The sequence below is a fragment of the Cibotium barometz genome, chromosome 48, assembly GCF_041138505.1.
Source record: "Cibotium barometz isolate CiBa-2024 chromosome 48, ASM4113850v1, whole genome shotgun sequence".
Taxonomy (NCBI): Eukaryota; Viridiplantae; Streptophyta; class Polypodiopsida; order Cyatheales; family Cibotiaceae; genus Cibotium; species Cibotium barometz.
In genome coordinates, this window is record NC_141093.1 from 43,651,894 (window position 1) to 43,770,537 (window position 118,644).

The 118,644-nt window shown below is 42.8% G+C and overlaps 1 protein-coding gene and 1 pseudogene across 1 annotated transcript; both read left to right on the top strand.

Moving 5' to 3' along the window:
• Positions 1 to 7,423: 7,423 nt before the first annotated feature.
• Positions 7,424 to 87,696, top strand: LOC147611192 (ubiquitin interaction motif-containing protein). Its single transcript, XM_086785855.1, has 7 exons — positions 7,424 to 8,124; positions 8,189 to 8,267; positions 8,481 to 8,632; positions 30,340 to 30,466; positions 58,952 to 59,137; positions 86,417 to 86,488; positions 86,768 to 87,696. The coding sequence occupies exons 1-7, from the start codon at positions 7,745 to 7,747 to the stop codon at positions 87,593 to 87,595; spliced, it is 1,824 nt and encodes a 607-aa protein (XP_086641981.1). The 5' UTR covers positions 7,424 to 7,744; the 3' UTR covers positions 87,596 to 87,696.
• LOC147611193 (uncharacterized) lies at positions 31,910 to 37,760 on the top strand (annotated as a pseudogene).
• Positions 87,697 to 118,644: the final 30,948 nt, after the last annotated feature.

Here is a 118,644-nt window from a genome sequence, read left to right on the forward strand (position 1 = left end):
ATTGAGCCTGTAATCTTGCTTGCCTCTCACCTTTGCCATGTGCCATGGCAACATACAAAGGTTTACTTCCATATATTTTTCCATTCATTTCAGTTACCGCTCATTTCAGTTACCGCTCATGAAGCTTCATCAGGTAAGGAAAACGCCACAAATCCAGATCCCTTGCTTTGACCATTAGGATCTCTCACATGAGGTGATGGTACCAAATACCGCAAATTGCTCCTTTAGCTTATTAACAATGAATTGACACAGCTTAATCTATAATGCCTCTTGTTTTGTTGCCTTGGAGAGTTGCACAAGATTTCTGTTTCTCTTTTACTCTCTCTCTTTCTCCTATTGAGTGAAGGCTTCACAATATTCTTCTCTCTCACCTCTCACAGATTTCAGGGTCTCTCTCTTGGCTGTTGAGATTGTTGATAATGCAGCCCCCTAATCTCCTAATGAGGCATAAAAAACCTTTAGAGATGAACCAGCGAGAGTCTAATTAAGCTTTAACCTTCTAATAAGGGCCAATTTTGCTCTGATACCATGCTAGGCAAGCAATTAAGTACTAATCATGAGAACAAGAGATAGACACACAAAGACCCATTTCCATTAGAGTTGATCCAAATACATCATTAGATAGGTCTCATGGAGCTCCATCCCACAAAATATGTGCACCCTTGTGCCATCCATGTGTCCATAAATGCTCACATGCCTTGTGCACCCTTGCACTTTCCATGTGCCTACTTTTTTACCATTAACTACCTTTTACATTCATCCATTCACATTCTCTAATAACCTTAGCTTGCATCCATTCTAAATTCATGACATCCTAAGATCCTTCTACCTTACTCCCACATTCATGTACCCCATACATGATATAACGGGCACTATATTTCAACAGGTAGTACTGCAAATGGGGCTCTCCTTGATGTAGCATTCATGTCCCTTCCTTTTCACTGTGCTATGCTTGAAACATATGCACTAGTGTTCCCACTTGCATGATGTACTATTTAGAACTGATCTCTAGAGCTTTATCTAGGTAATCCGTCAGCTCCCTAGAGTAGTCTCTGTCATTTGTCAAATCCTTAATAATCGCCTAGTTAACTGGCGTTGGTTCAGGTGTTGGCGTTCATTATGGTGGCAATATTGGTCGTGGTATAAGTATGTTAGGTATCCTATACATCCCCCTAGACTAGTTTTGCACATTAGATACATGAGTTCCATGAACATTCCCATGGATAGGGGTTTTTGATAATGCCAAGGGTGGTCTTGTTTTTGTAAAAAGTTATGGGAATTCTGATTATTATTGCTTCTCGGATAGCGGTACATACTGGTGTCGTAGTTTCCCAACTGCATACAATGCACACAATACATCAAAGGTTGAGGCCTTAGATGTGGACATTCTATACTTGTATGGTTATGTCAAATTAACACCAAACCAATTCTCTCTGTGGATAGAGATGCTGGTTCATCGAACATTCCCTGGTCTGATCTAGCCTTAATTTATCTAGTAATATGCTGCTAAACTCATCGAGACAAGAGTTAGATTCATAATCTATTTTCCCACCTTTTCTAAAACATGTTATCCTCAAAATTGATGCTAGTTTATAACATTAATTGAGCGATGTCAATTTGGTAATCAGTAGGGTAATCATGCATCTTAAGATCTTTGACCCCTCTTCGGAAGCAATAATAATTGCTCATTAGTTAATCTTTCTCTAGGTTTACACCTAGAGTTGAGATTCTTTAATTGAGAGACATAATCCCTCATCAACTCGTGTTCTTCTTGTTTTATGTTGTATAGTTGAGCTATTGGGTGTTGGAATTAGGGTTAGGGTTGCAACAATGCACACACACAAGATAGAGAAGCTTGAGAGCACACAAACTCACTAGATTAGAATGAACAATTGTGTGCTATATACAAAAAGATAAGTACACACCCCAAAATGAGTAGATAAGAGGATGTACATACGTACAGGGAAAAACCCTCCTAGTGAGGGAAAAAGTGCCCTAGCGGTCCTAAGTGTGTTCACACACATCACTACCATATAATGCTACAAATCCCCCCTGGAGTGATGATGTGAACATATACAGGGTATGGTCGATCAATCCTAAAAAGGCAGTAAGTCCAAAGATTTATGAAAAGCTTCAAACTTTTCACGAGGAAGAGCCTTTGTGAATAAATATGCCATGTTGTCATGTGTAGGCACAAAGACCAAGCTGATCTCTACTGTAGAAACACTAGGTTACTCACAACTGCTAATGTGCTCTAGCTGTCAGTGAAAATCGTAGTACTAGACAATTGTCCAACACCCAAATCAGCCATAAGACGTCTAAGCCACACACACTCAACTGTAGCTATAAAAGCTGCCATGAACTTAGCTTCACAGTAGTTGGAAGTGGCTATTGTAGGTTGCTTCTTGTTGAGCCATGATATACATGAATCACCAAGGTGAAAGCAAAACCCACTAGTGGACACTCGTGTGTCATAACATCCAGCCCAATCTGAATCACTAAAAACAAGCAGTTGTGACTCACCCCCCTTTGGATAAAATAATCCAAAATACTAAGTGCCCTATAAATAGCGAAAAACCCGCTTAACAAACTGCCAATGCTTCGTACTTGGTCTATGCATAAATCTGCTCAACTCTGACATCCCATATTGTATATTTGGTCTCATGTTGCATATATAAAGAAGGGATCCAATAGCCTGCTGATACAAACTAGCCTCAAAAGAGTCTCGTGCATCTTGAAGACTAAGTCGAGTACCTGTCTCCATAGGTGTAGCCACAGGTTTACAGTCTTCAAGATTAAACCTCTTCAATAGCTTTTATATATATTTAGACTGCAGCACAACAATGCCATCATTGCACTGCATAAACTGAATCCCAAATAGTAATGTAAGGGTCCCAAATCTGACATCTCAAACAATGACTGCAAATCAGCCTTAAAGGCTGAAATCTAATCTATATCAGGTCTGGTGAGAGCAGCATGTCATCAACATATAGAACAATGACTAAAAATGTATCCTTACTCCTCTTCACAAAGAGGGTACTCTCTGTTGGACTATTGCAAAATTCATTTGCAACTAAGTATGCATGAATCTTCTCGTACCATGCTTTAGGAGCTGCTTAAGGCCATAAAGAGCCTTTTCAACCTGCATACTTCGAACTCTTCTCCTTCACAACAAAACCAGGAGACTGCAATACATACACCTCCTCATGTAAATCACCATTCAAGAATGCAATCTTAATGTTTAACTGATGTACATTTCACCCATGATGTGTTGCCAAAGTAATGAGACACCTAATGGTAGTCATACAAGATGTGGGTGCAAAGGTCTCATCATAATCAATGCCCTTTTGCTGGGCATACCCCTTTGGTAGAAGATGATGAGGCACTAGCAGTGCTTCTGAAGAGTGTGGACAAAGGTGAATATGAAAATATTGTAGCAACACTAAAGAATGTACCTGAATTGAAGCTACACGAGATAGAAGGAGCTCTACTAGAGCAAGAGAGCAGAGGCAAAGAGAAGAAATGGCTCGACTCAACAGCAGGAGAAGAAAAAGCATTCTTCACCCGAGGAGGATTCTCTCGAGGACGAGGACGAGGAAGAGGCAGAGTAGGAGGAAGGACCTTCACTTGCCACAACTGTGGAAAGCCAGGACACATGGCAAGAGACAACTACAGCAAACCCAGTGGAGAAGGAACGACATCAGCAAACTTCATGGAGGCTCCAAAGGAAGTGGAGTCGGATCATCTTTTCTGAGAGAGAGAGAGAGAGAGAGAGAGAGAGAGAGAGAGAGAGAGAGAGAGAGAGAGAGACCGACCCCACAACCCAGTGTAACCTGCCCCAACAAAGTAAAACCACCTCTGAGCCACCGATGATGTAGGCCACATGGTAGATGTATGTGTGAGCACTTTAGTCAAGGTTGCGGGCACTTGTAGTAGCCTTGGACACATAGAGAGAGAGTGTGTCAAGGACTATGAGTTTAGGAACTTGAGGCACTGGTCGCGGACTATCAAGTAAGAGGGAAACTTGGTATAGGGTCCAGGTGTGCTAGGAGTATTCACTTGAGGGGAGATGTTGAAATATACAAGTGAATAGGGTGTGTGTGGGAACAAGCCCTTGGTCAGAGGCTGTAAAAGAGGATGTGTAAATGTGAGAGAACCTGTGAAAAGGTGAGAAGAATCTACTGGGAGAGCATAAAGGGTAGCATGAGAAGATTTAGGAAGTGTGGAGATATTCTGGGAGAGGTGGAGAGAATCAAGCAAAAGAGGTGGAGTGAATCAAGGAGAAATCAGTGGGATTAGATGCTTGGATGTAAACTCTATAAATTGAGGCATTGGCCTAATGAGAATTTGTTGGTTTTTGATTATCCATGCCTACATTAAGCTATTAGTTAATTGCTCACTAATTACATCTTAATTATCATCTTAATTATCGTCTAATCACTTTGTTCATGATGTTGATTCTAGCATTTGATCCACCATAGCTCATCACATTGCTGTAATTCCAACAGGACTATGGTTTAATTTTGTAAAAGCCCAATTTTGGAAAAGCTATGCTATTTATGGCTCCAATGGGCTAAATTTATGATAATATGATTTAAATACCACGTCTGGAGTGGAGCCACACGTCGTCGGGGGGGGGGGGGAGAGAGAGAGAGAGAGATTGCACCCAATCTTGTGTTCTTTGATTTTTATGCTCTTGAATTATGCTACGATGTTTATGGTTTATTTTTTTCTATTATTCAATTTGTGGAATATTCTAAATCTTCATGTACCATGGTCCTGTAACACAATCACATGGAGTGTGATTGATAATCAATTATTTTTTTCTATTATTCAATTTGTGGAATATTCTAAATCTTCATGTACCATGGTCCTGTAACACAATCACATGGAGTGTGATTGATAATCACAGCCATGATCATGGGATGTGATCACATCTCCTGGTCATGGTGTGCTTTGGATAAGACAAGATAATGCAATCACCTGATTGGCTGTTTATGTCAGAAAATCCACGTGTAATCCTTGAGTTAACTCTAACACACCGTGATTTTTTTTAATTTAAACGGTGCCAAAAATGTTATGGCTTGCACAACCCCTTGTAAGAATGCTTCAAACAATAAGCTATGCTTACCTTAACTTGTCGTGGTGGGGACTTATCAGTTCCTGAGCTTGTATCTGTTGACTAGTTGGTGCTAGCTTCTTGTCCTCCAAATCCCTCTCCTTGTCATCGCAAGGAGCATCCACAAAGGGCTCTCACTCCTCTCACTCTTGCTCACTCTCACACAATGAACAAGAGGCACATGCACCAAAAATCATACATACTACCCTCAACTATCTCTCTCTCTCTCACACAAGACTAGTGCACAAGAAAGTAAGTAGACAAGTAAGACTCAATCAATAAGCTATGCTTACCTTAACTTGTCGTGGTGGGGACTTATCAGTTCCTGAGCTTGTATCTGTTGACTAGTTGGTGCTAGCTTCTTGTCCTCCAAATCCCTCTCCTTGTCATCACAACGAGCATCCACAAAGGGCTCTCACTCCTCTCACTCTTGCTCACTCTCACACAATGAACAAGAGGCACATGCACCAAAAATCATACATACTACCCTCAACTATCTCTCTCTCTCTCTCACAAGACTAGTGCACAAGAAAGTAAGTAGACAAGTAAGACTCAATCAACAGAAAGGGTGATTGTGTCCTTGATTATAAGAAAAAGTAACTTATATACATCTGGCCCTTATTCACTCTTGGGCACCCAAAACTTATTATAAGCTTGATCATTGGCTAGCTTTTCTCAATAATAAAGCATTTTATAGTGCCATTCATGACACTTATTTAAGCTTGGAATTGGCCAACTTTTCTCAAAATACAACATTTTATAATGCCATTCATGATACTTTATAAGCCATATCTCATGTGTAGAGATGCTAGGTTAACCCAAAATGGGGTTAATAATGAAACGAGGCAAAAAGAGATGCTAAATTAACCCAAAATGGGCTTAATAATGAAATGGGGTTAATAATGAAACGAGGCAAAAAGAGATGCTAAATTAACCCAAAATGGGCTTAACAATGAAATGGGGTTAATAATGAAACGAGGCAAAAAAAGATGCTAAATTAACAATGAAATGGGGTTAATAATGAAACGAGGCAAAAAGAGATGCTAAATTAACCCAAAATGGGCTTAACAATGGAATGAGGCAAAAATGGGTTTATCATTGTAATTGCATTTTCTATTGCATTAAAATGTGCCCAACACGTGGTATTGTTTCCCTATAAGAGAAATGTAGGATCTCAAACTTAGCATACACACCACGAACTATGAATATGCACTCTTCATTAGGGGACATTCTCATGCTTGAGGCTTGGAACTAGGTTAGCATTCATGTGACAAGGACTAACTACACTAGTTGCTCACAAGATGATTCGCGCCTAGTCCATGTTGTACTCGATACTCCCACATCATGCAAGGACTAACTACACTAGTTGTATTTGTCATGGCTATGGCGAATACAATTGCACGAGCATTCTTGACCAATGTTTATTGCTCAGCAATCTACTAATCTTGTGGTTCAATACGCCACCTAGTTCACTCACAGAGTAATAATTACCTTTGTCCCACTGTTGAAAAGTACAAGATAAATGCCAAGCATCCTCACAAAAACTACACTTGTAAGTATTGAGCCAAGAAAGCCAATGCCTAAATCGAGACATAAAAAAGAATCTTGGCTAATCGTGCATCCTCCTTCAACTATGTGCACCTTCCCACAACAAAGTTAACTTGGCCAAGTGGAAATGGAACTAGGCAAAAAACAACCCAGTCAAGATCTTCTTTACATACTTGGCCAGCTAATGTGCACGACCCATATAAGGTTTGAAGATGCATTTTTAAAAGCAATTTTATTAATAACTAATTTTTAAAAATATGCCACTTTTGGCAAATTGCACATGTCCTCCCCCCTCCTCCCCTGTGCGCATGTTCTTTTTTTATGCTCTGACCAAGTCCTTCTCAAGTCCAGAAAATTGCTCTTTTTTTTTTTCTGTTGCTGCGGCCGAGTCCTTCTCAAGTCGAAACACAAGTCCAAATAACTGCTCTATTTGTTGCAAGGTCAGTCATAACGTAGGTTGCAATGACCCCACTCCCCCTGTCTATAGCATGGCGCATGGGTTTTGCAAGGGGATCTGGTTTGCATGAAGGGATGATGACATAGGAGGGAGGGGGGAGAGTTAGTTGTAAAGGTTGAGGCCTTAGGCATTAACTAATGCCTTTAGGAGGCATTAAATAATTCCCAAGGTAAATTGTATCATTATGCAACCTCAATGACGCATTCGAGTGGCGATTGTCAAAACATCAAGGCTTCTCTTAATTTAATAACTATATACTAGTGCCATTTATTTATGCAACCAAGTTAAGAAACCCTAGTGTATTCCAGTGGCAATTGTTAAAACGTCGAGGATTCGCTTAATGTAATATAAGGATTGCACCTCTGCTGCTCTGGTAGCAATGGTGGACGAAAAACACTGATTTTACCAGAATTGTAGGGTTTTTAAACCTCGAGGGCCTTCTCCCCCTGTCTTCTCAAGCGCGACGATCGCGCCTCGTGCGCTTGAGAGAGAGAGAGAGAGAGAGAGAGAGAGAGAGAGAGAGACCGACCACGAAGCTTTTCTCCAACAGGGGGTCGGAAATGTGACACACCGTGCTTGCAAAGAAATCTTGGTGAGAATTCTCCCAGCCCTAGCGCCTGATGGGGGGGGAGCCGGACGACTATGAGCTTCAGAGAGCCCTCCTGATGAGCTTGCAGCCTGCTCCGGAGGCCAAGCGAAGCAAGCCCCGAGACGGACCGCCTCTGTCCTTGACCGAAGACGCAGAGGCCCGAGCCAGGACGACTCAGCGCGAACTGCGAGCGGCTGCAGCAGAGCAGAGGATGCTGACGATTCAGAAAGCCCTTGCAAATGCTGCCGAACAGGCCTCTCCCAGCGATCGCGGCGGCAGGGCCGGACGTCAATCTCGCGACTTCGGTGAACAATTGTCTCTCCATGACGCCGAGCAGCTCTTCGCCATGGTCTTTGGCTCTTCCAGCGTATCGATAGACGTCATCACACAATGGTGTCACCAGGGTTTCAGGTACTGCTGGCCGTAGAGAGCACTCTGTTGACTGCATACGCTTACTGGTGGCTTTTTGATATAGGTTTAGTGCAGACCAGGAGACATCTCTTGGGCTTGTGCAACGAGAAGGAGGGCCTTGTGGTGTCCTTGCACCTGTACAGGTGCGTTATTTTCTACGAGTATTCGGCTAGAGGGACGTGTTCTTGGGTCAAAAGTTCCATGATCCATGATTCCTCACCATTGTAGATCTCCATTTGCTCAACGGTAGACCCTAGTTAAGGTTCATGCTTGGTAGACTATGCAACACAAGTGCGTTCATTCTGCTCTTATTAAGTTTTCGGGCTATTGCTTTGCTCATCTTGTGAAATTTGCAGGCACTGGTTCTCAAGTATCTCCTCTTTGAGCATAGGGGAGTTCCTGATGGTTCATCTTACATAGACAGCAACCTTACATCAACAAGGCTTCTTGATAGGCCCAGTGAGGTCTTGGGTCCTATGCTTGTTTTTTCAGAGGCTCAAAGAACTAGGTATGTGGCATTTTCAACTGATGGTAGCCAGTTACATAAGCATTGATTGCTAAAAGGTTTATTAAAGAGAGTTGCATGTCCCAGGGAAATGTATCAAATTACTTTACACCACAGGTGAAGATGATGTAGTTTTTCTGACACTTCAAAAGCAGGCCGTACAAAAGATATTGGCATTCCCTCTCAGTTTAGCTGGTTTGAGGGTGATGATGGCACAGCTTATCATTTTGCTCCTGATGGAGTGCTTTGCATTCGTCCCATTTGAAGGGTGGTACCCTCTGGCGTCTTCTTACCGTGAAAGGAAATTACTGGTAGGCTGCTTTGTGGATTGCTTGACTGACACATGAGGCTTTTTCTGACTAGTATCAAGGTACTAATGATATATGGTTGGGTGGTAATGGGATGATGGGACTTGCAAAGCTAGAAGACATGTGAGAGTGGTTAGCTTTTGGCATGGGAACGAAGATCTGAAAGTGAGGGGGGACCTGATGAGGTTATCCACCACAGGCACGTGGGACTCATGAATGTGGTCAACTCTCTTTTTCGGTAAACATGAGAAGGTTACGCGGTGTCCCGAATTCTAGTAGGCATCTCCCATATCTACTAACTTTTAAAGCTCGATCGATAGAGTAGTGGGTAGTATCTGTATCCTTGAGGGGAGCTCTAGAAGATCTAGCAGCTCTGCTGTGCCTGCATTGAAATCCCCTAATAATAGCAGGACATCTCCTTTGCGAGAAAACAGACTTATATCTCTGTAGAGAATATGGTATGGAAAACCTATGTCTTGTTTGGCCAAATATTGAGAGTATTTGGAAAAAGTAATTTCTAAAGGGTTGCCTGCGTGTGTATCTGTGGGTATTCATGTAAGTCGTTCATGTTCACCTTTTCTCAGGTGTGATCTATGCATCATGACCACGCTACTGATCCGCAGATACTCCAATCAATCCGATCAATGAGTTTCTTTTCTGTATATCCATGTGCATCCATGAACGAATGGTAATCCACTTTCAGGGTCTTTAAGAGGAAACTTGTTATTTAAGTTTGGGACTGAAATCTGCACTTCATGTCTTCTCCACTCTTGGATAAGGTTGGTCTAGGCAAAGAAATGCTTCAATTGCAATAATGAAATATGGGGGAACAGGTGGGCTATTAATCTTATTTGTTGTCACTTTTGTCTATTTTGACCTTCAAGAAGTCTCCCTTAGGCTCATTTCTCGGGTTCAGTTTCTTGGCATCCATGCACAGATGGAAGATATCCATTGTGTGTGTGTGTGAGAGAGAGAGAGAGAGAGAGAGAGAGAGAGAGAGAGAGAGTTTCATGACTTGATGACGTGATTAGATTGATAGAAGATGTTCACTCACCAAGTGCAATGCTTTTGTAGGCTTGCAGTCTTATCTTTTAACTCATACAAATATCACACACTTACAAGTGTATGCCACATGGCACACTTATCTTATCCACTTATGTGGCACACTTATCTTATCCACTTATAATTGTGTTCACACCACTAGAACAATAAATCTTTTAGGGACTATTCATGCACACCCCCACACATACAAACACACAAACAAGGGTTCACACATACAAGGGACACACACAGATGAGACTCCAAATTCCAATTGTAGCCACGCAGTGGCAGCATAGAGTTCAATCGAGCATGCATGACCTCTAGGCCAGATCATGTTGGAGGCAGGTAGGTGATTGCCGGTATGGGATGCCAGTACATGTTGTTGGGGGCTGGCTAACTCACGACAATCACACCTGAGGCTTGGGGGTGGCTCCAGATGGGAGCCTATGGCTGGGTGGTGAGTCGTCAGCCACAATTCTTCACGGTCGTTGATCTTGGATTCAACGCATGTTTGTATCTCTTGGTTTTGTGTGCTAGTTTACTTGACTCTTCTCGGGTTTCCAGGTATGTGGGCCTAGCATTGGTATCGAGACTAGTTTTTTGGCTTTTTGCAGGAGAAACCCTTGAATGGAGTAGCTCTAGAAATCCATCACCAGAGTCTAGTGGACTTTGGTCTATGGACTGCTTTTTTGCTTTCCAAGGTCTAGGCCGTATGGGACACCCCGAACGGAAAAGCAAACGGAAGCTAGGCTAGAGGAGGAAGGCGGTGTGGTTGGTGTTGGCGGGTGTAGAACCTTCTACCACCTCACCATGAGAAAAAGCACGAGGAAAGCATCAATGTTATTTGTTGCTTTTTCTATGTTTTAGTGGAGGAAGTTCTCTTTGGTTAACCTAATTCATGCTACTATCATTGTGTGCCTTTGCTATAAAACAACTTGTTGTCTTACTCTCCAAAGGGTTGGATAGGTGGAGGTTATGCAGGTGAATGGCCATGCTTGTGTTGTGCCTATGACCGTGGCAAACACAAGTTAGTAGGGGCTGGTCTTGACCTACAACAAAACTCTCTTTTGGTTGCCTATAGGGAGACTAAAAGATGGCCGCGTTCAGGGTAGATGTCACCAGGAGGTGAAACTTTTTGCAGTTGTTTTCCTTATTTACATTTCTTTATAAATATATATTTTTCTTTTCTTTCTCTTTGGTTGCTGTTGCTTTCCCCCGGGATCTCTTGGAAGGGCTTGGACCATTGCAATGTCAGAATGGGTCAACCAGTGGGACTTTGGACCAGTGGTTGGCTAAGCCTAAGAATTGCACTGAAAGATGAATGACTGTCCAGGACATGGCCACTGAATGAGGGTATAGGCCAGTTTACACTAGTAAGTGGCCGCCACCGAAATGTGAATGTATCTTGAATTCTAAGCAAATTCTGAAGTGACCATAGTGGTCAAAGATGGTCAGGAGACCAGAAGGAATGCAGATGACATCATCCCTAAAATCTAGGGAACTGCTATTTTGGGCAGTGTCGGAATTGAAAAGTGTTCGCGTCAGTTTGTGCGGAATGTCAAGGGGACCAAAAGCTGACAAAGGACTGTTGTGAGAATGTGAACCAGTCAAGAGATTTTTAGCCTGGAAGATTGCATGTGGAAAAGGCTTAAAAATGTGCCAAGTGTCAAATTTATGTGCATTTTCCTCATTGAGAAGAGGGAAGCGTGGGAATTTGGGCTGAATGAGGCTCATTTGTAGCCATCATGGTGGATTGTTGCTGGAAAACCAGCATTTGTGGTGCACTCCCTTGCCCTACAACTCATGAATTGAGGGTTGAGCTTGCTCCCCACAGTCCCTCTCTCTCTCTTTCTCTCTCTTGCAGACTATGGAAATGCTCTCATCCGATAAAATCAGGTACAGTTGTGTGAATTTCATGCTTATATGCAAAGGCTAGTTGCCTCCTTGAACAGGAACCGGTGTAGTTAGTTCCTACACCAAAGCAGGGACGGAAGAGGGTAATAACCTCTTCAATACAATGCTATTTCAGCACTGTTTAGGTGCTGTTTTTGGGCTGTTATGTTGCCCGGTTGATGCCAAAATGCAGTAGGACTTTGCTTAAGTCCTTCAGGACAGTACAAGGGTTATTTTGGGCTGAAAACAGAGCTGAAAACAGGTCTGTGCGGAAAATTACAGCAAGCTGAATTGTGATGTTTTGGACTCCATTGGGTAGCTTGATGCCTATGGAAGTGAGCCTGTCAGTTGGGACTCATTCTGAGATGTTATGGAACAGTTTTAGTGCAGTTATGTTGGCAAATTTCTCCCAGAATTTGTAAAACTCAGCTGATGCAAGTAGAGTGCTTTGTATTCTCCAACCTTTTAACAATAAAGAAATACCGCAAGGGGCGCCGGACTTCGAGGCCAATGTGTTGTTGAGCAAGGGAGCGAGGATTCTGTGATTGTGTGTCTGAGTAAGTCCAGGTTATTTGTGAATGAACTACCGCTTTATGTGTCCATAGACCGGTTTTATGGTTCCATTGCCGGGATAGGGTCCTCTTTTCTGCAAGAGCCCGGACACGGATTGGATTGGGTGAACAGGAGACACATAGTGAGGTGCAACTGATTACAGGTGAGAAAGAGTACGGTCTCTTTCTTTGGATACAGGTTCCCTTAAACTTTCAGTTGACAGTATGACAGACAAAGGGAAAGGCAAGCTCCCTACCGAAGAGAATTCCTCTTCTACTCGCAGACAGCATATAGAGGTGACAGGTGCCCAGGTGTCAGCCTCTGCTCAGATGGAGCCAGTAGTAGAGTCAGCCTTGTTAGAGGAAGAACAAGAACAAGAGGATTTATTTCATGCGCACCAGAAGATATGGTGCCAGAGGAACAGCCTGAAGTGGAGGAATTGGATGAAATTCTGGTTCCTGAGCAGATTCTAGCCCATAAAGACAGAAAAGTGAAAGGACAAGTTGCAAGAAGATACTTGGTGAAATTCAAAAATTATTCACCAATGGATGCTAAATGGATGGATGAGGTTGAACTGGCTGATTCACCTCACTTGATGCAACTTTACAAGGAAGCCTTCCTGTTAGAACCTGCAATGATTTAATATGCTTTTTCAAGCTGAATTCTGAATGACCTGTATATTTGTATTATATGTTTGGCAATGTACAGTTTTGACATTTGTTGTCAATGACTTAATCAATGAATCAACTTTCAGTGCTTTGAAGTTGTATCTGTTACGCTTCAAATGAATGATTTACATGTTGTGACACTAATAGTACAAGATATATGCTATCGCCTTGTGTCGCATTCAGAAACATGTATTTGAAAGGCTTGAACCTGCGATGGCACAAATGGTAATGGGGAACTCCTATCATCGCCCCGTGTCATCCGTTGGCAGGAGATAAATGCGATGACACTAATCACCTGGGGAATCTGGTGGACTTGCAATCGAGGTCGCTTGCTTCTTTCAAGAGGGGGTATGTCACCAGGAGGTGAACCTTTTTGCAGTTGTTTTCCTTATTTACATTTCTTTATAAATATATATTTTTCTTTTCTTTCTCTTTGGTTGCTGTTGCTTTCCCCCGGGATCTCTTGGAAGGGCTTGGACCATTGCAATGTCAGAATGGGTCAACCAGTGGGACTTTGGACCAGTGGTTGGCTAAGCCTAAGAATTGCACTGAAAGATGAATGACAGTGTCCAGGACATGGCCACTGAATGAGGGTATAGGCCAGTTTACACTAGTAAGTGGCCGCCACCGAAATGTGAATGTATCTTGAATTCTAAGCAAATTCTGAAGTGACCATAGTGGTCAAAGATGGTCAGGAGACCAGAAGGAATGCAGATGACATCATCCCTAAAATCTAGGGAATTGCTATTTTGGGCAGTGTCGGAATTGAAAAGTGTTCGCGTCAGTTTGTGCGGAATGTCAAGGGGACCAAAAGCTAACAAAGGACTGTTGTGAGAATGTGAACCAGTCAAGAGATTTTTAGCCTGGAAGATTGCATGTGGAAAAGGCTTAAAAATGTGCCAAGTGTCAAATTTATGTGCATTTTCCTCATTGAGAAGAGGGAAGCGTGGGAATTTGGGCTGAATGAGGCTCATTTGCAGCCATCATGGTGGATTGTTGCTGGAAAACCAGCATTTGTGGTGCACTCCCTTGCCCTACAACTCATGAATTGAGGGTTGAGCTTGCTCCCCACAGTCTCTCTCTCTCTCTTTCTCTCTCTTGCAGACTATGGAAATGCTCTCATCCGATAAAATCAGGTACAGTTGTGTGAATTTCATGCTTATATGCAAAGGCTAGTTGCCTCCTTGAACAGGAACCGGTGTAGTTAGTTCCTACACCAAAGTAGGGACGGAAGAGGGTAATAACCTCTTCAATACAATGCTGTTTCAGCACTGTTTAGGTGTTGTTTTTGGGCTGTTATGTTGCCCGGTTGATGGCAAAATGCAGTAGGACTTTGCTTACGTCCTTCAGGACAGTACAAGGGTTATTTTGGGCTGAAAACAGAGCTGAAAACAGGTCTGTGCAGAAAATTACAGCAAGCTGAATTGTGATGTTTTGGACTCCATTGGGTAGCTTGATGCCTATGGAAGTGAGCCTGTCAGTTGGGATTCATTCTGAGATGTTATGGAACAGTTTTAGTGCAGTTATGCTTGCAAATTTCTCCCAGAATTTGTAAAACTCAGCTGATGCAAGTAGAGTGCTTTGTATTCTCCAACCTTTTAACAATAAAGAAATACCGCAAGGGGTGCTGGACTTCGGGGCCAATGTGTTGTTGAGCGAGGGAGCGAGGATTTTGTGATTGTGTGTCTGAGTAAGTCCAGGTTATTTGTGAATGAACTACCGCTTTATGTGTCCATAGACCGGTTTTAGTAGACATGGGTGATAGACTGATAGTTGAAGAGAAGATTACAGTCTGTTATGAGGGTGATGAGAGAGAGAGAGAGAGAGAGAGAGAGAGAGAGAGAGAGAGAGAGTTATATTAACGTCTTCAAAAGACCCAAAGGGTCTATGAGACAAGGCATAGTTGTTAGGTACGAAACGGAGGTACGAAAAAACGGTACCGATACGGAACTTTTAATTTTCAAAAAATAAGTTTGATTGAGGTACGGTCCACTTTAAAAACACTTGAAAAATAGATGTCTGTACACATTTAGAGATGCAAAGTCTAGAGAAGTTGCCAAGCTGTAGGTGGCATCTCCCGTAGAAAGTGATGTCCTTATTGTTTTGTGAGATTCGTTGTAGCCGTGTGCCATCCTGGTCTCTCACTTACAACCTGATAGGGTTCTCAAAATCATACATCTAAGCCAACATTAGGAGGTATCTCCCATAGAAAGTTGTTTTCATTGTCCTGTGTGATCTGTTGTAATTGTGTACCATCCTAGTCTATCTTCTACAACCTCAGAGAAAGAAAGAAAGAAAGAAAGTTTTATTAAACGTCTTCAAAAGACCCAGTGGGTCTATGAGACCAAAAGTGATCCAATAGTGTCCATGTAATCTCATCATGGTGGAAAAGAAAACAAAGATGAGAGCTATGAGCTCGGAATGTCAAATAATGAGTAGGCAATCCACGCTTTAAGGATAGCATGCCCCTAAATCCTATTGTGTCCTTAAAACCATTCAAAAAGTGGGGTATTGATTTCATTAGGCCCATTAGTTCTACGACCAAATACACTCAAGTCCGATATATAATCATTGCCACTGACTATTACACCAAATGGGTTAAAGCTCGAGCTACCTATAAAGCTGATGCACACTCCACCACAAAATTCCTATATGAGTCAGTTATCACATGCTTTGGTTTCCCCTTGAGCTTGTGAGAGACAATGGAACACAGTTATCTTCATCATACAGCCTATGGAGCTAAACCCCTTGGTAGGGGGAGGGAGCCGTCTAGGATATCGAGCATGGGGTTAGCTTGTAGAAGGCTGTGCAGATCGTTGGGTGTGGGAAGGTGGCTTTGTGCCTCTCCAAGATCTCCTCAAGTTGGGGCTGATGTTTGTGTTGTTGGCGAGGTCCAGGGAGCCTAGGCATTGGGCTCGATGTAGTGCCGTGGCCCAGTGTAGAGTCACCCCAGAGCGGGGTGTGGCGGGGGGTTGGGCACTCAAGAATGTCTGGCTCGATGAGGCCATGGATATGACATCCATGGCTGGTGGGGCATCATCTCATGGTCGGTAGAACTGAGTGATGGTCGCCCGGAGTCGGGGTGGATGTTTCCCATGGGAATTCGATTCCCTAATCAGAAAGTCTGTGGCAATGAAGCTCCAGTAGGAAGAGGCCTAGGCATAGTTGATCTAGGTAATCCATCATCCTGGATAAGGGTCCAAACCCCTCTCTGAAGAGGTAGTGAAACCTCCCTCGAATCTCATAATATATGGTGCATCTGCATATGAAGTGCTCCTCTGACTCGACCTCCTGCTAGCACATAGTGCATATCCTGTCCTCACAAGGTATTTACATGGCTCTCCCTGTCTCTATCCTCAGACGGTGCGATCACACCACCAATTGGCCCACTGCAATCTGCATGGGCATGTGACATGTATATGTCAAGATAGATATCTAGCCCTATGTATGAAACCATCCTCTGTAAGCCTCACGAGAGAGAGAGAGAGAGAGAGAGAGAGAGAGAGAGAGAGAGAGAGAGAGTCTACTAAAGACTCGATGGGCCTATGAGACCAAAGCGATATGCTAATATCCATGGCATGTCTCATCATGGAACATAAAATAAAATAGAACAAATCAAAACTATCTCATTGGAGCGATGCAAAAATGTCCATGGAATCTCACCATGGAATATAAGAAACATGAAACATGAAACATGAGAGGAGCATCAGCCCCCAATAGATGGTATACCACTCTCCAATATATCAAGCATGGGGCTAATGGCTATGGCCAAGAGGATTCCCTTAGCTATGCCATGTGGAAAGGTAGCTCAATGGCAGTGGTTCATGTCTTGGATCTAGAGCTGATGAGTGGTTCAGAGTGCGCATGCCTAGTCCGAGGCAACTCCTCTTTGGCGAGGTGCGTCCACAACAGCCCAAGGTGGGTCCACGGGATCCATTGTGTGGGTGTCCTCCTCCCGGGCTAGTGATGGTTGGTTGGTGAGGGAGGGGGTAGGATGGTGGTTGTCACGTGCATCCCACACTTGGATGCCACGTAGACATGTCTGTACAGAAGGTGCAGGACATGGGATGGTAAACTGGTCCCATGTGAACCCAGTCTGGGACGAGTCAGCCAGGGATCCATCTCAGTCGTCCGAGGTCAGGTGTGCATTGCCCTGCACAGGAGTCCAAGGTTAGATGTGCATTGTCCTGCACATGAAACAGTGCCAATCCGCGTTGTGAGTCTCGCTCTGGAATGATGACAGTGATTCTATGTATCTGGTATGGTACTGGATGCCATATCATTGTGTAGATAGTTAGGGTTTACTTTTAGGAATAGGGGCCAGCCCATAGGGCTACCCCAAGTCTTAGTGTGGGCATGGGGATAGTGTGAAACCACCCCCATGAGGGCCAGGAAGGCCCTGGCTGTACCCACCAGCCATGGATAGGCCATGGAGGGCTGTAGGACAGCCCTAGGGGTAGGCCAGGGGAAGCCTACAGGCTGTACAGCCTAGTTATGGCTGTAAGGGCAAGTATGGGGCAGCCCATACAGGCTGCCCAGTCCCCAAACAGTCTACAAACAGTGCCCAGCCCTATATTGAATCATGTGCCTGATGCCCAGCCAACAAGGGAAAGAAGCGCAGCTTTTTTAGGATTTAAACTAGCATTTAATGCTATTATTCAGTCGTGGGACAGAATTGATGCTGGCCGCTTGGATATGATGCTGGCCGACTGCTATTGAGAAGAAGTATAAATAGGTGAGCCATAGATCATTTGTGTTTTCTCACAATACACCAAGTGCTCAAGCATACAAGGGCTAGGACAGCCAAGAAGTTGCTAAAGCAAAGGGGTGGAGGACTGTAGGTCAAGAGCAGAGATTTCTCAGCCAAGAAAGGTCAAGATTTCTGTATTTTCTTTTCAGATTTACATCATTCAAATACACCATCCATGGTGGGGGACCTACAGAGGGTATTTGGGACCCAATACTGTGTCCTCTCCTCTCTCCCTCTCTCTCTCTCTCTATTTTCTGCACATCTTCATTCAGTTTGTGCGTTAATTCCGTCGCGAAAAGTGTGCGGATTTCTGAGCATTGAAGTTACCGATCTTCTCCGAAGCTCCCACATGTTACAGTGGTATCAGAGCCTACTTCAAGTGCAAAGATTCAGCAAAGAAACCAGAATTTTTTTCTCGCTCGTGTGGTTGGTTTTCAGACGCCGGTGGACTACCACTTTTCGGAGTGACTCCTGTCCCTCGAAGGACGGTTGGTTTTTAGCCTCCGGAAGCTTGCGGAAGTCCCCAACACACATAGTGGATGGTCAGATTGCGCTCTGGAAAGGAAGTGCGTTTTCCTGCTTTGGCGAGCTTAGACGATGAGAGAGACCAAGAACCATGGGACCAGAGTGCACCAGGCAGCCCAGCTAGGGCACCGGGCTTGAGTGTTGCAGAGATGTTCCAGCAGATGATGCGAGCAATCGCAGACCAGACGACCAAGTTGGAAGAGCAGAAGGCCAAGATTGAGGCTCTGGAAGAACGTACTCGTTCCCTAGCGTCGCGTTTTCCATCTCCTCCTCCCTCCTTCCGTATCCGAGATTCCAGATCCTCGACACAGAGACCCTCTCGCAGGGTCACGACCGCAGCCGAGCTCTTTGCTTGACAGTTGCAGATGCGTGCATTGGAGATCCAACAACGAGAAGACGAAGCCATGCGACGCGTGGAACACGAGCATTACCTCAAAGCTTTGGACGCCAGATTGACACCGGGAGCACCCTCGAATCATTTTCTTGAGAAAATGAACTTCAGTAGTAAGTATAATGGTAAACTCGATCCCACAACAGTTTGAAGCTTGGTTGCATCAGTTTGAAGCTTGGTTGCATCAGTTTGAAGCTTACTTTGCCGCAATTAGAAAGACAGATACTAACAGAGTGATCTTAGCCAGTTGGTACTTGGAAGGTGAGGCCATTCCTTGGTGGACTCAGTGGGCTCATGCCCACACCAGATTAGGTATGGCAGCTTATGTGTGGGACGAGTTTGTCCGCGACCTTAAGCAGTGGTTTCTACCGCCCCACTACACTGAGCGACTTGAAGACGAGTTCAGGGGAGCCATAGTCACAGGGGACGGAGGGGATGGACCCTTGGAACGGGAAGACGGCGTCTTGGGAACACTATGGAAGGGGGACGGAGGGGGACGGACGAACGTCCCTAGCTGGGCATCCCTCACAAGGGACGGCGTTCCGGGGATGGATCCAGGAGGGGACGGTTGTGGGGGACGGCTGCAGGTTACTGTTTGGGCAATGGTCACATTTTTGACCTTTTTTTTTGGCCGTTTGGGAGGGGCTTTTCATGGGCCTTTAGCCTTGGCCCATGGGCCTTGAGCCTCTAAGGCTTTGGGCCTTGGCCTCTCTTGCCTCCCTCCCTATAAGAAGACACACACACACTCCCTCACACTTAAAGCTTTAGCTTCACACGCGCACACACTCTCTCTCTCCCTCGAGCGCCAAGCATCAAGGTCTCAAGTTTCAAGCTTTCACACAAGCAAGCTGTAGCCTCTCAAGACACACTCTCTCCCTCACACACACACACTCACTCAAGCTTCACACACACACACACGCACCCACCCACCCCACCCACCCCCACCCACCCTCACACTCAACTTCTCAAGTTCTCCCTCAACTTTCAAGGCTCAAGCCTCACTCTCTCTCTCTCTCTCTCTCTCTCTCTCTCTCTCAAGCTATCACGTGACAAGGAGGCATCCATCATCCATGGCATCCTCCTCGTGGTAGTGGCTCTTCAAGTTCCAAGTACCCGTAGAAGGACGACGGGATGGACATGGTGGGATGAGGTCAATCACACCCCATCCCCTCATGGAGGTGGTGCACAACCATGGACATGCAAGCTTTGCCCGTATAGGCGAGTGGGTTGTACTGACAAAGTAATTTTTACGTGCCGTTCCTACCTCCGTCCCCATTCCCTACATATGGCCGTTCCCCGTCCCGTTCCCGTCCTCGCCCCCCGTTACCATCCCCCGTCCCTTGTGACTATGAGAGGAGCGCGTCAGAACGCGCAACCATTCCTTCAGTTTGCCAATAGAATTTCAACTTTATAATTGCAATTAGGCTTATTTGATTCGGACAAGAAAGGACAGTTTTTGTATGGCCTTGACACGCAAATCCAATGGGAGGTGCGTATGTTTAGGCCAGCCACCTTTGAAGACGCACTCTCGCTTGCGCAGAGTGCAGAAATAAAGCATAATGGTGGCACGTCCAAGACTTCCCAGCCGGCCTCTCCCAAAGCTACCGCTTCGAGGGGCAAAGGCCAGTACCAGACGATGTCTTCCTGAAACCGGGCTATGGACACATAACGCAGTAATTCTTTCAATTAAATACCTGGACTTTATGACACACACACAAATAAAATCCTCGCTCCCTCGCTCAACACCAAATTGGCCCCGAAGTCCTGCGCCCCTTTCGGTATTTATTTATCAATTAATTCAAAGGAAATTACAAGGGTATGGTATCTGTAGTTACAAGAGCAATTCACAGCCAAGAAACCCCTGTTCTAAGGAAATTTCGGCAGCATTTTGGTACATAAACCTTCCCTGAACAAAATCCCAAGTCCCTGGTCCTCTTCCTTGGCCTTCTACCACTCAAATAAGCCCAAAACAGTGACGCGAAAAGTGTGCTGATTTCTGAGCATTGAAGTTATCGATCTTCTCCGAGGCTTCCGCATGTTACAGTTGGGGCCTAAGCTCTCTCAAGAGTGTGTCCCTATGTCTTTGGATCTCGAGCATGAAGAGACCTAGGCAACACCAAATAGGCAGCGGGATATGTAATTGTCTTTTGTCTCAACCTCTGTGACATAATCGGCAGATCCTCTCCTCCTTGGGTCTCCATATGAGCTCCCCGGCTCTAAACACACGCTCAACTCTCTCCACTCTGCGGTGGCAAGATGAAACCCTTATCTGCCCAATTGCAATCCGCATGGCATGGGACATGTGAACACTCAAGTGGCCCAGTTGTTGGATCAATCCATCCTTAGTGAGCTTGAGGAAATGATCTTTGTGGAAGTGCATCTTCGGTGGGAGCTCCAAAGGTGTGATCCATGTGTAATGGTTGTAGTGGCTGACCTCATTAGATAAATTTGGCACCAAGAAAGCTACCCCATACAGCAAGACTGGTGTGGAGAGGGTGTCAAAAAACCAACCCTTCGTCTTTGGCTCTTGGAAATGTGCCTCTAAGCACTGCCGCTCGAGTAAGATCAAGGTTGCATAGCTGTGGGAACCATGGTGAAGCGTGTGACACCAAGGTAGACATAGGATGTAACTATTTGGCCTTCCTAGCACTTTATCACAACCCTTGCCATGACACTAGACTAGTGGAAGAAGGCATGGGGACAGGGACCATAAGGTTTGCACATGGAAAAGCACCAGTTTTGGTCAAAAAGCAGAGAAAAACAAAAAGTCAAACTGAGTTGACCGCAAGTCGGGAGCATCACTGGCAAGAGGGGATTGAGCAAGACCAAAAAGAAAAAGTTGCTTTTTCGAAAAGCAACTCTAGGGCCAAAAAGCAAGGCCCTAAAGTTGGAAAAGCAAAGCACAAAAGCGCTTGGGAAAGTTGGCCTTATTTGAATAGTATTTTATTGTAAAAAGTGAAAACAAGGAAAACAAAGCTCAAAGTAAAACAAAAGTATGGCTAGCTTTTGGGCAAAAAGCAGGATCCCCTCAAGTATAAAGCAAGCATGAACGTCTCTTCATCATCATCATCATCGAAGCGTGGAACTCGCCATCATCGCTTGCAACCATGTTGCTCACGTCACCTTGTGCCTCAACACCAACCCCATCCGTACGCTATATGGATCCAAACAGTTCGTACGAAACTGTACGGTGCTGTTGTTTGCCGACTGACTCTTACTGTGTTGCCATGTGGACCTGTTCTGGTCCGTACACCCGTCCATGGCCTAAAACAACTGCTGTACGGCCTTTCTGGGCGGTTTCTACTCCGGATTGGGCGTCAAATCTACTGCCGAACATTATAAACATCATCATCTTTACTTATCACTTGGTGTACCTCGTTTTCAAGCTTGGGGTACTTTGGATTTTGTTCGAGAAGATCAAACTTGTGGAGAATTTTGTGCTTTTGCTTAAGTTTTGGGTAAATTTTTTCCTTGGATTTGGTACTAGCCCGGTGAGGGATCTTGTGGGCCATCCCCGCGGTGTGCTTGGCAATGGGATCTCGTGGCTCCACATCAACTACGACATTGGTTTCTACTTCGGCATATTTGTTTGCTTTTGTATTCATTGATGTATTGATCCTAGCTTGCGAGCCCGTGGATTCATCTGGAATAAATTTATGAAAGGTGGCGGGGCTTGTTCCCCGCTCAGTCTGTGTCATGTGCAAAGTTCTCTAAACCCTACTCTCCCTCTCTCTCTATTTATCTCTCTCTTGGATACGTGCTGGAATCTGTCTTAGCATGCCCTGTTGGGTTTACAGTAGGATTCGTGTCGAGAAATCTTTCTACCAATGCATGCTCTGGAGAAGGCCCAACACGGTGGTAAGTAGGACTTGGTTCGCCACCACCACTCGACCAGCTAAGGAGAGACTCGCAGAGCTCCAGTACAAAGGCTTCTTCCGAATGTTCAGAAGAAGAGGGGTGAGCTGTTGCTTTGGAGAGAGATCGATGCCCACCTTGACGGAGGGGGGCTAAAAGACGCATGATATAGGGAAAAGCATGAGTTTCAAAAAAAGCATAACTGAGATTTTTTTGGTTCCCTTTAAAAAAAAGCACAAACTAAAGTAAGGGTGCTTTTTTTCCTATAAATTCAGTCTCTCTGTCACCACAGTGCATGTTTTGCCACGACAAAAACCCTAACCCTAATTTTCAAGATTGTCGGAATGAAGATCAGTTCGCGGCTCATTGAGAGGAGCAACTTTGTCTCTTACAGCATCTTCATATTCAAAGTGGTTTTAGAGATTTTTAGGAGGATGATTTTTTGCATAAAAAGTAAGTACAGCTGCTTTTCGATTGCTTTTTAAAAGCAAGTTACTTTTTAAAAGTGCTTTTTAAAAGCAAAACTTGCTTTAAAGCAAGCCTAAGCCGGCTCTATATAAGTGAGGCATGGAAGAGGGCTCTAGTCATAACCACAGCGTGGGTTTGAGAGGAGGCGGCCAAAGAAGCCTTCACTCACCGGCCTTGGGCGCTAGTGCGTGTGCAGGAGCACCCTAGCCGAGGATACTTGGAGCGAACCAGTGAAGTTGTAACCAACTTCGTGAAGAGTAAAGAAATACCTATGGGGGCGCCAGAGTAGATTGGGGCCACCACTTCTCTTGAGTAGGAGCAATCTAGCTCCCTCTATCTACATTCTCTCTCTATTTTCTCTCTCTTCAAGTTTAAGTGATTTAAACTGTCTTTAAGAACTTGTGTGTGGTGAAGTTTTCGTCTACCGCCTATCAGTTTTATTGAAGGCCAGTTTCAAGGTTCCATCGCCGGGATCACGTCAACTTTCTCAAGGGGGCAAGCTCGTGGTCGTCTGCACGCAAGCATGACATGAAGAGACGAGAAAGAGGCCAAAGAAGAGAATCGGTTTCTCTTGGGAAAAAGCAAAGAAGATTCACATGGACCAAAGACACATGAAGATGCACAGTGAAGGCCTATGTTGGCATGTATAGATCAGCCATGAGCATTCGAGTGGGTAAAAGTCAAAAAGCAAGGCTGTTTTGACCAAAAAGCTGAGTTTGACAGAGTAAAACTCAAAAAGCGGATCAAAGTGTATGGAAAAAGCAAAGAAGATTCACATGGACCAAAGACACATGAAGATGCACAGTGAAGGCCTATGTTGGCATGTATAGATCAGCCATGAGCATTTGAGTGGGTAAAAGTCAAAAAGCAGGGCTGTTTTGACCAAAAAGCTGAGTTTGACAGAGTCAAAAAGCGGATCAAAGTGTATGGAAAGGTTGACTACGTTAGGGTGATAGTGTGCATGTGGTTTGGAAAAACTTGGGGCATGAGAACATGCAAAGGCAAGCATGTTTGACCAAGATTGACCAGGGATTGACCGAGTTTGACCAAGGGTTGACCAGCCTTTGACTCAATGGACAAGGGTGGCCAAGGGTGGACCAATGTTGTGGGAAAGCATGGGCTGCCCCTATGACCACCTATAACCGCATCATGGGAAAGAGTTGCCTATAAATGTTTCAAAATGCAAAGTCGACCTTTGTAGAAAAGCCAACCATCACGTATCAAGAAATGGCATGGTCTTGTGGCAGGCTTCAAAGGTTTTCGTAGGTATCATCTTCAATGGGGCTTTGAGCTTTTAATGCAAAGACTCGTGAGAAAGCTAAGTGGGGAGTATACCAACATGGTCAACCAGTGGTGTTTCACCAAATATCGAGGTGAAGTTTCACATCGATATTTGGTGAAGTTCAAGAACTATTCACCTATGGATTCGAAGTGCATGGAGGAGGGTGACTTAGCAGATTCACCTATGGCTTTGCAACTTTATCTTTATGCTTTTGGTTTGGAGCCTACCATGGAAAGTGCTCGCACAAGTTCAGCAGGAGAGAGTGGGTCTCGAGCATTGCCTGATGCTCAAGAGGGGGATTCCTCTGCTCCCTTGTCACATATGCACTCCGATGGAATCTAGGAGTCGCTTGGTGATCTCTTTATGGTTCATCCAAGGTACTAAGGGCTAACGGTACATCTGCTAGCAAGACTTCTATGATATGTGTACTACACATAGGCTGCGCCCCCCCCCCCCCCCCCCAAGCCCCCTCAGCGCCTCCTCTCTCCTGCGCGCATCCCCCCTCCCCCCCCCCACGCGCACCTCGCTCTCCTCTTCCGTAACCTCTCCGCTTACCTTCGGCTTCTTCATCCCATTCCTTAGGTCTTGCCATTTTCTATTCGGCAAGTCTCGTCCTGTTCTGATCTTCACCCTCAAGAGGACTCCATGGTAGCCGCTCCGTTATCCCCGACCAAGGCCACCGTTGCTTGCTTATCTTTCTCTAAAGTGGACCTTCAGCTCCTCGCTACAACTGTTGCATCATTACTAATTAGAGGCCACCACTCTGGTATGCAAGATTGTCGATAGCCACCCGCGCGCGGACAACTCAGAGAACTTCTACAAGCTAGCCTCCTTGGTAGGCCTACAAAGTGATAGAATGTGCAGCGGAAGAAGAGAAAGTGGAAAGACACAAGAGAGAGAGTGAGAGAAAGAGAGATGGAGAGGAAACAAAGGTGAGAACCTGCTCTCAATATCACCACCAAAAGGAATACATGTCCCGAGCAAGAGGGGAGAACCTCGTATGTGAGGGACTGCAACTAGGCAAGCAATGAGATATGAGGGAGGCATGCCGGCTATATATATGCCTACATGAAGGCAGCCGACTGTAGATAAATTGTCTCCACGACTAGGAAAATACCCAGGACCATAAAATGGGGAATAAATATGGGTAAAATATATGTGAGGGGTGACCAGCCCCTCTGACTCACATGGTCAGCCCTAGAGGCTAAAATAGGGCACCAAATAGGAAGCCAGCAAGTGGGGGATGATGTCTAACACCCCCTCTCAGCACCGGATGCTAAGTGAACTCCAAGAAGCCAGAGACGCCGTCTAGGAATGCACGTGTGCACACACACACATAGTGAAGAAGCTCAAGGGAGCACACACACACATAGTATACGAGGTACCAAACCCAATGGAACACCAATCCACCAGGCATTTCCAGGCATGTACACAAAGACACAAGTCCCAACGGAAAGCCAAGTCCACAATATCACATGAGTGGCATCAATCCCCGGCATATACAACTACCATGGACACCAGTCCAATGTACATACATGGTGAGAAAGCACGGGTGGACCGATTGGGTGGCCAAATGGTGACAAGCACAGATCAACTAGCACAAGTCATGTGGTTTCTGGGTAGGCTCTACACCCGCTCCCCCGACTTGGCGTGCAATTGAGGCTTTCCGGTGCATCCCAAGGGACACTCCAGTCCGCTATATGGGATTCCCACGATCCACCACAGCCACATGTGCGCAACCCACTGTGAATGCAGCGCTCTCCTCTGCTCGCTGTCCACCTGCGACTGCCCCACTTTCCCATGCTGCCTAGTCCCCTGCCTGCGCTACAGCACATGCCCTGCATGACTGCTGAGGCTGCTGCCTGTTGTCTTGCGCTGCACTCTGTGCCCCATGCGCAGTGGTGCGCACCATGGCCGCCTCTGCCTTGTGCGTGGCCTGAATAGGGCTCACAGGCTGCACTTGGCTAACCCAGCTGCCTAGTGTAGGGAGCCATGGCTGGTCTTGATGGGTCGCCCTTGGGCAATAACCCTAGCTGCCTAACTCTAGCCCGTCGTGGCGGTTCCACTGACACATACGTTGTGCTCCTCTTTGCTCTCCCACCCCACTCACTCTACCATTCTTGTCTACCAACAAGGGCAAATTTCAGGGGCAAAGGAGCCTTCTCCTAGGATTTCCTCGCATTGAGGAACAGCCCATGCTGCCTTGTCCCTTCTTGGGAGAATCCATGGCTTCCTAGCCATGCCCATTACCGCGTTCACGGTTTGTTAGACATAGGTTGTGAAACCAATTTAAGGTCCTCCATGATCAAGCCCTGGAACTATCCGACTTGGGACCACGCAAGGGCGATGTTTAAGGCTCACCTTCTAGCCATAGAGTCCTCTAGACTCGCACTGAGTTGGTGGCCATAGTTGCATCCTTGTAGAAGCTCCCTCGCAGTAAGACCCAACATCCCATACCATTGGGCCACACCCTATAGGTGTTGTCACTCGCAGTGAACATTCCCGATGGGCCATGCTCAATGATGTTAGACCTAGATGACCGTAATACAAACCCACCCCCCCCCCCCCCCCCTCGTGCGATTGGCCTTAGGCCCAAGATCCCCTCGTAGTTATCGTTTGTATCCGCCCGGCAGGCGCTTTTGTAACTGCTCGGTAGGCATGTTGCTGAGGAAGCACCTTATGGGGTTTTGAACCTAGGATCTCATGGTCCTAGATAAACACCTTTACCACTTGAACTATCACCTTATTGGCAAACGAATGTAATAAATTATGAGCGTAGGTTTCACTTATATAGGCCATTGGGCTTTATAATTAGCCCCATTGCTTTGATAAGCTTTTAACCCTACAATTACTTATAACTATTCCTCCACTTATAAGCCGCTTCCCACATTAGGGATATCTCCCCACTAGGCGCCCCATGTCTGGCCTCCTCCAGCTTGACCCTACTTTAGTGTGCACTTGTCTTGGACGTAACACCATGGTACTAAGATGGTTGTCCCACTCTTGGCGATGCAGTTCACCTTCTTCTTTTGTCTTCTTGACCTTTGGTTGCCGATTGGCTACGAGGGCGGCTTGCAAGTTTTGGCCTCTTGCTCACAATCCGTTTCAAGAGAAGCTTGGAGCTTTTCCATTTCCAGGGGACGTCGTCCTTTGGCTGGAAGGGAAGCCTGGGACCGCTCCATCTCCATCTCCATGGCACATTGGTGTCGTTTGTCCTCTTCGTGCACCTTAGAGTTTTTTCATACGGCATATGCATACGGGTATGAAAGTATGTTTGAAGTATGCCTTGGACCCCTGGCTTGAAACATACACGAATCCTAATTTTCAAGTTATTTTCTCAAGTAGACATATAAAATACATGAAATATGAGTGATTGACACATATATAAGAGAAGAAGAGTGATAAGTCAGAAGACCTGAGGAAGAAAGAGCATGTCGCCAAGATCACAGGGATGTGTGCAGGGCGTGGGTCGGGTCGTGGAGGACGTGAGTCGCGCAAAGTGCAGATTGCGTTCATGATTATTTCCCTCAAAATTTGCCCAATTTTTTTCCACAAATTTTTGGCATTCAAATTTTTTCGGAGCAAGTATGATTTGTCCTTTCATACGCGAGCAAACGTCTGAGTATGAAGACATATGGTTGGCCAATCTTCTGCGTATGAAAAAAAACTATGGTACCAATGTAACATGAGTGCTTAACATAATGGAGATTCATTGTTACATACCTAAGTACTAATCCTCGAGATTAGTGACCTAATCCGGTAAGGTTAGGGGAGCCCTAGGATTAGGAGAAAGAATGCTAATACGGGCGGCAAAGGTTATTATTAATAAATCCATGTGTATTGGCTATTTATAACAGGATGGTTATTCATAGCGGCAGTGGGCACTATATAAGTGAAACATGGGTTATTGTTGTCATAACCTCACTATTGGTCAGAGTTCGACCAAGACTCCGGCTATGTGTGTGGCAGAACATAGATTGGCAAGCTGAAGGATTGTCATGGATTTATGGGAGTCCTGTCCCTGGCTCGGGGGTGGTTCGAAGTATAGAACCTACGGTTGGGAGGTGAGCTAGCCTGCACCCCTCTTAGGGCGTTTATACTAATCACTCGTGTTTTGCGTTTAGGAGATCTGTGGGGTTGTAACATTAACACAAAACCCTGTCTAGCATGCACCCCTCTTAGGGCGTTTGTACTAATCACTCGTGTTTTGCGTTTAAGAGATCCGTAGGGTTGTAATATTAACACAAAATGCAAATCTCATTATGCGGAAGCATGAATGAAAGCATGCAATAGACAAGTTGATATAGACCTGATCTATTGTCAATTACTAACATAGGGCTAGTTGGTTGGCCTTTAGGGTTGCCAACCCTAACTTATTAATAACAATGTCCAAATATAATAAAAGTCCATAGTTGGCTGCTCGTCGGGCACCTGTTCCAAATACAATGAAATGGTTGAAAAGCCTCAATATGACCAAGGCTCGCCCGTGAACAGGCCCTCTAAAGTGGCTAAATGGTAATGACATGTCCTTGTCACACCAGTGTGGACATGACCCACACACACTAGTCGGCTTCTAAACAATTGTCTGCAAACGTCAAGACTTCAAGGAGTCGGGGATAGGTTTTGAAGCAGTCCTTATCCATCCAGGCATCTATAGGTGGATTGTTTTTGAATTTCACAAAATATTGTCTTCGCAGTCGACTCCCCACAAGCTTTTGTTGTTTGTGAAAAACAATCTGTTTGGTTGTAACATACCTTCAAGCTCATCCACATTGGATCTTCCAATAGTGGGTCCACGTGCTACGGTCCCACATACTTTCTCAAGAGGCTTACATGAAAAGCATTCTGTTCTTCCAACGATGAGACACTCTTAACTTGAAAGTCACATTATTGATCTTTTAATGACATGGAATGGCCAATAGTATCTTGGGATACATCTTTCAGCGTCATGTTACTCCATTGAGATGTGGCACATACCTATGATGATTCTTGGCACTCCATAGCATAGTCACAAGGGAACGTCGTTCCAAGCTCTTGGAACGGGGGAACACGTTCCATAGAGATAGCCGTTCCCGTTCCCGTTCCAAAATGGCACCGCAGACCATGTAAGAAATATAAGTGAACTATGTATCATGTAGAACACATCTATGCATTATCATGGCCACTACTGAGATGGTTTGAGGTTCTTTCTTTACTATGCCTCTTTCCAAAGCATTTACAGATATATAAAGTAAATTTATAAACACATTTATGCAATGATGTGGCGTTCCCGATTCCGTTCCCTTTTATTCAAGCTTTTCGTTCCCGTTCCAAACAGTCATCCGTTCCCCAAAACGTTCCCGTTCCCGTTCCAAAATGGCACCGCAGACCATGTAAGAAATATAAGTGAACTATGTATCATGTAGAACACATCTATGCATTATCATGGCCACTACTGAGATGGTTTGAGGTTCTTTCTTTACTATGCCTCTTTCCAAAGCATTTACAGATATATAAAGTAAATTTATAAACACATTTATGCAATGATGTGGCGTTCCCGATTCCGTTCCCTTTTATTCAAGCTTTTCGTTCCCGTTCCAAACAGTCATCCGCTCCCCAAAATGTTCCCGTTCCCTTGTGACTATGCTCCATAGTGTAGTTACACTGATCATATTCAGTTGTACAAATCAATAATGGGAGCTTGTTGAATCAGGATAAGTAAATGCTCAACACAACTCAAAACTTTTAATTAAGCTGGGCAAAAAGTTAACACAACTCAAAACTTGCATCATGTGGAGAAGGATGTGTTACCTTGCCAAATAAGCAGCTTTATATTTTGCCCCTGTTGTGTTTTGTTTGCGAGCCCTTTGTTTTAAGTTTTAGGGATAATGATGGAAAGTGATCAAACTATGTTCTTAGTATTTAATAGAATTGTTCTTAGTATTTAATAGAATTTGCAAAACTGAATTCCGATACATGAACTTGATTTTGGTTACAGAGCTTTGGTTTCAGCAATGGCGGAAATTTTGTGGCTTATTGGAGGCAAAACGAAGACTGTTGTAGCTGTTCTCAATGTTGTCACTTTGCTATCAGAAGATGGTGGGAAAGAGGAAGAGCAAGATGAAGTATGTGGTGACCTTTTTGTATACTGTTTCTTGTAAAATTGCAGAAGTTGCTCTCATTTTTCAAAAGGAATAGACATGATGATTAGTGGCTTTTGGCATGATCAACAAAGTCTGATGAGGTTGGCCTCGTGTTGTATCATCTTGAAAATTAGAATCATGGAATGTAGTAAAATGATGGATTCTTGGTTTAGGTCAAGTGAAGGACCCACTATGCTCTCTACGCAATAGAGCAGTTTGCTTTTTGGATAGTTTCACTTTCACTTTTTCACTTTTTCCTTTTCCAAGTATTTGTGGACTTTTCTAGAGGGAGCTTTTAGTTCTATATAAATATTTGTCTATGTGTATTGCAATAATGGAGGTCTCATATTATGGCCTTTTGTTCCCTGCATAGTCTAGTGTTCATGCTTAGTTTGAAACAGGGTTGAGGTAAATGGGCTGGTGACATCATCTGGATCTTGCTTATTGGAAAGCAGGTTTACTTGTGGCAACTGCATGATCAGATGGACAAAAGCGCAGAAGAAAGACTAACATGGTGTCCTATGCAAGAAGTTAGAACTGTGTGAGGCCTTCAGAGTAGACCCATACTTGAACATGTACAGGGGTATCTATTAAAGTTAAAACCCAGCTGGTTCTCCCAAGGCCTGTTTTCTGAATATCTTCATGTACATCGTCAGCTCTTGGAATCGGAATAGCATATATTCAAGTCACTATTTTTTGTAATTCAAAGGTCATTATGAGCTGTTGGTAGTCATGCCTTTTGGATTGATGAAAGGTGCTAAAACAAGTTTGTGATGGTCCTCTTCAATGATGCATTGGTGCTCAGCAACAATGAAGAGGAGCACTAGAGAGAGCACTTTATCAATGTGATGCAATTGCTTCAAGAGGACTGAATATACTCTTTGGGCCTCTCCCTCATTCCTTTCACATTGGCCACCTCAATCATGGGCTTTGGCCCCATAGAACCCCCTAATCATGCATCTCAAGAACATTCCATGGGCTTACAAGCGAGGATCAATACAATCAATGAATACAAGATCAAACAAATATGCCGATTTAGAAACCCAAGTCGATGTCGATGTCGAGGCACAAGATCCCTGATGCCGAGCACACCACGGGGATGATCCACAAGAATCTCTCACCGGGCTAGTACCAGATCCAATATGTAGATCCAAGTCTAGATCCAAGTCCAGATCCAAATCCAAATCCAAGTCCAAGTCCAAATCTAGATCCAAATCCAAGTCCAAGTCCAAGTCCAAGTCCCCTGTCTTGTAGACGAAGTACACAAAAGATATAAGCAAAAGACGAAGCTTATGATGACCAGCTGTAAAACTCTGTTGCCCAATCTGGAGTAGATGCAATCCACAAGAAGTTGTTTGGTTGAGTATGAACCGATATAGGTCCCCGAGATAGTAGTGTATGTTGAATGTTCAGTTAGTGTCCCAAATGGCAGGTGGCCCAGCCCAGGGAGTAGTGGTCAAGTGGTGGCGCTATGTAGGGCAGGTGGGAGGTGGCTCACAGGCGCTGAAGCGACAGCAGGTGACGTCAACATCAGCTGGCGGCGTTGGCACTGGCAGTGCTGGCTGGCAGGGTTGGCTGGCTGGCAATGCTTCAGAAGACAAGCAGGCTGGCAAAGATGATGCAGACGACGCAGAGTGGGAGGTGGCATTGTTTAGACCAAGCGGCGACTAGGTGGCAGATGGCTAGCAACGGCGGCACACTGGAGTAGACAGGCGGAGAGAGGTGGTAGTTGAAACTCCACTCTCAAAAGTTTGACGATGATGATGATAATGATTAAGATGATCTTCTCACACTCCACAATCTCGTTCCTGGTGCTTCAAGGGAGGTTCAAGCCTTTTTATACTTGAGGAGAGCCTTGCTTTCTTTTGCCAAAAGCTTATCCATGCTTTTGCTTTTACCTTTTACTCTTTGCTTTTCCCTTTTGCTTTTTAATAATAAAATATTACTAAACTTTTGTCAAATTTCTTAAGCTTTTCTTTTCTAACTTCAGGGCCTTGCTTTTTGCAAAAGCGGCTTTTAGCTCTTTGGTTCAGCTCAATCTCCTCTTGCCAATGATATCGCTGGCTCGTGGTCAACTCTTTTTGATTTTTTGCCTTTTCTTACTTTTTGACCAAGACTGGTGCGTTTTCTTGAGCAAACCTTATGGTCCTTGTCCCTATGCCTTCCACCTGTCTGGTGTCTGGGCAAGGGTTCCATCATGTGAAATAGAGCTAGGAGGCCAAAATTGTTACATTCCCTCCCTCTTATACTGCAGTTGTCCTCAATTGTGGAGTACAAGTGTTCGATATGTTCCAAGAATATCCATTTGTTTCAAGTATATCCATTTGTTCCAAGTACATCCATATGTTCCAGGACATCCATATGTTCCCAGTACTAGCCTTGTCTGCTGAGCTTGTGCATCTGGTCTTAACCCATATCTGTGGTGTCATCTGCTTATGTGGCAACATCTTTATGCCTTTTCTTTAACCAATAGCTTTGTTCTTGATGGTACTTCTTTATGGCATGTCACATGTGTTAGTTAAAATAAATGTATACTTACCTCTTGCAAAAACTAGACAGAAGCTAGTCAACAAACAAGTATGCATCATTCGCATCTACTGGGTATTCTAGGTATTGGCCAGGTAGTCTGGAGCCCAATGGACTATCACATGCCATAAAGTTTTGCTTAATGTTTGGTTCTAGCTCTTAGTGCTTTAGGTCTAGAGTTTACAGTTCTCTGTTTTGCTATTTTGTTTTTGTTTTGTTTTTTTGTTTGTTTGTTTGTTTGTTTGTTTGTTTGTTTGTTTTTTTGTTTTGTTTTTTGGTTAATGTCTTAATTAAAAGTCTTCGTTTGATATTATCTTTTGATTTCCTATCCTTAGTAGCTAGGTTTGTTAGTTTATTTATTTTTGATCTTTCAAATGCTTTGTTTTTGTCTTTGTCCTTCTTCACTATTATTTTTTTCTCAAATCTCTCAATTCGTAAGTTCAGATTTTTTTGACCTTATGAAGGTATATAATTCAGTCACTTAGTGGACATGCAAATCTTTTGATTTTCGTCCGAGTGGTGACTAGTTGTTCTTCAAAGTTATATATCTTGGGAGGGTGTGCATACCCCAACAACTACTTCATCTTTGAGCTCGTTTTTATGTTTTGATTGTTTGGGACAAGTTAGTTAAGTTTGTTTATCGTGAAGGTTGTGTTTGTTTGTTTATTTGTGTTTATGTTGGATATATGTGTGATGTGTTGTTGTAAGCTCTTTTTTTTTGTTTTGTTTTGTCTCGTTTTGCTTTTGTTTTATTTTATCTCCCTTTTTTCCTTTATTGTTATTGTTGTTTGTTTTATTCTTTATTATTTATTATTATTTATTTTCAAAATAAGAGTTATAATCTTATTTAATATTAATCGGTCCTTTGGGATCAAGGGTTTCTTGTGGGGTTTCATGAAACATTTCTTGTGAGAGGGGAAGTAAAGTAGTGATTCTAGCAAGTTGCCACGTGCACTTGATTGCATGCTATTGTCGATGATCTTTTGAGTGTAACAAGCAGCCTTTTTTAAGGACCTCACTACTTGGCAGCAGCCCTGCTAACCAAATGAGGCGTGTGGCTAGCACTTTTCTAGCCTCGGATCTTTAGCCTTCAGGCATGCGTTGATCTTAAACTTACGACGTGGCTACACAAAATGAAAATGCATCTACTTCTTCCACCAATGTCAACATTCCTGAGGTACGCATCTCTAACCCTTCTTCTAATTTTATTGCTAGACATGCTCATACTTCTTATAGAGAAAGGTTTAACTTTTTGGCTAGATCTAATTTAAACTCTTTGCATGACTTTGGAGAGGGTCCTATTCGTTGGGCGAAATTCAAGTCTATATTAGTAAGTACTCACTTTACTAATAATACCTTTAAGGCTCTTAAACGTTTAAGACGTTTAAGAAAGAAACATCTTTTAAAAGACCGTCCTTTAAGCCCCGTTCACACCTCTCAGGTTATTTATGTTTATAACATCCGTGATAGTTCCTTAATGTATGTCGGCCAAACCTTTAGAACACCTTTACAAGATTTCAAGAACATGTTAGGGACGCTAGAAGAGTTCATAATAGAAGCACTTTACTTGAGAGTGTCAAACCTCTTTATGCAGCCATTGCTAAATTTGGGTTTGAATCTTTCCGTTGCTTTCCTATTGAGCATATTGAAGGCTCTTTTAGAAACTCTAGAGAGTTTTACAAAGTAGCTTGGCGTCGAGAGCTTTTTTGGATGAGAACTTTGCATACCTTCTTTCCGAAAGGATATAATTTGGACGGCAAGTCTTCTTTACGAAAAAGTAAGAAAGCCTCTCTTAAAACGCCTATGTTGTGGAAAAGGCATCCTAAGCAACCTTCTTATCCCTTTCCTTCCTTGACATTTCCTAGAATTTCAACCTTACTACTAGTCAATACTCCTAGCATAGAAATAGCAAAAACTTAGGATAGACGAGGTTAGCTCATCTAACAATAGAATTTTTGCCTATAGAGAGTCGAGACTATAAACGGAGATTGGTGTTCTTAGCCAAGCTCATGAGTTTGGGTAAGTTCTCTTTTTGAGTTTTTGACATGTATAATGTCAAAATTCTTTTTAAATTAATTTAAGTAAACCTTGATGTATGTGTGTATTTCGTACTAAGTTTTGAGATGCGTATATAGTAGGAACAATTCTCTCGAAAACTTTTCTTTTACTGATCTAGATGTTAGTAGTTCTCATAGTACCCAATTAAGATTATTGTTAGGCAAGCTTTTGAAGTCTAAATGCTCTATCCCCAGCCATTCCTTAGTTTTGAGAAAAGATTTGTTGATTACTATCTTTACCTTTCTTGATCTAGATAAAATAGGATTGAGCTCTATTTTACAATCCCTTGAGGTTATGGAAGCTCTTCCCCCTTGTGTTAGAAGTTTGGAATCATCCTTCAGTAGCTTTCAAATATGTAAAAATCTTAGGTCAAAAAGCTTTCAATTATAGTGATATTGGGAGAAACTTGAAAGAGCACAATAAATCAGCCATTCTTAGAACTGAATGCCCTTGTAGGAAGGTTGTCTTCTCTTCGTTTGTGGAGGAATCTTTAGGACATGTGGTCACTCCAGATTGCTCCATTCTTCCTTCTCATTCGCTCAAAGAGCTCTTTTCTAAAGGCACTAAAGTTAGACTTTCTTCTTTAATTGACTCTTGTCTTCTTAAAGCCATAGAAAAGGGCATATCTAGTTTTGTAGTCAAGCTAGAAGAATAGGAGTTCAAGGCATTTTTTCTCATTGGAAAGCTACTATTTTGAGAAAGGCCTCTGAGAAACTCACGAAATTCTGTTCAAAGAGTACTCCCTCTGTTAGCAATTCTTTATCTTCTAGCGGCCAATTGATATTGTGCTGATTCTTTCTATCTTTAGCGGTGCATTTGCCCTATCAACTACTTATTTGTTGTACTAATTCTTTCTATTTGCTACTTCCCTTAGTGCTAGGCTTCATTATGGTTGAGTTTGCCCTGCATCTCCGGAGGTTTGATAGAAACTTAGTACTAAGGGCTTTGTGTGAATATATGCTCTCATGTGTGTGTGTGTGTGTGTGTGTGTGTGTGTGTGAGAGAGCATATCTTGATACAGAGTTCTACACTCACTATTGGGCACTGATGACGTTAGTGGGGATGTTGTAGTATCTAGTCCATACTATGCATAATAGAGTTGATAGTTATATAGTCTTGTGGGTTGACTACCATGAGTATATAACATGCACGTTCCTAAAAGGTGAATTTGGGCATGTTCCTGGATTCATCTAGGTATATTCTTTATCTTCTAGCGATCTAGTTGCCCTCAAGAAATTTCATCGAGATGTTATTTCCTAAGTAGACAAGTGTTCTAACAATTTTGTTTTTACTCGTAAAAAGTTTTACTTAGAATGTTTTGTTAAGTGAAGTGAAATCTTTCTCTCAGACTTATTCTAGCTGTTCACTTTCCTCTCAAGACGTTATCTTGAAACACCAAGATTTTTGTAAATCGTTTGGTTTCAATTGCAACCCTACTTTGCCTTTTTTGTATACAGTTTGGAAGTTTCATAAGAATCCTATAAAGCCCAGGTTCATAGCTGCTTCTTGCAATACATCTCTGACGGATGTTTCTAAATGGCTTAGTCATTGCTTTAAAGCCATTTTACCTAGTGTCCATGACCTTTGGAAAAATCTTCTTAAAGATGCTGACGTGCCTACAGACACGAGTCGGGTCTTAAAAGACTCTGTAGGAGTAGTTCCCGTTTTGAAATTCTTAAACTCCTCTTTGAGCCTGGTTGAAAAGTCGTCTCCTTTATGCCTTCAAACCTTCGACTTAGAAGACTTACGTGTAAGGATTAGATCCCCTATGACGAAAGTTTTTGCCTATAGATTAGAAAAGGATAGATGCAAGGATTTATTAGTAGAAAAGTCAGCTTTGCATTTTGATTTTTCTTGGTTAAAAAGTAAAAATCAAGATGTAGATAAGAGAAAGAAAAGATTCACCAAAATTGTAGACAAAGATGACATTTGTACTTGGTTAGATTTTCTTCTAGATAACCTTTATATATCCTTAGGTGACTCTTTATTTAAGCAAGCAATTGGTATTCCCATGGGTACCAATTGTGCCGTCTTTCTTGCTAATTTTTATCTTTTTACTTATGAGTTTGATTTTATGGAAGCATTATTTCTGCTAATACTTGTCCTATCTTTCGTCACAAACTTTGTAATGTGAGACGTTTTGTAAATGACCTCTTTATTTCTGCTAATACTTGTCCTATCTTTCTTCACAAACTTTGTAATGTGAGACGTTTTGCAGATGACCTCTTCGTTCTCGACATTCCTTCCTTTCAAGAGTTTTTGTATATCAGTCCAAATTCCTTAGGTGAAGGGATCTATCCCAAGGAATTTTGTGAACTTAACCGCACCTCGAATAGCGATAGTTGTGCTTTTTTAGACCTTAAGATCACTCGATCATCTTCAGGCTTCGTAGTAGATATTTATGACAAACGCTTACAACCTGAATACGCTAACTTAAAGATCATTCAGATGCCACACTTTTCTTCTAATATTTCTAATACAGCTGCTAAGTATGGTGTTATCTGCTCTCAACTTTTTAGATTCTCGTCTTTGCTCAACTAAATTTGCCTTTATCTCTCAATCATGCCATCTTATTTTGTTGCTTATCGAAAAAGGTTATAGTTTCAATAAGATTTTGAAAAAGGTTCGTTCTTTCATGAATCGTAGTAAGTTTATCTTTGGTATTTCACTTTTGGAATGTTTAAAATTGTAAGGAGTAAGTTTTATAGCAGTGGGGAGCTGAAAAGCCCACTTAATTCATAATTCAATGCTCTATAGAGTTGATGAACCTTGTTTGGACAGACATTGGAGTTAATGGTTGCACTTTTGAGTCGAAGTCTTTTTTAAAGTTTAGTTTAATGTTTAGTTCTAGCTCTTAGTGCTTTAGGTCTAGAGTTTACAGTTCTCTGTTTTGCTATTTTGTTTTTTGTTTTTTGTTTTTTTTTTGGGGTTTTTGTTTGTTTGTTTTTTGTTTTGTTTTGTTTTGTTTTTTTTTTTTGGTTAATGCCTTAATTAAAGTCTTCCTTTGATATTATCTTTTGATTTCCTCTCCTTAGTAGCTAGGCTTGTTAGTTTATTTATTTTTGATCTTTCAAAAGCTTTGTTTTTGTCTTTGTCCTTCTTCACTATTATTTCTTTCTCAAATCTCTGAATTCGTAAGTTCAGATTTTTTTGACCTTATGAAGGTATATATCACATGCCATAAATCCAAGCATTGTCCACACATCAAAAAAAGTACACAAAGTCAAAGAATATCAAACATACATCAATATGCAGTGCACAAGTAATGATCTTCTTGTTCATGGATTGTCCTGTCTGCTTTCATCGAAAACCATGTTGAGCTATCTGGCTCTTGAGGGAAACTGCTCAAACTATCCTCAAGGCCATCTTGTCACTAGGACCGTCCGAGAGTTCATCAATAGTCATTTGGGCCTTCTGGTTGCATTGACCGCCCGACTATGAAATCCAATACAGTCATCTGGGCTATCTTGTCGCAATGACTGCTGGAGTGTGGAATCCAATCGCAATGACTGCTGGAGTGTGAAATCCAAAACAGTCATCTGGGTTATCTGGTCGCAATGACCGCCTGACTTTCCATCAATAGTGATGTGGGCTATCATGTTCAACCATAAAAGGATTTGAGAAATCTAGAATAATCAACACTAGTCCTTTGCTAGCATAAGATCTCGATGCTTCAAAGGATCTTTTTTAGTGTTGGTCCACAAAGATTCCATGACTTTCTTTGTCAAGCCTTGCAATGGGTTAGCCACCACTGCAAACCACTTGACGAATTTCTTGGCATGATGTCAATCTGATGATCTTTAGGTCCCCCTGGCTTCTTGCTTTGGCTTGTCGAGACAATTTACAGCCATATGTCTCTTCTTTCCACATTGGAAACACTTCCCTTCTTTCGCATATTCCTCACGTTGCTTGAGGGACAATCTTCTTCGAAAGAGTGGAGGTTTATCCCCATTCATATCCTTCTTCTCTTGAGACTCGACTCTTGATGAGGATCAGTCTTTAAACTTCTTCTTTTGAGCTGGATCTCGATTTTCGTTCTTTGTCTTGCTCTCTATCCAAGGCATGTATAAAGCCTCGGCTTGCAAGACTTTGTCTTGGGCTTCCTCCAAAGTTTTTGGACCAGCCATATAAATTGCTTACATAAGCTTGGGTTGTAGCCCATTCGCAAACTTACGCATTTCCATGAGTGGTGGAATAGGAGTATAAGAAGTAAATTTCAATGAAACAGCTCAAAAGTTGTTAAGATAAGATGCCACATTCTCACTGACTTTTTGCTTTACCTCATCCCATTCCTTTTGCATGTCTACCTCAAAGTTTGCGGGGAGGAACTTCTTGTTGAACATAGTCTTGAAATCGATCCATGACTTTGGCTCGGTCTCTTCTTGTACCACCTTTAGCCACCGATTCGAGGCGGCATCCTTCAAATGCATGCGAACCATACGAAGTTTGGACTTTTCGGAGAAGTCCTCTCCTCCAAAAGTGGCATCAAATTGCTTAACAAAAGATAATGCTTTTTGTGTAATCCTCTTTCCATAGAAAGCATCAAACGTGATGCTCCTCTCCCGGTTTGAAGTCTATCTTGCCGGTTGATGTTGGCTCCTTTGCCTTCCTTTCCCTTACCTGACCCAAATGGATTGGTCTCATAATTGTTCCCTTCATTAGGCCCTTGGTTGGCCTCAACTCTCGACATGGCTCTGTCACCCCAAGAAAGTTTCTTCAAGAGAAATCCTGCTATGATATCATTGTAAGTGCTTGATCCTTGATGAAATCTTCAAACATTTGAGCCCTTCTATGGTTGTGTTCCTTCTTGGCTTTCCAAGCAAGGAATTCTTTCTCTGAGAAATTGTCTGAATTGCTCAAAGTCTTAGTACTCTGCATCTTCTTTGGCCGAGGGCGCTTTCCGGGCTCGACAATGTTTTTTGGCAGGTCTCTGGGAGTGCTTGCAGGCAGTGCTGATGACATGGCCGTGGTCTCATGAGTAATGGATTGACGGCCTTGGTTCCCATCCTGAAGTCTTGGATTGGTCTCATAATTGTTCCCTTCATTAGGCCCTTGGTTGCCCTCAACTCTCGACATGGCTCTGTCACCCTAAGAAAGTTTCTTCAAGAGAAATCCTGCTCTGATATCATTGTAAGTGCTTGATCCTTGATGAAATCTTCAAACATTTGAGCCCTTCTATGGTTGTGTTCCTTCTTGGCTTTCCAAGCAAGAAATTCTTTGTCTCTGAGAAATTAATGGTCTTAGTTCCTCCGGAAGGAAGAAGAAAAGGTAGTTAGTGAATGAAAAGGTTAGTGGTTTATTGGGAATTCTGAATTGCTGAAAGTCTTGGTACTCTGCATCTTCTTTGGCCGAGGGCGCTTTCCGGGCCCGACAATGTTTTTTGGCATGTCTCTGGGAGTGCTTGCAGGCAGTGCTGATGACATGGCCGTGGTCTCATGAGTAATGGATTGACGGCCCATCTTGAAGTCTTGGATTGGTCTCATAATTGTTCCCTTCGTTAGGCCCTTGGTTGCCCTCAACTCTCGACATGGCTCTGTCATCCCAAGAAAGTTTCTTCAAGAGAAATCCTGCTTTGATATCATTGTAAGTCTAGTGGGGCGTGCCGTCATCCGTGACAGATTCAACCACGTATCCAAGAGATATAAATAAATAAATAAATTATATGTATGTATGTATGTATGTATGTATATGTATATATGTATATATATACATATACATATATATATATATATATATATATATATATATATATATATATATAGAGAGAGAGAGAGAGAGAGAGAGAGAGAGAGAGAGAGAGAGAGAGAGAGAGAGAGAGCTTTGCACACCACACCACACTGAGTGGGGAGCAAGCTTTGTCCCCTTTCTTGAATTTATTCAGGAATAATCCATGGGCTTATCAAGCTAGAATCAATACAATCAATGAATACAAGATCAAACAAATATGCCGATGTAGAAACCCAAGTCGATGTCTTTGTCGAGGCACAAGATCCGTGATGCCGAGCACACCACGGGGATGATCCACAAGAATCTCTCACCGGGCTAGTACCAAACCCAAGTCTAGATCCAAGTCTAAATCCAAGTCTAGATCCAAATTCAAGTCCAAGTCGAGATCCAAATCTAGGTCCAAGTCCAAGTCCAAATCCCATGTGTTGTAGATGAAGTACGCAAGAGATATGAGCAAAAGATGAAGCTTATGATCACCAATTGTAAAACTATGTTGCCCAATCAGGAGTAGACACAATCCACAAGAAGTCGTTTGGTTAAGTATGAACCAAGAAAGGTCCTTGAGATAGCATTGTATGTTCAATTAGTGCCCCAATATGGTGGTGGTGCAGCCCAGGGGCTAGTGGTCAAGCGGTGGCAATATGTAGGGCAGGTGGTAGGTGGCTCACAGGCGCTTAAGTGATAGTAGGTGGTGGCGTTGGCGTTGGCAGTGTTGGCAATGCTTTAGAAGACAAGCAGGTTGGCGAAGATGGTGCAGACGACGCAGATGGGTACAGAAGCAGCGCTGGCGGTGGCGGCGATGCAAGTGGTGCATAGGCAATATGGCAAGTAGGTGGAAGGTGGCACTGTTAAGACCAAGGCGGCAACCAAGTGGCAGATGGCTAGCAACGGCGGCACACTAGCGTAGATAGGTGGAGAGAGGTGGTAGTTTTCCTTTTGCTTTTTAATAATAAAATATTACTCAACTTTTGTCAAAGTTCTTTAGCTTTGCTTTTCTAACTTGAGGGCCTTGCTTTTTGGCCTTGGAGTTGCTTTTTGGAAAAGCAGCTTTTAGCTTTTTGGTCCGGCTCAGTCTCCTCTTGCCAATGATATCCTTGGCTCGCGGTCAACTTAGTTTGACTTTTTGCTTTCTCTTGCTTTTTGACCAAGGTTGGTGCTTTTTCTTGAGCAAACTTATGGTCCTTGTCCCCATGCCTTCTTCCACGTGTTTGGTATCCGGGTAAGGGTTCCATCATGTGAAATAGAGCTAGGAGGGCCAAATAGTTATAGTTTCATTGTAAAAGTGCACGTGCATGTGTATGTACACAAATACACACGATCTGTTGCATGTCATGTATTGCATAGTCACATGGGACGGGGAATAGGGATGGGGACGGGGACAGGGAACGACAAAAGGCAGGGAACGGGCACGGGGGGACGGGGACGGCATATGTAATATGCAATTTATTGACTACAAAGCACACTAAATAAAAGAACATTTATGTTTTTACACTTCGAACTTTCAAGGCATCACTTTAAATGTACAACATGTGGCGCAAACACCGAACAGGCGCTAATAAGTACACCGACAAAGTTCAAACCAATATATAAGCATGGAATGATGATCACTATCAAATAACAAAAGACTAGTGTCTACAATGCACATAAAGTGCTGAGTCAAGACTCAAAAGTAAAAACAATGAAACATAGCTAAATGATAAATCATAGAGCTTGCAATGCTCAATCGCAGGCTGGAGCGTGAGAAGTACTGGCGTCATGATCATGGTTGTCTACATGACCAGTTTGAAAGGCAGTGGCATCGTCTTCTAGGCTCTGTTGTGTCGCCACTTGCTCATTTCCCTCCTCCTGCTCCATCTCCCATTTACAGGAGAGTGACACAGAGGTCAGTGATGGCTAAAGGCACATCTTGGATTGTCTAGTGCCAGATGGAGGCATTAGGCGCAAAATCAGAGACTAGCTTGCTGCATACAGGTCCTTTCGTGGTGCTTTTGGTTGTGCGGATGCACAGGAGGATAGATTGAAGGTTGGGGCTGCTTTGTGGTGGGAAGACTATGGTTTAGATGGGCCTAAGCTGCAACACTTGGCTATCTGCATTCTCAGCCAAGCTGTAAGCTCCTCTTGTTTGGAGCAGCTTTGGAGTTCTTACAGCCATATTGCATCAAAGAAGAGGAACCGCCTTGGTGTAGAAAAGGCCAATGATCTTGTCTTTGTAAGCGCAAACTTGTGAATGCTTTGAGGGTGCGACTGCAAAGACATATCTCTTGGAGGTGGCGAGCCCAGGTGCCCATATTGCTGCAGCATACATCAAAGCAGGGGTGACTAGTGTGTCAAACAACCACCCCTTCGTGCGGGGCTCTTGGAAGTGTGCCTGGTGACATTGTCTCTCTAGCATGGCCAGAGCTGCATACCCTTGTGTGAGTTTATCCCTGGCTGCCTGTGCCATAGAAAATCTTCCTAGCGGAGTCGTGAATGTAATCCCCAAGTACACATATGAGTCTACCACCTCTACTTGTCCTCCTGCGAGTGTAAAGATGGCGTGTCGTCGAACCGGCCCTGAGGTGTGGAAAATCATGACCTTGGTTTTCCCAAGGTTCACTATAAGTCCCTTCTGTGTGCAGAAGTCATCGAGTGCATGGAGATGATGCTGTAGTCCCATCTGCTACTCAGAGACCAAAATAATATCATCAACATATAGCATAATGTGGACTGTGGTACCTGAGATGTCTACCCCGTCCCCACCACCGTGAACAATGAAGTCAGCCACCTCATCAAAGTATAGCCCAAATAGTGTAGGAGAGAGTGGGCATCCTTGCTTCACACCTATGGTGCTAGCAATAACATCAGATAGCCCCCTGGGGCATTGTATGCGTCCGAGGACCTGCTCATATAAAGCTTAGATGCCCCATACCATCTCTGATGGGATCCCCAATGACTGGAGGCGTTGGAAGAGTCTCTCCCGTGGCATTGTGTCAAATGCTTTGCGGAAATCCACAAAGCAGCAATATAATCTCCTCTCCCGTGCCCTAGCCTGATCAATCAGACATCTCAGAGTGAATATATGGTCAATAGTGGAGAAAGCTCGTCGGAATCCAGCCTTCCCTGGTGCTTGCAGTCCCTCCTTCTCTGCATATGAGCTCAACTCTGCCTCAAGCATTGCGCCATAAAGTTTGGCCAATGTATGACCAATCATGATAGTTCTGTAGTTGCTGGGGTCTAGCATGTCTCCCGCTTTGTGGAGAGGCACAATGATGTGCATAGTCCACTCAGCTGGTAGGCCCTCCACTAGTGCCCTATTAAAGAGGTGAGCAACAAAGGGTGCCAGTGTGTCAGCTGCATAAATAAGATGCTCACTCTGTATACCTGTGTGGTCAGCCGATCTCCCATGCTATAACCGGCGGATAGCTCTCTCTACCATCGAGGCAGTAAAGAAAGTAGAGGTGGTGGTAGGGCAAGGCTCCTGTGGGGCTGTGGTATGGGCGGTTGCTGAGGGATATGGTAGAGGCTCTTTGCATATGTGCGCCATGTGTGTGGATCCTCAATCGGGGTACGAGGCCAAGGCTCTCTCATCCTGCGCCATGCAGTGGCTGTATCTCTGCCCATGAGAAGGTGGTACATATCCTAGTACCGTGCCTCCTCATATGCACGCCTCTTATGGCGTGTGAGGGTCCGTATCTGTCGGCTCGCTTGTGTCTGTGTAATGGTCCCCAATGCTCTCTGGGCACGGAGGTGTCTGTAGAGCTCTTTGCACTCATCATCATACCACCGATTCAGGGGCATGCTCCAAGATCTATCTGTGTGCGCGATGTGTGTATGATGGGGGAAGCTGCGGGTGGCGGCCGTATGTAGTAGAGATGACATCTGAGTGGTGAGTGTGTCTAGGGGTGACAGGGGATCCATCTGGAGTAGGGAAAAAAATGCGCGTTCCGGGCGTCCCATTCTAGACCCGTCCCCGACAAGCTATGGCCGTTCTGCCATTCTCGGGACGCCGCCCCCTTGGTGACGCAGATGCACGAGACGTTCCCCCCGTCCCCATTATGTGTTGGAATGCTGGTCGTTTCGGGATGGTTTTTTCGCCCTCCGTCCGCTCCGTCCCCTCCGTCCCCGGTGGCTATGATGTATTGACATCATTCTCCTAAGGGTGGGTATGCGAGTAGGGCGTCTAGAGGGCTAGGCCAATGTTCAAGTGGCTAGTGGGTATGCGAGTAGGGTGTCTAGAGGGCTAGGCCAATGTTCAAGCGGCCAACGTAAAAAGAAAAGGTCTAGGGGATGCCCGAATAAATCAATTGATGACTTAAGATGAAATGCTCAAAGGGGTTTAAGCCTTGGAGAAATAGTTGGCTAGATGGCAAGCATTCGGCAATGTGGGACTTGGCCCAACATGTAATAGAAGCCACTTTCGAGGAATAGTAAGAAAGGGGAAAAGGGATTCATGAATTGTACATGCTTGGGGGCCTAGTCAAAGGTTGGGAGGTGAAGCCTTCTGTGCAATCAGGATAATCGTGCATGTTCTTGAAACAATTAAATAACCAATTACTGGCTGAGATGTTTGGTTTGTGGGCTGCACATGTGTCTAATTGATGATGATTGATTGGAGGACTCAAGAGATGTTACTAATGTGATGGCGAGGCGAAATTATTGAAAGTACAAGAAAGCAGGTGGGTGATTCTCCAAGCTCACATGTGCATATGCATAATTGATGCATGCCTAGACATTACTTTTTATATGTGTGACGTTGCTTTGCTACTTGGTATTTCTGCCTGCAATTGTCCATAGGGCCAGGGACGCCTGGGCACTCTGCGGACGTGTACGTGTGCAACTTGTTTGGGCCTAAAGTGTTGTCTTAGGGGTAAGTGTGCACTAAACTTAATTTACAGCTTTTGGATAGGTCCATACTTCATTAAAAGTGGTCGGACAATTTATAAGATGTTCACACTGGCTGGGCCAGATTTTTAAACATGTGGACAACTTATGACCAAGGCGCCTGGAGAGGACATTATGCACGTGGGGGGCCTGGAACTGTGCATGCAGCACATCTGAACACCCCAAAAATTCATGAGTTGCTAAAAGAGCAAGGATCTAGGCTGCTTTGGAACTTGTGACCTAGGTGCATGTTGAAGAGGAGAGCGAGCATCTGGTCGACGATGTCTGGAGCTCGTTTGAAGCAAAACGATTGCGTTCCTGAGCAGGCGGACTGCATACAGTCACTCCTCAGGGCTGGTCGACTTCTTTACAAGTTGTAATTTCGGGCTTACTGGCGATTAAGGCAGCGATCAGGTGTCTACAGGAAGTTTTGGACCTGGCCATACAGTACTAGGACCATCAACAGGATGTGACATGGGTGAAATTCCTACCACAGAAGGGTGTTGTTTTGGACAGGTCACACTGTATACAGGCTGGACAGCAGGGCTGTGTGCACATCTGGTGGTGTTCTAGGCAACCCCTGAGCAGGAAGTGTTGTTGGAAAGCATAAGGAGAAGGCAGTCAAGGGTGGACTCACCAAACAGGTGTGTTACGGGCTGAAAATGGGCCAGATGTGCTCTGGTACTGTGCGGATTACCTGCCAAGAGACTTGACTTGTGCAGGGCAGAAGTACTCGTATATACTCTTGTTTGACAGGAGAATATGTTGGCTTGGTGACTTGTGGTCACAAAAATTCTTTTTTTTTGTTATGTATTCACCTATGATGGACCCCAAGGTATCTCGAGATGCAAAGGGTAGCTCAGGAAAGAAGCCGGGGAGCAAACACCTTTGTTTCGGGTTGTCCAAGCAGCAATTTGAGGATAACAGAGGTGATGGGAATTGCTTTAGATGTGGCAGCAAAGATCATGTGTAGAACACTTGTGCCTATGTGCTAGGGTTTTCAAAAACTGCAGTGGAATCACACATGCATCACACACTAGTCCTAAACTACTGATTTGTATTATGTACAAGAAAGTGTTACAACTGAAATTCAAGTACAAAAGGTGGCTGAGAGTGAAGACGTCAACTTGCTGCCCAATGCTACTGAAGATCTCCTTGGCCAGCCCACGCTCTGAGAGAGACACTATGTAGAAAGACTAGCGCTGAGAAATGCATATGATTATGACGAACTTGCTACTCACGTATATATGTGCATTGGTATCGCTGGTCAGCCACCTTTATCATTGTTGGCCCGTTATAAATGCCGGAACATTGGGTGAGTCGCGATGGCATACAGTAGCGCACTAAGCAGACAACCCTACCCAACAGATTACCCAAGATGCCAAGAGGCTGAAAGTTCTCTACCCAAAATGCATTTAGTTGTTCCCTCTTGGTCAAGCTAGAAAATGACATTTTTCATTGTAGGCCCAATGCCCAATTTGTCCATTACCTGAGCTATAAAGTCCCAATGCTCTGTGTCAAAGGCCTTGGCTATGTCTACCTGCACAATGAGAACATTGTGCTGCGTATACTTGACATATTTAATGCCTATGTATGCATTTGCTATATTGTCAGTGATTTGTCTTTTAGGGACAAATCCATACTGTGCTGGATGTAAACCTGCATGTAGAACACCCTTTATTCTATTAACAAGCATCTTGGTGACCAATTTGTATATGATAGTCATTAAGGAGATAGGACGCCAATCCGATACAGTTTCACTGAGCTGTTTTTTGGGCAACAATTTCAGCAAACCTTCTTTCCATGAGCATGGCGACTGTCCAACATTCCAACAATGATTTAGCACAAGTAAGATTGGTGATTTCAAGATATTCCAAAACACTTGAAAGAACTCCATAGTACTTCCATTTGCCTAGTCCTTTTATAGCATCATCCAATTCTCCATCTGTGAAGGGCTCATCCATGTTGTTAGCCTCTTGCTGTGTGATGACAGGCATAACCTAGTGTAAGAAAAGTTCTCGCGCATCAAGAGCCTCCCTCGAAAGTGGTGGAGGGGCAGCAAACATGCGAGAAAAGTATTCATGGCGCAAGCTGAGCTTTAGTGCATGTGCAAGTACCATCTGTTCTTTTGACCCTTGGCGATGCATTCTTTTTGTCTGGAAGTATGCAAGCCTTTGAAAAAAGATTTTGACGAGCAGCCTTTATCAAGTAATGGCTTCTGTCTCGCCCTAGTTTGCCATTTATCAAGCTTACGCTTATCATTATGGTGGAGGCAATTTTCAGCTTGTGTTAAGAGTTGCTGGTCATCATTATTCAGCTCTCTAAGCTGGCTGATTTCAGTGTACCGTTGCATTGCAATTTTGGCTTATTCCACTTGTCTTCTATTCTCTGCTGTATACCATTTGCCATAGTCTTGTATCATAGCTTGCATTCATTGTACAAAATTGAACCAAGGAATATCTATATCCTCTTGCATATGCATGACAAGGGGATGTGCAGCCGCATGTACCAAATCAGCGAAACGAGCATGTGACAAGTAATTGTTGTTAATCATAAGAAGCCTTCTGTTAGGAAATGGATAGTCATTATCAGCCATGTCAAAGTACATGCTAATTCATACCGGCGAATGATGAGAGAGAGACAATGTGTGATCAATCCACATTTTACATAGGTATATATCATTTTGTTGTAGCATTGAGAAGATACTATCTATCTAAGCGTGCCTAGTAATGCGTAATAACATTATGATGAAAAGTATAACCCTTTTCATGTGGCATGAGCTGTCTCCACAAATCACATGCATCTAAAGAAGTCATTGTCTGAGGCCAATCTTGCTTTTCAGAACACATCCTGTGAGAGCGGTGAGAGGTGTTATCATGAAAGTCAGGTGAATATCCCTTGTAATAACAACATTTGAAATCCATGGATATGTTTGTAAGGAGCGCCATATCGCAGCTCTATATGCAGAAGTTTGCGACGCATACACACTAAAAAATTCATATAGCTCTCTTGCAATCATACACTGCACCACAAACCAACGACCATTTGGATCATTGTAAGCCAATATAGGTTGTAACTCATGCTTAACCATTATAAGAGTGCCAGAAAAAGCTTGGGTTCCCACATAGAAAATATGATATCCAAAGAATGTTGGGTGTTGGACTCACACACTCACACACACAAACCTGCACATTAGGTTTAGGTGCAGGGTAGAGAAGCTCACACACATAAATGAGAGAGAGAGAGGGAGAGCCAAAAGTGTGGTATCCACAAAATGCAAGTCAACCCTTGCATGTGTGCCACATCCATATAATATAGAAGTGTCCTTTCACACTTGATGTCCAAGGGGAAAAACCACATGGGAAAAAGTGCCCTTGGTTAAGCCCTGTTCACACATAGCACTACCATAAGTGAGCATATGCCTACAAATCCCCCCTGTAGTGGAAGTGTGAACCTGTACAAGGTAGCAGATCACTCTCTGTATGAGAGTAAGCCCAAAGCTTTGCGGAAAGCTTCAAACTTTTCTCGAGGTAAAGCCTTTGTGAATAGATCTGCAACATTATCCTGTGTAGGGCAATATGATAAACTGATCTCCCCTGCATGTAGCCTCTCTCTGACATAGTGATAATGAATCTCTATGTGCTTGGTACGTGCATGAAATACTGGATTTCGTGCCACGGCCATAGCACTCTGGCTATCAGTGAGAATGGTGGTGGGTGTCTGTTGACACTCACGAAGATCAGCCAACAGTCTCCTCAACCATACACAATCTACTGTAGCTGTAAAGACTGCCCTGTACTCAGCCTCACAAGTAGATGTAGCAACAGTGGGTTGCTTTTTACTCAACCAAGATATGCATGAACTGCCAAGAAAAAAACAATTCCCACTGGTGGATTGCCTAGTATCATAATCACCAGCCCAATCTGAGTCACTGTATGCGTAAAGCTGCAAGCTGCCCTCCCTGGGATAGAACAAACCAAGATCCAGGGTACCCTTAAGATAACGAAAAATGCATTTGATTGCTTGCCAATGCTTTGTGCCTAGGCTGTGCATGAATTTGCTCAACAAAGACACCCCAAAAGATATGTCTGGCCTCGTGTTACACAAGTAAATGAGGCATCCCACTGCCTGGCTGTAAATGTCGGCCTCAAAAGGGTCTCTAATATCATGCATAGTAAGCCGTACACCTGGTTCTACCGGAGTAGAAATGGGCTTACATTCATCCATGTGAAACCTTTTTAGCAAACTTTTTATGTACTTAGATTGCTGCATAACAATGCCATCATCTGCATGCATAAACTGTATGCCGAGATAGTAGTGTAAAGGCTCCAAATCTGACATATCAAATTCAGCTTTGAAATCAGCTTTGAAATTTGAAATTTGTGCTTTGCTAGTACCTGTAATGAGCATGTCATCTACATAATACAAGATGACTATGAGAATATCGGCATCGGTTTTCTTCACATACAATGTGCTTTCAGCTGGACTATTCTCATAGCCTTGGCTGGTTAGATGAGCATGTATCTTATCATACCAAGCTCTTGGAGCTTGCTTTAACCCATACAATGCTTTGTGCAACCTGCATACTTTATGTTCCTCCCCAAGAACTACAAAACCAATGGGCTGATTTACATATACTTCCTCCTGTAAATCCCCATTTAAGAATGCAGTTTTGATGTCCAATTGATGCACTTTCCATCCTTTATGGGCAGCCAATGCAATCACTGATCTTATTGTGGTCATTCTTGAAGTAGGAGCAAAAGTCTCTTCATAATCTATTCCCTTTTTCTGGGAGTAGCCTTTAGCCACAAGTCTTGCTTTGTACCTGTCAATAGTACCATCAGACTTTCTTTTGACTTTGTACACCCACTTTGTTCCAATTACATGCTTGCCTTTAGGCAATTCCACAAGATCCCATGTATTGTTCTTCATTATAGAAGAAATTTCAGCTTGCATAGCTTGCAACCAATGCTCATTCTCATGTGCTTCTTCATAAGAAGGCTCTTCTGAATCAAAGAGACCACCCATTGCAAATGCAGACTCCCCACGATGTACATTCAAAGCATGGCTGGAACTAGCCCTTGTTCTACCTGTGAGTGGAGCTGCAAGTTTGCTTTCTTGCAAAGTTTTCAGCAACCATCTTGGCACTGACTTGGCTGTGTCTATGGCTGTTTGCTCTTCCCTGACAAGATCATCCACTTCTTCCATAGAAGGGGGCTGAATGGCTGGCTGTTCCACATGTTCTACATGAGGATTTTCTTGTGTAGGGGCTGGCTGATCTGAACCCCCCCTAATTGCAATGGGTAAAAGTCCATCAAACATGTCCTGTATGCCTGTATCATTGCTTTTATACAAGCTGTACATGGGCTGTTCTGAATTTTCAGCAAATACCACATCTCTACTGACAAAAATCCTTCATGTAGTTGGATTATAAAGACGGTATCCTTTGCTTTCATTGCTGTAGCCCACAAAAATGCATTTAATTGCTTTGTCATCTAGCTTTGTTCGGAGTTGTTCTGGCACATGTGCATATGCCAAACACCCAAATGTACGCATATAATCCACTGTTGGCTTTCGGATATACCAAGCCTCAAATGGTGTTATGGTTTTCAAAGCTTTCGTTGGACACCTGTTCAACACATGAGCTGCACACATTATAGCTTCCATCCAAAATTTGTGACCATGCATCTTGCCATCTCCATGAGAGATCTATTTTTCCTTTTAGCTACACCATTCTGTTGCGGTGTATAAGGCACAGTACATTGGTGTTTGTCCATCTTTGGGGAATGGTTTTCGTTGCATCTTTCCCAAAATACACCCCTCACCTACATGTCTTGGTGGAGACTCAAGAGGCGGCATATTATCAACCATATGATGCTTCTGCAAAAGCATCAAACTCTGAAAATTTACATGCCCAAAACGAGCATGCCACAGCTCTGCATCATGTATAGCAGGAGTGTGGGCAGCCACTGTATTTGCATCATAAGTGCGCTTGTCATAGCTGTCCAGCTTATACAAGCCTTTGTATCGTGTTCCAGAAGTGACTATTTCATAACCCTTTGATGGGTCTTTTACCAAACACTTCCCATCTTCAAATTCAACCTTTAAACCTTGGTCGTTTATGGCTGAGACGGAGAGCAGATTTTTCTTTATCCCTGGAACATACAATACATTTTTCATACATATATTGGCACCATTGGCTGCAATAAGTATGACATTACCAATTCCCTTTACTGGATATGTGGTATGATCTGCACATGATACAGTGTGGCCATTTGAAGCGTAAACCAAGTGTTGAAATACATCTTTGCATGAAGTGATGTGGCTCGAAGCACCACTATCAAAATACCATGATGCATTCTGTCTGTCAGATGCAATGCAAGACATATCAGTGTCTGAAGCACTTGGTGTGTCCTAGTGCATGTGACCAAAAAAGTGTACTCTTCGTGGATTACATTAGCTGTTTGTTGTGCTTTGTCATCAGAAGAGTCTGCTACTGCATTGCCTGCTTCTTTCCTTTTCTCTTTTGCAATCCGCTTCCTACATTCACTGATGTAGTGTCTAGGCTTATGGCAGTAGTGACATTTGCCCTTTTTTTTGGGCTTGTTTGCATCCCCTTTGTCAGACTTTTCACCACTAGAAGAGGGTTGTCCATGACCAGCCTTGCTAGACTGTTGTCCCCCATGCCTAAAGCTCTTTGCTTTACCTTTATCCTTGGCTGTAAATGCCTTTTCTCCATCACGGTTGCTCGATAAGTTTGCTCTTGTTTGCTCTTCCTGCAAGAGTAAACCCACGAGCTCTTCAAAAGTGACGGGATCACCACCTCCTCTCATTGAGAGGTTGAGAGAGGTGTGAAAGCCCAAGTAGGAAGGCGGTAAAGAATGAAGAGTGTTGGTGACCATCTGTCTGTCTGGGATAACCTCATCAATGTTGAGGAGTTGTTCCTGCAAATCTTTCACTTTGGTGAGATGATCTGCCATGGAGTCACCCTCATCCATAGAAAGAAGATCCAATTGCCTCTTCAAGTAGTCAACTCTTGCCTCGTTGCGTACCTGATACATTGCTTCCAATGTGTCTCATGCAAGCTTCGATGTCTCGCAAGAACGAATGTGCGGAATAATAGTCCTTTTCACTGAAAGGGCTATCAATGACATGGCCTGTGCATCTCTAGAGTCCCATCTCTTCTGCTCTTGTGTGGGAGCAGGATCTACATCAGGAGCTCTTTGAGCACCTCCCCTTTGAGGCGTGGCTGGCTGTATGGTAAGTGGGCGTGTGTCATCACCACACGATGCCTCAAAGCCCTTTGGCTACCAGCAAATTACAGATCATGAAACTCCAGAGGGAGTAGTTAGATCCATCCAACTTGTCCTCCTGGGTGAGCACACCAAATACATCTGTAGCATTCTGTGCAATGTCAACAAAATATATCTGCAAGCAAACCAAGCACCAATGTGCACTGCCAGGCAACCCAATGTCCTGTGCAAATGTATGCCTGCAAATCAAAGCAAGTGTAAACCTGCACCAAATTGTCCAATTACACACAATGTGTATACATACGCGACAAATCGCAGCTGTAATGCCCAATTACATGCTCCAATCTGAAAATCCCCAATTTTTATGCACTCCAATTGCTTCAATGTGCATCTAATTGGCCAATTTTCACAAAAGCCCCAAATTTCTGCAAGTGAAAGAGGTTCAATTTGCTGATTTTGACCTCAATTTTGAAAACCCCCAAATTGCAGGCAAATTAAAATGCCCAATTTTTTCAATTTGTCCTGAAATTGAGAAATCCCTCAAATTGCACCTGCAATTTTTCTTTCAATCTGACTTGCAGAGAAGTGTCTGCAAAATCTGCATATGACCTGCACTGGAATGGCTGCAAATTTTGTATTTGTGTTGGACGAGAAATTTGTACAGAGAATACCTTTGGTAGCACCTGTGAGGAAGGAGCACACAGGCGGCAGAGGCGTTGCAGCTGGGCAGCCGACGAGGAGAAGGAGGCGTTGCAGCTGGGCAGCCGTTGAGGAATCGTTGCAGATGGGCAAGTGTCGAGCTAGGTGCTGGAGTCACTGGAGTCGCTGGTGGCGAACACAGGTGATGAGGAGGTTTGCAGATGTTGGGCGAAGAGGCGTCGGACCATTCAGATGCGGGCGCTAGGCGCTGGTGTCGGGCAGGACCCGCTGGGACGGAGCAGTGACGCGAATAGCAGACGGAGGCGTTGGAGTCGGGCAGGACCCGCCGGCGGCCTTGGACCAGCACGAAGGGCGCTGGGAGGCCTTGAATGGGTGGCCGCGAGTGGAGGCCGGAGCCGGAACGGAGCAGGACGGCGTTGTGTGCGGAGGTCGGAGCAGCGGATGGCGGGAATGACGTCGCCCGGAACGAAATGGCGAGGGCGGGTGTCCGGAACGAAACTGCGACTGTGGGCCGCCGGATGGACGGAGCAGGTGCTGGGCGGAGGCGGAGTAGCACCGACGTGCCTTTGGGCGACTGGATGGGAGCGCTGACGACGAGGGTGGCCGGAACCGTGACGGAGCTGAGCGGCGGCGGTACTGGGTGCCGGCTGAAGATGGCAGAGCCGCCCATGATTTGGGCGGTGGTGGTGGGCTCCCCACTAGTGCCGCCCGTTTCTGGCGGCCGGACGGTGGAGCAACGGCAGAACGACCGGACGGAATCCACGGACGGACGGCGATGGAATATCGTAGGCGACGGAAAAAGACAGCGTCGATGGAATTTCGTAGGTTTCTTCCAGCAGCAGAATTTGGCGAGCTCCCAGCTCTGATAGCAAATGTTGGGTGTTGGACTCACACACACACACACACACATAAACCTGCACATTAGGGTTAGGTGCAGGGTAGAGAAGCTCACACACAGAAATGAGAGAGAGAGAGGGAGAGCCAAAAGTGTGGTATCCACAAAATGCAAGTCAACCCTTGCATGTGTGCCACATCCATATAATATAGAAGTACAAAATATTATATGTTAGAGTGTCCTTTCACACTTGATGTCCAAGGGGAAAAACCACATGGGAAAAAGTGCCCTTGGTTAAGCCCTGTTCCACATAGCACTACCATAAGTGAGTATATGCCTACAATGAAGACTATGTGTCTTCTAGCAAAACTGTGCTGATCATGTTCTTGGAAACAAACCACATTGGGATTCATATTCTTTACATATGACCAAAAGAAGCCTCCATTTATTTACATCAAAGGCCTTGTATATTGTAAGTAAAGCACTTGATTGGTATGAACATATTTACAATATGAGTGAAATGAGAGGCTACACCTCAAAACTTGCATGGTAGCCTGATTGCCTATGTCATCATGTAAAGAGCGATCTGTAGCTTGAACATCAATCATATTTGTATGCAATGAGGCCTCTGTGCCATGAGAAAACAAAGAAACACCTCCCACTTTTGCAACCCACATCCTACCTACTCTTGTAATAATGCTTGAAGTGTCAGGTACCAGAGTAGTCAATCTAGATGTAGAAGCTCTCTTTGTCCAATTGTGAGAGACGAGAGGCCTCTGTCTAGGGGTTATTATTTTTTTGGGAGTTTGCCATGCATCAAAGTCTGTCTTTATCTTTCCCATTTACCACATGAGAGGTGGTGGTGGCAACTTTGGCTTTTCTTTTTATCCATGCCTGCATGCTATAACTGAGTAACTTTCTTTCCCTTTTGAGTTTGTGCTGAAGCCGCAAGAGCAGCTTGAGTAGGGGGCATGGCCGCAATAAAAGCGATGGACATTCCGATTGCATATGCCCAAACTTTTGCAAGTGAAAAAGAAACCCGCAGAATTTTCCCATTTAAGCTTAAAGAAAACTTTTTGTGTTGGGATTCCTTGCATTTCAACATCCATTGCTACTGTGCGGGGGTTTGTTTGTCTGTGTCCCAAAAGGATACATAATCTATTAACACTGCCAAAAGATCTGGGAGGGCATACAACCTTACCCAATGATTCAACCAAAAAAGGCAACGTAAGGCGCATATACACCGGGAGATTCACCACTTCTACTCACACATGGCATCTATGCTTGATAAAATTTTGATAATTAATCTTTGGTGGGTGACCAAGGGTAAACATGCACCATTTGATGTTTGAAGAACAAAGACGACTTTTCCTCCAGCATTTGTTTGTACTTGGATTCCCCATTTAAGCTTAAAGAAAACTTCCTGTGCTGGGATTCCTTGCATTTCAACATCCATTGCTACCGTGTTGGGGGTTTGTTTGTCTGTGTCCCAAAGGATACATAATCTATTAACACTGCCAAAAGATCTGGAGGGCATACAACCTTACTCAATGATTCAGCCAAAAAAGGCAACGTAGGGCGCATATACACTGGGAGATCCACCACTTCTACTCACACATGGCATCTATGCTTGATAAAATTTTGATAATTAATCTTTGGTGGGTGACCAAGGGTAAACATGCACCATTTGATGTTTGAAGAACAAAGATGACTTTTCCTACAGCATTTGTTTGCACTTGGATTTAGTGAGAATCACCTCATAAACTCGAGTTGCGGAGTAAACCCCTTCACCGAAGCATCGTGCAAGCTTGGCTTTTATCCATTGACCAACATGTGTTGCAGCAGGCATTTTACCAGGGGGGAAAAAAAGAATTACTACTTTCTATGACAATTTCGTTATAGGATCAAATAGAACATGGACCGGATTTTTGTTTATCCGGCACACGTTACATCCCATGGTTGTCGAATGTCCGGAAATCCTTTCTCAAGAGTGTCACAAAACTGCTGCAATTCCAGATTGTCATAGTGAAGAGGCCGCAACTCAGATTTTAATTGTCTGTGTTTGGGCTCCATAGACGAATCCCGTCTCGGTAAGTAGCTAAAGATTGTGCCATGAAGGAGAACACACACACACACACACACACACACACACACACACACACACACACACACACACAGCGCTTGCATGCACACACACACACACACACACACACACACACACACACAATCCTCAAGACTAGGTGGAAGTAGAGGAAGCAAAGCGACTAAGAACAGGAGAGGCGAAGCAAGAGGGGAAGAGATACGAACCAAGGAACACACACGAACCAATGCTGATGAGAAGGACAAAAAACACGGCTGTACACACAAGCGAAAGCCTTTACTTAGACTAAAAGGAAAAGCAGCACGCTCGTAGGCCCTGGCGAGTAGCAATGCAGAGGTCACACACCTTGAGCAGCCATTGGCTAGAACACACACACACACACACACACACACACACACACACACACACACATAGAGACGTGCGCGCTAGAAAAAGATGGGCAGCAAGCACAGGAAGAGCACGATCATGCAGGGGCGAAGGGCTCACAACACACAAAGCACACGTGCATGTGGTCGCACACAGCAACACAGAGGGTTGCTTGTGCAGGTCGTATGCAGTGACCTCTTTGTGAGCCCTAGTCGAGGGACTAGCAAGCAGGTAGGTATCATAGGCTTTAGGCTAGCCTGTTGTTTGGCGAGCAATAGGTGGGCTCCCATATGGGTTGCACAAGAGCCACAAAAGGGGCCAGCCATGAGTCTTGGCATAGTGGCTAGCCCTTGGCACAACATGCCAGCATGGCCAGCATAGGAGAGGTGTGTCAGTGAGCAGACAAAGTGAATGTTTCAGATGTGTGAAAGGGCACATGGAAATCTATTTTCAGCATATCATGGGAAAAAGCAACAGGCCGACAGCATTTCAGCCAGCGGACTCGATGAAGGGGCACGTATACAAGCAGCCCCTGAGGCCATTCATAAAATCATCTCATTCTTTGCATAATTCAGCAATGAAACACAACAACTATTATGTGTGCTTGAGTCTGCTGACTAGTGCATACATAATTTCAGCGGAGCACCTTCATGTACCTAAGTCCAAGGCAGCCAGAAGTCATCTTCAGCTCTCAGCCATCAGTCCCGCATCCCCTCAGCAAATCCGGGTGTGCATATTGGATCCAGAAGAGGCTTTTGAGTTGTCTACAGACCGCTTGATGGTTTGGCAGACGTTTGAGTTGTCTACAGACTGCTTGATGGTTTGGCAGACGTTTGATCTACCTCGTCCTTGTGTTTGGTATTCCACTGTCAACCATTGTCAAGTAAGTTTCTTGGTAAAGTCTGTATTTCTAAAAGTTCTCCAAAGTACAAATACTCCTGGTTGCGGGAGGGGGTCCTTAAGTAGGTAGTTTGGACCGAATCTGGGGCTGACTCTTTGTCTCTACAGTACAAAGATTAAAGTGGATTGCTTAAACTCACTAAAAGAAAAGGTATAAAGAAGGAACTGCGCACTCTTGTTGATAACTTAAACTTTGTTTTGGATGATTATTTTCTGGAGCATTCCATTTAGATTTGAGAACTTTATTTTGGGATGGAAAAATGATCAATCAATGGTACTAAACTCTTTTTGGAGAACTTTATTTTCGGATGGAAAAATGATAAATCAATGGGAACTTAACTCTTAAATGGATTTGAAGTCTTCAACGAGTTCTCTTAGAATAACTACCCATTGACTTGCGATTTTAGAGAACTAAAAAGTTTAAACCATTTATTCCAATCGTTCAGCATCTAGATTGTTCAGTGCAGCAACATGTTCTGACTTTGGATAGTAACATTATCTGCAGTAAATTTGGTAGAAAAGAACCCAATAAAGACTTCAAGCATCATATTCCACTTCACTCACCAAATAAAAGAAGATATGAAAATTTCATCCTCTCTATGGGATCAACTTTTGGATCATCTTTCAGTTTGAGACCAACCATTGGCTAAAGAAAGTTTCTGATATTTACGTTATACACAAGTCACAAGGACTACAAAAATTTCTTTTCAAAAGCTGTTGTTTTCTATTTAGTTCCTTCAATTTTAATGGTAAGATTAAATGGTTACAAGTGAAACTACTCATTTCTGGATCAAACAAAAGTAGCAATACCCGTCTTGGAAATCATATATTGGCTAACGAAGTGAAGCTTTGGCTAGACTTAGTAATGTAAACCTCTTCCAATAAACTCAACAGTGGAATTTCTAGGCATATATACAATAAATAAATGAATAGACCTAGTCTTGTCATTTTTGACCTCCATTTTCAAACCACATAAAACTCACATCGATGGATTATAAAATTCGCATGAGATAGCCACAATGATCATGAATGCAAGATTGGGAAAGGAATGGAATTTGTTTACCATAGTGGTATACGGATGAACTGAATCATGGATGTTTGGGGTATTATACCTGTACATGGATTATGAGTCTTTTAACATCTGATGTTGACTATTGTCTTCATGTTTTTGTTATCCGCAGGCAATAGCCCAAAATCTGGAAGGTATTTCTTTGCATTCTGGTGTGGATTTGCAAAGTCTTGTAAGAATTTGTAAATTTTCATCGATGTCATCTCTTCTACATCAACTCGGCAACTTGCTGCCAATGTTTAGGAGCCGTGTGGGTGCTCTACTGTTTCTTTTCTCGGCCCTTTTGTCCAGAGGACTGGTAAGGATCTTTTATACATGGTACTTTTGCTGGAGTGATAGTATGTCTTTCTTTCAAGTTGACATTAGTTGTGGTGTCTGCTACCAGAACCTGTCAGCGCAAACTTATTTTGTAATAAAATGAAAAAAATTAAGAAAGCTGGATCAGAGCCGATGGGTTGTAGATATCAACCTTGCAAAGTCTAAAAAAGAAAAGGGTTTCATGTACTTGTTTATGACTGTAATAAGTGGAAGGGTTATATGTATGTGCCATGTAGCTTGCATTAGATGGGTTGTAGGTATTCTCCTTCTAATATTTGATTCTACAGGCCAAGCAATGACGACACACTAATAAGTGCAAGAGTTACAGGTTTCTGTTTTGCATTGATGGGTTGTAGGTACTCTCAATGCAATATTTGATTCTACTGGGCAATGGCTGGTGACTCTGTTAGAACTTCATATGGTTTATGATTGCCTAAGATAAAGACTAAGCTGCTTTGCAGGGTGCTTCAGCTGTTGTATGCATGCACGCACACAAAAGGAGGTCTGAGTTGGCAGTGTCACTTCCTTGGTTTGTTTATATTTTCTCGGGGTGCTTCTGATTTTACATTTTTGCAAGAAAGAGATTTTCTTGTGGAGTACCAATGTACCCATGTGCACAATCTCTGAACTGCAATGCCGCGAGTTCACACAAACCACCAGGGAGAAGCGAGTAGGGGATTTACAATGATAAAACCTTTTCTCCAACTTCAAAAAACAACCGATATTGAGGCCAGGTACACGGTCCAGGAGGAGGATGACACATTATGAGCGGGGACACATGAGGTTCTTCTGTTGCCTACTTATTGACCTTGTCTATCCTTCAGGAGCTAGTCTTTTACTTTTTCCATGTTATTTTGACATCCAGTTTACTCTCGGATCACATGTAACAGCTTTTTGGTCTCATAGACCCTCTCTTTTTTAATAATAACATCTCTCTCTCTCTCTCTCTCTCTCTCGCCTTTCCCTTCTTAGAGGTTTTAGGGACCTCTAGACAATTAGCTTTTTCCCCAACGCGTTACAGAACATGGTCTTCAGATGGCCATCAAGCTGTGAAATATGGCACCTTCCGTGACCATTACTATCTTCTCGGTGGACGACTTAGTTAACAATTTGCCTTGTTTAGGATTTTGGAGATGCCTTGTGCGTATCTCATTAAAGTGCTCACACATTTGTATCATCATTGGTCTCATGGTTTGGAGTCTCTCAGAAATGTTAACAAACCCATCTCTCTCTCTCTCTCTCTCTCTCTCTCTCTCTCCCCCGCTCCGCCCCCCCTCCCGCCGCCCCCTTCGCTCTCCTCTCCCGCTGCGCCCCCCCCCCCTCCCGCTGCCTGCCTCGCCCCCCTTCGCTCTCTCTCCCGCTGCCTGCCTGCGCCCCCCCCCCCCTCACTTTGCCCACATCTCTCCCTCCCCTCCTCCCCGCCTGTGCGCCTTCTTGCCTGCATGCACCCCGCTTTTTGACCGCTCCATCTCTCTTTCTCTCTGCCCATGCTGCCATTTAGGTTTCTAGCTGCGTTTTAGGGTTCGCGTCACTTTTTAGGGTTTGGCTGCACTTTCTGAATTTCAGATCTGCAATCTCTCTCTCTCTCTCTCTCTCTCTCTCTCTCTCTCTCTCTCGCTTGTTCCATGGCTTCCCCCTTGCGCAACCCGACGAAGGTGATCTTTATGGTCACAAACAAGAGGATAACAAATGTGGAAAAGGAGATGAAGGAATGGAAGGCGGAGATGGAGGGATGGTGGAAGGAGAGAGCCAACTTTCTCCAAATGGTATTCAATGAGGGTAAGCGGTGGAAAGAGGAGGAGGAGGACCTCATAGCAGAAGTCAAAGACCTTCACGGGGAAGTCAACACGCTCAAAGGCGTAATTTCAGTTCTTTAGAGGGAGCTTGCAGAGGCTAAGGCAAATGGTGGACTTGAAGAAGGTGAAATTCAGCCATCCATGATAGAAGAGCTCAAGGTTATCAAGGAACAAGTACGGGCAATTAAGGAAGAAGAGAAGCAACACGAAGCAAAGACTTCCTCATGGGTGGAAGTCATCACCAAGACTCAAAGGAAGATGGATGAAGCGGAGAAGTGGATAGAGGTCGCGAAGAAGGGTAAAGGTAAGGAGATAACAACCCCTACACCTACAATCATTAACATGACTTTGGAAGAGGAACAACGAAGACGTACACGTGCTTTGCATGTGAGGATTACCGGCCTTAAAGACGGGGATAAAGTTGAAGAGGAGGTGAAAGAGCTTATGGTGTTGATGGGAATTGACAGTCCGGCACACGCAAAAGCCTGGAGAGTGGGCAAAAAAATGGAGGCAACGGGGAAAAGGGAAAGAGCTCTCATACTTCGCTTCCCCTCTATTGAGGCGAAGAAGGAGTTCTTGAAGAGGCGACCCACTTTAAAGAATACAAGCATTTTTCTTGGTAACGATCTTACTCTTTCACAGCTTGCACATATGAAGGAAGTCATGCCAGAGATTAGGCGGCAAGAGAAAAGGGAAAGATAGCATTTTATAGAGAAGGGAGAGTGGTCATCGTGGAGCGACGCTCTACATGACGGTGCGAGACCTATGGGACCAAATTAAAGCTGGCAGCCTGGAACTGCAATGGATCCCTCAGACTTGATGTAGGTGCCTTTGAGGACAGCTTTAGAGATAGAGATATAGTCTTCTACTCGGAGACTCACCAGGCCCCTGGTCAAATGATGCCACAGGTGACAGGATACAGATGGGAGACAGCTTGCAGAGCAGGGACGAGATCGGTACATAGTAGTAGAGGATCAGGGGGATGGCAGTTCTTTTCAGGGAGGAGCTGCAACCGCTTCTACACATCGTTCGGAGAGATGATCAGGCCAGATATATGTGGGTGAGACTAAGGGCCGACACAGGCAGATTCATGTATATTGCCATATGCTATTTTGCTCCTAGTACATCGACATATGCAGCACCTAGAGGGCAGTCTCCTTTCTCTGTGCTAGATGATGACATATGGGAGTTCTCTAGGGATGGAGACATCATCCTGTTAGGGGACTTTAATACCCGGATGGGCAACCGTCAGACAGCCTTTTATGATACCTCAGAGGAGATGCTGAGAGAGTTGGACACTTTGGATATGGGATTAGACAGACGCTCACAGGATGTGGAGTGCACAGAGTATGGGAGATATTTGGTAGATATGGGGACTGCACATGGATTGGCCATACTTAATGGCTTGCAGAGGTTTCCGTCAGCAGCTGGATTTACTTGCTTTGCACATAGACATGGTGATAGCACAGTGGATTATGTTATGGCTATGCCGAGCTTTGTTTCATGCATTGAGGACTTCACAGTTGGATCTCGGCCCATTGGGGTAGTAGTGGATCATGCATTGTTGACATTGACCATCTCTTTTCACTTTACCACAGCTGAGAGAATGCTGTCTACAGAGATGGGATTTATAGACGTCTGTACACAGAGGAGCTGACCCATATACTGACAGAGACTTTACAGGATGCAGCGAGAGAGGCATATCCACATACTCAGCCTGGACAGAGACAGGGTGTATGCCCCAGAACAGTTGGTATGATGAGGAGTGGAGAGAGACAAGAGCCCGACTGCAGTGGGAGGTTGCTTTGGGAGTCACTACTCACCGCCGACAGTCACGTATTGCCTTCCGGCGCCTTGTGCGAAGGAAGAAGCGGGCCTTCCTTGCTCAGCTAGAGCAGGAATTATACCAACTTTTCTTGAGCCAGGATTCGAGGGAGGCTTGGCGTTTGTTTCATGAGTCCTCCCCTGCTTTGGCCATCACTTCTACAGAGGTTTGGGGTAGTTATGCAGCATCTCTATATACAGTTCCTCGACAGACATCTTTTCTTGACCCGCCAGCACCATGTCCACAGACATGTACTTTCTTTACCGCATAGATGGTAAGGAAGGCCATTGATAGGATGAAGACTGGGAGAGCATATGATCATGATGGATTGGTCGTTGAGCACTTTATTCATGCGAGAGACATGCTGGCAGAGCTTCTAGCAGTGATGTTCAATCGTGCTATGTGTGAAGGCTTACCCGAGACTTGGAGTATGTCCACCATCGTGCCTATCTTCAAGTTAGGGGACCCTATGGAGCCAGGGAATTATCGCACTATTATGATTGATCACACACTAGCACGATTGTATGCATCCATTCTTGAGCAGCAGTTGAGTAGATGGGTAGAGAGAGAGGGTATTCGAGCAGAGGGACAGACAGGGTTCAGGAGAGGTTTCTCTACTCTTGACCACATCTTGACTTTGCGGGCCATTATTGAGGAGGGCAGGTCGCATGGGCGACGGATTTATTGTAGCTTTGTGGACTTCCGCAAAGCATTTGATACAGTGCCCAGAGCCAAATTGATGAGGCGATTACAGGAGATGGGGGTACCCACAGAGCTCATATGGGGGATTTTGGCTTTATATAGATCAGTTGCAGGACAGGTACGCACCCCAGAGGGGGTCTCTACTTTGGTTCACTCCACTATAGGAGTGAAGCAAGGTTGCCCGTTATCTCCTTCATTGTTTGGTATGTATGTGGATGAGGCTTCTGACTACATTGAGAGATTGGGGGACAGAGGAGCCCAGCTAGCAGGTACTTGGATCCCACTATTGTTATATGCTGATGATATTGTGTTGATCTCTGACTCCCCTGAGGGTATGCAGCGTCATCTGGATGCTTTACATGAGTTTGCACACGATAGTGGATTGTCTGTCAACCTTGGCAAAACCAAGGTTATGGTGTTTAACACCACGCCACAGTGGGTTAGGCGATCAGCTCCCACATTTACATATGGGCAGGAGATTGTGGAGTATACAGATGCATATACATATCTTGGGGTAGTATTCAATGGGCCAGTATTTTCGATGAGGAGAGCAGCAGAGACTAGATTGACTAGAGCACATGTAGCCCTGGGTGGTTTGGAGAGGATGTGTTCGCAGGTTCAGTTTCAGGAACCTCGAACGAAACTTTGGCTTTTTGACACTCTAGTGACACCAGCTATGCTTTATGGAGTGCAGATATGGGGACCTTCAGTGGGCCATCACAGCGCAGGTGGGTGGAGAGGTATGGAGAGGCCTTTGGTATCTATGATTACTAGGATTATTAGAGCCAAGGCCGTGGTACCTCATGAGATTATTCGAGCAGAGCTGGCGGCTGTCCCTCTGGTGATTGAGGCTCTTACGAGATCAGTCTCCTACATACATGGCTTGTGGGATCTCCCGCGAGACAGATATGCACGCCTCGTCCTTGAGTCCTCCCGATAGTTAGCTTTACAGGGAGACACGGCTTGTTGGTATGAACAGATGACATCTTGGTTCCAGGCACATGGTACTCTGGGGCGCTGATGATGTGAGTAGGGATGTCTAGCACCTAGTCCATGCTATGCATGATGAAGTTGATGATCTTATACAGACTATACGTCATGATTGGACAATCTTTGAGGTAAAGTTCGCACTTCTCATATTCTTGTCTTTACTTCTTTTGTTTTAGTGAATTATTCATTTAAAGTTTGTTTTTGCTAATTAGTCATTAAATTGTTAGAAATTATTTTGTTGTGGTTCAATAAAGAATTTGTTTGTGTGTATGTGGGCGTGTGTGATCTAGTTATGTATTTGTCTATTTTTGCAAGTTATTATTACTATTATTATTATTAATTTTTCTCGGGTGTCTCTATTAAGCTTTTTAAAAATTTTTTTTTGGGTGTTTCTCTTCTTTCTTTTAAATTTTTTCATAAGTTCAAATTCATCTAGCCTTATGACGGTTTATCTTGGGAGGAGAGCTCATTTGCAGATTATGCCACACATGGGTCAAGATAGAGGAGCAATATACCCAACACTGCCCAGTGTATTTTGAGATCCGCAGGAGGTACCATCTTTTCCGGTGCCAATACAGGCACATGCCACTCTAGCTCCAAATGTGCAATCCATGTGCTGTGTATGTGGAGGCTAAGGAGGTAAAACCAGATAGTCCGGTTGATGTGCTCATGGGAGAGGGAGAAAAGGGGAGTCCAGGTTGTATTGAAGAGGTGGTGAATGAAGCATGTGTGTGCCAGGCCGAGCCATAGAAGACCTTAATGGTCAAGCATGCGGATGTAGAATATGTAGAGAGAATTTGTGAAAGGTCTACTGCTGAATTTTCTGGTTTTCAGAGAAGAAATCAGCTTTTGATCAAATTGTCGGCGATAGAAATGCTCCAAAGCATTTTCAGTAGGTAGATATCCATGAAATAGTAGTGTAGAAGGACTCCTAGGGGCTGGGCAGAAGTGCGGGATCCATTTGCTCACTGTCCCAAGAGCGAGAGAGGCAAGAGAGCAAGCAAAAATGCAAGTTCTTGGACTGGTTTTGTTGAAAATCCACTTCCCTTATGCACACTATAATTTGACGCTGACTTCAGAGAGAGAGAGAGAGAGAGAGAGAGAGAGAGTTGAGGTGATAAAGGTTGGCCAGTGGTCCACCTCATCATAGGCCACACCTTTCCCATAAGTGGGAGGGTGCCCGCCCACACCTATTAATAATTTGAGTGCCTGTTTATTAGCCTTACCGACTGGAGTGCCCAAACTCACTTACAAGCTGTCTGCGCATACTTTAATGAAGTGTGAACGAAAGTCACTTATAACTGGTCCGTCCACACTTCAATGAGGTGTGGACCTGCAAAACAGAAAATTTAGACATAACTCTTGACTGAAGAAACATAGAGTTTAGAGGCACACCTACTACCTGTCTACAGCCCACAAGCTAGGTGAGAATATAGATTCACGCGCACGGTTCTCCGGGCGGGCATCCCTTGCCCGTAAACGAGACACAGATCTTGCAGACAGTAAAATATTTCACGTGAAAATAGTTCCAAGCATGCAACAAGAATGTATTGGTAAATCTCCCTTTCATTTAGCTTGTCCCTTGTGTAGACATCAGTCTCCTACCATGAAGTGCTAGTCCACATGACCCCTGGCGTAGACGTAAGTCCCTTGCCATGAGGTGTCATGTCCACACTATGGAGCCCGTCCATAGGTCTGGAAGCGTAGAGAATGCCCAACTAGTGACAAAAACTTTGGAGTAAATGTAAAAAAAAAAACCAAACAATTTTTCCAAGTCGTCCCTTACCTCTTTGAGCTCTTGGTGAAATCCACATGATGAATTGGGTTGTTAGACAACCTGAGCCGGATGAGTGCCATAGCCTTGTCGTTTCGATCATCTCAGGTGCAAATCTTCTCCAATCCTTCGCTTGGTTGGACGTCTGTGGCGTTAAATACATTCGAGATGCCATCTCTCATTTGGTATTTCAAATTCTTCCCCCGGACAATGCCAAGTGGACGGACCATTCTTTGATCTTCCATTCTCACTTAGAACTTGGCTTGTTGCATTGTTGTGATTCCTAGCTTCTATGCTAGGCTATCCGACAATATGTTAACACATTAGGCCCTCCGTCTGGGATCACATGGGACACCACTTGTCCTCTTATACTAACTGTTACTTTAGGAACTACAGTGTAGTAATCTTGTACTTTTTCCACCCTCCTGTAGTTGATGGCTGGTGCTTCCGTATCAATGCTTGGAAGTTCCACCAACTTCTCTGTGGGCACTGTTTTTGCCTGTATGTTCAGGGATTGGTCCAGAGTGATGTTGAGTCTCATTTTGGTCAGGTCTTCCCATAGCTCATATCGCACTCTAGTTTCATCGCTCTCCTGCTTGCTTGGCTCCCCTTGCTATAGGTTTCTTTTTCTTTGCCTATTTCTTGTCTGCCATTCGTATCTTGCCTTTGGTCAACACTCAGATTTTCTTGCAAGGAGGCTTCGACAATCTGGGTTGCTCCAGGCTCTTTCCGCTCGCACTTTTACACCCTTTCATCCAGCACATTCATGTTGCCTTGTGGCCTCCTGCTTGTAGCTATTTCTTCTCTCTTCTTGGCAAGAGTGCTCTTGTCTGGGTTTACTATAAGCTTGCCCTTGCAGCTACGGGTTTTATTGCATTGTCTAGATCACTCCTTGTGATTCTGCACAAGCTGGGTGATGTGTTTGTGTTACGACCTTGTGTTTTTCCCTCTGGACAACAAGCAGGTGGCCACGGGCATGGGCATGGGATGGACAGTGTGAACAACATCAAGTTGGATATGAAAAGGAAACCCATATATGGTGGCCAGCCCAAGTGTGAAAGGGGACAAAAGGGATTTTATTGTTTATAAGGTTTAGTAACCTTTGATGATAAAAATATTATTATTTTTGAAAAGCATGCATTTTTTAAATCTTTGCTTTTGGCGTTTTTGAGAAAAAAGCAAATCGCTTCCTTATAAAGCGAAGGGTGGCGAGCTGAAGGAGGGCAGGATGCCGTTTGGATCATCATCGTGTGGCGCATGGAGCAGCGGGCACATCCCCTTGAGGTGGTCGCCGTGTGGAGTCAGCATCAATACGCATGGGATACCTGGCGGGTGACCAGGCGGCTACCAGGCTGAGGCGCAAGGGCTACAGGCGGTGGGTGTTGCTGCTGCGCATGAGCGACAGGGCGCAAGTGCTGCGCATGGCTACCAGGCGGCTGCCGCATACATGTGGTACAGGCAGGCAGGCAGCTGCGCCTATGGGCTGCAGCCAACCAAGGGGCACCAGGCGGCTGGGCTACAGCCAGCAACTGGCGACCAGTCGGGTAGCCAGCAACGGGCAGATTGCAGGCGAAACAGGGGGGGAGGCGCTGCTGGACAGAGGCCGCGAACCACTGTATAACCCCTCTCTCTTTCATCCTAAGGGCCCGGTGTGTTTTTCTCTTCTATGTGCCATGGAAGTACGAGTGACTCTGAAACAGGAGAACAAGCTACGGATACACAGGACAATGTTCATGGGAGAAATGGTGTGATTTCTCTTCATGATGAACTGATATGTGTTCAGGGATTTGCTTACAGGTTCTCTATTTTTCTCTCACTTGGTGCTATGGAAAACAACCTTAGGTGTTTGGCACCGTGATTGGATGGTGCATATGTGGGTTTATCTATCATGGAAACAGGACATTGGTTTTTCGAGAAGAAACAGAACTTTGGTATCGAGGATACAGGCCTATGGTTTATGGGATATAGGCTATGGTTTATCAGATACAGGTCTTTGGTTTCATGTGGAAAGCATGTCTTTGGATTCATTTGAACAGGTTCTAGTTTTCTCGAGGCTACATGCAAGCTGTGACTACAGGAAGGACATGAGGTTTGGTACAACCCTACTGTTGTTTGGGAAAGGGTTGTGGGATCCATGATAGCGATGGAGAAGACCTTTTCAAGCAGGGAGGTGTTGTACAAGTGTGCCTTCTCTATGGAATGCTTTGCTGTAATAACGAGAGAGTTTATTTGGAAGTCTTGGGTAAAAGCTTCGAGGGATCCTATTGGTAGAGGATTCTACAAGTTGTACTTTATACTCAAATTTTGATCAAGTAAAGAAATACCGCAAGGGACGCCATTGCGTTTTGGGATCAATCGGTGTCTTTGTACTATTTGGAGGAGCACTCTAGCTCCCCATGTTTGTTTCCTTTTCCAGGTTCCCATGGGTGATGAAGTGTTTTATGTGCGAGTGTTTGTTTCACCGGCCGTCAGATTTCTGACGGCCGGTTTCAGTTTGCATGTCCTGCATTCTTGTAGGAAACGGCTACGGAAATGGGTGGCTTTCGTGCTTTGCTTTATATGCCCCTTGCAGCTCGGAAGAAGCTTTCTATCTTTCCTTTGAATGCAGATAGAGCCTGCATGCACACGACAACCACCTTGTGCTTTTCTTTTCTCACCTGCCTTCTGTGCTTTTGTCACTTGTAAACGACTTCTGTACCTTTTGCCAGTCCTGAAAAGGAGAGGGAGTCGTGAAGCCACCTTGGGAAAGCCGGGGATTGGCTTCTTGTAGGGACTAGTATTTTGTAAGCTTTGGATTCCCATAAGGGGGGAATCGATAGGACAACCTTGTTTGATTCTTTAAGGGGTCGATAGCCAAAGAATTATTCCTTCTACACAAATTGACCGAACTCACGTACCACTTTCATCGGCAAACAACCAAACCCCTGGGGCCTTATTCAACCCTAGGATGTGATGAGTTGACATCGAGGTGCCAAACGACTTCATCGATAAGAGCTCTCCCACCCATTGTTCTGGTTTTCCGGATGAGATCTTTTCTTTGGCATTTCATTTCCATGTCCTTGTGACCTTGTCGTAGTTGTTGTCGCTGCCAATACTTATGGGGGATTTCCCTGCAATCTCCCGGGTGCGGCATCCACTTTTACCATGTTCACAGTTTGATTGGTCTTCTTGAAACTGCATAGTGTACCCGTTGGTGACGAGACATGTTGCAATAATAGCAAGTTAATCTTGCTCCTCTTTGGCCAAACTTCCACCTCCTCGTCTTTCATATGGGCGATTATTTTGAGGTGCATTGGCTACTTGATTGATGTCTGGTGATGGTTTTTGACATTGCTGCCTCTCTGTTACCCTAGGATTCTTATTCCTAGTGTTATAGTAGCAGTTGTTAGTGGTGTCGGTCGTTGTGTTGGAGATGGCACAACACACAGCTGAGTAGGAGGGACCTGCCAGTCCTCCTTAGTGTGACCATGATTTTCGCGCTATGTACACAAGACATCTATCTACCCGTTTTGCAATGCATATCCTCTGGTAGGCTTGGCTAGGGAGGCCTTCAATTCTTCATGAACATTCACTGTCTACTTCTTGCCTTTCTTCCTTTGGGGTCTCCGCTCTTCTTCGGTATTAAAGTTTGAATCTTAAGTGTAGCCCGAGTTAGAAGTGTCTTCTTGAGATCCTTACATTGAGGACTCTTCTTCTTTCTCTTTTCCTATCTCAGATTGCTTCTTCTTCTTTTAGGTTCTTTCTTGCTTTTTCTCACGATCCTATCGTCTCTATTTGCTCTTACTCTACGACTTGCTCAAATGTCAGAGTTTTCGGTTCAAGATGGTGCCATAGGTGTCTGCAGCGCCGTCCGCAATCCTCCCACGAACCATTGGCTCAGAGTAGTTGCTGTTGGCTTGTGAGCTTGATCTAGTCTCATCAAGAGTGCTATGAACTTAGCAACATAGTCTTTTTTGGGTCTTTTCTTTGAGTGAGTCTCCGTATTTTCATTGGCACTTCCGGGGCCTCCGGTCTTCTTCGGTATTAAAATCTTAACTGGAATTCGAGTCAAAAGTGTCTTCTTAAGGATCCGACTTTTAAGACTGTTCTTCTTTCTCTTTTCCTTTCTGAGATTTCTTCATCTTCTTCTTAGGTTCTTTCTTGCTTTTTCTGTGGATTCTCTTTGCTGTCATTGCTCTTGCTACTACTGGCTTGATCCGGATCAAGATGATGCCAGAGCTGTTTGGAGCGCCGTTTGCAATCCTTCCACGTACCATTGGCTTAGAGTAGCTACGGTTGGTTTGTTAGCTTGATCCACTCTCATCAAGAGTGCTTTGAACTCAAGATCATAGTCTTTTGTGGGTCTTTTCTTTTGAGTGAGTCCCTGCAACTTCACCAGCACTTCAATGTTTGTCTTGTCCTTTCAGAATCTCTTCAGGAAGGCACTCTTCAACTCATCAAATGTCAAGATTCAGCTTTCCTCACAACTTCTTGTTGTTGTTGCAATCTTCTCTCTAGAGCTGATTTGTATGCTGTGGCTCACCAACATTCATGTTTGGTCGTGGCTGCCAGCGTGGATAACACATTGCTTTGGATGAGTGCTCATCATCCTCCATGTGAGTTGATTTGTCAAGTCTTATTGGTCTTAAAAATGTTTGTTTTCATATGATTATAAGTGTCATTCCTTCTTTTCCTATGCAAATCGTGTATAATTGATAACTAATTTTGAGTTTTAGTGTACAACACAATGTAGGGCTTCACTGGAGAATGTCCACCCTAAATCTTGTAGTATACAAGGTCAGTATAGCACGAATTCAAAACCGTATGGGTAATTTTCGGCCCATACTCTTGTTTTTAGTAGAAATGACTTTGAGCTTCATTACAACGCGATGTAGGGCTTTACTCGAGAATGTCCACCCTAAATCGCATTGTAGTAACTTGCGTTATACAAGGTCAGTACAACGCGAATTTGGAACCCTATGGGTGATCACCGATCCATACTCCCATTTTTAGAAGCCACTTTTTAGTGTAGTATTCACTTGGCTCTGGAGATGATTGTGCATGTTGCAAGCTCTCTCTTTATCTTGTGGAAAAGATGATAGAGTATTCCCATGGTAGACCCCTCCATATCTGTGACACGCAAGAGGATAAAAAGGTGTTTCAATACTATGGTGATGCAATGTGCTTCTGTCCAAAACTCCTCATCTAGCACTTTTCTTTGGATGGTCCTTGTGGCTTCATGATTTGCATTATGCATTTGCCTCCAAGGTGCATCAACCATTGATCAGCGAAGAGCATCTCGAACATCATATAAACGCTCCAAGACCAAATACATTTAAGCGAATTCGGTCTTGGAGGTTCGTATGATATCTTTCGCACTATGAGAGCAAAAAATAGCCAATGCCTGGTGTTTCTTTCTAAAGAAAGAAGCTATGCGTGTAGCATCCTCGATGATGGGCTTCACCCAACTCAAGCTCCCAATATCCTCCATAAGAAGATCCAAGGAGTGTGTAGTACAAGGAGTCCACACAATGCTTGGAAACTCTTCCTCAATTAGCTCACCCATCTTGTTGCAGTTAGAGGCATTGTCTGTTACCACTTGCACCACATTCTCTACCCCCACCTCCACAATAGCTTGACGAATGTGGTGGTAGATAAAATCAGCTGTGATCCGCTCCCCTGCCTTGCTTGCATCAATTGCACGCAAAAAATAGGTGTCAAGACGTGAAGAGACCAAGATATTTATTATGTGGTGTCGCCTCGTGTCACTCCAACCATCTGAAATGATGGTGCAACCAAACTTCTTCCAACCTTCTTTGATAGGTTGGAGAGAAGTCTTAATCCTCTCCTTCTCTTCCTCCAACATGGTGGTCCTCATCTTATTGTACTCTAAACCTGTCCACCCATCCACATTGCCTACAGCTGCAACAACGGCAATCATCCTCTTCCATTGGTTTGTGCGTAGCACATTGAAAGAGATATTACACTCAATGAGAGTGCGCTCTATCTCAATCTCTGCCCTACGTTGTCTCTCCTTGATCCATGACATAGAGTGCAAGGAGGAATTAATGTTGCGTTGCGTAGAAGGCTGCCCAATAGGTGCAGAAGAAGCAGGTACTTCCTCATCCTCATAAATCCTAGCTCTCTTTCTGCTAGGTGCTGCATCTGTAGGCAAAGGATCCAACAACACATCGTCATCAACGATAGTGCTACGAATCTCTCTGCCATGTGGAAACTCCTTGGGATTCTCCCTTATAATAGCATCAGCCATCTCCTGGAGAATACTTGGGCACCCACCAATTCCCTTGCCCCCGAACTTTGACATGTGGCGGATGACCCGCGTGATCGAGCTAGATTGCTGCAAGTTACAATAACGGCACTTCCAATGACGAGTGCCTGAACCTGCTGATGATGTGCTATTAAGTATGATGGTGTGTGCAGCCCAGTAAGGATTTGGTGCCTTTGCAATCTTGGACAAGCTGCAATTTAAAAAAATCAACATTAGAAGCCACATTAGTGGTTGAATTTTTGAAAATAGAGGAATTCGGGAATGAAGATTGGAAAAATACATTAAAAAGAGATTGTTCAAGGGGCTGAATTTCTGAAAATAGAGGGAATGATTGGAAAAAATACAAAATTAATAGAGGTATGAGGTAATTTCTGAAAATAGAGGGTTTAGGGAATGATTGAAAATAGAGGGTATTCTTGAAAATGATCATTCATGAGAGAGAGAGAGTCTAGAGAGTACTAAGTACTAAGTAGTAAGGGGCTGAAAATAGAGTCTGTGTGTCACCAATGATCATTCATGAGAGAGAGAGAGTCTAGAGAGTACTAAGTACTATGTAGTAAGTAGAGAGAGAGAGAGTCTAGAGAGTACTAAGTACTATGTAGTAAGTAGAGAGAGAGAGAGAGAGAGAGAGAGAGACGGGGAGAGAGAGAGAGAGAGCGTCTAGAGAGTACTAAGTACTAAGTAGTAAGGGGCTGAAAATAGAGTCTAGAGAGTACTAAGTACTATGTAGTAAGTAGAGAGAGAGAGAGAGAGAGAGAGAGAGAGAGAGGCAGTGGGCACCTTGAAGCTAGACAGCAGCAGATGGGCGCAGATGGTCATGTGGTGCAGGTACGGTGCACAGGTATGGAAACGCGACGACGGCCCAAAACACGAAGGGATTTGTAAAAAAAAAGGTACGGAACCCTAGGGATGCGAAATCGATGGGTTTGGGCTTCAAAAGAAGGTCCAGGTGTTGTTCCGTACGACGTACGGATCCGTAGTGTATGGACTGAATCTTTCCGTACTAGTACGGAATGCAACCATGCCTTGGATTGGTGGATTCTCAGTCGACGCACGGTCTTCCTTGTCCTTGCGTTGGGGTAGTTCTCAAGCATTGTACGTAAGTTTTCCAAAAACGTAATATAAGCAAATACTCCTTGTAGGGGGCTCTTCAGTGGGTATTTGGGACCCAATATTGCATTCTCTTCTCTCTCTCTCTCTCTCTCTCTCTCTCTCTCTCTCTCTCTACTTAATGAATGGATGCTAAAGATCTCACAAAAGTAAAGGTTTAAAGAAGGCTTTGTTGCGTGTTACCACGCTCAACCTCAGTGCATGCAACACTGGTATCAAAGCATCAGGTTAACTCGGCTACCTAAAGAAGCAGTCAGGAAAAACCTCCACCATGTCGGGAGAGACATGGTTTTATAAAACATGTTCTTTTGGACTAACCTTATACAAACCTGCACCTACTCTTGGGCACTGATGACGTGAGTAGGGATGTCATAGCTTATTGTCCACGCTATGCATGATAGAGTTGATGAACCTACACTTCATGTTTGGACAGACATTGGAGTTAATGGTTGCACTTTTGAGTCGAAGTCTTTTTTAAAGTTTAGCTTAATGTTTGGTTCTAGCTCTTAGTGCTTTAGGTCTAGAGTTTACAGTTCTCTGTTTTGCTATTTTGTTTTTTGTTTTGTTTTGTTTTTAGTTTTTAGTTTTTTTTTTTTGGTTAATGTCTTAATTAAAAGTCTTCGTTTGATATTATCTTTTGATTTCCTCTCTTTAGTAGCTAGGTTTGTTAGTTTATTTATTTTTGATCTTTCAAATGCTTTGTTTTTGTCTTTGTCCTTCTTCACTAGTATTTCTTTCTCAAATCTCTCAATTCATAAGTTCAGATTTTTCTGACCTTACGAAGGTATATATATCTAATCAAGAAGAATGCGAGCAGGAAGTTGTGGAGGTACAAAGCCTCCAAAGCAATACCCCCAAAGAAATCACGCTTCTGCCAAGCACATAAGAGCTCCTGGAGATAATGATCAATTCATTGAAGATGCAGCTTGTAGCAGAAAAAGAGAAGCCCAAGAAGGTTTCTTAGATCTGGCAAAAATGTTCTGCCCTCTGAAGGAACAAAGAAGAAAAGGCGAAGAAAGATGTGGAGCAGCAAGAAGAAAAGATGAAGAAGAAAGAAAGAAGAAACGCAAAGAAGAGAAGGCAAAGAAATATGTGAAGCATCAAGAAGAAAAGATGAAGAAGAAAGAAGGTGAAACTTGCCTCTGGTAGAAAGCAAAGTGCGGTAGACTAGCAGTCACCCAAACACAGTTGTAATCCAGCAAATAAGAGAGATAAAAAGGGAGCTAGAGTACTCTTACACAAAAAGAACAACGGCACCTGTTGGCCTCAAAGCTTGGCGCCTCTTTCGGTATTTATTTATTCAAATTCAATGGAAGAGTTTAAATGAATACATCATGGCCGTTCATGGCTTGTACGTTTGCATGTCCAATCTGTCAATCCTTTGGACCTCTTAGCATAGAGGTTACATACAGCCTTGTGCCCCAAAAACACCACACTGTTATTCACCTCTAATCAGCCAAGATAGTGCATCCATGAGGCCTTGAATACGCATCTAACTGGCCCATGCACATAGCCAAAAATTTGCCATGAAACAGTACGTAAACTCTTCCAAATCAGTCCAAAAACTTGCCCTTTTTCCACCCTCCAAACTGCCAAACCCTTCCTCTCTCAACTTCGAGACGGTCACGAGCTAGTGAAAAGAGAGACTCTCACACCCTATCCAATTCTGTGTACTTCTGCAGTTTTGCACATCTGGCAGCCACCTTCAGTCTCGCACCGTTTTCCATGGGAGAAAGGGAGAGAAGAAAGCCCTGATTGGCTATGCGTTGCCTTCCACAGTAGAGAGAGAGAGAGAGAGAGAAAGAAAGAAAGAAAGAAAGAAAGATTTTATTAACGTCTTCCAAAAGACCGAACTCGGCCTATGAGACAAATCGGAGTACCTGTATGGGGTATCCTCTGTCATCCCAACAAAATGAAAAAGTACTGAATAAAAAAGCTGAATCTGGGTGTGCAGGGGATGGAGCTCTATTACTAGGAGAGAGAGAGATAGCACTTCAGTCTCTGTGCGCCTGCTGTCCTGCAGCCGCCTACAAGAGAATTACCTTGCTGTTCATTCCGCCTCCTCCAGCCGTACTTGCTAGCCTGTTTTTCCACCAGAAAGAGAAGTGCGTCTGCTGCCCGACCAGCTTGTCAGCCTTTCCATGCATCCAGTTGCAGCCGACTGTGTGCCCAGGGAAAGAAAACAGCCAGTCGCCTGTCTGCTGCCCCACCCTTCTTCACAAAAGCGTGAGAGAGAAAAACACACGTGCAGTCCTGTGCGCCTAGCCGAACAGCTCCTTTCTTCAACGAAAAAGCCAGCTCCCCCTAGAATAGCGTGGGCTCCTCAAAAAAGCCACGATTCACTTTAAATAGGGTTCTCTTAATTTTAAAAGTTTTAAACCTTTGTCCCCTTGTCCCCTCCACACATGGGGTTGTTTAAATAAAACCTTTGCCCCAAGTATGAACCTTAAACATATATCTTGCTCACCAACCACCATGCTCACACTTATGTTGCACAAATTCACAGGGTCATGACAGAAGGAAGAAACGATTCATGTGGAGGAACAAAGGGATAAGGAAGCCACACACAAGTATGAGGAAGACCAACGCCGTCGGGAATAAGACGATTGAGAGTAGCAACAAAAACTCAACTAGGAGGCTATGCAACTCCAGCATTAGCAGACGATCGTAGAGATTCTGGCATCCCTCCCTAGGATAACCACCATCGTCATCTAAACTTCACCAAACTTTAGTAAGCGTGATGGTAAGTGTGATCACGTTGCTGTTTATTGAGTTTATTCATGAGTTTGAAGCACATTTTCCATTAGCTAAAATCACCGATCCACAAGACAAAGTCCATGTGGCACCACCTCAACTTATTGGGGAAGCTATTACTTGGTGGCAACATTGGTCTCACCTTCACAGAGACCCCTTAACAGGCCAATATAAGTTTGATTGGGCTGCTTTTGTGGCTCACCTCAATGCCTGTTTTCTTCACCTTCACAGAGACCCCTTAACAGGCCAATATAAGTTTGATTGGGCTGCTTTTGTGGCTCACCTCAATGCCTATTTTCTTCCACCACAGTATATGACCAATCGTGAGGACGAGTTTCACAAACTCGCTTAGAGTAGTTTCCTTGTTTTGACCTATTACAACAAGGTCATTACTATGGTTGAGCAATTGAGTATATCGGAAGAAGACAAGTTAAAACAGTTCATTAGAGGTTTAGAGACAAACACAAGGTACCTAGTCCGAAACTTTAAACCTTAGACTTATGCATGGGCATTGATCCTTGCTCAGAATCAAGAATTGATGCTGAACGGCGGGAAGCCCAAGTAGATTCAGTCTAGTTCTATGTCTCAGCTGCAGGTATCCACCTAGCAGTCATCCAGCTAGGGTAAAGGGGCTCAGAACAACAAAGACCAGAAGGACCAAAAGAAAAATTCTCAAGGTCAATCGGGCAATAACAAAGATTTCACAGCCAAAAAAACACTTGAGGAAAAATCTAAGGAGGGCATCATTGGAGGTTACGTCTAGCAGGTTGAATAGACACGGTACAAGGCATAGAACCGTTGTTTCTTCTGCCATAATGTGGGACACGAGAAGAAGGATTGCACTAAGTGGTAAGCAGAAAAGTCTGCCAAGGCATCCACTTCCACAGTAGCGACTGTAGCTTCCACATCCACACCACCATCAGTCTCTAATGCTGCTCAACTAACGTCAGCTTTGAATCCAATGCCACCAGTGGTATTTGATGATAAGTAGGAGGGTGAGGCTGAGGGACAAAAGAAGGCTCTCATTTGTGCCTATGGCAGTGCGAAGGTACAACAGTTCATTGTTCTCTTCGACATGCTTTTCCTGACCTCATCATGATTCGTGAGGATAGGAGCATTCCTAGCACACCACTCATTTCCCACATTCAGGTCCAATGAGGCATAAGAAAAGGTGCCGAGTGTGCGTTGATTTATGTCCGCTCTCAGTCTAATGTTGTTCAGACAACACCCGCATTGGAGAAGAGGATGGTTGGTCTCCTGTCTCAATACAACAACATTATGTTGCAAGATGACCTCCCACCTAATCTCCCACCCAGTAGACTTCAGGACCATCGCATAGAGTTGGTTCTTGGTTCAGAGCCTTTAAGGAAGTTTCCCTACCGCCTTTCTAAGGCATTGGAGGGCGAGCTGGAGTAGTAGTTATCCTAGCTACGCCGGGTTGGATGTTCCGGCCTTCCTCCTCCCTATTTGCCACTCCCATCCTGCTCGTCCAAAAGAAGGATAAGTTTGCACGCTTATATCTGGATTGCAGGGTGCACAACAAGCTAACAGTTAAGAATAGATTTCCCATGCGCAGAGTAGAGTACATCCTAGAGCGAGGCAATGGTGCTAAATTTTTCTGGAAGATAGATCTTAAGAGTGGCTACCATCAGGTCCGGATCTTTGTGGCCAACATTCCAAAAACCGCCCTCTAGGACCGAGCAAGGCCACTATGAGTTTGTGGTGATGCCTTTTGGATTCAAGCGACGTTCAACAAGATGATGTCTCGATTTTTTTGCGACTTCATCTTTTTAGATGATATCCTTATCTTCTTAGGGGCTGCAGAGTAGCATGAGCGAGATGTGGCAAAAGTTTTACAACTCTTGTAGGACAATACCAAGAGAAGTGAGTGTGGCAAAAGTTTTACAACTCTTGTAGGACAATACCAAGAGAAGTGAGTTTAGTGTCACCGAAATCGGGGACCCGGAACATTAGACAAACACTTCAAATACCAGATAGAGCTTTGAAACACAACGGAAGAACTATAAACAATATAAAAACACCGCAGTGAGCCGGAACGGCCGGCCCCCCATAGGAACTTCTTTATTCAGATAGAAGCTTTTTACAAGATACCAAGGTACGGGTGCAGACTTGCACCGGATTTCCACATAGCATCAGCAAAACTCTTGCCCATATCTCTATCCAGGGCCAAGATAAAAACAATTCCAATAGCTGTCCAAAATTGTCTCAGAAACAGTCACAAAAGCAGCTCCAAATCATCCACAAAGCATCCACAAGGCTCAAGCCCAGGTCTCTTTCAAGATACAAAGACAAAGCAACCCCGAGAGCTGCTTTTAATGATCTTTTGGCTTGTGCTTTTCCTTTCTGGCAAAAGTAGATGGGTTGGCCCAAAATATCAACTTTTTATGCTTTTCCCAAGCTTGTTGCCCAAGTTTCATGTAGGTGCTGGACTCACACACTCACACACACATAATTAGGGTTTCTTGTAGGTTAGGGTTAGCTGCATCAAGACACACAAAGAGAGAGCAAGAAGATGTGTGGTAGATAATATTAATATAATATCCAAGTACAAAAGTTGAATGGATAGAGTGTCATTTCACACTTGATATCCAAGGGGAAAAACCACATGGGAAAAAGTGCCCTTGGTGCCCTTGGTTAAGTCCTGTTCACACCTAGCACTACTATAAGTGAGCATATGTCTACAAATCCCCCTGTAGTGTAAGTGTGAACCTGTACAAGGTAGCTGATCACTTTTGTATGAGAGTAAGCCCAAAGCTTTGCGGAAAGCTTCAAACTTCTCTTGAGTTAAAGCCTTTGTGAACAAATCTGCAATATTATCCTGTGTGGGGTAGTAAGATAAACTGATATCCCTTGCATGTCATCTCTCTATCACATAGTGATAAGGAATCTCAATGTGCTTGGTACATGCATGAAATATGGGATTCCGTGCCACGGCCATAGCACTCTGGCTATCAGTGAAAATGGTGGTGGGTGTTTGTTGACACTTACGAAGATCAGTCAATAATCTCAACCATACACAATCTAGTGTAGGTGTGAAGACTGTCCTGTACTCAGCCTTGCAAGTAGATGTGGCAACAATGGGTTGCGTTTTGCTCAATCAAGATATGCATGAACGGCAAGGAAAAAACAATTCCCGCTGGTGGATTGCTTGGTATCATAATCACAAGCCCAATTTGAATCACTGTATGCATGAAATTGCAAGCTGTCCCCTCTGGGATAGAGCAAACCAAGATCCAGGGTACCCTAAAGATAACAAAAAGTGCGTTTGATTGCTTGCCAATGCTTTGTGCCTGGATTGTGCATGAATTTTCTCAACAGAGGCACCACAAAAGATATGTCAAAGCCTCGTGGTACACTAGTAAAGGAGGCATCCCACTGTCTGGCTGTAAATGCCGGCCTCAAAAGGCTCACTAATATCATGCATAGTAAGACGTACACCTGGTTCTACTGGAGTAGAAATTGGCTTACATTCTTTCATGTGAAACCTTTTTAGCAAACTCTTTATGTATTTAGTTTGCTGCATAACAATGCCATCGTCTCTATGCATAAATTGTATGCTTAGATAGTAGTGTAAAGGCTCCAAATGTGACATATCAAAAACAGCTTTCAAATTAGCCTTGAAATCTGAAATTTGTTCTTTGCTAGTCCTTGTTATGAGCATGTCATCTACATACAAGATGACAATGAGAATATCGGCACTAGTTTTCTTCACATACAATGTGCTTTCAGCTGGACTATTCACATAACTGTGGCTGGTTAGATGAGCATGTTTTTATCATACCAAGCTCTTGGAGCTCGCTTTAACCCATACAATGCTTTGTATAACCTGCATACATTATGTTCCTCAAACCAATGGGATGATTTACATATACTTCCTCTTGTAAATCCCCATTTAAGAATGCAGTTTTGATGTCCAACTGATGCACTTTCCATCCTTTATGTGGAGCCAATGCAATCATTGATTGGATTGTAGTCATCCTTGAAGTAGGAGAAAAGTCTCCTCATAATCTATTCCCTTTTTCGGAGAATAGCCTTTAGCCACAAGTCTTGCTTTGTACTTGTCAACGGTACCATTAGACTTCCTTTTGACGTTGTACACCCACTTTGCTCCAATGACATTCTTGCCTTTCGCCAAGTCCACAAGATCCCAAGTATTGTTCTTCATGATAGAAGAGATTTCATCTTGCATTGATTGCACCCAGTGCTCATTCTCCTGTGCTTCTTCATTAGAAGCAGGCACTTGGAATCAAAGAGACCACCCATGGCTAATGTAGACTCCCCATGATGCATATTTAATGCATGACTGGAACTAGCCCTCGTTGTACCTGTCAGTGGACCTATAAGTTTGCTATCTTGCAAAGTTTTCAGCAACCATCTTGGCACCGACGTGGTTGTGTCTATGGTTGTTTGCTCTTCCCTGACAAGATCTTCACCTTCTTCCATAGAAGAGGGCTGAATCGCTGCCTGTTCCACATGTTGTACATGAGGATTTTCTTGGGTAGGGGCTGGCTGATCGGAAGCCCCACTAATTGCAATGGGTAATAGCCCGTCAAACATGTCCTGTATGCATGTACCATGACTTTTATACAAGTTGTACATGGACTGAATTGAATTCTCAGTGAATACCACATCTCTACAGACAAAAATCCGGCTTGTTGATGCATTAAAAAGACGGTATCCTTTGCTCTCATTGCTGTAGCCCACAAAAATGCTTTGTCATCTAGCTTTGTTCTGAGTGGTTCTGGCACATGTGCATATGCCGAACACCCAAATGTACTCATACAATCCACTTTTGGTTTGCGACTGTACCAAGCCTCAAATGGTGTTATGGTCTTTAAAACTTTCGTTGGACACATTATAGCTTCCATCTAAAAATTGTGCGGCAACTTCTGTGCTTTCACCACACATCTTGCCATCTCCATGAGAGATCCGTTTTTCCTCTCAGCTACACCATTCTGCTATGGTGTGTAAGACACAATACTTGGTGTTTGATGCCTTTTTGAAGCATATAATCCTTGAATGCATTTGACATGTATTCTCCACCTCTATTTGAGCGGAGTGTTTGGACTTTACATCCGCACATATTTTCAGCCATTGCTACAAAGCGTTGAAAGCATGTAAACACCTTTGCTTTCGCTTTCAAGGGGTAAACCCAAGCAAACCTTGAGTAGTTATCAATGAATGTGACAAAATAAAGATGCTCCCCTATGGATGGTGTCCGCATTTGACCACATACATCACTGTGTATGAGCTGTAATTTATTTTTAGCTCTAACAGCTCCATCCTTGGGGAAGGATGCATCTTTCCTAAAATACATACCTCACATACATGTCTTGTTGGAGACTCAAGAGGCGGCATATTACCAACCATATGATGCTTCTGCAAAAGCATCAAACTCCGAAAATTTACAAGCCCAAAAAGAGCATGCCAAAGTTTTGCATCATGCATGGAAGGAGTGTGGGCAGCCACCATATGTGCATCATAAGTACGCTTATCATAGCTGTCCAGCTTATACAAGTCATTGTATCATGTTCCGCAAGTGACCATTGCATAACCCTTTGATGGGTCTTTCAAGTGGTACAATTTGCACATGATAAAGTGCGGCCATTAGAAGCATAAACCAAGTGCTGAAATACATCTTTGTATGAAGTGATGTGGCTCGAAGCGCCACTATCAAAATACCATGATACATCATGTTTGTTGGATGCAATGCAAGACATATCATTCCGTGAAGCACTTGGTGTGTCTCTAGTGCATGTGACCAAAAAAGTATACTCTTTCTGAATTACATTGGTCGATTGCTCTGCTTTGTCATCAGAAGTCTGCTATTGCATTGCCTGCATCTTTCTTCTTCTCTCTTGCAATCTGCTTTCTACATTTATTGATGTAGTGGCTAGGCTTATGGCAGTAGTGACATTTGCCCTTCTTTTTAGGCTTGTTTGCATCCCCTTTGTCAAACTTTTCACCACCGGAAGAGGGCTATCCATGACCAGCCTTACTAGACTAGTGTCCCCCATGCTTAAAGCTCTTTGCTTTACCTTTATCCTTGGTTGTAAATGCCTTGTCTCCACCACGGTTGCTAGTTGGGTTTGCTCTTGTTTGCTCTTCTTACAAGAGTAAACCTACTAGCTCTTCAAAAGTGACAGATTAGCACCTCCTCTCATAGAGAGGTTTAGAGGTGTGAAAGCCCAAATAGGAGGGTGGTAAAGAATTTAGAGTGTTGGTGACGAGCTGTCTGTCTAGGATAACCTCATTAATGTTGAGCAATTGTTCCTGCAAATCTTTCAATTTGGTGAGGTGATTTGACATGGAGTCACCCTCATCGATAGAAAGAATATCCGATTGCCTCTTCAAGTAGGCAACTCTTGCCTTGTTGCGTGCCTGATACATTGCTTCCAAAGTGTCCCATGCAAGCTTCAATGTCTTGTAGAACCAAATGTGTGGAATAATAGACCTTTTCACTGAAACGGCTATCAAGGACATGGCATGTGCATCCCTGGACTCCCATCTCTTTTGCTGTTGTGTGGGAGTAGGTGCTACTTCAGGAGCTCTTTGAGCACCTCCCCTTTGAGGCGTTGTTGGTTGTATGGTAAGTGGGCGTGTGTCGTCACCACACACGATGCTCCAAAGCTCTTTGGCTTACCACAAAGTTATGGATCATGAAACTCCACAGGGAGTAGTTTGATCCATCCAAGTTGTCCTCCTGGGTGAGCACACCAATACATTTGTAGCATTTTGAGCCATGTAGACAAAATACACCTACAAGCAAACCAAGCACCAATGTGTACTGCCAGGCAACCAAATGTCCCATGCAAGCGTCAATGTCTTGTAGAACCAAATGTGTGGAATAGTAGACCTTTTCACTGAAACGGCTATCAAGGACATGGCATGTGCATCCCTGGACTCCCATCTCTTTTGCTATTGTGTGGGAGTAGGTGCTACTTCAGGAGCTCTTTGAGCACCTCCCCTTTGAGGCGTTGTTGGTTATATGGTAAGTGGGCGTGTGTCGTCACCACACACGATGCTCCAAAGCTCTTTGGCTACCACAAAGTTATGGATCATGAAACTCCACAGGGAGTAGTTTGATCCATCCAAGTTGTCCTCCTGGGTGAGCACACCAAATACATTTGTAGCATTTTGAGCCATGTAGACAAAATACACCTACAAGCAAACCAAGCACCAATGTGCACTGCCAGGCAACCAAATGTCCCATGCAAACTTTTGCTTGCACCTCAATCAAGTATAAACCTGCACCAAATTGTCCAAGTATACTCCATATTACTATTGTAATTCCCTGTTACATGCTCCAAATTGAAAAGACCCAAATTTTATGCATTGCAATTGCTTCAATGTGCAGTTAATTGCCCTATTTTCACAAAAGCCCCAAATTTTTGCAACAGTAAGAGGCTCAATTTACTGATTTTGACCTCAATTTGAAAAACCCCCAATTTCCAAGCAAAGCAACATGTTCAGTTTTGCCAATTTTTCACCAAATTGAGAAATCCCCGAAATTTCAAAGGGCAACTCATAGAAACCCCCAAATTCTTGCACTTGTAAGTGTCTGCAAATTGATATTTGTAAAATAATTTTTTTTAAAACCTGCACAGTGACTTGGAGAGTTGTTGTTGACTTGAGGTGTAGCTGAACTTGCTGGTGGGAGCAGAGGAGGCAATGTAGAGGCCAGTGGAACATGGAGGCGGGAGGACCATGGAAGACGTGGGAGGAGGCCGACGGGAAGGGCTGGAAAGGCGCTAAAACTAGATGTGCCTGAGGAAGGGCTGTGGTGGTGGACGAGCGACGAGCTGCAGACGGTGATGGCGAGCAGACAAGCTGTAGGCGAACAGATGGCGATGGCAACAGCGAGCTGCAGACCGACGAAAGCGGCGCGGACTGCACAAGTGTCGGATTAAAGGAGCCCAAAAATGCAGAATTCTGTCCGATGCCACATAAGCCACAAGTGAGGTGGAGCTTCGTCAAGGGCCGCCCATTGTGGTGAGAGAGCCGCCGCTTGGCCGGGCGGCGGCTATCTGGCCACTAGAGCCTCCAGCTTTGGATGCATAAACCAGGTGCAGCAGGGCTGAGTGGGTGGCGGAAGGACTCCCGAGTGGAACAACGTGCACGCACAGAGGGCAGACGGAATAGCTCCAACAGAAGACGTACGGACGGAAGGGGATTGGCGAGTAGCAGGCTCTGATACCAATTGTTGGACTCACACACAGCACTAGGGTTTCCTACAGATTAGGGTTATTTGCAGAAAGACACACAAAGAGAGCAAGAAAGAAGGTGTGTGGTAGATCACAAATGCAACTCAACTTTTGCATGTGAGTCACATCCGTATAATATCCAAGTACAAAAGTTAAATGGATAGAGTGTCCTTTCACACTTGATATCCAAAGGGAAAAACCACATGGGAAAAAGTGTCCTTGGTTAAGTCCTGTTCACACATAGCACTACTATAAGTGAGCATATGCCTAGTGTAGGGCCGACCTTTCCATGCCCCAAAATAATAATATGTCCAGCCCTTCATTTATGATGTGTGAACACATACTGACTTGTAAGCATTATAAGTCACTTCGATAAATAAAATCCCATGCTGCTCATGCTTTATAGCCATCTTTTAGGCCAAACTTTGCCAATAAATGCTTCAGTTTTCTTCTGTGGAAAAATCCCCGTTCACACCTTGGCTTTGCTCAATGTGTGAAACACTGGACAAGACTGGTGAAGGGACCAATGGTGACATTGAAGTACTGGAAATACATTACTTGGGATACATCATTAGCTCATCAAGTATTAGTCTCGACCCTTAAAAGGTTCAGGCCATACTCACTTAGGATTTTCCTAAGACGGCCCAAGAAATCCGCTCATTTGTGGGTCTTTGTCAAGCCTACAGTACTCATATGGACAAGTTTTCTGACCTTGCAGCACCTCTCACAGACTTGCTCAAGGGCGTGAAGACTCCTCGCCAAAAAGTTTCCGTTACGGGCAAGGCTTTAGGGGCATTCCCTAGGCATTGAAGAAAGTTGCCTCTTAAGTCACTAGTCTTGAAGTTGGCATCATGGAATGATCTTTTCGAGGTGATTACCGATGTCAGTAACCTAGCCATCGGAGCTGTTCTATAGCAAGATGGTAGGCCAGTGGCTTATTATAGCCGCAAGTTGAATGCAACCGAAAAGAATTATTCGGTGTACGACAGAGGTATTGGGGGTGATGAAGGCGCCTAAGCATTGGAAACATGTCCTTTACGGGAGAGATTTCACAGTTAAGACAGATCATCAAGCACTTAAATGGTTGCAAACCATGCCTAGTGCCCAATGGAGTGACATGCAATCCGGATGAAATCAATTGTACCAACAGTTTGGGGGAATGATTGAGTACGTCCCTGGTAATAATAACCCTTTTCCAATGCTCTAAGTTGTAAAGGCACAATTCAAACTTTGTAGGAGTCCACTGCGCTAGAAATTCAAGGAAAGGACTTAGAAAGCATGAAGGCACAATATGGGGATTCGGAAGAATTCGGGACTCAGTATTAGTTGGCCCTCAATTTTAGAACCAAGCCACTACAGTATATAGGATGGTTGGACCCGAGTAGTCTTACTCCTTCCATGGACGTGGCGGTTCACGGGGTCCCTTAGGACAAGCTTTGCTGGTGTGGGATGCTAGGGCTGACTGGCTTGGCCTGTGGGGACCCCTCGTTCGATGGGATTCTGGATGAAATCTATGGTTGTGAGGTGAGTTGTACTTGCACTCTTCTATGTTGTTCTAATCTTGTGTGTTTAGCTTGTGTATTAGGTGATCCTTCGGGAGGGGTGTAATTTATTTAATTAACACTTCAGTGCTTAATGTGCACACCTACAAAAGGGTGCCAATGAATGCATCCAACTTGAGGACGAAGGTTTAGTAGGAAGTTATCTGTAAAGCTAATTTTAGTCAATGTAGTTAGAAATTTTTTGAATAAGAAATACACAGAAGAAAGTACTTGCAGGTTGCAATCATTTACTGTTTTCTTTCCCACACTGCAGGATGCCGTCCAGCTCGACAGGGATGATCCTGGGCAGCCTCTAGTGACAACGCCGTTTGGACATGCTTCACAGGTATATATATATAGATCTCTCTCTCTCTCTCTCTCTCTCTCTCTCTCTCTCTCACCCTGTGCGTGTGTTGAATTTCTCTTTGCCTTTGCTTCAGCAACTTCTAAATATATAGCCTTGATTTTTTAATTCGTTTTTGGCCAAAATTGTTCTGCTGTGTAAGTTGAGCTTTGAACCTCAAATCTCTTTAATGCAGAATTGTACTGGTGTGTAAGTTGAGCTTTGAAGCTCGAATTTCTTAATGCAGAATTTTGCAGTTAAATTGTTCTTAATTTTTTGCAGGAGATTGTGAACCTTTTAATATGTGGACAAGCTGTTCCCAATGTGTTTGATGGAAACATGGACATTGGTGGGGGTATGCATCTAAAGGGAATCCCATCAGATGTGGAAGTTGGATTCCTTACGCTCCTGGAAGCATTAAATCTTTGCAAAGTGGGTCAGTTTCTGAAGCGCCCGAAATGGCCCATCTGGGTAGTAGGTAGCGAAACACATTACACGGTCTTGTTTGCTCTGCAATGCAGCATCCAAGATGAGAATGAGCTGGAAGATAGAGAAAGATGCATTCGCCAAGCTTTTGATTCATATGACCAGAGTGGTGGAGGCGGCTTCATTCTTGCAGAAGCCCTGCAACAGCTTCTTCATGATATGAATATTAACATGCCACGAGAAATGCTTGAGAATCTTTGTAGCAGTGACTTTGTGGTTTGGAATGAACTTTGGCAAGCACTGCATCAGATTGATAAGAGCAAAGGAGGACTTAAAGATTCAGATGCGGTGCGTGGCATGAGACAATTTGAGATATATCACTTTAATGGCATTGCCAAAACTGTAGGCAACAGTTCCTCTGCTGGTGAGTTTGTTCAGCAACGTCCTCGATTGACCAAATTGAGAGTTACAGTGCCTCCAAAGTGGACCCCTGAGGAATTTATGATGGATTTCAAATCTTCTTCCCCTGAAAAGGGTAGTGATGCTGGCGGTTCCATGGATCTGAATACAGACAAAAATCCCAAGGAAGAACCTGCACAACATGCTCCATTAGTGGACTGTATAAAGACAAGATGGCAGCGGGCTACTTGCAATTGGTCTGGTGATGCACCCAGCATTGTGTAATAGTTAGCTTGGTAACTTGATCTTGGGCGACCCATGGAGGGGTTCAGTGCTGAACATGGAACTCTTGTATTTTTCATTGAAGAGTATATCTGTTTTGTGAACAGGGATCCGAGATCTCTCTCTCTCTCTCTCTCTCTCTCTCTCTCTCCATTTTCTTATCAATGGTGTCAAGTGTCAGATCAGTTCAGGTGTTTTTAAAATGTCCCCAACACACTCTCCTACATATCGAAACTCTCTCTCTCTCTCTCTCTCTCTCTCTCTCTTACACAAACAGATGTGCATATATGTGTGGGTCACACTTTTTGTTGAATAATGCCTTTTTTGTACAAGGGGAATCTTTTTCCAGGGCAAACAAAAGTTTCACGCACCTGGGAAGACTCTGGGAAACTCTGAGATGTTACCTTACCCTGCCTCTTGAAAAAGCTTGGGTAGATTGCAATCTACTATAGCATGTAGTCTACCTTGTAAAACGCTCTCTCTCTCTCTCTCTCCCGATAATTGTGAAAAGTAAATTGCTAAGTTTGAGGAAGAGATTTTATTTACGGCTACAAAAGTCTGGAGGAAGGTAGAAAGTGTGAAAACTATATTGCTAAGTTTGAGGAAGAGATTTTATATACGGCTACAAAAGACTGGAGGAAGGTAGAAAGTGTTGGAGAGAGAGAGAGAGAGAGAGAGAGAGAGAGAGAGGTAGGGAAGAGAGAGATTGAGATGCTAGAGTCTACGAAAAACCCTCGAGATAGAGAGATGGGGGTGAAGGGGTTGAGAGAGAGAGAGAGAGAGAGGTGGGGTGGGTTGGGTTGGGTTTAACAAAACCTAGAGAGACCTTTGAATGTGACTTATTTGTTATAGTATATTGAAACTAGGTTTACCTTTCCCACACCACCACCTATAAGAATTTCAAATGTTACTCCAAAACTTCTTTGCTTGTATTGTAGTTACATTAGAATAATTTATTAAAATTTGAAATGCCACTTTCGAAGCTTCTTTTGCTCATATTATAGTCGTAGTGCAAAACAAATCAAGCACTTGCATGTGTCTTAATGAAAAGGTATGAGACACAAAATGAACACTTTCCATCGCCCTACATGATTTATGTTGACATGTCTTGAGTTGTGGATGGATATACCATTGCCTTCCATAAAGCATCAATTTTTCTTAGCTCCATTACTCTACCTTTAAATTTCTATTCCTAAAGAAATATCTTCCACACTAATTTATGTGAAGGACTCTTGTAATGAGGCTTGTCTATATCTTTCATGCAATAACCAATCATCCCATGAAATGTGTTAATACATTCTTTTGCTTTAAAGTTCTACACATTATGATTCCACCAACATGACCCTTCTTCTCCAATCCAAGATACTTTTTGATTATTTTAATAATTGCAACGATGGACATTTCATGAATTTTAATAACCATTTGATAGTGTAGATGAAAAACTGTACCTTCTCTTTTCAATGAGCAACAACCATAGGAAGGCATTCTTCTATGAGAAGTTCATTGAGATCAATAATTAATGCTTCATCAATATCACTCTCGCTTATTGATATTGTCGAACTCAAATCAAGGACTTTTTGACATTCAATTGTTATGTAATATCATCAACATATTGTTAAAATTTGATCATTAGTTTGAATATCAACATTTGTCTCGTTAGAAATGACCCCCAACTATGACCTCATTTGCGGATGCCTCAGATGTGGACATAGGAAGCACAGTGATGCAAGAATCACAAGAAGGATGATTTTGACCAGTGTACTATATGAGCAAAAGGCTGTCTAAAGCAGAGAGAAACTATTCCACCACAGTAAAAGTCATTATGGATAATCTAGTCCATCAAAAATTTTAGGCACAATGTGTTTTGGTGGGTAATGTGTTTTAAGTTCCACATGGATCATAAGGTACTTCTATATCTGGTGAATAAATCCGATCTTGTAAGAAATCTGGTATGATGGATGTTGGTATCACTAAGGATTTTCCACAAAGGTGTACACTACGGACGGATGCTAGATCATCTATTTTCTAACATCCTCCCTTGATTAAGCATCCATACCACGTAGGGTGTGCTTGAATTAAGCCTATCACTAAGGTAAAACCACTAAGATATTAATAATATGGTACTCAACCTCTCACACACACACACACACACACACAGTGGTCCCAAATTACACAAATAGGGAAGTCCTTTATAGCTCTAGGACTTTATAATGGAGCTTGTTTGACACGGGATCTTCAAAAACTTTTCGAAGAATAATATAAAACTCCCAAATACAAGAAAGACTAAACTATAGAATTGATTTTAAATTGATAAGATGAGCATAAATTGAAACAAAAACAAGAAATAGATAGAGTAGACATCACCTCGAACACAATATTGGTTCCAATCTCTTTCTCTCTCTCTCCGTCTCTCTCTCTCTCTCTCTCTCTCTCTCTCTCCCCCCCAAGAAGTTTCGGCATCCTCCCACTTCTTGGGTATTTGTCTTTATTCATAAAAATAGTTCACATGCCAAAAATAATTGCGCGTTTATGGATGGGCTTGCCCTTTACAAAAATAGGACTTGCTTTTACGAAAATATTAGATAAATTCTTTCTATATAAACCACTGAATGAAAAATACATAAAGAACCCCAGGGGCTAATTCATGTGCAACAAAATCAATAAGTCCACGCCTAAGTATAACAAAAGTGGGTAGCCAACAATGATACAAAATCTCGTAGTAGATACTACGACCAAAATACCAAAAATGAGAAAAACCTTTTTGGTAATTACTCATATCATCGCCATCATGTCCCAGTCATACCAGCTTATGAGCACAAAGCCCATTAGTCTCACCAACCTACACAGATTGTCCATTCAAACAAGTTACTTGTTCATAACACATGCTAAAGTTACATGACAACATGAAGCATTAAATCAAACACTTAGTTCCAACCATTCATAATTTCATATGTCCTACACATGGAATATTCAGAATCACCCAAGTGCCATGCTATAAACAATTAGGCGTCTCCAATTAAACACAAGACGGATGGACATGCCGTAATATCTCTCATGCCTGTGGTGGGGGATAGCAATTGTTCTCAGTTGTGTTATATCAAATGACCCGTGTTTGAAAGTAAGATTGAATGAGGTCGGGATAGGCACGAAAAAACTGCTCAGGTATCCATCTAAGAATTCGCAAATAGAGTCCATTTGTTTTTGAAGTGTGGGGTGTTGTGGTAGAGAATGCTTATCTTATTATTGTAATGTCGTTGAAATTATCTGTCAAAAATAATTTTAACACTCCAAAGACATGTGAATATGGATATCAAATATAAAGTTCTTGAACATAATTCATGAGAAACTTGATATCATACAAATAAAATATAAATTGATTATGGATATATAGATAGGAGAAATGTACCTTGAGTTGAAAAGTTGTTTGATTGGGTGTGAGATTATAAATAAAAAATAGATAGAATTGACCTTCAATACATTTAAAGTTTAAGCACAATATAAAAATGAACATAATGAATGACTAGCAGCAATTCTAACAATCTTAATCGATAAAAATTAAAACATGAATTTAACTATTTTATGATAATTGTCTCTTGGGAATAAAAAATAAAAGGTTCAAGTCATAAATGGGTTAATGTCAAAAGACATTATTGAGGATAGGTCATGTGATTTCTTAAGGTGATAAAGAAGGTCTCCAAACTAAATAGGACTTACAGTTTGTACAACCTTTCAAAGAAAGAGTTGTGATCATGCATTTGGGTTAGTGAAGTTCCATGTGAACTCACATGTATAGAAAGAGGACATGATAAGAATTTCTAAGGCATTTTCTAGTGTCCCTAATTCAAACTAGGCCAAACAAAATAAACTTGTATATGTTTTTGTTTCTAGCAATGGACAAAATCTATGGTATAAATTTTATTGAATCTTGTACAAGTACCTTTATAAGGTATTTATAGCAAGTGTTTCTCAAATTTGAGGGAAGCAACCTTTTGGTCATATTTTCCTAATTATCATATAAGTTTAAAAAGAAGTCTCCAATAAGATTTTCTCTTAATGTCTTATGATGGAAAATTTTACTAATTGTTCCACCATCTCTTGGTTTTAAAAGGTCTAGAGTAATGCTTTGGCAAGGAAATTAAAGGTATACATATACATAAGTTGTTTAACAGCCTTGCATTAAAATTATGCTTAAGATTTTGGGCCACTTAAGTCATTATTTCACAAGCTTTAAATTCAAACAAAACTAAAAGCTTTTGAAACTGTTTAAATAAACAAGTCTAAATCTATATAGTTAGCTTATTAATGTCAAACGAGATAATGATGAAAAGATTAATTTACATTTGAAGTTAAAATAAACTTAAATAAGAAATATAAAACTTGGCAACCATAAGATTGAGTCAAGAGTAAGAAGCTTGCACCTTGTTTCGATTGCAATGATGCTATATTGAGAATATTTCATTGGAAATTAGAAAGAAAAATGAAAAAGTAATGCAAATTCATTGAAAAAAACATACTTTTCTAAACTCTAAATAGCCGAAAGAAGGTTACAAAAATAATTGAAGTAAAGATTTGATAAAACAGAATGTTACTAAGAAATTTTATCTAGGATCAAGGGTGCCAAGAGCCTTGTCATATAGTCTGAAGAGATTACGGGAAAAATTATTCATAAGACAGATAATGGCTGCTATAAAAAATTCTTCTTTTGTCTTAGGGACGTGGATGCGTATTTCTGACACCATATCAAAGAAGAATAAAATATGTAATTCAGATAAAGCATCTGGGTAAGCGTTATGGATCAAGGATGTGATGTCGAAATCCGTCCGTTTTGTTGTCGGATCCCAAACAATTGCAGGAGTCCATAAAATGAGAGGTCCACATTCATCAAGGAAAGACCAAAGAGGAGGTTCAGTTTATGAGCTTTTCCACCAAAAGATAAATGTGTGGTCCCGATGTGTTTCTAAGAGCCAAAAGGAGTGACTGGATCAAAGACTGATTGGCCATTGTTGACATAGAATCCAAGCCAAAGTATATGAAATAGAAGCTTCGTATCAAAGTCCTATCAAATTAGCTTGTAAACAAAAGTGTTTTTGTGAAAAATCGAGGCACTATTATCATAAAAGTTTTAATCATATAAACTAGAAACATTTTAAAAGATTGAGTACGAAACTTTGACTAAATAAGAAACATAAATTTAACTTAAACTCTTCCTTTCTTTTTGAAAGATAAAGAGGACTTAAGCTTTTGTAAATATAAGCTTCTAAAGCTTATAATATTTATAAGCTTTCAAATCTTACATTAGTAAGCTTCTTAAAAACAAGAAAAAGAAAATAGAAAAGTTTTTAAACTTTGGGTACTCCACGGCAGCCACCTGCGCATATCATTGGAAGATATATGGAAGCTTTCGTAAACCTTAGATATAAAAACAAAAGCTTTAGCATTAAAACTAAGCTTGGTAAATCTTTGAGTTCAAAAGATTTAATAAAGTTTTAATAAAACAAAGCTTATTAGTGTACAAAGATTTAAACTAAGCTTACTTCCAATGCTTGGGAGGGTCCAGCGCTTATGCATGGGCTTGTCCTTTACAAAAATAGGAGTTGCTTTAACTAAAAGCTTCAATAAATTCTTTCTATTTAAACCACTAATTGAAAAGTACATAAAGAACCCCAAGGGCTAATTCACGTTTAGCAAAATCAATAAGTCCACGCCCAAGTATAACAAAAGTGGGCGGTCAACAATGATACAAAATCTTGTAGTAGATACTACGGCCAAAATAACAAAAATGAGAAAAACCTTTCGGTAATTACTCACGCCATATCACCTGCCATCATATCCCAGCCATACTGGCTTACGAGCACAGAGCTCGTCAATCTCACCAACCTACATAGGTTGTCCATTCAAACACATTACTCATTAGCAACACATGCTAAACTTATGCGACAACACATAAGCATTAAATCCAACACTTAGTTTCAGCCATTCCCTAATTTTATATGTCCTACACACGGAATATTCGGACCATGCTACAAATATAGTGGTAATTTGGCATCCCCAATTAACCATAGAAGCACGTACGAATAAACTACTGTAACATTGCCTTTCACCCAAAAATGCTCTATGCAAGTACCCCTTCACCAAATAAGTGAAGGTGTGTACACATAAACTCTGACCACCCACCAAGGAATTTGCAATGATGGTAGTAAGCTGACTTTGATGTATTTTTCACAATTTTCTTAGATGTTTGTGCTAATGCAAGTTGGGCTTTGGTTTTAGTGTGTAGAGATCTGGGCATTGTGACTAACACATACATACATGAACTTTCACCCCTTTCACTGAGAAATGCAAGGTACCACGTGCTCTTTATTATTTTATAGCCTTGTACAACATGAGCCTCACAACGAATGCAAGTTTACCCTTAATATGATGATCTATCAAGATCTTAATAAAACCCCTTTACCACTAAGGTTGAAAATATGAGGAAGAGATTTTAATCTCAAAGATTTTAAACCTCCTACTCTCCCTCCTAAAATGGAATGGAGGAATCAATGGAGCCTCAATTTCTCCTAGGTTCATGCACCAAACTTCATGTTGGAGATGAGTCAGCCCGAGTTGCGTCAGCTACCTATAATATCAATTGGTGCAATGCCTTACTTAGTAAGGCCTTAACTTGCCTCTGTGTTTTCTGCTGCAAATTTGCAGTTTGAATCTCATATAAGATGGTCGCCTTGTGCCGCCTGCAAGAGACTAATTTCCACTGGCCCAGGCAGAGAGCAGCTCTACCTTGAATTGGGCTGCTAAAGACGTAGCTACACTAATTGCAGCTTACTCTATAAGCGATTGGAGTTGGGAAATTTTTATAAGCTATGGTGTTGATGAGCGGAGTCTTCCCGAGCTGGGGTATTAAAGCCCCAATACGACGATGATAATAGATTGCTTGATACGTAGAATTTGAGCCTCCAAATAGTCCTATTTTTCACTCTATTTTGCACATAGAAAATCAGAGACTTGTACCTTCTTTGCTTTGTTGATGCTCCCAATCACCAAGATTTTCCACCACTTGAATTTGTTGATTTCTCAAGGTCTTCCACCACAATATTTCTTTGTTGATATGATGGCTTTGAAGAATGCCTCCAAGCTTAGCTCCAATGCTCCAAGAGGATGTTCTTTGCCCTCTCTCACAAATACATCTCACATTGGTAATTACACCCATAATGGTGTGTCCCACAAAGATGATCCCTCCCTTAATCCCTCAATGTGCCACTAATTAGGGTAATGAATCAGCTCAATAAGCAACAAATGCAACAATGAACCTCTCACCAATTTCCACTTAATGATAAGAGAAGAATGCTTGTGAACAAATCACACATATACCCACAAACACTAAGATGTATCCTATCAAACACATGAAGGAACACACTCCCATGGAAAGGAGCTATGATACCATATTAAAACAAATGATGAGAGCTTGATCACAAGGAGATAAAGTGAAAAACAACTATGATTGAATACACTAACACAAGCTATCATCAATGTGTTCAACACATGAACAAGCTACACAAGCATAAATAGATGAGACTCAAGAGCAAACTATCATCAATGTGCTCAACACATGAACAAGCTACACAAGCATAATAGTTAAGACTCAAGAGCAATGTAATGTCCTCAAGAAATCAACCCACTAAACATAATCATAAACAAATTTTAATGAAGTGCTAATGAAGAGAATATTTCCACAAAGGACCACATAGTATATTAAGCACTAAGCAAGTACACAAATTATGCACTATACTCTCTCCACATAGCTAGTGAATGGGTAGAAGAGCCTATTTATATAGACTCATGAGGAGGAGATGCCTAGAGGCCTAGAATCACTCCACCTCTGCCTAAGATCTCTCACTTGACTCACCTAAAAAGTGATGGCTAGAATCAGGGAGTCACCTACTTGACCTACATGATGTTAGAAAATATGTGATCTAGCATCCATTCTTAGTCCGAGATCCTTAGTGGTACCTTAGAGTGTCTTGTTCTAAGGTTAGAAGGCTTGCTTTACTAGAGTAATTAAATGTAAGGTCTAGTAGATACTTTCCCTTGATTGAGGTATCACATTTTAGGTGAGATTGGTGAGAAATCTAAGGGAGGTGGAGAGATTCATGGGCTCTACGTGCCCCCCTATTTTGAGCCTATATAAACAGGGCACTCAAATCATTCTCACATAGAGCTAAGTGGAGAGAGTAATGCTTATGCTTTGTGTACTTACTTATTTAGTGACTAATATTCTAAGTGGTCCTTTGTGGAAATAAACTCTTCTTTGGCATTTTCATTAGCATGTGTTTATGTGATGCTTAGTGGTGACTCTTGAGTACATTCCATTGCTCATTGGTCACATCTCATGTTTATCTAAGTGGTTGCATGTGTTGTTGCTCTATTAGTGTGAGTTTGCTTATGTGATAATCATCACCATTGTCAAGCCTAAGCTCACACCATGTCTTTTAATAGTACACACAAGAATCAAGTAAAATAAGAGCCATCTAATCTTAGAGTGCTTATTCTAAGGTACCACTAAGTATTTCGAACAAAGGTTTGCACTAAGGATGGATTCTATATCACATATTTTGTAATAGCTTCAAGGCTTTAAATTCACCACCAAGCACACACTAGGTAATCAACATGTCATAGCTGAATTCCTATCTCAATTTGAGTCTAGAGAAGCTCCAATAGGGGTAGAGGATTACTTCTGAGATGCACAACTATTTGGAGTGGATGGTGAAAGGTTAAATTGTTATGAAGAGATGTTGTAATTCCTATCGGACTTATCCTTTTCGGAGCATCTGATGTCAAGAAAATAAAGGAAGAAGATGAGCCTCAAGAGTGAGTTATTCATGGTGGTGGTTGGGTAACTCTAACAATGGTCATTGATCTAATACTTAGAAGGTATGTCCCAAAGCACAAAAATCTAGTTGTGTTGCGAAAGTGCAAGGGGTTAGTGGAGGACACTTCTTTAGAGAGATAATATGAAGAAAGGTGTTTCAGGCAAGTCTATGGTCTATGTTGGCCAATAAATCTCAAGGATGGTCACACTTTTGCAAAAGAATGTGCTATGTGCTAAGACTTCATAGAACCATTCAAATATATAGCGTAAAGAACAAGCAACAAGTACATCATGGTGGCAACATGTTATTGTACAAAGTGGATCAAAGTAAAGGCAATGTGGGACTGCAAAGCAACATAAGTGGAAAATTCCTGTATGAGGGGATCATGACAAGATTTACGTCCTTAATCAAGATAGTAAGTTACCAAGGGACACAGTTCTTGAATGAAGTAATCAAGAAACTGATAGAGGAGCACATAATGATACACAAGAAGTCAAGTCTGTATTATCCACAAGCCAATGTTCAATCCACAAACCTGATCTTGAAGGGAATAATAATCAAGACAATAAATAAGAACCAAATGAATTGGGACACAAAGTTACACTCTACACTGTGTGAACATTTAGAACAGCTTATAAGAACACATGTCTGGCACCATTTTGCATGGTGTATGGGTTAGAAGCTGTGGTGCCCACTAGTGCCAAGCCTCAAAGGGGCTGTAGTAGAAAGGCTATGTCTAGAGGAATATAAGAAGCATTGAATAGAGAACCTCCTAATGCTAGAAGAGAAGAGGCTATTTAGTGCCTAAACAATTGAAGTGGTTTAGAGGAGAAGAAATATCCCAGTGGACAAGAACTCAAAATTCAAAATCTTTACAGAAGGTGATGTAGTGTTGTTCAATTCTAGGATGGAACCACACCTAGGAAAGCTAAATGAGATGGGCTAGGCCATACAAAATCTTCAGAAAGTTGGGTATATCAATATTTAAATTGGAAAGTCTGGATGGTGAAAATTTACCAAAGCCAGTAAATGGGTTTAGGTTGAAGTTGTACCATGGAATGGTTCTGGGAAAATCATTCCATGGTAGGAATAGGTACATGAAGCTAGGTACAAGAACATTTAAATTGGAAAGTCTGGATAGTGAAAGACTACCAAAGCTAGTAAATGGGTATAATAGGCTGAAGACGTACCATTTAATGGTTCTGGGAAGACCATTACAAGAAACTTGATCCAAAAAGACAAGATCCACCAAGAAGCACTCCTAGTCATGGTCCTAAATGATGTGCTCATGATTGATGTGATAATGGGAGAAGTAGAGCCAATTGTGGGGTTGGCGATGCCAATGATGATACCAAAGGAAATAGCCATTAACAGTGAGCATAGAAGGAAAAAGGGTAGGGAGGTCACAACAGTAAATGTTCACCTCCCCCCATGATTCCTGCCCGGAAAGCACGGGCGATTCCTCTAGGATAACTTTTCTCTAACGTAGTCAAAAGCCTTAACTAACTGATCTGACCGAACCCGTAAGCCCCAAGTCAGATCAGGGAAAAGATTGCACTTGGATCATAGAGACCAACACTTTTTTCCTCATTGAGAGGCACAGCCGTTGATTCTTTTCCATAGAACAATTTTTGTCCGGGATTTACTTCATCTATCGTACCATAACAGAATTGAGTCTCAATTTAAGGATCCATCAGTCCAGCCTAATCCCATCCAGTCCCAACCACTATAGTGATGGGATCCAATTAAGAATTTGGTTAGGTTTTGTCCCGGGTACCAAGGAAAAGAGTTCCCAAGCCCCCTAGCTGGATATTCATGCAAACTTAAAACTAGTCACACCACTTACACACCCAATATGCAAACTTAAAACTAGTCACACCACTTACACACCCAATATGAAATTGCTTTTTTCTCAGCATCAGCTATCTTTAAAACAATCATTTAATGAAACCATTGTGTCACTGATCACAATCCTCAAAATCTCCGGTTGAATCCTTATTTCCAATCATTCCTTCATCGATGTACCTATGGCATCATTGGCAACCAGAACGCTCACCGCCTGTTCACTCAGGGGCCTTTTCGATAGTTCCTAGCTCATAGTAACTAGCAATATATTCACATATCAAAATGGAATCTCCATTGAAGATAAGCAAGATCAACCAACGGATCCATATAAAAGAGCCATGGACTCATCCGTTGAGGACCAGCAAGGTCAACCAACCAGATCCATGCCCGAATTCAGAAAACAACTCTTACTCCTTGTTCCAATATCTTCCCCAACGTACATGTGGGTATCTTCGGTGACCCAGAGCCCGAGCAACGTATGGTCAGCACCCTCTAGGATCCTTCGCAGGTCACCTAGCGCTTCACTCATAGGCGGCTTCCTTGGTCTCTCATCCACTGTATCGGAAGCTTACCATTTAAATCAAACCGAGGCTGGTCAAGACCTCGGCCGACCTTGCTATGCGAGACGTCCTCCGTTGACTCTCCGTCCTCAGCAGTTGCAACTTTAACAGATAGGTCTCCACGACCTCATTCACAAGACGGTCAAAATGCTTCCCCAGCATTCTTGACATAAAACATTCATTTAAAAACAGATTTCACATGCAAATACAGTTCCAACAATATTTTCATTTTTTCTCATTACTCCACATCCTTTCACATTAGTCCCCATCTTTTCTCATCTTCCCACATTTTTTTTCATCGATCCCTTTCACATCATATCATTTCCAATCACATCCAATCGCATCATCCACACATCAATCCACATCCAATCGCATCATCCACAAATCAATCCACATCATCCACACCAATCCACATTATCTATACATCCATCCACATCAATCCACATTATCCACACATCCATCCACATCTTCCATACATCCATCCACATCATCCATACATCCATCCACATGAATCCACATTATCCACACATCATTCCACATCATCCATACATCCATTCACATCAATCCACATTACTTACACATCAATCCATATCATCCATACATCAATCCACATCATCCACATTATCCACTCATCCATCCACATTATCCATTAGATGCGAATCAGATAGATGGGAAATACATATCATCCATACATCAATCCACATCATCCACATTATCCACATCATCCATCCACATTATCACATCTATTTACCTCTCATTCTCATCACTTCTATTCTCATCACATCCATCCATCCATTCATTCCCATCTATCTGATTCGCATCCCATCTCATCACATCTATTTATAGAATGTAAGAGAATTCTTATTTTTGATATAAACATTTTTGATATAAACATTCTTTACGCATCTATTTATGCATAAGAACAACTTCAGTGGGAAATAACACTTTTATAAAAATCGGCTTATGCATCTATTTATGCATAAATTCAATTTTAAGGAGAATAACACTTTCGAAATAAAAATAAATCTTTTATGCATCTTTCTATGCATAAATTCAATTTTATTGAGAATAACTCTTTTGAAATAAAAATAAATTTCTTTATGCATCTTTCTATGCATAAAATCAAAATTGATGAGAATAACTCTTTTGAAATAAGAATAAATTTCTTTATGCATAAAATCAAAATTGATGAGAATAACTCTTTTGAAATAAAAATAAATTTCTTTATGCATCTTTCTATGCATAAAATCAAAATTTGATGAAAGTAATGCTTTTATTAAAAAAATTCTTTTATGCATCTATTTATGCATAAATTTAATTTTAATGAAAGTAACACTTTTATAATAAAAAAATCTTTTATGCATCTATTTAAGCATAAAAATCAATTTTGATGAAAGTAACACTTTTATAATCAAAATATTTCCAATATGCATCTTTCTATGCATAGAAATTAATTCAAATGAAAATAACACTTTTATTATAAAAATATTTCTAATATGCATTTTTCTATGCAAAGAATAAAAATAACACTTTTAGAATACACAAGCAGTGGGGATTACTCTTTTTGAATAATAAAAGATAAAACTTATTTCACAAAATTTAAGAAAATTTTGCCATAACTTCCTTTTTATGGCTGACCATTTTTTATTTTTTTTTCATTCTCAAGTTACTTAGAAATTATCCCAAATGGTTTAAAGCATTCTAAACTAATCAAATTTCACTTTTTAAAGAGAAACAATATGAAAAGTTTAATTCTAATAATTTGATTACACATCTAGGATAAAGAAAGGCTGAATTCAAGAATGAAGAGAGGGGGAAAGTCTTTCCAACAAGGCATAGCATCATTTTTCATTTTAAAGAAAACAAGAATTAGAAAACCATTAAATGGAATAAAGAAAAAGTAGGATTTCTAGCTTACATGAATTTTTGTGAGCTTTCCTTTGGCTTGATGGTTTGAGGGATCTACTCTTGTTTGCAACAAGAGTGGCCACCAATTCTTTTGAAGAGGAAATGGTCACAAACTAATGAATTATCAATAAATTCACTGTTTTTGGCTCTGGGGAGGAGTAGAGTAACAGTGCATAAAACACTATTAACCATTAACAAAGGGGGAGGTTTCATTTATAGGAAAAAGTGAGCCTCTAACCAAGCAAACTGATTCTAGAATTTTCCAGATCAGTTTGGTCAATTTTTCCAGATCAGTTTGGTCAATTTTCCATATCAGTTTGGTCAATTTTCCATTTTTAGGTCAATTTAGTTTACTTTTTGGATCTAGTTGAAGCAGGAGAGATGAAAATATCTCATTATTTGTGAGTTTAAAACTCAACCACACATGTGAAATAGGCACTCCTTCATGAGGGGAATTCCCCCACACTGAGGTGTCAAAAATGCATCATTTCTTCTAAATATCTCTTCTTTTTTAACTAATAACCTTGTCCTTAGTCAACGCTTCATCTTATGTAAGTATTTACGAATTAGGAGGCACTCTGGGTTGTGGTAATGCAGTGCGACCTTTCCATGGGCCGTAAGGGCTTCTTTGCTGATGATGGCCCCATGGAAGGCTTGGGCATATGGGCCCAAAAAATTCAGTTTGGGTACCCGCATTGGTTTCTTCTTCTGACTTGCTGGGGAGTCTGTAGCGCTGGCTTGAGTGGCAGCTGGGGTCTCTACAGCTTCTGATTCCGACGTCGACATCTGTACATGAAAAGTACATCAGTCTCCCGACTGGTGGGGTAGGTACTACCATTTCTCTTTTCTCTTTCTCTTTTTTTTTAATTTTTTTAAAATATATTTGGTTAATGGTTAATCGGTTAGTTGAAATGAGAAGTGTGTTAGTGTAGGAGTAATCACAAGGTGCGTTAATTAACAAGTGAAAGCTGTGGGGTGAAGGTGCAGGGTCTAGGTAGTTCCGTGAACCTGCAGGTCGTGAGAAGTTGTCTCATGAAAGGTGGTTTCGTGAGACTACAGTTACGTGAAAAATGGTTACGTGAACTCCGGTTCCGTGAAAGGTGGTTTTGTGAGATTAGGCTTCATGAAACTACAGTTGCATGAACTGTGGTTTTGTGAGACTATAGTTTCATGAACTGTGGTTTCGTGAAAAGTGGTTACGTGAACTTAGGTTTTGTGAGATCAAGTTTCGTGAAACTACAGTTACGTGAGCTGTGGTTTTGTGTGGTGAAAAGTGGTTACATGAACTCAAGTTTCGTGAAAGGTGGTTTCGTGAGACTATAGTTACGTGAACTGAGGTTCCGTGAAACTACAGTTACGTGAACTGTGGTTTCAAGAAACTATAATTAGGTGAACTGTGGTTTTGTGAAAGTGCAGGTATGGTAGTTCGTGAAACTTCAGTGAAGCGTGAAGGTGCAAATTTTTGTTATTGTATCGGTTTTCCCTTTTTTTGTTATTAAGGACTATGATGCATGCAAGTGATGATACCATAAGAAAATGGTCAGAATAACCACTGAATCGGGTGTTATTTATGTACAAAAATTGTTATCGAGAAGATATTGATCATAAACATCAAAATCAAAATAAAAAAGGAAAAAGAATACGAAAAAGGAAATGAGAAATGGACCAAGCTCCCACCTTAATAGATGACAATCGATTATAGTTGGAAAATCTAGGAAGGACGATGCACAATGATCGGAAGTGGGAGCTCAAGTGATTAGCGATGGACACACAATGCGAAATGACGAGAAAGGAAAGAAATTTTGATTTTATAACGCAGCCGTCACATGGCAGCTACCTTAATGAAGAAAGCCACGTGGCAGGCGTCTTTCGATTGGCCCATGAGAAATGACCATTTCACGGTGTGAACCTTTTGAACCAGTTCACGACATGAACTTTTTAGTGTTGGCTCATGGTGTGAACCGTTTTGAACTAGTTCACAGCGTGAACATCTTTGGATCAGTTCACGGTGTGAACTTTTTTAGATTATGAATGTGCAAGATTGATACCTTCTATTTTTTCCTTCATGCTCAGTCATTCAAACATGCACGTAATGAGTGAATGATACCCAATTTACCTTGTACCCATTGTGCAACAAATGGATACCTTCATTTTTTATTGCCATGAAAACCAAGGTGACACCTTGGCACTTCTGGGTAAGTGTTGTTGCAGGCGTTTTAGCTCCGTGTGGGAGTTTTTGATTCTTCCTTCCACCCAACTGAACAATGTTATTACTAGGTCCTATGGTTGGGGGCTTTTATCCATGTCCCTTTGTTAAACTTCATTGTTCCTATCTTTAGGGTCCCTGTTCAGTTCTGTGACCAAGTGGTTATTGACATTGCTTTAGCAATTCCCAACCCATTTTGTTGAGTTGTCTTCTTCCTCCACACCAAGGTTGGCGCAGTTCCCGCATTGGTTGGGAGTTGATGCTATATGCTTTTACTACTCTTTCCTTTGTTATCGGAACTGCTTGTGATGGTGGCCACTAAGTGGGGTTTGGGTACCCATATTGCCGTATTGCCTTGGTAGTATCCTTGTGCTCGTAGTAGTAAGTCTTTTCGGACCCATTGCTTATGGAAACCTTGTGGGCTATTGGTATGCCTGGAGTCCTGCCAATCTGTTTGTGTAAGCCAAGTCTGACTTTTGATTTCTTTGTGGATTTTTCTTACTATCCTCATATTATTATTCTTCTCCTTCTTGTGGGGTTGGTTTTTGAGTTGAACCTTGGGCACCCACTTTTGTGTACTTTGCAACTTTGGGTATTGTTTGTGTAGGCTTTGTGGGACTGATGCTTGTTCTATTTTATGAGTTGATGTTACTATATTCGGTGTTATTTTTTTATTAACCATGATCTATTTCCCTCTGTTTATCAGGCTCCATAATAAGGGTACGGACATGACCTTGTCGCCATCATTCAACAATGTTGTCCTCTTCTCCCATTAAGGCATGCATTAATTTTTGTGATCAACTATGGTTTTCATGGATTCGAGGAGCTTCTATGCTTTTATCCATGGTTTTATAAGGATCTTTTGATCTTTTGGATAATATCATGTGCTTTGAAGGTAGCATTTGCCTTCATTTTTTGCACATAATTTTGGACTATGTTCCTTGTACTCTTGTACATATTCCAACTTAGATACCTAGTTGCTTATGTATCTAGGTGAATTTTTATTTTTCTACCCCATGGTCTCTCAGGTATATAGAGATAGGTTTTAGTATGTTCTAGTCTGGGATAAGGCCATATCATTCCTTTTATGGAGGATTTTATTCATATTTCCTAGACGGCATACTAGTAGGGAGTTCTAAATTGGTAAGGAATGTATGGGTGGTATCATGGTGGTATGGGACGCTAGTGATCCCTCACATATATTATCTTATCGGATAATTTGGGCTCAAGATTGTTGCTTTGCTAACATTACTTGGCATGTTGACCCCAACATTCAAAGACAATCTCATTTTTTTTTATGACTTCACTTGAAGTTGTAGTGTAGGCATTCTCTAGATAAACTTCTTTTATCTATAGCCTCATGTTTTGATAAGTGAAATTTCGTCGACATATTCACTTGTTGAAATCTCTTTCTTTAGAGTTCAAGGAGTTTATCTTGTTGTGTTCGAATTAAGGAATTTTAGACTTTGTTAGCATTAGTTTCCTCCTTAAGGTGATTTATACAGTCCATCTAATGGTTTACGGATGTACATATGTGACTCATCAGAGACGACGTTGATGACTCTCTATGTTGATATAGATAACTCGGGACACCGATAATTCTATGTACAGATGTAGGTACTTCGGGCCGCCGATGGATCCCTGGTTCCTGCTCTTATAATGCCATGTCTTCCTACTTTATTTCGAATGGTTTACAATGAGGAAACTACTTTGAGTATGAGTTCCTCTGATCATCCGTAGTAGTCTGATGGGTGGGCAAACAGAGCGTGTGAATCAGATTGTAGAGGATATGCTTCGTGCATATGTCTTTGGAAAATCATCAAAATGAAAAAAAGTATCTTTCAATGATGGAATTTGCCTATAACAGTTCTAAACATATGGCTATTGGTTTTAGTCTGTTCATGCTTGTGTATGGGTATCAACCCAGGGCACCTACTATTGATGTCAGTCTTAAGGACATTAAGCTTGATGCATCGCGGGATTTCTTGCCTGATATGTAGGAAATGTTGACCGAAACTTGGGATTCTATCAGGAGTGCATCAGGGGATAAGGCAGCACGATTTTATGTTGATAGAGGACGCTCACCTCGATCTTTTGAACCAAGAGCATTGGTTTATTTAAAAGTTCCTATCGGCTCACATACTTTATCAATATGAAAATGCTCAAAATTATCTCCTAGATATTGTGGTCCATTTTGAGTTATACGTTGGATTAGCATGGTTACGTATGAACTAAAACTGCCTCCACATGTTAGGGTTCATCCAGTCTTTCATGTCAGTACATTGAAAGAGAAATTAGGAGGTGAGGATAACATAGTTACTCCTTAAGAACTCGTTGAAGTCGAAGATTTATCCTATGTTCCACATAAACCTGAAAAGTTACTTGAATTTAGGGAAAGGAAACTTCATAGTTGACTAATCCCTGAGGTTAAAAATAGGTGGAAAGATAGGAAAATAGGGGATTCGACTTAGGAGTTGGTTAAGAATGTTCAGTGTATATTTCCTTCTTTTCATTGCAAGAGTGCAATGTTTTGAGAGAGGGGAAGTATGTTATGTGCACATTATATGTGCATATACTAGGAGGCTAACCCACATTAAGCTTGTGAGCATGGGAGCATGGGAACAAGCTCTAGTGGAGCATGGGTTATGGCTAACCTTAAGGGTTGAGATTAGGGTCAGGCATCCAAGGGTCACACATGGAAAATGGAGAGTCAAGAGTCACTTGACGGCCCTCCTATATAATAGGGGCATGGGGCACACTCAAGGGAGGCTAGCCTAAGTTATGTTATGTTCTCTTGTGTAGAGGATTGTATCTACTCACTACCATTTCACACTATAGCTACATGCTACTGAATTGGAGTCATACCTCTTGGTGGTATGGGACATCAAGGTTAAGGTATGAGGTACTTCATATTGTAATTCATGTGTGCATCCCTTGAGCTCGGGGGTGGGAATGTTAACCCAAGGTTAACGGGTACCACCAAAAACGTCTTGCCAAGACCTTCTTGTACACAATGGATAATGGAGAAGTCATCATCAACAATGAGTTAAGAAGACACATCCAGCTTGTGAAAGAGCTAAGAAAAGAGCGTGGACTAACTTCATGCAACCACCTCGTAGTTGGCTGGTGTCATTGGGATATTATCTAGGAGAAATAGGTCGAGTTTATCGACACTCTCATCCAGGATGTCTAACCGTTGTGGCACCTAACACCAAGTATGAAGGTTTGGCACTATGGGAGGTAAGGGGAAAAAGAAAATATCAGTTGGGTCAATTAGAACTATATCCCCCCGTAGGATTCCCATTATGATGGTTGGGTCAGCATCCCTTTCCATATTTTTGTGAATGAGGGTTAGGTCTCCTAGACTGATGTCTTCAGTTAAGTTAATTTCATAATGAAGAAGAGAGAGGGTTAGTGTAGATAAAAACAAGGTTAGAGTTTGAGGATGGGCCCGAGGAGTTGCTAGCAATGAACCTATCTCCGAGGCACATTCGATGATTTGGCGATCTAGTTGGTCAATTTGTTGTTTGGGATCTTTACTAGAAGGCGAGCTGGTGTTCCAAATCCTATATTCTTGAGTCTTTGGTGGTGAGGAGTGTGGAGATGGTGGCTTCCTCCACATCTTGAGTAGTAGCCAGTTTTGCATATCTTCTATCTGCTTCCTCTGCTAACAATCTTGGAAGTTGTGGCTTGAACAATAGCTTCTTCAAGTAGTCTTTGCCGCTCCTCTACCAAGCTTTGGCTTGTAGTCAGCTGGTGTATGTGCCCAAGCACCTAATCTAACTCTTGGGACTTTGCAATGATCACCTCATTGAGTGCCTTTAGTTTCTCAGCATGCACTTTGTTCATCTGCTCTCTTTCTATCTAAAGGCTCACCCCTCTATTTTCTCCTGGAGTAATTTCTTCAATGAGTGTCTTGATTTGTCTTGTATATCCATCTTCCTTTTCTTGGAATGTGGCATGTGCTTCCTCTAGTTGCTTTATATATTATGCTTCCTTCTCCTTGGTATACACATCTTCCTTTTGTAGTTGCTTGGCTTGCTCTAATCTTGCCTTGAGCTCCTCGTTTTCTTTGGTGGTATGGACTACAACCTTGCTGATGAATCTGTTATTACCTTCTAAGGTCTACAGTCTTGCCTCATGTTCCTTGGCTGCCTTTAAGCTCTTTAGGATCACTTCCATGTGTTTTGGCATATGCCGTTGCTATCTGCTCCTTAAGTGCTTTCACTTGGTGCGTGGACTCTTGGACTTGTTTCCATAGTGTAACATTCCTTTCATGCAGCATGTGAGTGGTAAGCAAGTGACCTCCACTTGAATTAGTCAGTGATGACCAGGTTCACATTTCATTAATGAGGTGATTGAACAATTACTTACAGGATTCCTTGTAGTACACTGCAAATCATCACCTTATTACCCATAAGAAAATACCCAAGCTAAGAGAACAAACAAGATATTATGCGCTATCTCGACTAAAACCTTGGAAGCAAGTCGCACGGATTGGGAACACAAGTTGATTGCAGCAATATAGGCCTATCGCACATCATATAAGGTAGCGATTTGATACACTCCCTTCCATTTAGATTTTGGCATTGATATCGTAATGCCTATGGAGTTTCTAATTCCCACACAGCCTGCGAATTGCCGTACAAGAAAGGCTCACTGAAAATGCATTATGGTTGGTTGACTTGGAAAAACTTGATGAAATCCGACTTATTGCCTCGTGTGGGTTTATGGTTGAAAAACTATGGAAAAAACACTGGCTTGACTATAACTTGAAACACAAAGAAGTGGAAACAGGGGACCTCATCCTCATGTATGATGTGGGAAGCACCAAGAGAAAGAAACTAAAATACAGAGGGTTAGGGCCTTTTAGAGTGTCCGAAATCACCCCTCAAGGGTTAGTCTGCATTGAAACTTTACATGCATAAGGGTGAAAGCTGTTTCACGACGTGAACCGGTTCAAGCTAGTTCACACCGTGAACTGCTCGGAACTGCTTCACGCTGTGAAATAATTCAAAATGGTTCACACCGTGAACCGACTCATGCTACTTCACGTCGTGAAATGGTAAAACCCTCCACGAATCGTGGGCAGACACGTGGCATACCTAATTAAGATGGCCGCTAAGGGCCAATGACTAGATCATAAATACATCTTTTTTTCTGTTTTCTGTCATTTTTCACCGCTCCTTACATTGCATCTTGGTATCCTCGACTGCATCGTCTTTTGGATTGCGTGCATTGTCAGTGTGCTTCTTCTCGTGATTGCTTGCGCGACCATTGATTCCTAGGAAGGAGCTCTTCACACTTTCGATGATTTCATTCGTTTTCATTACATCAACGAAAACCATGGGTTAAGTCGTTTTCATTAAATCATCTCTACGTTGTCGCACACATTGACTGAATCTATGGATTTCTTGTTTTCATCTGGTCATTCTTGTTTTAATCTTGAGACCAACAAATCTCATCACATAAATGCATATGGGTATGACCCGTGAAATAGGAGTCTGCTATTTCAGGAGTCAAATGCAAATCTCAGGTTGGGAAAATAAACTAAAATGGCTAAGATTGCATTGCCTACATTTAGGCTACCCATAACTGATAATCTAACGCACCTGCTCTTTCACGAATTAATGCCTGCTGCTTCACTAGTTAAGCCCTTCACGGGTTAAGCCCTTTCATGGCTTAAGCCCTTCACGTGTTAACGCTTCATGAACTAACCTTTCACGTGCTAACCCTTCACGGGTTAACCCCTCTTACGAATTAATCTTTTGTGCACAACTCCTTCATGCTTGGCCATTTCACGGCCTGCTACTTCATGATTTAGGACTAACTCCCGACAAACACTAATTCACACACATCCCTTCTTGATTCATTGCTCACCACACTAACACTCTTCCCATCATACACCCATGCAACTCACTAACACATTTTTTTTTTAAAGGAGGCATACGAGCTCCTACCAGTCACAATGATTGATGTATTTTCACATGTTATAGGTTGCCTCCTCCGCTATGTCCGAACTAGAGGGGAACACGGCCTTAACTCAGGCCAGTACCACAGGGTCACCAGCTGAAATGCAGAAGAGAGTACCACGCGGCACCAAGTTAACCCACCTTGGGCCATATGCACAGATAGTCCAAGGTACACTAATCCAAAAAGACATTCAGACAACTCACAATAAAATTATGTTCGAGTACCACAACCCTAAGTGTTTGAGGATATTAGAGGATATTAAGAACAAGCTAGAAAAAGTAGGCCTTGACAAAATGGGAGAGATTCTCCCTCGCACCATCAACCCAACACTATGTGTAGAGTTTCTAAAGACTTAGGACAGAAACACCAAGAGGGGTATTGTCATCACAAAAGCATATGGGTCCACTGAGCAGGTCCTCATCAACGAAGAAATGATTCGGGAATCTTTATAGCTACCCGCACCCATACCCATACCATCGATTAGATGCCCATGGAGGATATGCTAAAAAGGGTCTCTTTCAACTCAAATGGAACAGAACACGAGAACATCAAGGATGAAATGGATGAAAAAGCTTGTAGAGCAATGTCAATGCTTATGCAAGTGAAGCCAGTGGATAGGTATAGCAGGGGCCCCCTCAACTGAACAACAAAAGTCCATGAGGAAAAACAAGAGGACTGGCTTGGTACATCCACTGCGAGATGGAGAATTATCTAAAGTCACACCAATCCAAGGTGTATAATCCATATCTCCTCAACCAAAGTACTTAGTCATGCAGCAAATCTTCCCATCCCCCAAGGCACTCATCAGGAGACATGGATATCTCATATGGAAGGATCTTTGGAACCCTCTACACACAAGCGGTCTTAAAAGAGAAAAAGGAGTTTATTCAAGAACTAAAGGGGGGTAAGAAATCAAAGAAAGGTAAAAAGATGTGAGGCGGCTTACATTAATTGGAATCCGAAACACAGTGTATGGAAGAAGAGGTGGCACAGGATATTGCATCTTTTCAATAGGTTTTGGAGCAAAAGGAGTCCAGAGATAAAGAGAACATCAGCTTGATAGTAGGAGCAATCTTGGAGTCAACACAGCAAACACCACCTTTTAGCCATACTCAAATGGTATTCACAAACCTTTCACCACTCCGCGACTCTATAATCTGAGATTAGCCCACCTCCGCGGAAGTTGGTGTGACACAAGCTCTAGCAGCACAACAAGTGCCACAAAAGGATGAGGGCAAAAGGAATGAAGAGGCCACCTCAGCACACCAAGAATCTTAAGAAGCTAAGAAGAGGAAAAGACCCAACGAGACGGCAAGTCCCAGTTGGAAGCTGAGGGCACAGTTGAAGAAGGATCATTCTTGCAAAATCTCAACGCTCATCATTTTCTCAAAGAAACCATGGAAGGCCTCGATATGCTACTGGTGCACCAAACAAAAGGCTCAAACTCCACAAGTGCAGATCTTTAGACCCAAGAGGAAAGAATACCCCATTTCTCAAAGGGTTGTCTCACAATCACAGGGGTGAGCGCAATCCTGTCCTTTTGTTGTGGAATAGCAAATCGTTGACATTCCTTGCATCTCTTTACAAATTCTATGGCGTCCTTGAATAACGTAGGCCACCACAGAGTCCGTCTTGAAGTACTTTGCAAGCCGTAACTTCTCTTGCAATATGTCCTCCGGCTATTCCTGGGTGTGCTTCTTCTAAGATCGTGACAAAGTCATCTTCTCGCACACATCTCCTGAGGATATCGCCCTTGCCTAGTGTATATAATTCTCCAGCAATCAATTTATAAGGTGGGGCCATCTTAATAAGCCGAGGTATCTTATCTTTGTTCAAGGGTCGATCTCTTGTGGAAACCCATGCGCCAGATAGTTAGATATTTCCTCACTCCACTTAGGCACCATGTCAAGTCTGAATAGACAAGCATCTATAAGGTCATTATCAATGCCTGTTGTGCCGGTTCTCCATTAGGAATTCTAGATATATGGTATGCCAAAACATGTTGTGTTCCTTTTCTCACCGTGACCGTAAAGTTGAATTCCAGGAGTAGAAGAAACAATCGGGTGATTCTTCCTATGGTGCAAGGCTTGTTCACCAGATATAATAGGGCCTAATGGTCCCAAAGAATACAATTTTTTTGGCCAGCAGGTAATGTATGTATTTCTTCCTAGCATAAACCATGGCCAACCCTTTACGCTCCGTGGTGGTGTAGTTTATCTCTACATCATTCAGTTGATGAACTGGCAAGCAAACTAGGTTATCCAATTTGAATTTCCTGGGTTGCCCCAATACGCATCCTAAAGTGAAGTTTGATGCATCGATGTGCACGTGGAATACAAGATCCTAGTTGGATTGTCTCTGAATTGGTGCACGAGCTAGTGCATTCTTCAACTTATCATAGACCTCTTGACGTTCCTCTGGTCCATTCAAAGACAATGAGTAGTTTATAGAATGGCCTGTCAATTTCGGCATAGAATATAATGAAGCGTCAATAATACCCAACGTGACCCATAAACCACTATACACCTTTGTAGTTGGTTGGTGGGGGCAATTCCAAGACCAATTTTACCTTGATCTCATCAATGAAAATATCATTTTTAGACACAATGTACCCTAAGATTATACGTGCTTGACCCAAAATTAACACTTTAAAGGGTTAAAGGATAGACAATATAATGGACATCTTTCAAACACCTTCCTCAAGCAAGCCAAGTGCTCATTCCAGTATGAGTGTGCACATAGATCGTCAATGAATACCTCCAGCCACTTTTGTAAGCAGTCCTTGAAGGCCATGCATATCAGTCGTTGTTGGAAAGTTACTGGCCCATTGGTGGTGAGGCCAAAAGGCATAACCTTATAAGCATATGTCCCCCACATCATATTGAAGGTCATCTTGTGCTGGTGTTCTGGTGCTATGGACACCTGATTTTAGCCCGAAAACCCATCTAAGAAGCTGTAGGCTTCTTCACCTACTACACGTTCTTCTAATACATGTTCTGTATATGGCAGTGGTGGTGGGCAGTGGTCTTTCCTAGTGGCTGCATTGACCTTTTTGAGATTAACATAGGCTCTCAATTTTCCTTCTTTTTTTTTTGCATAATCACGATCGGTGAAAGCCAATCTGTGTGCTCGATTTCATAGATGAAATCCGTAGCAATGAGTTTATCAATTTCCTCCTTTACAATTGTCGCATATTTCGGATTTATCTGATACGGTTTTTGCCTAGATGGTCTCAATCCTTCCATGATTGGGATAGTGTGTTGAACCACCTCGGGCAGTACACCCTTCATTTTTGTGTATTTTCAAGAAAAACAGTCCTTGAATTCTTTCAAGAGAGCAATGAGCTCTTCTTCTTTAGCCGCAGAGTTAAGTCTTTAGCAATGTAGACAGGTTTGCTGTCCTCCCTTAGCTCTACAATATCAACCTCCTTAACTTCAGCTGGGTCGTAAGACGTGGATTGGCCAGCTTCCTTTACTCTTTTTGCCATTAATTGGACCACCTTTCGTTCATCAATGGCGTATGTTTTGAAATGGTCCGGCAGTAAGAGCGGGTCTGGCTTGTCGTCCTCCTCATCCTTCATCATCCGAGCCATTGCTTTCTTTGCCTCTCGTGCTCGGCTTCCATCAGAGCTTTATTTCATTTTCTACATCCTGCCTTTGGTTCCGACCCTTGTGGCATAGCCTTTTTCTCTCATTTTTCTTCTAAGGTTGTCTTACTCAACTCCTTATTGCACATCTACCATGCACACTGAGGTGGTAGGAATGTTTCCCGATTCAACGTACTAGTTCCTCTGGGGGGGGCAACACATCTATAGTGGCAAGCACGTGCATCCAATTTTTGCTAAAATCCGGACGTGGAAGCGACGCATACATTGCAGCCTCTTCCTCTTCCCATGAATTCTACTCAACTGGTTGGTAGACTTGTAAGGATGTGGTTTGCTCAATGGTGACCGAATCATTTCCAAACAGCTTCCCTTCCATGGGGTGTGCCTTCCATGTATGGAGATCGATTTTTAGAATCTACAATTCCTTTCGCGAACATACACATGATCTAACACCCAATCATGCACCAATTTGGCTTCCCTCATGAAGGGTCTACCCAAGATAATGTTATATGAATTCGGCTGGTATAAAAAGTCCATTACAACAAATGTATGATGGTAGCGAAACGAAAAGTCCTTAAGCCTAATGTTTTTCAGCAGCCCCATTGGACTTGAGGATGTTCTATCTACCATCTTGACGATTAGATATGCTCCTTCCAATTCTAGTTTTCCTTAGTTTTCCCAACAATGTTTGGTAATAATGCTCACACCCACGCCTCCATCCAAGATAGCTAGTGCTTAGTACCTATTGTGGTGGATTGGAATTGTGGCATTCGTATCATCACTCTCATAATACCAGCCCCATTGGTTGACAGGTATTTTGATGAATATGGGTGTTCCTTCTTTCTCGTGCACTAGGTTTTTCTCTGCCAGAGGTGACTAGCTCCCCTCTGTAGTGGACATTGGGTTCAATCTTCCTTCTACCCAGTCCTTGACATTTGCCCATAATGCCAGGGTGTTGTGTAGCAATGGTCCTAGCGACATTTTGATAGCTGTGGATAGTATAGCTGCAAGACTGCCTATGTCTTTAGGTTCCCTGGCTCCTTACACGTGTGTTGCATATTTAATCCTAGAGAATGAATGGATTGACAAATCTTGATTTGCTTCCTCAAACATTCTTGCCATGAGATCACTTTGAGTCCCTTCCTCAGACTCTTCGGGGATTGGAGTAGAGACGTCCAATCTCCTTTCCTTTAATAGCTTAGTTCTTGGATACATTGTATCCCTATCCCGGTTAGCTCTTTACTTCGCTTCATGATTGCATTGACACTCCTCAACCAAGGCCTTAGCTTCTTCAATCTTTCTTATTTCTTCTTCAGCATTTGGATATTCTCCAATCCCCTTAGGGGTTGCTGGTCTCTCTCTTGTAGATTCTCCAATCCCCTTAGGGGTTGCTGGCCTCTCTCTTGTTTTGCAGATTATTGGGCATGCCCATCCTGTTTTGGCACTTGGTCACCTTCTTCCTTTGATTGGGTGGATCCAATGTCAATGGTATATTCTTCAGATCCATCCTTAATTATGACCATGGTATCTCTCTTGCCCACTTTTTTCACTCTTCTTCTTCTCCCAGTCTTAGAGGTTGTAGCACCTCTTGGGTTTTTCCCTTTGTCCACTTGTTTCACTCGCGCTTGTGTTAGGACATTCAGTGACGTGATATTCCCAGGCTGCACACTTATAGTCCTGATAGTGGCGTGGTTAGAAGTAGAAGCGGAACTACTGGTGCGATCTGGGCAATCTTTAATCAAATGATCGACACCACACTTCACACATGAAAATGTAGGCATCACGTTGGTCTGTGCTGCCCACTGGCTGTGAGCTTGGCCAACATTAGCCACATTCTTGAGAGGACACTCCGCTACTCGATGAGGTCCATTACAATGAAAACATTGTATGGGTCCCCTCATCATAGTTGAGTTTATGTCTTTTCCTGTCCATTGTACCGCGGTTTGAAACACTAGTACTAGCGTGTTGTTCTATAAGACACAATACTCTGGTGTGATCTCTATGGGCTCCTCATAATAGTCATTATTGACTTCTACTTCGCGCATGATTTCTCCCTCGTCCAAGGGCTCCTCAATCAACACTTGGTTGATTTTGGCATGTGGTGGCTGTGGGGTTAGAACAGGTGGTGGCAAAGGAAACATGTACTACATTCGGAACATCCCTCTTTGTAGGTAGGTATTTGGCTGCCCTGCAGTCACATTGGTTTGCACTGGTGGTCCTGGCAAGGCTAGTGGCACTTTGGGTGCTGGCGATTCTGCTAAGGGTTGGACCCTCAGATATCTGCACATAGCAGTGTCATGGTTTCCCAATATCTGATAGTGAGCATAATAGAGTAATTGCCTTGGTCTTAACTGAGGGCATTCGGTGCTCATGTGATTCTGTTTGCAAATTGAGCTCCAAATCAGTTCTCTTCGGGGGTAGACATGAGCATTTCTTGATGCTTCTCTGTCATCCCTAACTTTCAATTTCTCCAAGATGGCATTACTGAGTTCTTCCACTGTCATATTACTAGCTTGCTTGCTCTTGGTCCTTGTGTCTTAATGAGTGCAGACTCGCGATGTTACCACTACTGAAGCTGCCTTGGCGTCTTCTAGTTGCGGCAACTTAAGCATATTGTCCTCATATTCAATTGCCAGCTTACAGCAAGTATCTAGAGTAGCTGGTCGGGCTAACACTAGATAATCATGCATCTTATGATCTCGGACTCCTCTCCGAAAGCAAGGCAATAATAACTGATCATTAGTTAGCCTTTGCTTCTTAAATTTAAGTACTTGAGCCAAGAAACATAATCCCGCATGGACTCATTTTCCTTTTGCTTGATATTGTGGAGCTGAGCCACATGACTCCATCTGTCACCACTTCGAGCAAAGCTCGGTATGAACACATTTTTAAGTCGAGTGAAATTGACTTTATCCTTAGGTTTTAGTGTTCAATACCATTGGTGAGCCTTCCCTTCTAGGGTCGAAGAGAAAGCATGTATCATGGTAACGTTGCTCACTGGCCCACATGTTTCACAGGTAGACTCAAATGCCTGTACATGTTGGATCGGGTCCCCATCTCCTGAGAATTTTTGTACAAGCTATGAAATAACATGTGGCTTCATCAGGGATGGTCTGGATTTCAGGGCAGTGCCTAGCTCCCTAACCATATCTCGGCCCATTTTCACGGCCATATTTTGCAAATCCACCCTTGTGACTGCGTTTAGGTCTGTGTTAGGATCCACAATTAGCCTCCAAGGAGCTACCCCCCCTGCCTAGACCATGTCCTCTTCCTATAAAGGGTTTTCTATTCAATTTGGGTCTATGGCTGGGTCCGGATAATTCCTTATTGTCTAGCTCATTGTTGGCAACCTCAGCCTGCCGCCTCTGTAGGATTAAGAGTTCCATGCTTTGCAAGAATGTGGGATCGTTGATTGTTTCTTATATATCTTCTCTTCTATAGAGACGATCCTCACCTCCTGCAGGTGCCCTAGGTAGATTGTCCTCCTCTTCTTGTGTTTCAAGGCTTTTATCAACCCTTGGTTCCTCATTGATGGGTTCTAGAGTTGGTATCACTCCTTCTGTTATTCCCATCCACATGTGATCAGTGGCATGTCTAGATGTTTATGGTTCTTTGCCGCGTGGTCAGAGCTGATTCAAATCCTCCATTTCCCTCTATTCCACCCTTCTTCTTCTTATATCGAGCTCTTGTTTTCTTAAGCTCAATAGCCACAATTGTCATTCTGCCTCAGCCTTCTTCAAGTTTGTTTCCATTTCTTTCGATGTGGGGAAGAAGACTTGACCTGTTCTGGCAGTGCTATCCTTATCCCTTCTAACCCTGGGGTCATCCCACTAATCCTCACTGTGTTAGCATTCTTGGGGCCAAAAGGTTGGGTTGGTTATTTTGTGAATTGCTAACACGTGAAGCGTTAGTTTGCGAAGGGTTAATTCATGAAGTATAAACTCGTGAGGTAGCAGGTTATGTTTCACGCCATGAAGTAGCAGACTGCAGTTCACGTCGTGAAATAGACTATGCTTCATGCTGTGAAACAGAATGTTGTTCACGTCGTGAAGTGCTTCATTGCTATTTTAGGAGATAAGATTTTTCTATTTTGTTATGTTAGATGTGTTAGGATAAGGTACCCTAATTTTACTAAGTTAATCCTGAGATTCCCGGAGTTGATTGCAAAAAGTATTTCACGTCGTGAAGTAGTAGGTTATGTTTCACACCGTGAACGGTTTCCTGCACTTTCACGTGTTAACAGTCGCGTCAACCAAATGATGATTTAAAAAGGTGATTTCCCTATCCTATTGATCCACAAAGGTTGTGCCAAGGATTATGAATGCAATGCAAGACATGAGCACAACCAATGGCTCCTTTTTTGTAGTTTTTTGTGATTCTTGAAAAAACAATACAGTGCGTATCACCAACTGCCAGCTCACACTGTAGGAATTGGTGACAGAAAACAACAGAATTGAATGTAAAATTAAGTGTAGCTTTCCTCTAGGTTCTCCCAAGTACTCGCCCACACTTCCAACACACGATTTTTCTAGAACTGATGTAATTCTTTCTCTGCTACTCAAACCTTATCTACATAATTTCTTCACAATGCACCTTCCAAATGCAAAGGCAATAGTGAATCTTGTATAATGGGAGCTAGAGCTCTAAGAGGACAGAATTAATGGTGTTCCCCCGGTAGCGGCGCCAAAAATGTTATGGGGGTTACTGCACCTCCCAAGAGATAACTCTACCCATTCACAATCACAAGTAGCAATAGACAACAACCATCATTGGGTACTTACCAACTGATTCAAGCTCACATCCCTTGAGGCTGATTTTGAAAGCTCCACTCCTCCAATCTCCACCTCCATGCTGTCATCACCTCAAAGTCGCTCTCACCATAATGCAAGGCAATCTACCTCTCACTCTTCCACATACACATGCATAGAAAAGGAACATGCACTAGAGTACTCTCTCTCTCTCTCTCTCTCTCTCTCTCTCTCTCTCTCTCTCCCCCCAAAGCAAGAGCTATCATAGCACAAAGAGATATGTGTCTTTTCATTATGAGAATTTGCCTTTTATACAATTGGCCTTAACTCACACTTGGGCGCCCAAAACTTACTAAGGCCTTGGGTGGCCAGTATCTCAAAATGTACAACTTTTATAGTGCCTTTACATGAAATCTAGGATAATCAAAAAGTTAGATTAGCAATTCCGAAATAATGAGTTGGGATAGGTGATCAAAATCTGACAATTGTGGGATTGGCAATGTGGATTTAGGATTGGTGATCCAAAAATACATTAAAGAGGGTGGTTGGCACCGATTTTTATGTACTTTCCAAATACAACAAGGATCTTTACACAACTTATACCCTCTTACAAGAGAATATTTGATTGGTATCTTAGGGCCCATGGTCATACATAATGTGAAATATTCTTAGGCTAGAGGTATGGAATTTCTAATATATGGAAGGTGTGAACAAAAGCGTAGCCCAAAGGAATTCATTTCAGATCCTGAAGGATGCCCAATGGTTTGTTGTGTTATGATGGGCAAGCTTTGCCCACGAGACTAGTGCCTTGCTTTGTTCCACAACAGGAGATGTGTGTGAGTGGTTTAGAGACATGTAGAAAATGGAAAAACTCGGTTATGTAAAAACAGGTGATTATATTGTGCATCAAAGATGAGTTTTTCACTGCGGTAATGTGTTAATCAAATATGAGAGGTTGAGAAAGTAGATGCCTAATACTCTGCTATAATCAAGCTTATTAATATGGCTTAGTGATAAATTCGAAACCCATTAGACAACATTTCCAAAATTTTAATGCATGTACCGCAATTGTCAATTCCTTATTATAAGTGCTATACTTGGCCTCTAGGGGTCTAAGTTTTATACTCTCAAAATTTATGGGATGCCCATCCTGCATTAAAATAACTCCTATGCGTGAACCACTAGCGTTAGTAAAACCACAAAGAAAGGTCTAGTAAAATCTCGAAGTAATACTGGTGCTTTAGTGAGTTTCAAAGCATTAAAAGATATTTCTTATTTCCACGTCCATTCATTCTTATTCACCCAAGAAAAGTGCAAGATATGCAAATTTTTTTACAAACC

What these genes read in the sequence shown, in the direction of transcription:
- LOC147611192 (XM_086785855.1), top strand. Translation starts at nt 7,745, where the DNA reads ATGGGGGGGGAGCCGGACGACTATGAGCTTCAGAGAGCCCTCCTGATG. An exon ending in GTGTCCTTGCACCTGTACAG is followed by an intron (nt 8,268 to 8,480) that starts GTGCGTTATTTT and finishes TGAAATTTGCAG; the next exon opens with GCACTGGTTCTCAAGTATCT. An exon ending in TCAGAGGCTCAAAGAACTAG is followed by an intron (nt 8,633 to 30,339) that starts GTATGTGGCATT and finishes TTTTGGTTACAG; the next exon opens with AGCTTTGGTTTCAGCAATGG.